The 115,893-nt window shown below is 45.2% G+C and overlaps 1 protein-coding gene across 1 annotated transcript; it reads right to left on the bottom strand.

Moving 5' to 3' along the window:
• Positions 1 to 7,290: 7,290 nt before the first annotated feature.
• Positions 7,291 to 76,439, bottom strand: NAALADL1 (N-acetylated alpha-linked acidic dipeptidase like 1). Its single transcript, XM_068261613.1, has 19 exons — positions 76,374 to 76,439; positions 68,340 to 68,512; positions 67,192 to 67,313; positions 59,781 to 59,906; positions 58,423 to 58,612; positions 54,957 to 55,050; positions 53,723 to 53,824; positions 50,361 to 50,446; positions 47,129 to 47,248; positions 40,070 to 40,155; positions 35,174 to 35,237; positions 32,391 to 32,458; positions 24,778 to 24,869; positions 23,526 to 23,616; positions 22,077 to 22,158; positions 20,650 to 20,823; positions 16,006 to 16,093; positions 11,572 to 11,664; positions 7,291 to 7,805 (listed from the first exon to the last, which is right to left on the bottom strand). Exons 1-19 carry the CDS (start codon positions 76,379 to 76,381, stop codon positions 7,622 to 7,624), a joined length of 2,043 nt encoding a protein of 680 aa, XP_068117714.1. The 5' UTR covers positions 76,382 to 76,439; the 3' UTR covers positions 7,291 to 7,621.
• Between the last annotated feature and the right edge of the window lie 39,454 nt (positions 76,440 to 115,893).

The raw sequence follows: 115,893 nt of genomic DNA, 5'->3' as shown, positions 1-115,893 counted from the left end.
AATTGCATAAATACTGTATTATATTGAAGGGTTCCCCTTTCAATTGATTATTACCCAATAAATGATATCCGTGTTCAAAATATTCTTCTGCAAATGATACACGTAATGAATGCCTAGAACCACCATGTTCACCTTTAAGGTATAATATTTGGATGTATAAGATATAAGAGGGAAAATTGGATATTTTTAGTATTTACATTTCAAAGTAGAACCCTAGTTAAACCTTTTGTTAATTTTCAATAGACTTAAGAATGGTTAGAAACGGTCATATCTTTATTGTTATGACAAGAGAAAAGAGAGCTGGGATGCCCCAAAACAAACGCTCACCTCTCTTCTGTAATGTCACTGCTGGACTTAGAAGTCGAAGCCACTAAAAAAGGTGCCCTGGGACTTCTGGAACGAAGGGTGACCACCATTCGCAGCAATGATAAAAGCCGCAATTAGCACCAATGAGTAGAAATCTGGGTGCCCGGAGGTGTCCGATAAAACAGAGGTCGCCGGGGCTACTTGCTATTTAATGCCGCAGTTTGGGGAGGGTAAGAATAAAGTAACTGAGGGGTTGTTCAAGGTTAGGCGCCACCAGAGGGGGTTAAGGGTTAGGCATTGGTAGAGAGGAGGTTAGGGGTTAGGCATCGCTAGTGGGAAGGTTTAGTATTAGGCATCGGTAGAGGGAGGGTTCTGAGTGAGAGTAGGGTTAGGTCAGGTCATCGTAAAACATCAGGAAATATTACCGATATTTTACTATGGTAATCCAGTAGTAGAATATCTGTGTAATGATCGCTGCTGCAGCAGCTATTACTGGAAGTAGTAGTGCTGCAGCTCAGGCAGTTCTGATCTATTTCCATGCAAGTTGCATAGCTTTGTCTGTCTTTCCCTGCTGTCAGCTTGTGACTGATTATCATTCACCTGTGTGGGAATCTGCATGTCTGCTCCCATTGGATGACCTCAGTATAAAGATCTGCTTCCTGCAGGGTTTCCTTGGGTTTTCATAGCTTCAGTGTAAGCCAGTCTTGCTGTCGCTTTAGCCCCCGATCGTGTTTCTTGTTATAAAGATACTTTGCTGGTCTTTGCATCATATATTGGTTCATTGCCAATATATATGCATACCAGCACGTTTATTATTTTCCTTGTATTTGTGTTACGTTAATACATCAGTGTCGCTGATGTATACGTACACGAACTGTTTATATCCTGTGTGCAGTTAGTCAGCTTTCCAGCACGTTTTGGTAGGTTGCGCGTACCGTGACCACCCGTGCTGAGGTAGTTACCCTGCTTCTGGTACCGTTTGTGGATTGCGTTCATCTCTGCGAAGAGATAACGAATCCTTCTGAATCCTGTTCTGTTACTGTTTGTGGATTGCGTTCATCTCTGCGAAGAGATAACGAATCCTTCTGAATCCTGTTCTGTTACCGTTTGTGGATTGCGTTCATCTCTGCGAAGAGATAGCGAATCCTTCTGAGTCCTGTTTCCTGTATTACTCCATTCCTAGTCAGCGTTCCTGCTTATGTCATATATCGGTTCATTGCCGATATATACATATGTTAGTCAGACGTTACAAATAGTTTCATTGATAGCTGTAATTGTAATACGCTAGGAAAACATACTTATTGTATGTTTATCTGTGTTACGTTCATCTATCTCGATCCTGCTATTTTCTGACTATCCTGTCCTGTCTTTGTGAGGCACGCCATCGCCGCATCGCATTGGCTGCCTCATTCCAGTCTGTCTGGTTTTGGACGCATGCTGTCGCTAAGTAGCCGCTAGCTAGCAAGCGTTCATTCTGTCTACCTGTCCTGATCTCCTCAGTTCTGATTTGTGCGCTCAGCGCTACTTTGCGCTGAGACGTTATAACGAAAGCATTGTTTGTGGCTGTCAGATCTGCACCGGCTCTGTGCGCCACAATCTCCTATTGGAGTCAGTCCTCCCCTCCACTATACTAGGGATAGCCTGTTTCCTGGTGCTAGTGTGTGTACCTCCTCCACGCCAGCTCATGCGTTGCATGCTGACTGTGGAGAATACACCACCAAGCCTTACATTATGAAAACCCCATTACCAATCCCCATTGTGGGGGGGATTCCCAGAAAGTATGACACTGTTAATTATGGTTCCTGTTCCTTTAAGAAATTTGAAGAACTTAGCTCTGAAACAGAAAATGAGTTTTTCTCTGAATGTGCCAGGTTCCTGGCCAATCCTGATCTCCAAGCGACTCCTGTTTCAACCTGGGCACTCCAACTAAGTTATATTTTGTTTAAAGGGGAATTATTCCAGTGGGCATTTGATGTTCTCAATCATTCCGATTTGAAAGAGAGACCGCTGGAATTTCTAGCGTTTGTGATCCATAACTGGTTGCGCATAGATCCATTGCCTTTTCCTCTTAATGAACTCCTGGCAGCAGGTCAATCAGCTACTCCTTCAATTGCTTGCAAAAATGTTCAGCAAGCAGAAGGTGTTACTGATAATTTTCCTGCAGCCTTGAATAAATCACCAAGAACAGCAGGGAAAACAGCAGGGTCTAAGGCCAAACGCAAACGTTCTAAGAAACGTGTCCGATCTGCAGAGTCGTTATCCTTAGCGACTGAGACCTATAATGAGATTCTGCCATTAACAGATAATGAAATGCAATTGTCTTTCAGGGGAGTTAAATGGACTTATGAAACTACTAATGAACTTTCCTCCCTGGCTAGGGAAAATAAAGATTTTTGTTTAAAAGAATTATCTGAGTATGATTATGAGGAGATATTACAGAGTATTGAACAAATCAACTTATTTGTGAAGCAAGGAAAGTTTGCATACACTACAGTTCAGCACTTGCTACAGGTATTGGAGATTCTTAGGAATAAGGAATCTGCCAATCACCTGCTAATTAACCCAATATATGTCCCTGCTACAATCATATCTGCAAACCATGATCTGCCTGTTAAGTATGCTTGGAATCCTCCATTTGAGAAAGGAGAGATGGAAGCTCTGGTCAATGAATGGAAGAATGATTCAAGTTCATTTTGTCAATTTTACAGTGCAAAAAGTGAATTAGTATTGAATGCATGCATTAAGTCTGCCTATAACCTAATAAAAACTGGTGTGTGTGAGTATGACTTTGTGGCTCCATTGATTGATGTGTGGGAACTGATTTTGGATGATTTTTATGTGACTCCGAATTCGCAAATTTGGCGTTCTGACCCGCCTGCTTCAGCACCTTTGGCTGATTCAGCAGGTGATTCGGAGCTCTTTTTGTGTGAAATTGAAGTTCCTGCAATTCCACCCTGTACCATGGATAACTCAGTGTTACTTCCCAGTAAAACAGAAGCCACTGATACATTCTTAACCTTGCCCTGCGCAAATTTCTCAGCAGAGAATCCAGAGGTCCTGCTGACTTCCGAGTCCAGCCTAGCCAGTACTCATGACTCTTTGTTTAGTGAAACAGACACCAGAAAAATCTTGCCTGTCTCTGCAAACACTTCTGCAGAAATTACCTGTGTTAATAAAGTTCAACTCCTGTCTGATCCAGCAGATGCGCAAACATTGTGTCTTGATCTTCCTGTTTCTACACCTCGCTCTAGTTTCGTGAATAGCTCAGAGCATCTGCTATGTGAACCTGAAATCGCAGAATTATTACCTTGTTCAGAAAATTTTCCAATAAATTTGCCCTGTACCATGAATTGTGCAGTAGATCTCTCCAATGAAACTCAGGTCACAGAATCATTATGCTGTCCAGCAGGTGCTTCCATGGTTTTGCCCTGCAATATGGACTGTTCAGTGATCCTGTCCAGTGAAGCTGTGGTCGCAGAGTCTTATGCTTCACCCAGTATTTTGGATACTTTAAACCCTCTAGCAGAGGAGGCTGAAGCACTGCTTACCTCAGTTGGTGTTGCAGTAATATTCACTTGTCTAGCAGCTGTTTTGGAATTACAGTCTGCTCTAATAAAACTTGGTGAATTTCTGCCCAGCAAAGCAGAAGCCATTGAAATATTGTCCTCGTCAGCAATTGTGTTAGATACCTTGCCCTGTACACAGTCTGATTTAACCAATGTTGAGTCCCTCTCCAGTGTTGTAACAGCCGAGGAACTCCAGCCCTGTCCTCTGAATGTTTCAGAAGTCTTGCCCTGTAACATGGATAATTCTGATTCTCTGGTCAAAATAATAGAAATCTCAGAATTTCAGTCCGGTCTGATGAGTGTTCCTGAAACCCAGCCCTGTATCCTGAAAGATTCTGGTTCTCTGGCCGCTGTGGCAGAGGTTCCAGAGTCCCCTTCCTGTCCAGGGAATTCCTCAGTTTTGCCTAGTCCAGTGGGGGCTGCTGCAATACTGACTTGTTCTGCAGCGCCTCATGAGCTCCAATCCAGTGTATTAAATGAGTCTCTGTCCAGTCCAGAGGTAGTTGTGGAGTCCCTATCTGGTTCAGTGCATACATCAGAAGATTTGTCCTGTCTTGTTAGTGCCCCTGAATCTGATTTGTTACTGACTTTGCTGGAATCAGCGACATCTAAGTCTGATCCAGCATTCTCGTGTAAAAGTCCAGTGGTTGCGAAGTTTAGTCATGATGATTTTTTTTTGGCCAGTCCTGGTTTTGGTCCTGTCTTGGCTGACCCTGAGGCTCACAGTTCCTTGACATGCCCAGAGGTTTCTCTTGTGCCGGTGTGCCCAGATGTTCTTTGTGTGCCAGAATGCCCAAGTGTGTCTAAGGTGTTAACGTGCTCTGATGCTTCCTTAGTGGGAACATGTTCTGATGTTGCCAGTCTGCCTGCATGCCCAGAGATGGTTCTGGTCCCTGAAAGCCCTGATATTGATGTTTGTCCTTGTGGCCCTGACTCGGGAATTGCCCTAGGTTCCATAGGGGTTCTTGATAGTTCTCCATGTGAGCCTAAGGGGCGTTCTGACCTATGGGGATCTCTTTGGAGCTTCAAGGTGTTCTGGGAGGTCTCTGAGAAAACCTGTCCTGGTGCCTTGGACTGGTTCAACAGTAGGTTTTGTGTTGGTAAAGACAGTACCGGTGGGCATTGCAAAGGCTTTGGCGTTTCTGAACGGTTCCTGGAAGGCGGTGGGTATCGCTCAGGGAATTTCGGAGGGCTTTCTTCTGGAAATCATGGTTCTGATGGGTGTCACACTGGGGCTTGTGGTACTGATGGGCGTGGCTCTGTAGGTTCTGGTTCTGATGGGTCCAGTCTTGTGGGGACTGATTCTGGAATTCGGTCTTGCCGGGCTGTCCCGGTCATCATGAATTATCAGTCAGACTGTTTTGTTGGGAATTTCGGTTTTGAAAAGCGTCTGGAATCCGCTTTTAAAGGCGGGGGTACTGTAATGATCGCTGCTGCAGCAGCTATTACTGGAAGTAGTAGTGCTGCAGCTCAGGCAGTTCTGATCTATTTCCATGCAAGTTGCATAGCTTTGTCTGTCTTTCCCTGCTGTCAGCTTGTGACTGATTATCATTCACCTGTGTGGGAATCTGCATGTCTGCTCCCATTGGATGACCTCAGTATAAAGATCTGCTTCCTGCAGGGTTTCCTTGGGTTTTCATAGCTTCAGTGTAAGCCAGTCTTGCTGTCGCTTTAGCCCCCGATCGTGTTTCTTGTTATAAAGATACTTTGCTGGTCTTTGCATCATATATTGGTTCATTGCCAATATATATGCATACCAGCACGTTTATTATTTTCCTTGTATTTGTGTTACGTTAATACATCAGTGTCGCTGATGTATACGTACACGAACTGTTTATATCCTGTGTGCAGTTAGTCAGCTTTCCAGCACGTTTTGGTAGGTTGCGCGTACCGTGACCACCCGTGCTGAGGTAGTTACCCTGCTTCTGGTACCGTTTGTGGATTGCGTTCATCTCTGCGAAGAGATAACGAATCCTTCTGAATCCTGTTCTGTTACTGTTTGTGGATTGCGTTCATCTCTGCGAAGAGATAACGAATCCTTCTGAATCCTGTTCTGTTACCATTTGTGGATTGCGTTCATCTCTGCGAAGAGATAGCGAATCCTTCTGAGTCCTGTTCCCTGTATTACTCCAGTCCTAGTCAGCGTTCCTGCTTATGTCATATATCGGTTCATTGCCGATATATACATATGTTAGTCAGACGTTACAAATAGTTTCTTTGATAGCTGTAATTGTAATACGCTAGGAAAACATACTTATTGTATGTTTATCTGTGTTACGTTCATCTATCTCGATCCTGCTATTTTCTGACTATCCTGTCCTGTCTTTGTGAGGCACGCCATCGCCGCAACGCATTGGCTGCCTCATTCCAGTCTGTCTGGTTTTGGACGCTTGCTGTCGCTAAGTAGCCGCTAGCTAGCAAGCGTTCATTCTGTCTACCTGTCCTGATCTCCTCAGTTCTGATTTGTGCGCTCAGCGCTACTTTGCGCTGAGACGTTATAACGAAAGCATTGTTTGTGGCTGTCAGATCTGCACCGGCTCTGTGCGCCACAATCTCCTATTGGAGTCAGTCCTCCCCTCCACTATACTAGGGATAGCCTGTTTCCTGGTGCTAGTGTGTGTACCTCCTCCACGCCAGCTCATGCGTTGCATGCTGACTGTGGAGAATACACCACCAAGCCTTACAATCTGTAATTTTTTTTCAGGCACCTTTATTAAATGTACGCCTTAGTAGTAGCCTGGCTTAACATTATCCATTAAAAATCTAATGCCATGGCATAGGCATACACTGAGTGCAAAACAGCTCTCCTCTTATGCCATTACTTGATTACTAATTGACTGTTAATCTGTGAAGGAGAGAATCTGTGATATACCTCAGTGGTGACTCTGTGAGGTATTTTCTTCTCCTACATATACTGTATGTACTGTATTGCTCTGTGTCCCTGTTTGCTGAGATTTTCCCATATTGCAGTTGCAGTGACATCCAGGACGTTGATTCCAATTTTTGATGAGGGCTGGGTAAGAGGCATTCCTAATGCCAGAGGGGGAGTTATGTAGGAGTGCGTCTCCTGCAATGGACGCGGCGAGGGGCCACTCTCTGAACACCCCCCCACACACACACACATCGCGTCCCTTGCAGTGCAGGGGGCAGAGAGTGGCACAGATAGGACACAGAGGCATGTCATAGAGCAGGGAGCATGCCTCTGCGTCCCATTAGCCCCTCCCCCTGCTCCGCCTCAGGTACACATTAGTTGGTATATATGAATATGTATATTTCCATTTTTGAGTAATCTTCATTATATTTAACAGTTTGTGCAATTACAGTATAATACATAGAAAGTAACAAAAGAAACAAAAAAGAGAATAACTTATCAGTGCAATCGTGTTACAGTATGCAATACAGTATTATAGTAGCAAGTATAGCATTGCTGCAGATAATCCAGCTAAACCACAGTAAATAAATGAAAATCATTCTAAACATCATCCAGTCATTCGGAGAAGCCACTACTGAGGCATTCATTGGAAACCCTGAAGCAATACAGCTTCCTTTGATTCCCATCTGGACTTGGGCAGAGCTTCTTTCCTGCCAATCAGTTAAGAGTACATAGACTGGGGTATCATGCAGACACATTATCAGGCAGATAAGTCGTGTGTTCCAGGTGTTTATATGCAGCTCTTTAAAACCACAGAACAGCATTAGTATTGTAAACTGGAAACACATTAACACTGATTTATTTAGTAGACAGCATATTAAATAGAGGCAGCAACTCTGAGTGTTGCTGCAGCATTTTCAATAGCTGTAGAAGCCACGGTGATATGATGGTGGACAAAGTTCCAGTCCTCTTTCAATCCACTGGAAATTGCCTTCGCATAAGCATCAGCAATGCCTGGAAATGTGACCACAGAGGAACTTCGAGAGGCCCAGATAACATGGCTGTAAATAGAATAAGTCTTCTGTTAGCAGAACACAGTAAACTTTTACAAATTTCACTTACTGGCTAACCTATTTCAAGTCAATGGTACATTGGTTTGCCACTTTACAGTAATCAGAGCATAGAGCACCAACATAGTAACGCAGATTGCCCATCTATAAATCTTTAAGTGGCAATGTGCGAGCAGGCAAAGAAGTGCTCAACTGTAATTATAAAAAAAATAAAGAAGAAGGGGCGCTTTGAGTCTTCTACCAAAGTAATACAGCGCTGCTGTTGGGCAGGTCTCACCTGATTCAGATGTGGCTGGCACAGCGTACGCAGCCTCAGCACACTTGCGTCCCACTTGGCCGAGCCGGGGACCAGGCTCACACACGTAGGGGCGGATGTGACGTCACGTCCCGGCGTCCTCCGGGGTCTGTAGTAATGGAAACCAGGACGCTCACCCGGCGCTCACCCGATGCGTTTCACGGAGGGTGAGCCTTCGTGAAACGCGTCGTTTTAATAAATTGTACTTTCCCAGTACTTTTATCTTTGAATGCACCTCTTTTTTCCATCCATACTCCGGAGTTCCGTCCGCAGCAGCATATTGGATAGTTTACTTCCGTATATCGCTCCCCGGGTGAGCGTCCTGGTTTCCATTACTACAGACCCCGGAGGACGCCGGGACGTGACGTCACATCCGCCCCTACGTGTGTGAGCCTGGTCCCCGGCTCGGCCAAGTGGGACGCAAGTGTGCTGAGGCTGCGTACGCTGTGCCAGCCACATCTGAATCAGGTGAGACCTGCCCAACAGCAGCGCTGTATTACTTTGGTAGAAGACTCAAAGCGCCCCTTCTTTATTTTTTCTCTATAGTGGTTATACTGGGAGCAGCTGAGCATATTCGACAGGGGCCTGATCGCACCAAGGGGTGTCATCCACCACCCTCTCTTTGCCAACTGTAATTATGTCACTATTTCTATATAAATTTGCTATGTAGAGATACTTTTGCTAAGAACATTTATTTGCTAGGGGAAGTGGAGATACAATTTAAGGCTTTATTCACATTATAAATTGCAAGCGCTGAGCTATTTATTGAACTTTTTAAAAGTGCTTTTCCCTTAAAGTGCTTGAAAAGCGCTTTTGCTGAGCGATTACAATTTTAACTTCCTGACGTTAGTCAGAAAGTGAACTCTTTGACCTGGAAATGAATAAATACAATGTGCTTTGCGATTTCCCTATACCTTCTATTGAGCCAAAGTGCTCAGAAAATGGTCCATGTAGCGCGTTTGCGATTTTAATAAAATCGAAATGTGCACATGTGAACAGTCTCATAGGAAATCATTGCACAAGCAATTTTAGGGCAAATTCTAAAATCACCAGCACTTCAAAAAAATAACCGTTCATAGGGCCTGATTCACAAAGCGGTGCAAACTGTTTAGCACGGGTGTGCTAAACAGCACGTAAAGTGCATTTCGCTGACTTTTGCGCGCACAAAGTGGCGCGATCGCGGCACTTTGCGCGCGCAAAAGTCCGCGAAATGCACTTCACGTGCTAACTGTTTAGCACACCTGTGCTAAACAGTTTGCACCGCTTTGTGAATCAGGCTCATAGTGTGAACCAGCCCTAAATACCATGGCCATACTGTATCGTCTTCTTTGTCAGTTAAGATGGCCACTTGTTGGGAGGGCACTTTTGTTTTTAAATAGAAAAAAAACAAAAAACAGTTCACCTGCAACATTACAAATGCATTCACATAATGTACAACAGCAACTTTTAGGGCTCAGACACGCTATAAGCACACACTATAAGGTAAAATCTTATGATTTTTGTGCGATTGTGACTTTACATCGATTTTAATGTTGTCAATGGGAGTGTTTTTTAAAAAGCTCACAGAAAGCTCTGGGGGCCAATAAGCGCTCAGAAAAGCGCTTATAGTGTATCTGAACCCTTAATGTATTAGTTTTTAGATGATGAAAAGATAAATCCATTTTTACACCCAGGATTTCTTAAGAAGCTAATGCACATCTTTGTATGTCAGTAAGCAGGGATAGATGTACGGTAAGTGCCAGGAGCCTATAAGCACAAAAATCACAGCCCCTTAAAACTCGCCCTTCAAACAGGCCACATCCTGAATATCATTGCTTGCATATAATTATTGTTACTTATATAGCGCTGAAATCTTCCGAAGCGCTGTACAGAGTATATTGTCTTGTCACTTAGCTGTTCCTCAGAGGTGCTCACAATCTAATCCCTGCCATAGTCATATTTCTATGTTTGTATCGTGTAAGGTATAATCATAGTCTAGGACCAATTTAGGGGGGAAGCCAATTAACTTAACTGTATGTTTTTGGGATGTGAGAGGAAACTGGAGTGCCCAGAAGAAACCCATGCAGATAGTGCCTTGGCTGGGATTCAAACCGTGCACCCAATGCTGCAAGGCTAGAGAGCTAACCACCACGCCACCATACCGAGGGGTAATTGCACACGCCCCTCCCTGCTGAGACGGTTACTTATAAACGGTAAGTAACTATTACGGTTACAATAAACAGCAGCCAAAAATTGTAACAGGTGCCCAGCTGTCAGTGATGTTGAATAGTGTGTGAGCTGGCGGCAACTAGCCAACTATGTAAAACTGTTGCCTCTAGGCATATGCCCACGTTTCCTAGTAATACATTTTTGGTTGACATTTTAAGTCTTTCTGAATATATGTAGAGACTCAAGCATGTGTAATTTTGAGTGTGAGCTGCTGTCAAGACACTGACGCATCTTTCCAGTGTATGGGAACTATAGAGATTTCTGAGAGCAAGAGGCTCCCTGCATACAAATTTGTATTTTTTCTTAGATAGAAAGTTATTAAAAATATACACGGGTATAAGTCAGACAGATTATACTTAACGCCACTACAATTATGACCAACACTCTCCATGTGGTGATATACTGTTTATTTTAGAGTTTCACTGTGAAGCCAGTGTTTCGAGATCTCACAGATCTCTTTATCAAGGCAATTATTGGTCTAAAGGTGGCCATATGCAATACAATAAAATTATCTAATTTTAAGGCAATTTGATAAAAAAACGATCGATTGTCTCAAAAAATGTAAAGGTTTTTATTTTTCTTTTATTGATTTAAGTGAGAAATCCCATCAAATTTCCCTTATTTTTTTTTTTTCTATATAAGTCGATTTTAATTTAGTGATGTATAGACCCAAGCAATTTTTTCAGAGTTTTTACACTGAACACATTTTCAAACCAGAAACATTGATTGTAATTTTTGTATTGAAAAGATGGGACCCAATATAGGGACTCATCTGGCTATCTTTTCCAGGGGGGTAATATTGGGGTCACATCTGAATATTTATACTGGGGGGAATGACAATAGCAATCTGGGGGCACATCTGACTATCATATACTGGGGAGGAGTTATACTGGGGGCATATCTAGCTAACTATGAGGGGGGCTAATACACGCTACCTATACTCCCGGCCACGGAGTGTGCGCATGACAAGGCCGCACATGGGCAGTACGCCCCGGAGCGGAGGACTTTCTATGGGCAAATTGCGGAGGTTCCAGGTGGCGCAGAAGGACATCAAGGACACCGATCAGCCTGGAGGAGGCTGGAGGAAGCCCCAGGTATGTATAATTTCTTCCTTTTATGCCATCTCAGGTTCTCTTTAAATATGAGACTCAGTTCTATGTTATATTTTCCTTAGTAAAATACATACAATTAATCTCATACGTTGATTTTCACTTCAGGTGTGCTTTAACTTTTATAAGGCTTATAAAGCTGTACCTGTAATAAAGTTTGTCAGGGAAAGCATAATGGTTAATGAAGGCTCGCTCCAACAACATTAGCTGGTCATTGATCATTCGGACCTTAAGAGGACTAGAGAAAGAAAACATGAGTTAACCAAGATGTTCTTTTAACAGTATTTAAAAAATAAACAAAACGTGACCTCAACCTGGAAATCATTTCTGAAGGTATTGATACCTGAGGGCTGCATTGGAGCAGTGGCGTAACTACCATAAGGCTGCAGGTGCTTACAGTACCGGGCGTAGCCATGGCTTGGGGTGGTGCTCAGTCACTGTGTTCATCTACCTCGGACCTTTTTTCATAGTTTGGGCAACATTCGGGAAAATAGCAGCAGGCAGTGCAGGGGACTGTACTACTTCCTGCACTAGATGTGGCACCCCTTCTTGTCCCGTGGACAATTTTTCTCCTTGCTCTCTACACACAGCCTGCCGTGAGTGAATGTGCAGAGCAGCAGGGTGAGTAGAGAGAATGATTTCTGTACTGTAGCTGGGACATTAGCAGGAAGAGGTGGCAGGATGTGTTTAGTGCTTCAGAAGTTGCCTGTCATTAGTAGCCTTGTGCAATGACTGCTGTAATACCAGAGTGCCCTAGACTATTGATTATTTATCCTGATCAGAGTAATTAAAAATGCAGGGCAGTCTGCTGTTGCAGAAGCCAGTAATACAGGTGCTGACAGCCGACTTCTGTAGTGAGCAGAGAAGCAAGCTTCAGGTAATTTAGATTAGCTTGATTACAGGTAATCTTATCTCTTTTTCCAGCTCCCTCTCCCACCCTGTTGTCTTCCTCCATGACCCTTTCCTCTCTTCAGATTTAGTGGCTTCTTTTAACAGTATATCCCTGCCAAACAGCATTGGGGATGTCTGCAGTCCTGGAGAGAGTCCTTCCTGCCATTTGTCCTCTCTCACCAATCTCTCTGTCTTGTGCCTCTACCTCTTTAATCCTTCTCCTCCTATGCATCCCCCTCTTTCATATGTCCCCCTTTTCTGACTGTCCTCAGAGGAGCTCACAGTCTAATCGTACCATAGTCTAGTCTAATGTCCTACTATATTATTATTGTGTATTTTATATAGCACTGACGTATTTTGCAGCACTGTATAGAGTACAGAATTTCATAACGGTTAGCTTCAGGGCTGTGGACCAACCAAATTACAATACATGATTATGCATAAGGAACTCTAGCTGCTTTATACATATGCTTTTGGCTAAACTGACATTCTTAGCAAAAGAGTCATAAGTAATTAGTGGTATAACAACTAAGGGGGCAACTTCTACACCTATGGTAGGGTGGGCATGGACTTCTTCCTTCTCCCCCTCCTCCAGGACCCCCCTTCCCATGCTGCCCTGGCAGCTGTCTCTATTCCTACGTTTCCCCAGAACAGCAGATCAGTGCAGTAGTGCTGCTTTACCTTTTCCAGCATTAGGTTCCCCCTGTGCTCCCTCTGCTGCCCCTTGCTCTCCTCTGCCCCTGTCTTGGACATCTGTACTTCATATGAGGTCACGCAACATGTAGAGAGACTTTGGCCAAGACAGAGGTGGAGCAGAGCAACTGGCTGCATGGAAGAACCCAATTCTGGAAGAGGTAAAGCACTGCTCTGATCTGGTCTGGGGAAAAATAGGAAGCCCTGCACTTGGGTAACTGTATACAGTGCAGATGAGTGTGCTTTAGAGCAGGAGTGTCAAACTCAATCCAAAAGGGGGCAAAATCTAAAACATAGTCTAAGGCTACATTTTTAATTAAGATTTAGCATCTATTGTAGTCTCAAACTACGTTGCATAACTATAGTGATCATAGGCGGACAGGGGGCCTAGGAAATATGGAGGCCCGCTACACCCCACTTTTGTAGAGTAGTACATTGGAGCAGTTGAACATTTATCTGTTCCAGTGCTGCATCAGATCTCTTCTGTTTATTTCTTGACAGTCACACACGCTCTATGCTGCATACCTCTGGCTCCTGATACATGTCATCTGATTGGGAACCTGAGGTATGCAAACATAGAGCGTGTGGCTTCCAGGAAGAACAGAAGAGATCAGATGCAGTGCTGGAACAGGTAAATGTTATACTATTTTGCTGCTCTACTCAGCTATGAGGAAAAAGTGCTGGGGGGGAGAGGAGATGTTGGATCCAAGAAGGGGACCACATGCCAATTTTGCTGGAGGGCCTGGTGGACTGTTGCTGCATCCAGGTTTAAACTTACAATGTTTTAACTAGAAACATTGTCACCGGTATGGTCTGGTTGAGAAGGCAGTGTGCCGTCATTCTTTTACTGCTTACTATAATGCACACGTGAAGCTCTTGAGGGCCACATAAAATGGTTAGGAGGGCAGATTCAGGCCCATGGGCCTTGAGTTTGACACCTGTGCTTAAGAATGCTAGTACACACAGAAAGCACCAGTGATTTTTGTCCAGAGCAACAAACTCCCAAGTCTGAAGGTTAGTCTGTTTAGTGGGAGGGGCTTGTACTCAGGAATGACTGCAAGGTCTTATATACAGTCCTGGCCAGTCCTGGTTTTGAGACTGTCAAAAATATTGGAAATTAGAAAAGTTGGTGCTTAAGTTTTTAAAACAGCAATTTGCATATACTCCAGAATGTTATGAAGAGTGTTCAGACAAATTGGATAGTCCTTCTTTGCCATGAAAATTACCTGAATCCCAAAAAAACCTTTCCACTGCATTTCATTGCTGTCATTAAAGGACCTGCTGAGATCATCTCCGTAATCGTCTTGTTAACTCAGGTGAGAATGTTGACGAGCACAAGGCTGGAGATCATTATGTCAGGCTGATTGGGTTAGAATGGCAGACTTGACATGTTAAAAGGAGGGTGATGCTTGACATCATTGATCTTCCATTGTTAACCATGGTGACCAGCAAAGAAAAGCATGCAGCCATCATTGCGTTGCATAAAAATGGCTTCACAGGCAAGGATATTGTGGCTACTAAGATTGCACCTAAATCAACAATTTATAGGATCATCAAGAACTTCAAGGAAAGAGGTTCAATTCTTGTTAAGAAGTCTTCAGGGCGTCCAAGAAAGTCCAGCAAGCACCAGCATTGTCTCCTAAAGAGGATTCAGCTGCGGGATCAGAGTGCAACCAATGCAGAGGATGGCAGCAGGCAGGTGTGAACGCATCTGCACGCACAGTGAAACGAAGACTTTTGGAAGATGGCCTGGTGTCAAGAAGGGCAGCAAAGAAGCCACTTCTCTCCCAAAAAAATCATCAGGGACAGATTGATCTTCTGCAGAAAGTATGGTGAATGGACTGCTGAGGACTGGGTCAAAGTCATATTCACCAATGAAGCCCCTTTCCGATTGTTTGGGGCATCTGGAAATAGGCTTGTCAGGAGAAGAAAAGGTGAGCGCTAGCATCAGTCCTGTGTCATGCCAACAGTAAAGCATCCTGAGTCCATTCATGTGTGGGGTTGCTTCTCATTCAAGGGAGTGGGCTCACTCACAATTTTGCCAAAAAACACAGCCATGAATAAAGAATGGTACCAAAACACCCACCAACAGCAACTTCTTCCAACAACTGTTTGGTGAAGAACAATGCATTTTCCAGCATGATGGAGCACCGTGTCATAAGGCAAAAGTGATAACTAAGTGGCTTGGGGACCAAAGCATTGAAATTGTGGGTCCATGGCCTGGGAACTCCCCAGATCTTAATACCATTGAGAACTTGTGGTCATTCCTCAAGAGGCGGGTGGACAAACAAAAACCAACTAATTCTGAAAAACTCAAAGAAGTGATTATGAAAGAATGGGTTGCTATCAGTCAGGATTTGGCCCAGAAGTTGATTGAGAGCATGCCCAGTCGAATTGCAGAGGTCCTGTAAAAGAAGGGCCAACACTGCAAATACTAATTCTTTGCATAAATCTCATGTAATTGTCAATAAAGATTTTGAAACGTATGAAGTGCTTTTAATTATATTTCAGTACATCACATAAACAACTGAAACAAAGATCTATAAGCAGTTTAGCAGCAAACTTTGTGAAAACTCATATTTTTGACAGTCTCAAAACTTTTGGTCAGGACTGTAGGTCCCATAGATGTCTATTGCATCTTTATAATTAGCAGCCTTCCTTTTTTCTATCAAGAATGTTAACAGAAATCATAAATGGGCCACTCCTATCTTATGCTTCTTAGCTTGCCCTTGGCTGTATCACTGGCCACAGATTGTGCTGTTATTGTCACATTCAGAGATTGGTAAGTGCCAAATAAATGTATTTTCTGATTGCTTGAGAGTTCTGGTACATTTTGCAAGTTTGTGAGTGGCTACTGTACTCAAATACACGTACATTTACTGTACTGAGTGGTATTATGGGAGACGATAAACTGAACTGAATAAATAAATAAGCAAATAGAGTAATCATAATTATGTAGAAAAAGTAAACAAGATTTATTATACATTTTACTTACGCCTCTTTGGGATCTGTCAGTTCCTTAATTGTTTCGCTGAGATCATTGGAGGCTTCCTTGTAGCTGGCCACAGCATTCTTCAGTGGTTCTAAAACAGAAGATGTAAATTAGGATAGTTTATTATTATTATTGATTTATAACTGACGACTCATATTGTGTGACTCTGTTCAGAGTAAGAAACAAAACATGGGATACATAATAATAGAGACAATGGTATACACAGCATATATGCAATGGTACGTAATACAGAATTGGTAAAACAGTAATTATAGTGACAAATGTAACATGATGAACAAAATGAATAGCAATTTCCGAAACACAAAACATTTATATCTCGCTTTTCTCCTGGCGGCACGGGCGTAATAATAGAGGATGCAGCCCCTGGGGCCCGCTCAGGGCCGTTTTTGGGGGGGCGGGGGGTCGCAGCATGAGGGGAGAGCTTTGCACATCGGCGGGGAGGGCTCCCCGCTGCGCGCTCCCCTCCTGCATCTATCACCAGTGGCAGCAGCTATACATACCTCCATCCACCGCCAGAGGTTCCGGTCTGTAAGGGCTTCACTTTACTTCCTGTTTAAACAGGAATTAATGTGAAACACTTATAGATCGGAGACCTCTTCCCTTGTTGCTCTGTGCTATTATAATTTATGCATTTTTTTTCTTTTTTTATGCATATATATAGGGACATTGTGCCGACCTTTTACATCCTATTCCTGGTCTATTTACATAAAGAGATCATATGTTTATGTGCTTCTCTTTTTTTCCCCCATGAGATCTGTATTGTGACATTTATATAATGTTATATATGTGCACTGTGCATAAATTCAACTGAATGCTGCTTGCATTTACGATCAGCAGCAGTGCTATAGCCAGCTTTAAACTGCTGGATGCAGTGCAAAGTTATAAGAAACTGACTGCTTAGCCCCTCTGTATGATATATGCCTGTCCTTAGGTATTTGCAGGGAAATTGATCCATCACTTTGTTATACTTGACACTGTTCAGACTTCAGAAGAGTATCAAAAGTGTCACCATCTGCTTTGTACTGGTTGATGAAGTGCAAAGCTGTGGGAATGTCAATCATGTGCCGCTCACTCTCACACAACTCAAACCCTGGAGCCAGCGGCAATCGATATACATCAATAAACATAGTCCTGCTCACACCCAGTTAGTTCATTGACTCAACTGAGTTGCATATACTGACCAGTAGACATGGTCAATAAGAAGCAAATAATTCTGTCTTAGGGACAAATTGGATTCAGCTCAGTTTTGGGTTAATTAAATGCTCTTACTGCCAACTTGGTTTTGGCCAATTCCAAGCTACATTCAATACAATTGCATTAAAGTTTACAAATAGTTCAGAAATATTACTATTGTCTTAAACTATTTCTGTTGACTAAAGTTGAAGAGAAATCGAGAGCCCAATATGGTGTAGTATGTCAAAATTGATTGGATAAATGAAACAGTGAGATGGTAATACTCACAAACACGGGTTACCACCTAGGTAACCACTCATTAGGCAGGTGAGGAGATTAGACCTGTCCTCACTCAGGATTAAGAAGTCGCTCTCTGTAGATAGGAAGAAAGGGGGTAGATCACCCCTCCACCTGGGGTGGACTCAAATATATTGGTAGGTGAACAGAGGCGCCAGAAGGATAAAAGTACATAAAAAAATTTTAAAAATTGCTGGGAGGAAGTGGTGGACTCGCCTCCGTTAAAGCAGACACCAAGGACTGTAAATGTATAGATATACACATTTATTGAAAATACCCCAAAGATGCAACGCGTTTCGCGGGCACAGCCCACTTCTTCAGGCAATAAGAAGGGGATAAACAACAGCAATTCAGTTATAGCAAGCAGAGCACCTCTGTCAAGTGGTGCTCTGCTTGCTATAACTGAATTGCTGTTGTTTATCCCCTTCTTATTGCCTGAAGAAGTGGGCTGTGCCCGCGAAACGCGTTGCATCTTTGGGGTATTTTCAATAAATGTGTATATCTATACATTTACAGTCCTTGGTGTCTGCTTTAACGGAGGCGAGTCCACCACTTGCTCCCAGCAATTTTTTAAAAATTTTATGTACTTTTATCCTTCTGGCGCCTCTGTTCACCTACCAATATATTTCTGTTGACTGGCGTTGTTGTTGTGGGCAGTGGCATAGCAATAGGGCATGCAGAGGTTGTGACAGCCCCAAGGGGCCCTCCCTCAACCACAGTATTAGCTCTCTACTGGTCCTGTGCTGGTAATATTCACTTCTATAGATGCTTTGAATAGTAGTGATCATTATTAACACACTGACCCATATGCAATTCACTTTTTCTCCTGACTTATCACCTAGGTGATAATTTTCATATCATCTTTAAAATAACTTTTAAGCATTTTACAGTTAAAAAATGACCTAGAGGGTAGTGAAAATGTACTATCAAAATTATTTAGAGTTTTCTTGCTTGCTGGTGTTTTAAAAGGTGTTTTATGACAATATGTGAAAATATCACCTAGGAGAAAACACAGGAGAAAAAGTGAATTGCATATGGGCCACTGTGGTTGTCCTTGGCGGGTTTTTGTGTGCCATATCAATTGTTTTGTATAGAGTGCTTGAGGGGCCCAATGTAAAACCAAAGATCCTTTGCTGGTTGTGGGGGAGGGGACCTCATAGCAACCGAAGACCAAGTGAGAAGCCAAAAAATACCAATCCAGAAGATGTAGAAGGTGAAGGACAGTGGATGGCCTGTTCAGATATTAAACTACGGGCAGAAATAATCATGAACAATCAGAAGTTAAATGTCTGCACACATAATTGGTACCAATGCAGTGCTTTCCAAATCAATATTTAAAGAGGAGCTGTCAGCCATACTATCTCAGAAAAAAAACATAGCTATAAGTAGATAAATACTTGCTCTACTTATATAACATATGTATTGCACTGTTTTGATTTTAAGTAATTTTTCTACAGTAAAAAAAGAGAAAATCCTTCTTAGCATTTCCCATCTCAACTGTGGCTATTTTGACGCCAATCCTGATGTAATTTCCTCCCTTACACTCCTCTGCCTGATTTGCCCGCCCTTCACTATAGAAATGCATTGTCTCAGCATGAGAAATACTGGACAATCAGAGAGGAACAGAGGTGTGGGAGGGGAAAACAGGAAGGAAAGAGGCTTCAGCCAATCAGGCTGCATTAGTTAAGTCTGAGGGGGAAGTAGAGAAGCAAAAAAGGACAACCCAGCATGTCCTGCAACTTCCTTTTTGCGTACCAAATATTGCATAAACCAAATAAGAGTCAGGTAAACTGGGAAATGATCATTTATCAACAAGAAAAGTAATCGTGATTTTAACTTTTGGATTACCTGGTTAGCATCCTTATTACTTGTTTACCAGATAAAAATAAAGAATTGATTTTTTTTCATGCCCGACAGTTACACTTTAACCACTTGCCGACCGCACACTCATACCGTGCGGCGGCAAAGTGGTAGCTGGAGGACCAGCGACGCACATCTGCTTCGCCAGGTGCCTCCCTAATTAATCAGGAAAGGCCGCTCGCGCGAGCGGCCATTTCCTGTTAGATCACGGAGTGGGTCTCCGTGAATAGCCTGCGACCCGCTGATCGCGGCTCGCAGACTAAATGTAAACGCAGGAGACGTTTGTCTCCTTTGTTTACGTTGAACGGCGCTGCTGCTACAGCAGCGCCGTAAGGCAGATCGACGATCCCCAGCCAATCAGCGGCCGGGGATCGCCGCCATGTGACAGAGGACAGCCTGTCACTGGCTGCACAGGACGGATAGCGTCCTGTGCAGCTCAGATCACCAGGGGGGACAGGGAGGAGAGGGAGGGGGGAATTTTGCCACGGAGGGGGGCTTTGAGGTGCCCCCCCCCCCCCCCGCAACACCCAGGCAGGCAGGAGAGATCAGACCCCCCCTGCACATCATCCCCATAGGGGGGAAAAAAGGGGGGGCGAACTGATCGCTCTGCCTGCAACCTGATCTGTGCTGGGGGCTGCAGAGCCCACCAAGCACAGATCATAAAAAACAGTGCTGGTCCTTAAGGGGGGGGGGGGTAAAGGCTGGGTCATCAAGTGGTTAAACTGATTGGACTATTCTAGAGTCTTAACCTCCTTAGCGGTAACCCCGTGTGTGACATGGGGTAAGCCGCTGGAGGGTGCCGCTCAGGCCCTGCTGGGCCGATTTAAATAATTTTTTTTTTGCTGGACGCAGCTAGCACTTTGCTAGCTGCGCCAGCACCCCGATCGCCGCTATCCAGTGCGGCGCGCGGCCCCCCCCCCCCAGACCCCTGCGCTGCCTGGCCAATCAGTGCCAGGCAGCGCCAAGGGGTGGATCGGGTCTCTTTGAACGGGATTTCCTGATCGCCTATCGCCGGAGGCGATCGGCGGGGCTGGGGGGATGCCGCTGAGCAGCGGCTATCATGTAGCGAGCCCTGTAGCGATTTAAAAAAAAAAAATTAAAAAAAAACTGCTGCGCTGCCCCCTGGCGGTATTTTTCATACCGCCAAGGGGGTTAATACTCTTTGATTTAAATCATGAAGTGAAATTTTGTTATGATGACTACTGTTGAATTTGACTGACAATTCAAATGCCATTTATAGTGCACATATTACACATGTATATATGAGTTACAAATATAACCTGTCTGCTCTGTTACCTAAAGAGATCTTATTGGCTGTAAGCTGAGTAGAGAAGGAGGCCTCCGTAGTATTGTAATAGGTTTGTAGAGTTTCTGCATAATCTCCTGGCCCTAATGGGAGAATGAGGCTGTCCGCAAGTCGTAGCAAAACATTCCCAGCTGTACGGCCCACAGTCTGGTGACTCGTAAATCCTACAAATCAATATGGCAGGGTGTTTCATTGTTTAAAGAAAAGAGAAAACAAGAAAATATATATTATACACGTGTAATATATGGAGCAAGTATTATCTCTAACCTTATGTAGGGCCAATCTATGCAATCTTTTACTTTTATCATTCACACATTCCCAAAGGATTCACTTAGAAATGATCAGTAGTTACAATGCCCTAAAATAAAATGTGTGCAGCGTAGATCTTCAGTGCCTGACTACAATTGTTTGCAATCATGTCAGATGAAAATCTAGTTTCTATAAAGGTCTCTCCTGACGTCACTAATAAGGTCATTATTGATCCATTTAGTTAGATTTCTAAGGACCAACCAATGTTACCTCAACATAGGTGAGGCATACTCAAGATGGTGCTGTTTGTATCCTATAATATTGCGATAACAAATCAGTATACATAAAATTATTAGACATAGAAAAATAAAGAGAAATTACAAAGTGTCTTTTGAAGAACATTGATGACAAGTATTAGTGTTTGGCAACTTGTAATTGTACATGACAACTTGTGGTAGTGCCTGATGACTTGTTGCGCCTGATAACTTGTGGCAGTGCCTTCTAATTATTGTCATACCTGGTGACTTGTGGTTGTGCCTGATGACTTGTGGTTGTGCCTGACAACATGTAGTAGTGCTTGATGACTTGTGGTTTTGCGTGTCAACATGTAGTAGTGCCTGATGACTTGTGGTTTTGCGTGTCAACATGTAGTAACACGTGATGACTTGTGATTGTGTCTGCCAACATGTTGACTTGTGGTTGTGCCTGATGACTTGTGGTTGTGCCTGATGACTTTTTGTACTGCCTGATGACTTGTGGTTGTACCTGCCAACATGTACTAGCGCCAGATGATGTGTGGTTGTGTCTGCCAACATGCAGTAGCGCCTTGTGGTTGTGTCTGCCAACATGTAGTAGTGCCAAATGAGTGCCTTCTACATGTCATGACTGGATTTGATAAGTCCACTACTGCTCCACTACTGCACTTGTTGTGCACCAGATCTTTAATTCTCCTGGCACTGGTTTTGATAAACCTATCTCACTGTTTACCAGAAGGAGAATGTACCACCTAGCAAATATGAAATGTTGGGTAACATCCATCAGTGTTCCAGATCTCGCTCTCCTATGATCTAAATCAGAGAAAAGTATATAAACTATGTTTGCTGCAGGAAGAGCAGCTCAGGCATGACCCAGAATATAACTCTGTATATAAGGAAAGAGCCCATTTTACCTGGATCAATATGATTAGCTGCATAATCAAATGTGTCATATGCAGTGTGGTAAGCAGGATAGATCCGTGCCGATGTCTTGCGCTGTAGAATAGAGAATATAATGTTTATTAACAAATCATCAGTCTGTAAGGTAAAATTTACATATCAATGTGTGTTTGGACTCGGCACTGGTAGTTTGGATGTCGGATCCAGAAGTGTTTCAGGTCTGGAATGCTGTTATCATTGGTGGTTTTGGCTTAAGACACTCCCCTGCCCCCCTATCCCTTTCCAATTGTTTAACTAACTGTAACCTCCCCTAAATGCCTAAATGTCACCTCCTACCTGTGTAAAGACTCCTTTCTGAAACCTAACCTTAAAGAGAATCTGTACTCTAAAATTCTTACAATAAAAATCATACCATTCTATTTATTATGTTCTCCTGGGCCCCTCTTTGCTGTTTCTGCCACTCCCTGTTGCAATCCTGGCTTGTAATTGCCAGTTTTAGGCAGTGTTTACATACAAAAAAACATGGCTGCTAACCAGCATGTGATAGGCTGAGAGAAGCTCAGTCTGTGACTCATACAGAGCCTGCAGGGGGCGTGGAGAGGGTGTGTATAACTTCTACCTATCACAGCAGAGCAACACATTACTGCCTGAGCTGACAAAGCTGACAAAGGAAAGAAGATTAGATTATATAACAGAGGTAATACAGCCACTGTGCAACTAGGAAAGGCTGCAGGAAGACAGACCACATTGGAACAGGCATAGGAACTTATAGGATAGAAGAAATAAGGCTGAACATTTTGTTACAGAGTCTCTTTAAGTGGCAGTGGTGCACTGCATATTTTCTATTTTTGCCCCTGAGCATTGCAGGGGACATGAAAACGCCACCTATCATACAGGACTTTGTTTAGTTCACATGTGACATTTTATTCTACTTCATATAGTAGGCTTAGTTTACATAGATGCAGTCAAGAAAAGCTGGGCCACATTTTACTATTATGCACAGTTTCAAACAGTCTCAAGAAAAAAGTGTAAAACCTATGAGGACCCCAGATATAAACAGCAAAGAGGAGACAGCTATAGGTGGTGCTACTGAAAACTAGGCTAGCAGTGATAACAGCATGTGGCTGGGCTTACCAGTGATGAGGGGGGAACCCCTAGGAACAGATGTTGCTCTAATAGTGTCTAATGGTTAATCCAGCTCTAGTAATTATCTTTCATTGCCTCTGTTGTCTGGAATTAATGAAAAGTAAAGTCTCAGTACCTCCAAGACGTTTCTGTACTTTGTGCTGGTTTATTCTGCACTTTGTGCTGGTTTATAAAAGGATTGAAAATATCAGCAATAAGAGCCACAGTAGCCAACTAGTTTAAAATAGAGGCGTCAGTATGGGTGGACTATGATTATTAATGGACTATGCAATTGAAAAGGGATTTTTTTCTGGATCATTTATGGGGATGTTCATTACCGTATCATAAGTGTAGGCGAGGTCCATGCAGGTGATGCCCAAATAATGAAGGAAAGGGGCATAGTCACTGCCAGCACCAAGTGTAGCCAACCTGTAAGAGAGTCATGTATAAAGTGCATAGAATATGAAAGATAAAAATAGAAACAAATTGTCACGTCTCCTCTGTGGTCCCCAGCAGAAATATCTCTCCCCTGTGGTGTCCAGCAGACATATGTCTCCTCTGTGGTGTCCAGCAGAGATATCTATCCTCTGTGTCCAGCAGAGATATCTCTCTTCTGTGGTGTCCAGCAGAAATATTTATTCTCTGTGGTGTCCAGCAGAGATTCTCTGTGGTCCCCAGCAGAGATATCTCTCCCCTGTGGTCTCCAGCAGAGATATCTCTCCTCTGTGGTGTCCAGCAGAGATATTTATTCTCTGTGGTGTCCAGCAGAGATTCTCTGTGGTCCCCAGCAGAGATATCTCTCCCCTGTGGTGTCCAACAGAGATTTCTATCCTCTGTGGTCTCCAGCAGAGATATCTCTCTTCTGTGGTCTCCAGAAGAGATATCTCTTTTCTGTGCTCTCCTGCAGAGATATCTCTTCTCTTTGGTGTCCAGCAGAGATATCTCTCCTCTGTGGTTTCCAGCAGAGATATCTCTCTTCTGTGGTCTCCAGGAGAGGTATCTCTCCTCTGTGGTCTCCAGCAGAGATATCTCTCTTCTGTGGTCTCCAGCAGAGATATCTCTCTTCTGTGGTCTCCAGGAGAGGTATCTCTCCTCTGTGGTCTCCAGCAGAGATATCTCTTGTTCCTGGTTATATCCCTTTACTTTTATTTCTCCACCCACAGCACTGAAGTCTTTGACTCTTGCATTTTTAATGCATTTAAACAAATAAAATCCAATTAGAGTTAAAGGCAACAACCACTGTACAATTTTGCCTCCATCAATTAGATGATAAATACAATGAAAATAGCAAAACAAGAGTTGATATTTACATTACCTTATCTTTCAGTCTTTTTTATCCCCATCCTACCTAATACTTTAACCTAACAGTAACCTAATACCATCTGAGACTTTCTCTCAACCTCAAACTCCCTTAAGCCTCTATACCTCCTAAAATGTTCAATATTAACTTATCAGCATATCCTAAAATCTAATATGGTAATATCCTTTGCCACATGAGATCACGCTGTTTGTCTCTTTCCTCATATTTCACATTTTTCAGCTGTTATTTGTCAAGTCTATGCAAATAAAATGCATTGAAAATGTACTTACGTGGGGATTACTCCATACATCTGGCTGGTACGGTTATAATGGCTTCTCCAATTCTCATAAACACTAAGAGTGGGAATGGCAGGTGTCTGCACCTATAATGTACAATGTATGGGATACGTTTTTGTTGTTAATCCTTCATCTACATTCATGGCTAATACTATAAAAGAAATCTGAAATAAGTAATCATAAGGATTCCGTTTGAAGTACCAGCAATTCATTTGATTCAATTATGTGGTACTGCTGGCAAATATTAGGTCACCCAGTCATGGGAGAAATAACTTTTTTGAGTGTTTTTATCGCATTGACGCTCTTTTTATGTGCTTCAGTTAGAGATTTTGGATATGAGAGGCGCTGTTAAGGTGGCCATACATCTAGCGATTTTGTGGCCCGATTGACCATCCAATTTGATAATTGTATCGAATCGGATGAAAATCAATGCTGCTGGTTCCAGCGGATAAATAAACTAAGGGAGGGACAAAGTGGAAATGATCACATTGAAATGGGCAGTCTGGTATGAGTTTAAAGAGTCTGATAAATACAAACAAATTATGGGCACTGACTCCTAGATTTGGGGTAAAGTAGAAACCGAGTAATCCCCACCCTGAACTGTTGATAGGCCTATGATGTTAATGGGTTATCATTCCCTGTGATGACTAGTATGTAGGCTTTCACCCACTTTTACATAGTTATATTTTGTTTCCCATACTGAGAATATCAAGGAGCAGATGTGTAGAATGTATACCATATTTCTGGATGTTACTGCACCAAGCCTTTTTTGACTATATGCTCCTGTGAATGTTCCAGTAAGCTACCGGTATGTGCATTTTTGAATGTTAAAAATCTTTGTTTTCTTTTTTTATGGACTGTATGTTACAGCAATAAGTTCCGTTATGTAACAGTTCTTTTTCCTGAAATAAAATATATTGAAACAGAAAATCGGTGCTGAAATGAGTATGCTTGATTGATGGTTTCACCGATTTTGGGCCGAGATCAGTTGAATGTATCAATCGAGCATGCTGGGAAATATTAAGGCGACATGGTGGCAGCAGGCGTTTAATATTGGGTTGGCAACAAATGTGACTGGACCCCCAACTCCTATTCCCCCAAATGTCCCCCACCGATGCCCATGCATTAAAATTTCACCTGTTCCAGATGCCCCACATGGCTGCTGCATATAGCACTGGCATGTGTGTGATGTCACACATGCTCCACATGGTATATGTGGCAGACACATGGGACAGGAATGGGGAAGCTGGAACAGCTGGACACTAGCAGCATCTAGAACAGGTGAGATTTTAATGTACGGGCATTGGTGGGGGACATTTGGGGGAACAGGAGCTGGGGGTCCAGTCACATTTGTTGCCAACCCGATATCGAACGCTGTTGCCACACACATTTGGGGGGACAACAGCGGATGCGGCATCACTAGGCCGATTCCTGAGAGATTTCATGCTGAAATCTGTCTCTTGGTCGATCTGCCTATACATCTCCAGATGTATGGGCTTCTTCAATGTCTGACCTGAGGGCAGATGAGCACTTTATCCAGGTGATAAGACTTGTACCTCATTTCTTTTTTTATAACATTAAAAGAACATGCCAGAGCTCCCCATTGCTCCACTGATCTAGAGTAGTGTTGGGCGAACAGTGTTCGCCACTGTTCGGGATCTGCAGAACATCACCCTGTTCGGGTGATGTTCGAGTTCGGCCGAACACCTGACGGTGCTGGGAATAGTGGTACACCGCTCGCTCAGCCACACTATATAGCATTCTGTTCACTGTTCTGTGTCTGCTGGGAATAGTGGTACACCGCTCGCTCAGCCACACTATATAGCATTCTGTTTACTGTTCTGTGTCTGCTGGGAATAGTGGTACACCGCTCGCTCAGCCACACTATATAGCATTCTGTTTACTGTTCTGTGTCTGCTGGGAATAGTGGTACACCGCTCGCTCAGCCACACTATATAGCATTCTGTTTACTGTTCTGTGTCTGCTGGGAACAGTAGTACACCGCTCGCTCAGCCAGAGTATATAGCATTGTGTTTACTGCCACTCTGTGTACACCGCTCAGCCAGACTATATACCATTGTTTACTGACACTCTGTGTACACCGCTCAGCCAGACTATATACCATTGTTTACTGACACTCTGTGTACACCGCTCAGCCAGACTATATACCATTGTTTACTGCCACTCTGATTCTGCTGGGAACAGTAGTACACCGCTCGCTCAGCCAGACTATATACCATTGTTTACTGACACTCTGTGTACACCGCTCAGCCAGACTATATACCATTGTTTACTGCCACTCTGATTCTGCTGGGAACAGTAGTACACCGCTCGCTCAGCCAGACTATATACCATTGTTTACTGACACTATATAGCAGACTATATAGCATTGTGTGTACACCGCTCAGCCAGACTATATACCATTGTTTACTGACACTCTGTGTACACCGCTCAGCCAGACTATATACCATTGTTTACTGCCACTCTGATTCTGCTGGGAACAGTAGTACACCGCTCGCTCAGCCAGACTATATACCATTGTTTACTGACACTCTGTGTACACCGCTCAGCCAGACTATATACCATTGTTTACTGCCACTCTGATTCTGCTGGGAACAGTAGTACACCGCTCGCTCAGCCAGACTATATAGCATTGTGTTTACTGCCACTCTGTGTACACCGCTCAGCCACACTATATAGCATTGCGTACTCTGCCAGTCAGTGTGTATATTGCTGGGATCAGTAATACTCCACTCACCGTCAACCACTATATGAGCTCAACATGAGTTCCCCAGAGACCTCCGCTGTGAGCAGCACTCCCAACAACAGCAACAGCCAACGCCCCACGCAAGCTATAACATCCACCCCAGCAGCCAGTGGTCAGCAGCAGCCCTCCCCGGAGGAGAACGTTGTGTCCATCAGTCCGTCGCCAGAGCGATTAATGAGGGCTGCCATTGAGGAGATGATGGGGCCTGATGTGGAGGATGAGGTCTGGCTCAGGCCAGCATCCCAAGTTAATGTTGAGGACGATGAGGGGTCTGTGTCTGGGGATGTTGGGGTGGCAGAGGTGGTGGGTGGGTCAGACTCAGGAGAAGAGTTGTATGATGAGGATGATGATCGGGACCATCTGTATGTGCCTCAGAGTCCGACCCCGGAAAACATGTTGTATCGTGTGTTTAGGTACTAAAATCTGCGTTCCCTCCCAGTAGTGTTGGGCGAACAGTGTTTGCCACTGTTCGGGTTCTGCAGAACATCACCCTGTTCGGGGTGACTATATAGCAGACTATATAGCATTGTGTTTAATGCCACTCTGTGTACACGGCTCAGCCACACTATATAGCATTGTGTTTACTTCCACTCTGTGTCTGCTGGGAACAGTAGTACACCGCTCACCCGCCACTGTATAGCATTGTGCTCTGTGTCACTGCTGACAATAGTGGTACACCGCTCACCCACCACTGTATAGCATTTCTGTACTGCCACTGTACTGCTGCCAGTCAGCGTGTACTTTAAGGATAAGTGAAATGAGGAAGAAATCCGGTGAAAGAGGGAGGGGCAAGGGAAGAGGTGTTTCCCCTGACGGTTCACGTACAGGCCACAGGGGAGCACCCAAGAAAACCCACTCAATACTGCCCATGTTGTCCAGGACAACAACCCTCACAGATCCAAAAGAACAGGACCAGATAATTACTTGGATGACCTCTCAAGCGTCCAGCAGTGGGTTAAGCAGCACCAGCACATCACGCACGAGGTCCGAGTCCTCAGCCAGTTAAAGTCTGGACTTTCTTTGAAGACTGCACTGAGGATGTTACCATGGCGATTTGCAAGGTGTGCAAGACCCGCCTGAGCAGGGGGAAAAGTATTAACAACCTCTCCACCACCAGCATGAGCCGCCACATTCTATCCAAACATCCCACTCTGTGGGCAAACGCGGCAGGACAGGGTACCACCAGCAACACTGCCTCCCTTGGGTTCACCAGACTCACCACCAGACCCGCCTCAGCAGCAGCAGTAGCCCAGCCATTGCGTGGTTCACAACATTCACAAACATCAGACGATGCTGACACTGTCACTTTCCGGACTAGTGCTCTTGAGGTCTCCCAGTGTTCATCAAACACAACAACCAACAGCCCTTCGGTGTGCAGCGCTACGGTTGAGTTGTCTGTCTCTGAGATGTTTGAGCACAAGAGGAAATTGCCAGCAAATGACCCCCGGGCCGTGGCAGTAACAGCCAGCCAGCATAGCCAAGCTTCTGGCCTGCGAAATGCTGCCATATCGAGTGGTGGAGACAAACAGCTTCAAGGGCATGATGTCAGTGGCCATCCCACGTTACGTGGTTCCCAGCCGCTACCACTTTGCGCGCTCTGCAGTGCCTGAGTTGCATGAGCACGTGGTCAGCTAAATAACCCGAAGCTTGAAGAATGCCGTTGCCTGCAAGGTTCACCTCACCACTGACACCTGGACGAGTGCGTTCGGCCAGGGTCGATACATCTCCCTTACCGCGCACTGGGTGAACCTTGTGGAGCCTGGCAGCGATTCCTCACCTGCTACGGCGCGGGTGTTGCCCACGCCGCAAACAGCTGGATAACAACAGCAGCACCTACCTCTCTGACTCCTTCTCCTCCAACGCATCTCAAAGCTGTACCTCATCCGGAAATGCTAACCCAGCACCAGCAGCAGTAGGATCGTGGAAGCAGTGCAGCACAGCTGTTGGCATGCGTCAGCAAGCGTTGCTGAAGCTGATCTGCCTTGGGGATAAGCAGCACACAGGGGAGGAAATTTGGAGGGGAATAAAGGAACAGACGGATTTGTGGCTGGCACCGCTGGACCTGAAACCGGGCATGAAGCTAGACACCTGGCACGAACTGGCAATGTACGCAATAGAGGTGCTGGCTTGCCCGGCAGCCAGCGTTATGTCGGAACGCTGTTTCAGTGCTGCCGGAGGCATCATCACAGATCGGCGTATCCGCCTCTCCACAGAAAATGCAGACCGTCTGACTCAAATTAAAATGAATCAATCCTGGATTGGAAACGACTACGCAACACTCCTGGACCCCAACCAAGTAACATGACCGATGAACATCTGGGATGGTTTAGCGTTTCAGGTCCCTGTTTATTGAACCTCTCATCTGTATTACATTTATGACTGCATGGCGGCAAAAAGCATTGCTGCTATATCCGCACGCTTTTTGTCCTCATGCAAGGCCTGGGTTGTTGTGTCTCACAAAGCGTGGCCTTCTCCTCCTGCGCCTCCTCCTGTTCCATCACGTGTGCTGCTGCTGCTGCTGCTGGGTTACCGTTGCCGGTCCCTGTTTATGGAACCTCTTATCTTTATTACATTTATGACTACATGGCGGTACAAAGCATGCTATCCGCACGCTTTTTGTCCTCATGCAAGGCCTGGGTTGTTGTGTCTCACAAAGCGTGGCCTTCTCCTCCTGCGCCTTCTCCTGTTCCATCACGTGTGCTGCTGCTGCTGCTGCTGCTGCTGGGTTACCGTTGCCGGTCCCTGTTTATGGAACCTCTTATCTTTATTACATTTATGACTACATGGCGGTACAAAGCATGCTATCCGCACGCTTTTTGTCCTCATGCAAGGCCTGGGTTGTTGTGTCTCACAAAGCGTGGCCTTCTCCTCCTGCGCCTCCTCCTGTTCCATCACGTGTGCTGCTGCTGCTGCTGCTGCTGCTGGGTTACCGTTGCCGGTCCCTGTTTATGGAACCTCTTATCTTTATTACATTTATGACTACATGGCGGTACAAAGCATGCTATCCGCACGCTTTTTGTCCTCATGCAAGGCCTGGGTTGTTGTGTCTCACAAAGCGTGGCCTTCTCCTCCTGCGCCTCCTCCTGTTCCATCACGTGTGCTGCTGCTGGGTTAGCGTTGCCGCGTGGTCCCTGTTTATTGAACCACTTATCTTTATTACATTTATGACTGCATGGTGGTACAAAGCATGCTATCCGCACGCTTCTTGTCCTCATGCAAGGCCTGGGTTGTTGTGTCTCAAAGCGTGGCCTTCTCCTCCTGCGCCACCCTCCTCCTGTTCCATCACGTGTGCTGCTGCTGGGTTAGCATTACCGGTCCCTTTTCCTGGAACCTCTTATATGTATTACATTTATGACTGCATGCCGACAAAAAGCATGTTACCTGTGCAAAGAAAACAGACATTTCCCGCATTTAAAAGACAGTTTTCCCTTTGAAACTTTAAAATCGATTTTCTCAAAAACTATAAGCTCTTTTTGCTAAATTTTTTTTTCCTCTTGTACCCACTCCCAAGGTGCACATACCCTGTAAATTTGGGGTATGTAGCATGTAAGGAGGCTTTACAAACCACAAAAGTTCGGGTCCCCATTGACTTCCATTATGTTCGGAGTTCGGGTCGAACACCCGAACATCGCGGCCATGTTCGGCCTGTTCGGCCCGAACCCGAACATCTAGATGTTCGCCCAACACTAATCTAGAGTAATAAAAGTCCTTCCTGATGACCATGCCCTTGGTTAGACCAATGGGAAAGCTCAAGCTGAACTTTTAAGGATGCTCTTGTCACAGCTCCTTTCTCTCGGCCATTGCTGCGATATTAAAGTGGACCTGAACTCTTGCACAGGACAGAAGGTAAACATATAGAAATGCACCCTGTATGTATTTAGAAAGTTTAGCCTGTCTAATTCCCCCTCATCTGTGACTAAGCACAGGTTGTAATTTGATCCCTTCGCTGTGTCAGCTGCCTGCCACGGTAGATAACTAACTGATAAACACAGGATGTAAACCCTATGTTTGCCTTTATGGAAGCAGGAAGTAGACAAACTGCATATTAATTGTAGGATTTGTATCAGCTGTAACAAAGAAATATTTCTCTTTAACGTTTATTAAAGTTTATTATGCTGTTGTGTATCTTTTAGAGCTGATAAGGCCGGATTTACCATAAGGCACTGTAGGCACGTGCCCACAGGCGCCTGGTGATGAAAAGGTGGCTCATTCCCCTCCCCAAGTGCTTTCCTCCCCTCTTCCCTATGCAGAGTCCCAATGAGAGTGTAAATGAAAGGGCTGGGCATTCCAATGAGGAGATCTCCCTTCAGTCGGGGGCACCTCTAGCTACTTAATACTGAGGTTCCTCTAGTCTAGCTACTTAATACTGAGGGTACTTCTGGCTACCTAATGCTAAGGGGCACCTGTAGCTACCTATGATGGGTAAGGGAGAAGTGACAGCTGGGCCAGCCAGCACACTTGGGGTGCGGTTCAGCAGGGGTGTGTATGTTTATGGAGGACAAAATCTAAAGTGCCAGGACATTTGGTGCCTATAGCTATAGGCTCCTGTGAGGTAAATCCAGGCCTGAGAGCAGAGAAGAAGTTCTGAGTTCAGGTCTGCTTTAAACACTCTAGAAATCCCAACAAAACATGCTTGAATTTGGGTTACCTGTTGGTCTATGCACTAACCAAGAGAAAGCTTTGCTGTCCCAACAAAGATGATGAAGGTACAAGGCAGGTTTTAGTAAACTTAGTCTGTACTTGCCTAAATAGAAACATTCAATCACTTGATCAATTAACTTCCTGAAATTATTTTAACAGGCTATGTTGCTATTTTAGAATGAGAAACCTGACACTATACCTGTTTAGCAGCAGTGAATATGACATTCTGTATCGGAGGGGTCCCTTGTGCTCTTAGTGTGGCATTTGCTGGTGGAATACAGGAATATCATCTCACAATAGGAAAACACATTCTCATTACAAATACATGGCTTTTCATTACTATACTTCTACAGACATCATTTTGTCATACTTCTAAAGGTGAAAGCCATGTCTATGTGGCCCTGCTTCTACCTAAGCTGGTCATGGTTGTCTGTCACTAAAGGGACCGTAGAGCAGCAGGAACATGATTCTTGTGTAAGAAGACTTTGTTACCTCTGAGAATATCCCTGAGTTGGGTTGGTCATCACCAGTGATGCAGTGACACAAAATTAGGGTTAGTGGACCAGTATCAGAGTGGAGAGACTACAGAAGCTGTTTGCATGGCATCTTATCTGGGATTGGTCTTATCATTCTAAAGCTACGTACACACACACTGGATTAAACACAGCTGGGATAGGCAAGAATCTACAGATCCGTACACACGCCGGACTGCAGGAAACGTCGTCACCTCCCGCTGAGTGGGCGTTCCAGCGACAGTCCGGCGTGTGTACAGTCTGTCTGCAGACTGATACGGCTGTTTCTGAGCGATCCGCCCGGCGGATCGCTCAGAAACAGCCATATCAGTCTGCCGACAGAATGTACACACGCCGGACTGTCTGCTGAAAACATGCCCAGCAGGAGGTGACGACGGACCCGTCGTTTCCTGCAGTCCGGCGTGTGTACGAACCTTCCCGTGTGCTGCCTAACATCTCCAAAAGTCTTCATATGTCAGATCTTTAGTGACGTCCGATGCCAAAGCAACCCCCAAGGGTATAATACTCCTACTCATCCCCCTGGAAGCCGATCGGCCATGCATCACATGCTGTCCTTTCTCCCCACTCTATAGTAACAGACGCATTGCTAGCCTCTAGGCTAATGACTCATCTGTACAGAAGTCAGCCTTGAACTGTCGTTCAAGGGATCAAGTCCTGATCCTAGCAGGTGACAGTACTTGCACGTTTGTGCGATGCATTAACCAGAAGTATTAGATGCTGTAGACCTTTTACTTCATGCTTAACTTTGTTTTTCTTTGTATTCAAAAATGTCCTAAAGCTCCAGTTGTTTAGACCCTAAAGTACTAGGAATTCACAAATTATCTCACCTCGAACACATTCAGTAAACTTATAATTTTTTACACAGGAGATGTTTTCAAGCCATACCAATGAAATACTCTTTCAGCCCCCACCAAGCAAAATGATACTCAAAAAAGCAGCTATATGTAAATTTTAATGTTTCTGTAATTTTTTTTTACCATGTATCTTGGAGCACTTTACCTGGGCCTTTTGTATTGTTATTAGACACAGTATTTTTTTTTTTACCTGAAGAAGCGCGTAGAGCCAGCAAAATGCTTCATTCTTCAGTGTCCAATAAATTAATATTTCTAATGCCTGGTACACACAATGAGATTTTCTGACAGATTCACAGCCAGAATGATTATATCCAACATCCAATCTGATTTTTGATTGATTTTTCCGATCGATTTTCTGTTTACTTCTATGGAAAATCGATCAGAAAATGGATTGGAAATCAGATCGGACATGTTGGAAATAATCAATCTAGCAGTAAATCTGCCAGAAAATCTCATCATGTGTACCAGGCATTATTCTCCTTCCTCTACCGTGGTAAGATTGTTTATTTCACACTGCCTCCCAGCTTTTCACAATTTTTGGGTGCATCTCCTCTCTCCTAGCTCATAAATGGTAGTCGTCTGTCACTGTGCCATGACATAGTAGTTGTATGTCACCTTGCCATGACATAGTAGTTGTCTATCACCGTGCCATGACATAGTAGTTGTATGTCACTTTGCCATGACATAGTAGTTGTATGTCACCTTGCCATGACACAGTAGTTGTCTATCACCGTGCCATGACATAGTAGTCGTCTGTCACTGTGCCATGACATAGTAGTTGTATGTCACTTTGCCATGACATAGTAGTTGTATGTCACCGTGCCATGACATGTTAGTTGTCTGTCACCTTGCCATGACATAGTAGTCGTCTGTCACTGTGCCATGACATAGTAGTTGTATGTCATTTTGCCATGACATAGTAGTTGTATGTCACCTTGCCATGACACAGTAGTTGTCTATCACCGTGCCATGACATAGTAGTCGTCTGTCACTGTGCCATGACATAGTAGTTGTATGTCACTTTGCCATGACATAGTAGTTGTCTATCACCGTGCCATGACATGTTAGTAGTCTGTCACCTTGCCATGACATAGTAGTCGTCTGTCACTGCGCCATGACATAGTAGTCGTCTGTCAGTGTGCCATGACATAGTAGTTGTCTATCACTTTGCCATGACATACCGTAGTAGTTTTCTGTCACTGTGCCATGACATGTTAGTAGTCTGTCACCTTGCCATGACATAGTAGTTGTCTGTCATCTTGCCATGACATAGTAGTTGTCTGTCCCCATGCTATGACATGGTAGTCATTACCCAGTGTTCTGTGACACTGCAGGGATTTCTTGACGTCTTGCACAGCTTAACAACTTGTTACTCATCATATAGCAGTAGGAACAAAAGTACTATTTTGTGTTTATCTAGGGCCACAACAAAGCATGCTGGCCAACTAACAATGGGTTGTAGGTCATAGATATTGGGTGGATTCAGTTCTTCAATAACTGGCCTCAGTTATTACCTGCAATCCATTTAACCTATGTCATTACTTGTCTTTATCCATCATCATTACTTGTCTTTATCCATCACAGTAAATTCTTACCAAATACAGAAATATCTACATTGATGTAGACTGCTGTTCTGTCCCTCAGCTTACTATAGTATTCCTAAACAGAAAAAGATCTAATTAGATGTATTTGTCATAATTAATTACTATTATTAATTGTTTATATCAGTGGCATTATTAGCATAAGAATACTGTGAAATATTCATATTTAAGATTGCACCATACACATGTAACAATTGCCCAAATACCCAAAAATATGGTGAAAAAAAATAGCATGTAGGTATCTTGAAGAATGTCACTGGGAGAAGTGTGGCGATTACATGTTTTTGTCGCACAGGGCCTAATCTACTGAGATTCTCCAAGGTTGGCGAACATTGGATGCATACATGAAAAATTGGCACCGCAGAAATTTGGGCAATAGAAAACCTAACCCTATTTTCACACGAATGCTTACCCCTAACCGCCCCCCCCCCCCCCCCCCACACACACACACACACACTGATGCCTAACCCTAACTGCCCACCTTGACCAATACCTAACTCTAACCTCCCACCAATTTCCAACTCTAAACTGATCCCCCCATCCATGCCTAATCCTAACTGCCACCCCCTTCCCACTGCAAACTGCATGCTTTTGCCGTGATACATGATAAATATTGCGCACCACAGAGGTTTGGGCACCCCACAGGTGCCCATGTTAATATTGGCTTTTTACAGAAATTTGGCTCCCGAGGGGGCACCACATAAAGCAGGCACTGGTGCTGCCCACTATGTAAACTATGGCTACAAATGGCTGGCGCAAGGAAGTTTATAAAAGGTTAACTTTGAAGGAGCTTAGAGATAGGGGTCAGGAAGGGATTTTAGCATTCGTGGGATCAAATAGGTTGATTTATTGGAAAGGGTCCTCACTGTAAAGGTGGTCATACATCAGGCAACTTGAGGTTAGAGGTTGCTGTCAATTGTTTGTTTTGTGTACCCAAATTGTTTTTGTTTTTTTCTGGAGTGCAACTCATACATTTGAAGACAAAGAACCTGAGTGGGGATGGGATTTCCTCATATATTATTATTTATTGTATTTATAAAGCGCCAACATATTACGCAGCGCTGGACAATAAGTAAGGATACATATATTGTAACAAGGGGGTGACAGACAGATCGGTAGCAAACGGTTTTACAGCATAGCACAACGTTATACATGTAATCAGGGTATAAAATGCGTTTTACAGACACCCAGCAAATCAAGTCCAAGTTAGTCCATGAGGAGGGTGTCATTGCTAGGGTAGCAAAATTAAGAAGGACACACTAAGGGACACACTTGCCTTTATACTGTGGTTGCTGGTCTTGCAACCCACCTTTGTGAGCACCGCATCACTTTGTATTTATCCAGAACCTGATATTACTATACTACTCCTGGCCTCTTTATGTGTTTTTCCTGTATTCTTTCTCTAGACTACACACCTCCCCACATTCAGACATAATGTGTGGCTGGATAATGGTCACCCGAGCACACCCATAATGATCATTAAAGAGACTGTGTAACAAAATTGTCAGCCTTATTTCTTCTATCCGATAAGTTCCTATACCTGTTCTAATGTGGTATGGATTACTGCAGCCTTTTCTAGTTGCACTGTAATATATCTAATATACAGGGCCGGCCCGCTCATGAGGCGGGGTGAAACTTTTGCCTCAGGCGGCAAATTTCTAGGGGCGGCATCCGCCCGTCGGAGGGTGCGGGGAGCCGGCCGCCCAGCTGGAGGGGTAGCGGGTAGGACGGGGGTATTGGGCCTAGCGGCGGGGAGGGGGGTCGGACCCTCCCCTCCCTCGCCTGGGTCCCCGTCCTCCGCTCCCCTCCAGCCTTAAATACATCCGAACTAGCGCAACTCGTAAGAGGCAGTGGGCGGGGAGGACTCACCTCTTCCTCGCTCGATCCAGCGTGCGCTCCACTGACGTCACTTCCTGCACGCCGCCCACTGTATTGTAAATGGACGGCACTGCAGGAAGGGACGTCAGTGGAGCACACGCTGGATCGAGCGAGGAAGAGGTGAGTTCTCCCCGCCCACTGCCTCTTACGAGTTGCGCTAGTTCGGATGTATTTAAGGCTGGAGGGGAGCGGAGGACGGGGACCCAGGCGAGGGAGGGGGGGGTCCGACCCCCCTCCCCGCCGCTAGGCCCAATACCCCCGCCCTGCCCGCTACCCCTCCAGCTCCACGGGGGGGGGGAGGGGGGGGCGGCGGCAGCAATAATTTTTTTTAAAATTTGCCTCAGGCGGCAAAAAGTCTAGGGCCGGCCCTGCTAATATATCTAATCTTCTTTTCTTAGTCAAGCTTTGTCGACCGAGGGAGGAATGGGCTGCCTCTGTTGTAATTAATACAAGTTGTGCAGCCTCCTCCAGGCTCTGTGTTGTTTGTTTATTTCTCACAGACAGTGTCTCTGCTCTCAGTTTCAGCTTGTCTGTGATGCAGTTTGTGAGGCTGAGGGGGGAGGGAGCTGCACATATTAGTGTATGTATGTATGTATGTATATATATGTGTATATATATGTGTATATATATACACATATATACATATATATGTATGATATATATATATATATATATATATATATATATATATATACATATATATGGGCAGCACGGTGGCGTAGTGGTTAGCGCTCTCGCCTTTGCAGCGCTGGGTCCCCGGTTCGAATCCCAGCCAGGGCACTATCTGCAAAGAGTTTGTATGTTCTCTCCGTGTCTGCGTGGGTTTCCTCCGGGCACTCCGGTTTCCTCCCACATTCCAAAAACATACAGATAAGTTAATTGGCTCCCTCTAAAAATTGGCCCTAGACTACAGTACTTAACCTACATAATATAGACATATGGCAATGGTAGGGATTAGATTGTGAGCTCCTTTGAGGGACAGTTAGTGACAAGATATATATATATATACACACACTGTACAGCGCTGCGTAATATGTCAGCGCTATATAAGTACTAAATAATAATGTATGTATATATACATACAGTGGAGGAAATAATTATTTGACCCCTCACTGATTTTGTAAGTTTGTCCAATGACAAAGAAATGAAGTCTCAGAACAGTATCATTTCAATGGTAGGTTTATTTTAACAGTGGCAGATAGCACATCAAAAGGAAAATCGAAAAAATAACCTTAAATAAAAGATAACACCTGATATGCATTTCATTGAGTGAAATACGTTTTTGAACCCTCTAACAATAAAAGACTTAATACTTAGTGGAAAAACCCTTGTTTGCAAGCACAGAGGTCAAACGTTTCTTGTAATTGATGACCAAGTTTGCACACATTTTAGGAGGAATGTTGGTCCACTCCTCTTTGCAGATCATCTCTAAATCCCTAATGTTTCGAGACTGTCTCTGTGCAACTCTGAGCTTGATCTTCCTCCATAGGTTTTCTATTGGATTAAGGTCCGGAGACTGACTAGGCCACTCCATGACCTTAATGTGCTTCTTCTTGAGCCACTCCTTTGTTGACTTTGCTGTATGTTTTGGGTCATTGTCGTGCTGGAACACCCATCCACGATCCATTTTCAGTTTCCTGGCAGTGGGAAGGAGGTTGTCGTTCAGGATTTCACGATGCATGGCTCCGTCCATTTTCCCGTTAATGCGATTAAGTTGTCCTGTGCCCTTAGCAGAAAAACACCCCCAAAGCAAAATGTTTCCACCCCCATGCTTGACGGTGGGGACGGTGTTTTGGGGGTCATAGGCAGCATTTTTCTTCCTCCAAACACAGCGAGTTGAGTTAATGCCAAAGAGCTCTATTTTGGTCTCATCAGACCACAGCACCTTCTCCCAGTCACTCACAGAATCATTCAGGTGTTCATTGGCAAACTTCAGATGGGCCTGCACATGTGCCTTCTTGAGCAGGGGGACCTTGCGAGCCCTGCAGGATTTTAATCCACTGCGGTGTAATGTGTTTCCAATGGTTTTCTTGGTGACTGTGGTCCCTGCTAATTTGAGGTCATTCACTAACTCCTCCCGTGTAGTTCTAGGATGCTTTTTCACCTTTCTCAGAACCATTGACACCCCACGAGGTGAGATCTTGCGTGGAGCTCCAGAGCGAGGTCGATTGATGGTCATTTTGTGCTCCTTCCATTTTCGAACAATCGCACCAACAGTTGTCACCTTCTCTCCCAGCTTCTTGCTATTGGTTTTGTAGCCCATTCCAGCCTTGTGCAGGTCTACAATTTTGTCTCTGACATCCTTGGACAGCTCTTTGGTCTTTCCCATGTTGGAGAGTTTGGAGTCTGCTTGATTGATTGATTCTGTGGACAGGTGTCTTTTATACAGGTGACTAGTTAAGACAGGTGTCCTTAATGAGGGTGACTAATTGAGTAGACGTGTCTAACCACTCTGTGGGAGCCAGAACTCTTAATGGTTGGTAGGGGTTCAAAAACTTATTTCACTCAATGAAATGCAAATCAGTTGCTATCTTTTATTTAAGGTTATTTTTTCGATTTTCCGTTTGATGTGCTATCTGCCACTGTTAAAATAAACCTACCATTGAAATGATACTGTTCTGAGACTTTTCATTTCTTTGTCATTGGACAAACTTACAAAATCAGTGAGGGGTCAAATAAATATTTCCTCCACTGTATATACACATCAGTTCCTGGTTAGCGGCCATGTTTTTTGTTTGTAAACATTGCCTAAAACTGGCGATTAAAAGCCAGGATTGCCGCGGTGAACGACGGAAACAGCAAAGAGGGACCCAGGGGAGCACAGTGACTCGATTGGTATGTTTTTTATTGTACAAATCGGACAGTACAAAAAAAACCTCAGTTCCCTGGTAAAAAAAAAAAGCAAAGAAAGTGTAAAAAATCCCTATCATGTCTTAGACACAGCATCACCCTTCACAGTTACAACTTCCCATAGATGCTAAGGAGTAATTACTGTACATAAACTAATGTTACCTCTGCAAACTCAGTGGATCCAATCAAGCCGAATTCTTCAGCTCCCCAGCTACCAAAAATAATTGATCTTCGTGGTCGCCATTTTCCTGTTTAGCATAAGTAAAATTAGTTTTTTTTAAATGAACAGATTCATAAATATGATGTTTAATAACAGCCATCTTACCAAATGTTTCAGACAAAATTAAACCTTAGAAAACAGTTGTGGTTACTATTATAGAAAGGAAAGATACACTACTGCATTTTAATCTCACTGAAGTCTCCTCAAGCCAGGGCCACATACTACAGTGTTGGAGCAACTGGGTAGTGTCCCCAGTTGTCTCTTATGAACAGAGACAATTTAAGGCAGATGTAAACCAGGCTTTAGGCTTAGGGTAATACCTTGAGGGGGTCCAAAGAATCCTCACGAAAACACTGTACCTTATAGAGTTATTTTAAACAGATGCTGACTACATTTAAAACTGTGGTGTAAGTATGGGGCATAGAGATTACATCATATGCTATAACAGAAGCAGCTGTTTCATGCATAACCAAAAAAGTGCAGGCGCTGTGCTCTCAAACCTGTTGGTATACGATGATTGGTTTAGGCATCCAATTAATACTGTAGAGATTCTGAGGAGTTAGAATTAAGGAATAGGGATGGAGAAGAAGACTGGTTGTTGCAAATTTTAAAATGATATGTCCACAATACACGATATTGGATTTCAGCTGATCAACATTTCCCATTTTCCTTTGGCGAATTTCTTAATGTAGCAAATGTTTTCAAAGCATGACAGGTTTGAACTGCAGGCTCTTTATCAGGGAGCCTTGATAATATGTGCAGAAATTGAAGTAGAATTTTCTTTCTGAAATAAGTAAGGCTTGCCCTATAAAAACCACCAGGTTCACCCAATGGGCTGTGTAGGTAATGTAGCGGCCCTGCCCGTGCTTGGCAGACCAGGCATCCGTGGTCAGGTGTACCCTTGACCCAACGCTCTTCGCAAGAGATGACACCACTTGCCTCTCAACTTCACGGTGCAGTTGGGGTATGGCCTTTCTCGAAAAATAAGTGCGGCCTGGCATCTTCCACTGCGGTGTTCCGATGGCCACAAATTTACGGAAGGCCTCAGAGTCCACCAGCCGGTATGGTAACAGCTGCCGAGCTAACAGTTCCGCCACGCCAGCTGTCAGACGCCGGGCAAGGGGGTGACGGGCCGAAATTAGCTTCTTCCGCTCAAACATTTCCTTCACGGACACCTGACTGCTGCTGTGGGCAGAGGAGCAGGAACCGCTCAAGGGCAGAGGCGGTGTGGAGGAGGGTGCCTGTGAAGGTGGAAGGGAGAAAGCGGCAGAAGCAGATAATGCACCTGATGGAGGAGGAAGAGGAGAAGGAGGGTGGCTTTGCTTTTGTGTGCTGCTGCTGCTTTTGCTCAGGTGGCCATCCCATTGCTGTTTGTGCCTTTTCTCCAGGTGCCTTCGTAAGGCACTTGTCCCTACGTGAGTGTTGGCCTTTCCACGGCTCAATTTTTGTTGGCAGAGTGAACAGATGGCTTTGGTCCGATCTGAGGCACACACATTAAAAAATTTCCACACCGCTGAGCCACCCTGGGATGTGGACACTATGGGGACCTCAGCAGCTGATGCTGAAGGGCAAGTTGGCTGGCTGTACATAGGTGGCGATACGTGGTGCCGGACTCTGCCACCAGCTGTTTCTGACGAAGAGCTGCCCCAGCTTCTTTCAGCAACTTCTCTCCTCCTACTACTCTCTGACTCCCCCTCTGAACTGTCCCCCTCTTCATCTCCTCTATTGGGAACATACAGAGGATCCCTATTACCGTCATCATCGTAGTCATCCTGCCCAGCTTCGCTTGCCTCAGACAAATCCAAACTTGCACCATCAGTAGGTCCTTCATCCTCCTGACACGTTACATCCATAGTGTTGCCGCGTAACTCAGACATATGAGCTGGTGAAAATTCATCTGGCTGTAACAACAATGGCTGTGCATCAGTGATTTCACCACTAAATAATTCTTGCGAAGTGTCAAATGCAGCGGAAGTGGTGCTAGTAGTAGCGCTGGTGGCTGAGCAAGATGAGGTGTTGTGTGTCGCTAAATACTCAACCACGTCCTGACAATCTTGGGAGGTGATGGGACGTGCCTTCTTCCGAGCACTGTACTGTGGGCCAGGTCCACACGAAATTACATTTTACACGACCTCGCGCAGACCTGCCGGGTGGCCTTCCTCTGGCTCTGGCACTACCTCTTCCTCTACCTGTTTTGTCCATATCGGGTATGCACGGAGTGGTATATCACACTGCGTGCACTCACGTAGGTAGGTGGGTTCACTTAACTGCACAGGTATGCGCACTGATGCGGTGGGTTCACTGAACAGAACAGGTATACAGTGGCGGGTTCACAGAACAGGTATGCAGTGGCAGGTTCACTGAACACAACAGGTATGCAGTGGCAGGTTCACTGAACACAACAGGTATGCAGTGGCGGGTTCACTGAACAGGTATACAGTGGCGGGTCCACTGAACAGAACAGGTATGCAGTGGCGGGTTCACTAAACAGAACAGGTATACAGTGGCGGGTTCACAGAACAGGTATGCAGTGGCAGGTTCACTGAACACAACAGGTATGCAGTGGCGGGTTCACTGAACAGGTATACAGTGGCGGGTCCACTGAACAGAACAGGTATGCAGTGGCGGGTTCACTAAACAGAACAGGTATACAGTGGCGGGTTCACTAAACAGAACAGGTATACAGTGGCGGGTTCACAGAACAGGTATGCAGTGGCAGGTTCACTGAACACAACAGGTATGCAGTGGCGGGTTCACTGAACAGGTATACAGTGGCGGGTCCACTGAACAGAACAGGTATGCAGTGGCGGGTTCACTGAACAGGTATACAGTGGCGGGTCCACTGAACAGAACAGGTATGCAGTGGCGGGTTCACTAAACAGAACAGGTATACAGTGGCGGGTTCACTAAACAGAACAGGTATACAGTGGCGGGTCCACTGAACAGAACAGGTATGCAGTGGCGGGTTCACTAAACAGAACAGGTATACAGTGGCGGGTTCACAGAACAGGTATGCAGTGGCAGGTTCACTGAACACAACAGGTATGCAGTGGCGGGTTCACTGAACAGGTATACAGTGGCGGGTCCACTGAACAGAACAGGTATGCAGTGGCTGGTTCACTGAACAGGTATACAGTGGCGGGTCCACTGAACAGAACAGGTATGCAGTGGCGGGTTCACTGAACAGGTATGCAGTGGTGGGTTCACAGAACAGGTATGCAGTGGTGGGTTCACAGCACAGGTATGCAGTGGTGGGTTCAATGAACAGGTATACAGTGGCGGGTCCACTGAACAGAACAGGTATGCAGTGGCAGGTTCACTGAACAGGTATGCAGTGGTGGGTTCACAGCACAGGTATGCAGTGGTGGGTTCACAGAACAGGTATGCAGTGGTGGGTTCACAGCACAGGTATGCAGTGGTGGGTTCAATGAACAGGTATACAGTGGCGGGTCCACTGAACAGAACAGGTATGCAGTGGCAGGTTCACTGAACAGGTATGCAGTGGTGGGTTCACAGCACAGGTATGCAGTGGTGGGTTCACAGAACAGGTATGCAGTGGTGGGTTCACAGCACAGGTATGCAGTGGTGGGTTCAATGAACAGGTATACAGTGGTGGGTCCACTGAACAGAACAGGTATGCAGTGGCAGGTTCACTGAACAGGTATGCAGTGGTGGGTTCACAGCACAGGTATGCAGTGGTGGGTTCACTGAACAGGTATGCAGTGGTGGGTTCACAGCACAGGTATGCAGTGGTGGGTTCACAGCACAGGTATGCAGTGGTGGGTTCACAGAACAGGTATGCAGCCAGACAGGAACAAGTTAAGCCTAACTAATATTTCCCTGAGAGATAGTCTGCAGCAGCTCGCCCTACTCTCACTAACGCAGGCAGCACACGAGTGACCGTAATGGCCGCCGCTGCCTGCCTTATATAAGGGGGGGTGGGGCTCCAGGGGCTAGTGTAGCCTAATTGGCTACACTGGGCCTGCTGACTGTGATGTAGAGGGTCAAAGTTGACCCTCCATGTGCATTATGGGGCGAACCGAACTTCCGCAAAGGTTCGCCTGCGGGACGCGAACGCGAACCACTGAAGTTCGCATGGAACCGTTCGCAGGCGAACCGTTCGGCCCAACTCTAATGTCTATATCGTGTAGTGCATGTATCATATTCTAGGGCCAATTTAGGGGAATTTATGGGGAAACCAATTAACTTATCTGTATGTTTTTGGGATGTGGGAGGAAACCAGAGTGCCCGGAGGAAACCCACACAGACACAGGGAGAACATACAACCTCCTTGCAAATGTTGACCTGGCTGGGATTCGAACCAGGGACCCAGCACTGCAAGGCAAGAGCGCTAACCACTATGCCACCGTGCTGCCCACTTACAAGTCCGAGTCAGTATTATTGGATGTGAGGGCACAAGAGGAATGTGGAGGAGCAAAATACTTGACCATTTTGAAGGTTCATTATCAACCCAAATAGTCTAAAGTACCTAGATGGTTGACTTTAAATTTAAATATCAGAAACCAGTGAATACGAAAATCCCAGTGCCTTGAACTCCACACTTCAAGAGACGTCGCACATAAAGTATGCTACCTGCAAATGATCACAAATGATTACTGTCACGGAATAGCCATGAGAAACGCGGGCGAATTGGAAGGGGCCGCGCAGTTCAATTTCTGATCGCTGTCGGGCTAAATTTGTGCAGCCATTACAGAAATCAGAAATTGACATTCCTGTTTTTTTTTAAAGTACAAGTTTTCTCCTCTGCCCTGATGTAGATGCAGGATGTCTTTTGATGTGTTGATTAGCTTAGAATGTTTATCTTTCATTACCTCTCTAGTCACCAGCTGGGGACTCTATTCACAGAAGGCTTCCCTCCCCAGCAGGGGGCTACTCCAAACCTACGTTCCCCCCAGACTTCTTGGCACCGATGAATGGCCAATCTGAAAGCCTGGGTGGTATGATTTCCTGTCCGCATACGAAAACCGAATATCGCACAGCTATGAAATTCATATAGTCTTATTCAGTAACATCTGGCCATCGTGCTGATATGAAATTCATTGTGATGGCCCGTTCGGTTAAGGAGTTATGGACCCCTCGGTAACCATACCCCCTAACACCCGCATCCAAGGTATCATATTAATCGGTAGGTTCTGGGGATCGAGAATATGTAATTATTATTTGTGTGCCGGCCAAGTAGGTCGGTCTAGAGAAATGTCAGGGTTATGGGGCTTGTGGAAGCTCCTGCCCAGATGTGATTACCATAGTCCGGCCCGGGGGCCGACTCTGGAAGCCCACCTCTGAAAGCAGCTCCATTAAAAATACATGAGCTGCCCGGGCTAGGCAGTCCTTCAAATTCCACTTTTCTGAGAGCACATTGCCAGCCAGAGGACACATGGTTGGCGGCCATCTTGTCTAAGCTGAAACAAAGGACACATGGCTAGCGGCCATCTTGATCGGCCATCTTTACTGAAACTGAACAAAGGACATTTTCCATATTGCTGGGATTTTAAACTTTGCTGAACTGAACAAAAGAAACTCTGAACTTTGATTGAAACCAAGAACTTTACAAGTTTTCCCACTAAAGGACATCTTTCCAGGAACTAAGTATTTTTTCTCCCTTCTTTTATTTTTCATACTGGCTATTACTGTTTTAATAATTGTTGATTTTAATAATTGTCTGTATATATTAATTATTTATATTGCTTTCAATAAACCGACGCTATCGTCAGTTGTTGTTCTAGCTACCCTATTATTCAGCACACACAGAACTGATCCCAGGTCTCTGAAGAGACGCTACTATTGTTTGTTTTTGGCTAGACAGAATACAGCGTGTTTTAACCGTTTTTATTCACAGGATCAGTCAGGCAGTCGGGTCCACTGGCCCATATCAGTGGTGGTGGCAGTAATACCCTGGAATCGTGTGTAAGTTGTAATTACCATACCTTACAGGTTCCCTTCTGGTTGGTCTGCGGCCAATTCCCAACGGTTCCTGCGCATTGACTGCGACCAGAGTTCGCACGATCAGTGCGCTGGCACCGTTTGGAAGGCCATTTGCGGTCTGACCACGAGGGCTTCCTGTGACAATTACAAAAGTGTCAGCACACAATTAGGGAGATGGCTACAGCTGCTGAAGCTCTGAGTGAAGCTGTGGACAGTGTGGGGGTCGGTTGGAACTGGCACCCCTAGGCACTAGCATCATGTTCCTAATGATAAACCCGGCCCTTCTTAATGAGCTCACAAGCATATAATAATATTAGTTTAAATTATTACCACATTCTATAAAATAAAATCCACAATATTGGCGCTCAATGTCCAAGGACTACAACTACCCTCAGATACTTGGTTCTTCGGAACATGCATACACCAGATAGTTTCTTTAAACTTGCGTATCTCTCAACGTCGTTACTTCCACTAAGACCATACACCTCGTAAGATAAAAGATTTATCATGTGTAAAACCGTTTTAATACAGCTTCTCGCCTAAAAAATACATGCGTACAGTGTATGTATCTTGATAAAAGCACATCACGAGAAACTAGTTCACACGCAGCTGAGACCGGAACTTTCCTGATGGCAACGGTGACTATGTGATGTGCTTTTATCAAGATACATGCAATGTATGCATGTATTTTTTAGGCGAGAAGCTGTATTAAAACAGTTTTACAAATGATAAATCTTTTATCTTATGAGGTGTATGGTCTTAGTGGAAGTAACGACGTTGAGAGATACGCAAGTTTAAAAAAACTATCTGGTGTATGCATGTTCCGAAGAACCAAGTATCTGCGGATAGTTGTAGTCCTTGGACATTGAGCGCCAGTATTGTGGATTTTATTGAGTTATAACCAGAGGAGGTTGTGTTTACTGTGGCGCCCCACTGTACCATACAGTTTGTATTGAAATTAGTATCTTTTAAAGTCTTTGTAGCGCGGCTTGAAAAACCTGCTTTTTACATTCTATAAAATACCTACTAGATTACAATGACAGTATATGATAATTTACCTTTTTTGAGTTTGCTTCCAAGAACTCTTGAGATTTCCAGCATGACTGCAGTTCCACTGCTGGGATCTATGGCTCCATGAACCCAGCTGTCTCTGTGATTTCCATACATAATATATCTGTCTGTAAATAAACAAATTAGATTTAGATTGTAAGCCTCTGGCAGGGTCCTCCATTCCCTAGTGTAATCTACAGGATCATGTACTCCTGTCCTATGACAGCCTGTACTTGTAGTACTGAGCCTACCTAACCAGCCCATATTGCATGATCATGTATTTTGTACAATTTGCATGTATAACTTTGCTCTATGTTGTATAACCTTGTTATGTCTGTCATCCTTGTATCAGTGTATATATTTATTGTCCAGTGCTGCGTAATATGTTGGCGCTTTATAAATACAATAAATAATAGTAATAATAATAAATGAGAATGTATGTTAACTGTTATATGGTAGGTGAGTAGGCGACAGAAAGGATAATGTAGCCTTTATCCAACAACTCTTATTACATTGTGCTGGGTAGGAAGCTAGTATAATTATGTAGTCATTTTTCTGGACATTATGGATGCTAATTTTGGACATACTGGGGCCGCCCCCAGATTCTAGTGACAGGCAGAATGTAGAATAAGTACTTTGCAGCGATAAGCAGATTGTAGTGATAGGAAGGTTCCAGTGATAGATAGATGCCACTCATAGGCAGATTAAGTGAAAGGTACAATGTAGTAATTATAAACAGATTCAACTGAGAGAGAAATTCTAGTGATAGGAAGATTACTGTGATAAGTAGATTCCAGCTATAGAAATGCTGCTATGCATATTATAGTTATATAGAAAGAAAAAATAACCTGCCAGTCCAATGAGTTAAATCTCAATTGAATATTTTTAAAAATTCACAAAAATCACCTTAGCTATGACCAGGTGACACACGTTCCGAACCTAGGTCCTTAATCATAATTGAGGGACAATAGCACTATCCACCTCTATACACACCAAGCATCCCATGGGGTGGGAGGATGGGAGATGAACCCCGCCCACCCCCATCCATATGGGCCATGCACAATACAATGCAATACATAAAGTATTCAAAACTATTGAATCACATTTAACAGAGTTTAAACATTTCCTTTTGGGGGAAGTGGAGCAAGACTAGAAAGGGAAGGAAAAAGGGGGGGGGGGGACCAAAGAAAAAGGAGGGAGGTTTTAGAGGGTTTATGGGGTGTATATTTTATTGATATGACTCCAAAAGATACATTCAAGACATCAGAGCTAGATCCCAACTGGCATTGAAGCCCAGCAGGAAAAGAGTCCCCAAGCTGATGGCTGTAATGAGGGCATGTAGAGGTACGAGTGCTCCCAATGGTGCTTCCAATGGTGCTGCAGCCAAGGTTCTATACACCATACATAGAATGATCAAATCTCTAGAATATATTCTGGAGATGTAATGAGGGGATGACACCACCTGGTGATGCTCTGCTGTGCACTGCTCTGCATGAATGAAATTACAGAGGTCAGGCCCGCTGACCAGCTAAAAACAGCCCACAGACTGCCACCAGGCTGTGGACCAAGCGTTGTGGATCCGTGCCCTATAGTGTTCCACCACACTTCCATGCTGGGGAATAGTTTACCTGTTCCTCCTGTGACCAATACACCTGAGCAGCTCACGCTCACCTCTCCAGGTTCCTGTGCCTCATTTCCATCTTTTTATCCTCAGCACCCCGAGTGTCCGGTCTTCATGGCTGCATCCGGTGTCTCTCATCATGTGACTAGATGGCATGTCCCAACAATTCACATGATGAGAAATGCCAGCTGCAGCCAAGGAGCTAAGTGGCGCTAGAGAGAAGCTGGAGATGCGTCAAGGGAACCCAGAGAGGTGAGAATGCTGCACCCTGCTCGTAACTGGGACTGGAGGATGGTGTGAGGGGAGAAGGATGTGCCTTTATGGCTCTGTGTCCAGAGGCTAGTGCCGCTGGAGCATATGCCTCAGCCTGGCCCTGATAGGCAGATTGTAGTGATAAGCAGATTCTAGTGAAGGGCACATTTCAGTGACAAGTACATGCACTTCATGCACAACAGTAAAATATATTTTGGGAAAAGCTTTTATTGACATACTAGAGAAATCTCAGTTTTCCGTGATGCAGCACAACTATGCTACGGTCTCTTTCCATAATGCTTGATGTAATGACATCATCACATACCGCCTCCAACAGGCTTGTCTAAGGCCAGGCTTGAAATGTTTTTTACAGCTTAGTTGGGTGGCCAGAATACCGTTAACAAACAGCTTCAGAACTAGTCTGCACTCCTTTTTTTCTTTTGTAATGCATATGATAGACATGTTTAAAAAGTTAAATAATGCATTTGCCTAGACATGAGCTTTATTATTGTTTATTAAATGTAAGACACTCAGAGCCAGATTTCTGGAAAGGCCGCCAAGGCCCAGACCTTGGGTGACTGCAGCCCAAGGGGGCACCTGGACATGAAACAGGGGTTGCTACATATGAAAGAAAAGGCTGCAATTAGGGAGCAACACATGAAAAGGGAAGCTGCTGCCCAAGAGAGCTGTGCATGAAAGAGAGGGTGTGCGGTGCAGAGATGATACACATGGAAGAGGGAGCTGCACATGGAATGGGAGGAGCACTGCTGCACTTGGAATGGGAGCACCAATATTCTTGGCCTAGTGGCGAAAAAAGTATAAATCCGGCCTTGAAGACACTTGGTGCAGTGCAGTCCTTAATGATCGCACAGCTCCTGACAAGTCGCACCACATGTTATAGCTGCGTAAGGCATACTTTGTATTGAAAGTATGCCTCACTTCCAGGGTTACCGTGCACAAGGCAAATGCAACTCTTGCGGTACCTCAACAATACCCGCTCCAACGCATTCAGGCCCATGTGCAATTCATTTCTCCTAGGTGATATTTTCACACCTTTTCATAAAATGTCTTTTAAACCACCAGCACGCAAGAAAACACAAAATAATTTTGATAGTATTTTTTCACCAACATTTAGTTATTTTTTTAATTGTAAAATGCTTGAAGAGAATATGAAATTATCTCCTAGGAGATAACTCAGGAGAAAATGTTAATTGTATATGGGCCTGAGCCCAAAGTGCTGTCACTACTTCTGTGATGGGATGCGGTGGTTTTGTGGGACACAACACAACAGACCACCCGAAGTGTAAAAGAGTCCTTAGAATTACAAACACAGTGGTACAAGGTAACAAGGAAGTTGACAGTCTTACCAGGCTCAACGCTTCCTCTGATAATGCCCATCACGTTTGCTGATGATTTAATGTCTTCCCTGTTATACACGTTGACTTCAACATCACTGGAGGAGAATGAAGTGAGGGGAATATTAATATGATTGAAAATAAGTTAATTACTCACAGAAATAATGGCAAGCTGGTCGAAATGTTTAAATATGCACTACTGTAAGAAAATATATATTTACTCATTTAAAGTTACTTGACATAGTGCCCAACATGTTTCGGTACACTTCTGATTCCTTTATCAGGAGACTACAGTAGAAATATGTGTTTTCATAGATCATCATACTGAAGGTTTTAGTTGGTAGTAGGGTCACTTGTAAAGACTCTATTAGATCAAGATTAGATACATTGCTATGATCACAATTAAATAATACAGAGTGGTTGATACCACTGGTTGTATTTAGATGGATGAGAACTGTAACACTGCATAAAAGATGTTTTAATGGAATGCCAGTCTGGGACTTGGTAGTGTATTGCCAGGGTCTATATAAGCATGAGCAAACTAGGCACATATCTAGGGTTCCCTTTGAGCGATGCCAAGCACATTTCTCATTTGGATTGCCTTCCCCTTGGTAAGCTGAATGTTGAGATTTGTAAATATGATGACAGCAGGATTGGATTAAGCGGCATGGAGGCCTCAGGGCAAAGGCAACCTGGAGGCCCCCAGCCCCAGAGCAAAGCTAACCTGAGGGACCACCAACCGCTGCCCCAGGGCCCCCGAGCCAGCTGCCAGCCCCCCCTTCCCCGGTTGTTTCCCACCAACTGCTACTGGGGGCTCCTGCACAATGTGCGGCTGCATTGTAATAACTCACCTGTTCAGGAGTTCTGCTCCATCCATGCTTCGTCTTCAGCTCCCTGCCTGTGTCTTCTCCATGCGGCGCAGGTTATGCATAAATAACCTGCACCGTATCATGCCGGGCAGCGGGGATGAAGACGGAGCACCGACAGAGCAACATTCTGGGACAAGTGAATTATTACAGTGCAGCCAAACATCGTGCAGGGGCCCAGGGAGCAGCCGGAGGGAGATAACCTGGGGGGGGGGGTCCCCTTTGCCTTAATAGCAGCACTGGCCCTGGATGGCAGTATATTTTCTTGTGTCATTTCACTCACAGGAAGTCTCCTTTTCCATTTGGGTGTTTTTGTAAATCCATGATATTGTGTATTTTTTGTATCTGTGTATTATTTTCATATGATACACCGACCAATTTAATAGTATACTTTTGACGGCCTAGAGCAGATCTCGGGAGCAGCTTTTTATGCATTTGATTAGTTGTATGAGATATCCATGATGTGCCCATGTACTAATATTATGTTGCTCTCTGATCTAGTACCACATCGTTCTTATAATTTTCCTTTATACCATATTTATTCTTCCTTTCCTTTGTTTTTTCATCTTCACTAATAAGTCAACATGCAGCTCCTCTTTGCAGCCAGCGAGTGGGGTGGGTATTCATTTTTATGGTGTTTTATTGCAGCCTTGTAGATATTTCATGTAGTATGCCTGCAGTATATTTCATTACACTAGATGGCGCCCAGGCCTACATTTTCTTTAGTGTTACGTACTTACGTACGTGTTACATCGTATTGGCCGCATTCGGCCACCTTAGGTACGGCAGCCGACCGAGCTTCCACGTTGCTTGGAACGTGGAGCGATGGAGGCAGTAGCGTGCCCACGCTACGTTCAGGTGTCCTTCTCCCTCCCCTCCCCCCGGAACAGGATATATAACGGCTGCAAGAGGTAGCTCAGTAGCTTTGAGAAAGCCACATTACGGTGGCGAATCGCGATAGCAGCGGTGGGGGACCCGTGGAGCCATTTCTTTACCGGTAGGACTCTTCACCACATTGGTGTTTGTTTCTCATCTATCACCTTCTATTGGTACTGCCATTTTCACTTGCTATTTCTTGCTAGGTGACTCTTTCGCCTACCACTTTCATTGTACTACACTCTTTTTACACTGATTATTACTGTTTGATTTTACATTGCTACACATTGAGGACCAATGACTGTCATTTTTTGTATACACAATTGCATTTTTACTGTTATTTATTGATGCACCTGCACTTTTGTTCCCATCCCCTCCCACTCCCCCCATGAACAATGTAATCCCATTGGTCATTACCCTATTTTGGCACTCCTCATTTTGTTTCACACCCTTAGCGGTGTGTCATTAGCACCATTAACACCTTATTTTCCTGCCGGTTCTCCGACAATCTGGGTTTATTGCTATTCCCCACCTGTTTTTTAATTGTGTTTTTAATCTTTTGTGGATCAATTAATAAAGGATGTACTTTTTTCAAATTTATTGTGTGCTGATTTGGGGCGGTTCTTAAAGGCCATAGCTGTTTTCTCTTGATTTGACAATGTTTTCATTGGCCATTCTGCACATTTCAGGGTTCCTTATCATTTATAGATAGGACTGCATTATTGTTTATGGATGGTGCTCCACGTGTTGTGTCTTAGGTATTCACTCATAGGAAGAACTGGATCTGAACTCTCGAAACTAGATAATAAAACTCTCCATAATGGCACCAGAAAATCAAGGCCTGTTTCCAAACAGTTGCAGAAGTGAAACCTATAGTGCACTTTTTTTTTTTGTTTTAAATTGAACCAGATTCTGAAAGCAAATTAAAATATGTATTTCTGTTTGTTCCTATTCCTCATTCTGTCTGTCACTTGAATGAACATTGAGCAATCATTCCGGAGGCACATTTTAGAGTGAGCACTGTATGGAAATGTTGCTCGGCCATATTTAAACATCCTGTTCAGCTCTATGAAAACTGGAGATGACTTGCAGTGAATGAGTGAGCAGCAGACATGGTGGAAAGAATCAAACAAAACAAGGCTTGTTCATGGTTTACTGGATCGGATCGGATCACTAAATGATATCACGGGACAGCTCCAATGACAAAACTAGAGTCTGTTTATAATCAATCTCTCATTATAACTTTCTATTATTACAATAGTGTTCAGCCAATCCTGTATAATAAAACCGCAGGTGTCCCTGCGTCATCCTGGCCCTGTGTCCGTGGTTTTTTGCTACTGCGCATGTGCGCAGCACGGACAGCCATTGGGACAGGAGGACGGAGCCAGGGAACCGGGCAGACGGGTGCTGGTGTGTGCCAAAGATGGGGTGCGCGCACGTGGCAGATGGGTGCGCGCATGCGCACTGACTGACTGGCTGCGGTTTAATGAGACCTAGAGCCAGTTTTTAAACTTAGGTCACCTAGTGATATTCATATTATGCTCCATAGTTTGCTGTGAGATACCCTGTCTGCATGATTTAGCTCATCTTTAGCTCATCTTTCCCAAAAGCATATAAATAAAAACATCCTACCTGTTACTGTATTGTCCATCAGTTTTGAAGCCAGGTCCTGTGTTGTAATCACATGGCAGAGTTCCTTTCCAGGTATCTGGAGCTGGGTCACCACTGAGGGCACTATGATTAGAAGTGCAGAACAGAGTAATGTTACTTTTACTATCAGAAATCTGCATAACGGGGATGAGTAGATATGACCAGTCTTTCCTACATAAATTATTTTACAGTTGAATTAATGGAAAAGCTTATAATTGATTTCATCTGGTAATCGGATTGTAAGTCTTTTACTTGTCTACTCTCTACCATAAGCCTCAGTCCTTTGCCTAACATTAATCTTAACCTTCAGTAACAGAGAGATAATGGCGGTACAGAGGAGGGAGCGCATTGGCTGGAGAGGTGAGCGTCAGAGCCCTTCACTGTGCTAATACTCTTCATAGATCCCTGCGGAGAGCAGCATTAGCAGATGGATTAGCAGGCGACCCTCCAGCCCTTTGTGCTGATAGATCTGTGTTTTTCTGTTACTTTTTAAAGAACAAGTGTTAATTAAGTGTTAAATAATTGCTTAAAATAAAGATAAGTAAAGAGAGTCATTTTCTGGGGACAATGTGGGGCTGGGTACAAATTGACATGGATGAGGTAGGTATGGGGGATAGAGATTCAGCGGGAGAGGTTAGAAAGCTGATTGGGGGTGATGTGGGGTGGATAGAAACTAGGTAAACATGGCAGGTCATAGGTTGGTATGAGTAAAAAGATTCTGTCCAGATGCATACCTCTACCCTCCAACCTATTCATCTAAAACAGGGGTCCCCAAACATTTTGGGTCGAGGGCCGGGTCAACATACTTCAGACTGCTGGGGGGCCGGAGTATACATACAATGATGTAGAAGTCTTTGCGGGCCAGACAATGAAGCATACCCAGGTGACAACCTGCAGTCCAATTGGACCGCAGTGTCACCTGATGTGGAATTTGATTGGAAACCAGCAAAATTACTGCTTTTTGGCTTCCATGTGGATGGGTGGTGCCAGCACTGCTATCCCATATGCGGACCATCAATATTTAAAGATGTCGCTGACCGCATCTATAAGTAATACATTTTCTGTGTGGAGGGCAGGTAAAAAAAAGCTTCAGGGGGGCCACATTTGGCCCGCAGGCCTTAGTTTGAGGACCACTGATCTAAAACAATATTCTGTATACCATGTTTTAAAATTTGTCGTAACTTCATTTCTTTGTCACGTGCCTTGATACACTTACCATATTAGCGTTTGTGCTTCGTCAAATCCTATTGGCTGGGTTGGAACTGGGGGAAGTCCCTTAATTTCAGACTTATCTTTTCTGTAGTTATGACCTGCAAATGTAAATAGGAGGTTATATCCAAATACACAATTACACCATCTCGGTGGGAAAGGATAGCTTGATACAAGCTTTTGTGATTGCATTTAGAAAAATAAATTAATTTATGTACCACTGCATTCCATGCATTGTAAGTAGCTGTGTGGTAGTACTGCCTCAGAGGAAATACATCTATATAAATCCAATCATTGTATGTCACACTTACAGAAAAATTACTTATTTAAACTGCCTGTCATCGAGAGAATAATAATCGAAATTAATATAGGGAAAACTAAATAAATAATGAGAATTATGACAGCATAATATCAAGGAAAAAAAAAACAACAGCAACTAAGCTTGATTTGTAGAGTTTCAGTGATTTGAACGGGAAAGTGTTTTCATGGTTATTTTATTAAAGAGAAGTTCTATGCAGCAATAAATAAAAAATTCCCAAGTTATTTTTGAAAAATATCTCTCCCTTTTTTATAATCCACTTTGACAGATCATGCATTTTCTGCTCCTAGTAGGTCTTGCTCTGACCTTCCAGAAGAGGGTTCTGTTCCTTTTACTGTACTACAAAATAAAGGTAAGAAAGATTGTTCTCCCAGCCAGAGTCTTTTGTTCTTGCACTTTGTATAAAGTGATAGATCTTTGGATCTGTTGGTCATGCTATCTGTTTCTCAAATTATCTCGCAGACTCAATATTAGTCACATTTCTGACTTAAGAATACTATATGAAAGTTTTGCTGCTAGTAACTTTTGGATAACAAAAAATGAATAAGAATAATCGATATTCCAATGTAATCCTCAGTCCAATGGGCCTTCAGTTTAAAGATCTGGAAAGGTCTTTAGAAATCACGAGCAACTGGAAACCATCTATCTGTAGACATAAAATGGATTTCAATGTCATGCATGTGAGATCAGGAGACAACCTAATGCTGGCTACACACGGTGCGTTCCCGCATCGTATGCGCCGCTCGATTCCCGTCTATTCGTTTATTTCTGAGCATTTCCGAGCGCATTTCGATGATTTTTAGGTCAATTGCCATGTAAAGTATGGCAAATCGACCTAACAATCCATCAAAACGTGAATCGGACATGTCGGAAATAAACGAACCAACGGGAATCGAGCGGCACATCGAGTGCGGGAACACACCGTGTGTAGCCAGCATAAAACAACCCTGAATAGATGGGATAACTGTTTAATGAGATTTGCTGATACCATATGGCCTGCCCCCCTGCTCTGTACCACAAACATACAAGATCAGATAACTAGAATCAGTACATTTTTTACATAAGATGGCACAAAAGACCTCTTCTGGCCTTCAGACTGTGCCAACATGCCCAACCTTCATCTTAAAGACTCCTGTTTAGAAACCAAATCATAATGCATTATTTTGCAGTAACTATATGAAATGTGCTTCACCTGCTGCATCCTGTGGTATCTCTCCTTACTGAGATGACAGTGCAACTTTACTGGACAGAATATGGTCCAAGCTTATTCAGCCTAACCCAACATCACCCAGAGATGAAGTAGAATAGATCTGGGTGTGGGCAGTAGGGTAGCAGCCAACCGTTCCATATGAGCACATATTACCTAATCTCACCCACCTCCTCCCTCTGCTAGAAGATTGACCCTTTTTTGGCCAACAATGCAGAGTCTCAAAATAAGAATATGTAGAGTTGTAGGGGTGTCTCAGCACCCTAGAGAAAAAGACACAGGAGACAAAAAAAAAACAGGAACCCAATAGCGCAATAAGGTTTCATATATGGGATATCAACAGGTAAGGTAATTGTACTACTCTCAAAGGCGGGTTGCAGAGGGGCAACTGACCACAGGAAGCAGGTGGAGACAACAAGCCCCGACTCCACTCGAGGTGGTCCAGCCGAACCTGGGTGTGGTTGCTATCCTTGCAAAAAGTGAGAGATTATAGCTATGGTTTAAACCATGTGTGGTCTGTCTAGACCCCTCCAACAGGGTATGTTGGGGGTTACGTAAAGCACAATGGGCTCTATTCTCAAAGAGCCAAATTTTCCGCAAAATGTTACCGCTATATTCCCGCCGGCAGGAAACTCCGCATTTTTTCCACATTCACTAATATTTTCCGCATGTTTTCCGCATGCGGGAAAAAAGATGCGGAAACAGGCATTATTCATGCGGGAATCATGCGGTAAAAAGGTCGCATGAAAAAGTGTTTAAAAAAAAAAAGTTAAAGTCCACCAAGCACAGCCCTTAAGCCTCCACACTTCATTAAAGTCAATGGGATGCGGAATATATCACCTACTACTTGTAGGTGATAAAAATTCGGTAATTAACGAAGAAATGATGCGCCTGAACATCTTTGAGAATTGATCTTTTATTGCGGAAAATACCGACTTTTGCGGAAATTTTCCCGCATGAATCCCGCACTTTTATCACACTTTTTCCGCATGCGGAAAAAACATGCGGAACATTTTGAGAATCCCAACTTGCCGGTATTTTGGGTGCAAACTTCCCGCATGTACTTTACCGCATGCGGGAAGTCTTTGAGAATAGAGCCCAATATGGGTAGAGAAGCTCCCCAGTGTGAATAAAATTGGATTAAAAACAAGATAAAGTTGAAAAAAAATGAGGTGGCTTACCTCAATGACGAGATCTTTGTATAGACAAAGAAATATTTATTTAGCACAGGCAACGCGTTTCATGGGTCTAAGCCCGCTTCCTCAGGCCAATAACAGTGCCAACTGCAAATAGCTGATCGGCAAAGGGAGCCTCTCTTTGGTGATCGGCTATTTGCAATTGGCACTGTTATTGGCCTGTGGAAGCGAGCTTAGACCCATGAAACCCGTTGCCAGTGCTAAATAAATATTTCTTTGTCTATACCAAAATGTCGTCATTGAGTTAAGACACTTCATTTTTATTTATTTTTTATCTTGTTTTTAATCCAATTTTATTCACACTGGGGTGCCTCTTTACCCAAATTGTGCTTAAAATGAGAAGAATTTGCTGAGCTGTATTGTTGGTCACCAAGAGTTAATTTCCCAGAAGCATGAGGAAGTGCCGGAGTGTGAGAGCTATTCATTAACTGGGGAACGCTCACTCTACTGCCAGATCCTTGCTTTCTAGAGGGCTATCAAAAAAGCCTGACTTTTCCAAAGGGTATTACTTTGGACCAGCTGCATCAAACACATAAATTATGCAAGTAATGACATAGTGTCTTATTCACCTTTACAAATAATGGAAAATCTGGGACAGTGAACTGGAGCTTTAAGCATGACAGAGAAAATAGCTGTAGTAGTAAAGTTTAGTTCAGTTTTGCTTTAAGAATCTTGCTGAATTAGAACATGTGAAATTAAAGTTGGAAAGAATCACAAGAAAATGAGTTTACATAAATGGAGTAAAATGTACCTTTCGCTGGGTAATATGGGGTGAGCAAATCACCGAAGTCCTCTACATAGGACCCTCGCTCAACGCCAGATGGGGGCAAATACCAGGAATTTGGGTATGTCTTGGATGGATCTGTAATACCATCATTAATGTCTCTGGGGTCTGTATATACCACAACACCAATTACTCCAAATTTGGCTGCATTTATTGCCTAGGGAGTGGAGAAACAGAATATTTTGAAACTGTGAACATAATTCCTCTTTATGTAAAAGTAAGAACATTTGGACTCAGATCTATCCCAAGGCAGCTAGCAGTGTACCCCACCTTCTTTGCCTCCCAATACTCCAGCAGTGAATCCAAAAGGAATATAAAAACAGAGAAGAAGTTATTACTTTGGGCATCGTACAGTACTCTGCTCAGTTCAGATTTGTGTAGGTGACATTATAACTGGGGCTGCCTTCTGTGTTACCCTTCCACATTACAAGTGCCTCTTCCTCCTCCTTCATCCCATATAACAAGTGCTATAACCTGCCTCCCTCCCACAATATAAAAATGCTGCACTTCTCCCCAACCCAATTTGTATAACAACTGCTATCTCCCAAAACAATTGTTGTGTATAATTTGGACGCTGGACTTTCATTTTGCGTGATCAGCGATAAATAGCAGCGGAAGGCAGCACAGATGTGGACAGAATATATTAGTGTTGTTTCGCCTAACCTGACTCAATTGAACCTTCCATCTACGATGCCTAACCCTGATCTCCACCAATTTAAGTGTAGCCTTCTTCACTATAAATGCAGATATTCATGCTGCTTTATTACATTTGGGCAGCACCCCCTGGACACTGCTATAGGTCTTTGTGATGCCCTTTTTACCATAAAACCGCCAACACTCAAATTACCTGTTTTGATTTCTGTGACTATTAAATTGATTTTGATTTCTGTGACTTAAAAGGTATAATTTTTTTTTTACAAAACTTTGTTTTTTTCTACCTATATTATTTCTGTGACTAAAATTGCAACTAACTAACTTCATTATCTGTTTTCAAATCAGAGCCACAAAGCCCCATGAAGACAAAGACAGCAGTAAAAACTGCTATTGGGTTATAACTATTTTACACAATATTCAAAAACAAAATATAAAAACAAAATCCCTGAATTTGAACTTTAAAGTTATGTATGAAAGAAATGCATGTTATGATATTCCATCTCAAACATTGAAATTAACTTTAAACCATTGTGTGTTCCTTGAGGTGTGTGGTTAGTGAGTAACAATACTGTAAATATATGTACATCGACTGTCACACTATATTATCCTGGAGACTTATTTTGTCACATCATTTACTTCTTTATTCCTGGTAAATAATTTCACAGACTAACCTTAGTAGACCTTCCAACACCTCCATAGCGCACAATAGCAATGGTCCCGTTTAGATTGATTGTTTTATTGTTGGCAAGATATTCAAAATCACTGATTCTACCCTGATTGGCATATATCAGCTTGCCCTGAGAAATACAGGGAGAAAAGCAATTGAGAAAATATATGCAAAATACATCTAGTAATGACAACATTTATAATGTATATGTAATTGGCATTTGAAAAAAACAGTAGGGTAATTTTATCACTTTAAAAGGGAACTGAAGAGAGAGGTATATGGAGGCTGTCATGTTTATTTCCTTTTAGACAATACCAGTTGCCTGGCAGCCCTGCTGATCCTCTGCCTCTAATACTATTAGCCATAGCCCCTGAACAAGCATGCAGCAGATCAGGTGTTTCAGTGGTTCAGACTTATAAAGGTAGCCACTAACGGTCCAATTTCTAGCGAAAAATCGTTCGAGCGATCAGAAATTCTGATCGGAAGTGAAATATTGTAATAAATCGTTCACTACACCATCAACGTACCAATCTTTACTTCCTATCTATCACAACCAACAAGAAAATGTAAATTTTGGTTCGACGAAAATTCATTCGGGCGACATTTTTTTCACTCTTTCATAATCGATTGTGTCCACCAATGGAGATTATTTACAACCAATCCGATCAGAATTTCTGGTCGCTTGAACGATTTTTCGCTAGAAGTTGGACCGTTAGTGGCCACCTTAAGTCTGATCTGACAAGACTAGCTGCATGCTTGTTTCTGGGTTTTAATCAGATACTACTGCAGAGAAATAGACCAGCAGGGCTGCCAGGCAACTGGTATTGATTAAAAGGAAATAAACAGGACAGCCTCCATATACCTCTCTCTTCAGTTCCCCTTTAAGTGCAAAGAAAACTGGAGCTAAAATAAATCGGTTGTTGCATGCGAGGAATTAAAAGGACTAGGTAACAAGACACAGCAAAAACAAAAGAAACCCTGGTTCAATACACATGCATCCACTGGATACACATAACTGCTCCAGCATTTACAGACTGTCATCTCTAACATCCTTAGCTTCCAGCGGCAGGTCCCACGGCCTCTCCGGCGTGTTCTGAGCGAGCGGCGGGACTTCGCAGCCGACGTCCTCTGGCGGCGTCCCGGTATCCCTCCGTCGGTGAGTTCAGGCATGCGTGCGACCAAACGCGGGCACGCGGCCGCCGATAAGCCTCATAGGCTTAGGAGGAGGATCTAGTTGAGGTCAGCAGTGATGTCACTGTAGTGACATCACTAGGGGAGTGGTTTCTGGGGAATTGGGAATTGTATATAAGGCCACAGCTTGCAGTCGCTCACTGGCCTTGATACTAATCAGTTCACTGATTCTTGGCCTAGCTAGCTAGCCTCTTGAGTTACATTGACATATCGTGTAGACGCATGATATATATATATATATATATATATATATATATATATATACTCTAGTCAGTAAGCCTTTGTTATTTTGTAATATATATATATATATATATATATATATATATATATATATCTCAAGTTTATTACTTTGTAATATCTTAAAATATATATCTTGATTGCATATTTCTCTGTGTACCGACCTTTTGCCTGCCTCCAGGCCTCGCTCTAGTCTTGTCCTTCTGTACCTCAGCCATCTGATTTACTTTACCGACTAGGCCTGTCCCTGCCTTCGTTACTGTCTGACCCTTGCAATACGACTGACATCTGATACACGTGTATGACCTTGCTAGTGTTGACTACCCGCAGGGCAACCACTTTGCGGTATCGGTTTTAACCCTGCAAACTTAGGTATGCGTAAGCAAATGCATATTTGCATGAGCTATGTCTCAATTAGGCCATATTTGCAAAGCCAGATTTGTCAGGTGTTTCTTGGTTTGATGCACAAGTTTAAATTTTGGGAGGCAGGTGCGAGCAGATCTTCCCGGCGCTGGCAAACGCTTGGGGGGTGGGGGTAGCCTGCACCTCCCAGCCTCCCCCTCTGGGATGCCGCTGTGGTTTCCAGGCAGTGAGAGAGCTTGGGGCCCCGGTTGTATGGGGGCATTGGGAAGCTTCCCTGTGGCGCTCCTGGATAGTGCTAATGTAGCATGAACTAATTCCCGCTGGGCAACCGCTTTTCGGTATTGGTTTTAACCCTGCAAACTTTGGCATGCGAAAGCAAATACATATTTGCATGAGACATGTCTCATGAGTAGCCAATTAGGCCAAATTTGCAAAGCCAGATTTGTCAGGTGTTACTTGGTTTGATGCACACATAAATTCTCTATAAAGTCTAATATTGACTACGATTTAGCTTAACGACCTAGTACCGCGATATCGGTAAACTTGTGCACAATTTCTGACCGGTCTTAGACTACACATTGTGCTGTTATTGTGTATTTGTCTGTACGTTGTCTCGTCACGCACCACCGTGATACTAACCCAATCGTTGACACCCTTCATGGTCCCCGACTGCTTCAAAGGTGGCACCAGTGTTCCTGTTCCTAAAAAGTCACGGTTTGCATTCTTCATTGAGTACAGACCAGACATTAGGGGTTGTGAAGTCTTTTAAAAGTCTCCTTTTTGTGTATTTCAATCTTTCGCAGACCCCACGTAGAATATCCTGCAGTTTTCCACAGGTGTAAAGGCCTGTACACACTTACGAGGTATGTTGCCCGTGGGGATTAGGGGAAACATTGCAGGGCCGAGACTGTCCTATTGCCATTCGTAGGGTGGAGAGCCAATGGAGCGGAACGGGTGTGACATAACACAAGTAAGTGGGGAGAACAAAGCTCTTGGCCAAAGCAATCCACCAGGTCGGATAGCTGGCTGAGTGGCTGAGAGGGGTCAGGGGCACACACTGGATTCTCAGCAGGATGGGTTAGGTTGGGGACTCACTTTCAAATTCTCTTACACTCAGCACTGGAGCTCCCCACTGCTCCTTTCCCTCCAATCACCGCATCTCTACAGATTTTTCGGTAAAGGTTCTGAGTAGTGATGAGTAGGAATTTCACATAATCACAATTGTAATGCAAAATTTTGGGGGAAAATGAAATTAAATTTGATTTGGAACTATAATCAGGAACCGTATTTCCTCAACTACACGTCATTTTGTGCCAACTTTAGTGGTTCATTTCAAAGCCCCCGTACATGCTAACGTCACCAAATTGCTACATTAAGGTGAATCTTGGAAATAAGAAAAACAAATCAAAAAGACCTTGTAGCTTTTGAGAAATCAATTTTAAAATTCAAAGGAAAAACTTTTTTCCTATTTTTCCAATAAAATATTTATTGAAATAAATATCATACAAGTCATGATAAGGCATTATAAGAGAAAAATGTTTTTTTAAACTCAGCAAAATATCAGAGTTCACAAAACATTTTTACTTTTGAGTCTTAAAATCAATTTTCTCAAAAGCGACAAGGTCTTTTTAAAAGTTTTTTTATTGACTTGTTCCTATTATTCTCCTTAACATATGTAGCAATAGCATTTATGAGGGCTCTGCTATTAACCTCTAAAATCTGCAAGAAATTACGCGTAATTACGCAAAACTGCGAATGGATTACGCTAAATCAGTTGTATTTCCAAATCATAATTGCTTATGGCTGTAGTTGTGAAATTTGCATATATGTAATTAGCAGATTACAATCATTACTAGTTCTGAGGTCCACAGATGACATAACAATCAGTGATCTCATACATAATGGTGATAAGTCTGCTTACATGCATGCAGTGGCACAGCTCTGTTCTTATGGAATCAACAACTCTCAGTTTGATGTTCTCTGCCATTTTAGTAGTCCCTCAAAGTGGATTAGCAGTTACCCAAGTAGAGGCATTCAAATTTCTCTCTCAGGTCTGTAATGTCCAGAGATCTAACATGGCAAGCCAACCCTCCTGCCACCATCAAGAAAACCTAGTAAAGGATGTACCATCTGAGCAAGCTGGACGAAAAGACCTGCCTGCTTACACAGTAATTATACAGTTTTATTCTGCCATCATTAAGGCTGCTTACACACTAAGACGTTACAGGCGCACGTTAGTGCGCCTGTAACGCTCCCCCAACGCACAGCAATGTAACACAAGTGGGCTGTTCACACAGCCCACGTTGCGTTACATGTAACACTGCACGTTGTTCGGAAAGTGCAGCATGCTACGGCGTTAGAGCGGCTATAGCCGCGTTAGACTGTTTGCACATGCTCAGTGGGGGGCGGAGAGGAGGCGGGGAGATGCAGCTACAGTAGCCGCGCACATGGCTACTTAATATTCACTGCACTGGTGGCCGCTGATTGGCCGGCGGGACCACGTGATGCGGAGTGTCTCGCTCCGCATCACGTGGTCCCGCCGGCCAATCAGCGCCACTCTGGGAGACATTATACGGATAGAGCCGGCTAACGCGGCTCACTCTACCATCCTCTCCCGCACCACTATACGTTGCATTAGGTGCACGTTATGCGACCTTAACGTAGCACCTAACGCAACGTCTTGGTGTGCAAGTAGCCTAAATCAGTCCTTGACTATCTGGGTTGGCTTAGGAACAGTATGGGAGAAGGTGAGCCTGCAGCAGAAGGGATAATTGGTTGTAGACTGCCAACTCTACTGGACCTCTAGAAAAGCAGCAGGTGCAAAAATAGAGCAAACTAGACTGACACTGACTCCTCTCACTCTTCCAACTTAATTTCCTAGGTCTTCTCTTCAGGAATGTGATGACTGGTACACACCATGGAATTTCCCGTCAGATAGATGGGTTGAATCGATTTTTTACGACAGGTTTGATCTTATTTTCAATCATTTTTCTGATCGATTTTGGATAGAAGTGATCAGAAAATAGATCAGAAAAACGATTGGAAATCAGCGCAGATCTGTCAGAAATAATAAATTCAACCCGATCTGACAGGAAAGTGCATGGTGTGTACCAGGCATTTTACTAAACTATTTAACAAAAAATTTGAAGGCACAGAAGCTGTTTCTTCTATGAAGGAACCCCGCTTAATGATTACCTGCACACACTTACAGTAATGCTGAAACTCCTGGAAAATGGACCACAATGTTATGCACTTGTAAAATGAACACTCCTCATACTGTTAACTATTAGACAAGACAAGACAAGACAAATAACATTTATATTGCGCTTTTCTCCTTGCGGACTCAAAGCGCCAGAGCAGAGCAGCAGCCACTAGGGCGCGCTCTATTGGCAGTAGCAGTGTAAGGGAGACTTGCCAAAGGTCTCCTACTGAATTAGTGCTGGCTTACTGAACAGGCAGAGCCGAGATTCGAACCCTGGTCTCCTGTGTCAGAGGCAGAGCCCTTAACCATTATACTATCAGCCAACTGCGCCAACTATTATCGTTCTGTCTGCTTGCTTGAGATATTATCTGCGTTTGTTAAAGTAAATCTGAAGTGGATTTTAATGTGGTTGATTAAACATGCCCTGGTGAGCTTATTAAAACTACTCCTAAACTTCTTTACTTTTATTTCTGTTCTAGCTGATGACCCGCGTTTCCCGGGTATGTATTTGGCTGCTGTTGGCTCTGCCCACTTTTTCTAACCCTAACACACAAGCATTCAATGACCAAGTTTGTGAACTTTGGGATCCTTGGCATCAATCATTTGTATTTTCCCATTGAAATAAAACAAATCTGAGTGTCTGCTTGTGGCTCCACCCCCTTTTCTGAATTTGAACCCCAGTCACCCAATGATCAACTGTACCAGGTTTGAGGCTTGTACCATTAACAGTGCAAGAATGTCAGCAATTTAAATATTCCCCTTGAAAATTAATAGGTGGATTGTAGACACCACCCACTTTTCTAAATAATAATCCCAGTCACCCAGTGGCCAACTGTGTCAAGTTTGAGAACCCTGGCATTAACAGTGTAAGAATGGCTGCAGTTTATATTTTCCCATGTTAAAAGTTAGTTGTTTTTTGCTCCACCCACTGGTTCCTACCACCCACCTATTCACTAACCTTGGCATACAGTCACTCAATGTCCAAGTTTATGAGCTTTGGAGTCCTTGGCATCAATATTTTGCATGTTACCACTGAAATCACACAAATCTGGCTGTTTGTGGCCCCGCCCCTTTTCAGAATTTGACCTCCAGTCACCTAATGACAGACTGTACCAGGTTTGAGGCCTTTGCCATTAAGAGTGTAAGAATGGCAGCAATGTAAATATTTCCCTCGAAAATCAATAAGTGAATTTTAATTGGGTGTTGTAGGCTCCACCCACGTTTCTGAAAATTAATCCCAGTCACCCAGTAGCCAACAGTGTCAAGTTTGAGAACCCTGCCATTAACAGTGTAAGAATGGCTGCAATTTATATTTTCCCATATAAAAAATGTCGCAATCTACCCATTGGGCAACCCGGATCTAGTTTCTAACTACACGTTTGGAGAACATACCCTGAGCAGATGCCCTTGCTGGGATTTGAACCGGGATCCAGCACTGCAGAGCGAGGGAGCTAACCACTACGTCACCCTGCTGTTCATGATTGCTGAGGGATAGAATCAATTAAAAAGAATATTTTTGTATTTATTTATTTAATTACATATGAAATATGTAAAGCATACCAAGGAAAATCCCAAGCCTGAGAGGGCCTGTACACACGCTAGATTAAATGTGGCAGATAATTCAGCATGTGCCCAGTGGCCCCAATTCCCTTCACGTTGGAATTGAGTCCTGATCCCTCTCAGGTGACATGCCTCATACATGTTTAAAGGCTTCATTTCCAACTGGATAACTTAGAGATCATCTAGGGCTTTTACCCACTTAAGTACCAGTGGTCTCTGCCCCCTTAAGGACCAGAGACCGCTGGTACAATACCGACGGACTCCCGACGAATCGCCGCGCATACCCGCCGCAACCGCCGCACACCGGGATCCTCAGGACATAGACTGTGCCTGTCTCTATGACGGCATAGTCATGTGAGCCGGTCAATGGGAGCGGCTCACATTGATAGACACGGCCAGGAGCTAATGAAATCGGCTCCTGACTGGCTCACATGGCTGTGCTGTCATAGAGACAGGCAGAGCCTGTGAGTTGCGGCGAGAAACGTCGGTGTTGAGCGGCGCGAGCGGCGGGAAGCGATGGAAACGGCGAATGTGTTCTGCAGACGGTGATTGAAATCTACGCCCTGCCAGCCAGGAGCCTACCACAACAGGGCATAGATTTAAATCACTGCAGTCCTAAAGTAGTTAATAAGCCTGACAGTAAGGTCCTCCAATGTATCTTAGCAACCCTCCAATGTATCTTAGCAATACTGTTTACCAAATCAACCTAAGACGATGAAATAGCAGCACTTGGCCAGATTTTCTTCCACTAGAACAGCTTAATACCACTGTGAAGCACAGACTCCAAATGTTCTATATAGTTCTGTTTTATGTACACAAACACACATGCACGCAGGTGCACACGGACACACACTGCTCTCACCTTGGCAGTTCCAGCTGGAGCATATGCAGCATATGGCTGAACTACAGTGGGGTGATTCTGGTCATCTTTTATACCAACTTCAGAGAGGCGCGTTTTATACTTTTCTTCATTATTTGGTCCAACTGATGAAAAAATAGATGGTATGAGACATTTATTAGAAAATCCATTATTTTTGAAATTAACTAATGTTTTTTATCTTAACCCCCTTGATGTTATGATTCTTTCTGGATTTTAGAGTCTAAAAGCGGTGCAATTTTTTTGCACCCTTTCAGACCCTAAAACCTGGAAAAAATCATGGAGCCCGGGAGATCTGCAGCAGTTTTACAATCACTTACCTCCCTGGCTCCAGCGCTGCAGTTATGCCTCCATCCTCCTGGTGGAATCTAAAGTGAAATTGTCATGACGACAGCCGGCGATCTCACCAGGAGAAAGCAGAGCCCCAGAGGAGAGGAAGAAGAATGGCGGCCGATGACGGGATCCCCCGGGAGGTATGTAGAAACGCCCACTGTGCGCTATACTGTGCACACAGCCTCCGGGGGCTACACCGAGCAGAGGTCGTGATTACCGCTCTTAGCTGCGGTTTTCCGACCCGACCCTAGCTCGGGATTACAGCTAAGGAGGTTGATACGGTTGCTACCATTTCATAATTGTTACTAATAACAATTTTTCTGTAGTATGTATTGCATTTTGTTAATAAAATGACCAAAAACTTTTTTTACCTGTATTGAGAACCACAGAACGAACTTGCCTCTCTGGAGAGATGCTACCCAGAGAACTGTATTGTGTTTGTAAGATTAGGTTGTGTTAACTGTTTCTTTCTGCAGGTTTAGAATAGTCAGAATGGGCCTTTCCCCATATAATTGAAAGGTGGTGGAAGCTTACCCATAAATTGTGCGTAGTAAATTGTTTTGTGTTCATGCGTTCCCACCTGGCCTGTCTGTTTGCCCAATTCCAGCTACATCGATTGCATCCACAATATTGGATTGTTTGTGGGCAGCATCAGATTGGGAGGCACTAAGCGGTCTGGCCAGTAGGTGGTGTGAGCCAACTGTATGCCTAATGGCCATAATATCATTAGCAAAACAATAGGAATCTTATGTAGGTCTGATTCTGTTAGAGATCACTAATAAAAATATATAGTCACTCACCTATTTTCACATTGTTTGGGTTCTGAGGGTTAGGAAATGATAAGAAGACATCATATCGTTCATCCTTAGCTTCATCAAGCCCATATTCAGTGCTTCTCCAGCGATCGAGTATGAGTTTTACCAGTGCCTCATCTCTTTCCGTTGTGGCCAGGTGAGGGAACTCACTAAGTATCCTGTAGAAAAGGAAATTGTGTCAGATAGTGATGATAAATTACTCAGAGAGTGAGAAATCATGATCTGTTGAGAGAGTGAAAATGATGCCTGCCCATACACCACAGGCCGATTCCGGTTCAATTTCATGCTCAAATCGATCCGGGATCGTCCTTGTGATGCCGCATCCGCCACCTCGCTGGCCATAGGCTGTCCCCACTAATGGTCAATGTGTCAAAGCGCTCTTAGGGCTTGATTCCCTAAACCGTGCTAACTCATAGCATGGCCGCTCTAGCATTTTTGCACGCGTTTTCATGTGCAATCGCGATTTTTTATTTGCTAGCGCGGCCATGCTATGAGTTAGCACGGTTTAGTGAATCAAGCCCTTAGTGTAAACTAGTTCTAAAATTAGCACTGCAGATAAGCACGACAAAAGAGCCTGAATAGCATAACAATTATATTGCAGCTGCTACTTATGAGCTAATTAATCTGTAATTGTTCTAGATTTGTTTTGTTTTGTATTGATTGTTGTAACTCTTCTGTTTTTCTTGTAGAGATCCAGGCTGTACATAGACAGTATAATGTTTTTATAAGAAAAACAAAAGTTTGCTTTCTTAAAACAAAAAGAATATGCAATAATTCAGGTTGGAGTGAGCTTGAGATGTCTCCCAGAGCATCGCTGCTGAATATATGCAAATTAACCATTGTACCCTTAGAAGCTAAACACACCTCCAGAACCACTGGAATGCAATGATGTGTCAGCTTGTTAATTTGTACAAAGCCATAATAATCCAACATGCATACAGACTGTTTCTGGTTGTTTGATCCTCATCAGTGCATGTGCATTAATTTGGCTCTATGGAGTAGGGCTTGCAACACCGAGAGGTACAGACTAACCAGCAAGCTCACTCATTGTAGTGTGTGAGCGGCTACAATGGTCCTAAAAGCCCCCTAAGAACCTTTTTCCACTAGCCTGCGATTTGATTCTGATCGCAAATCGCAAGGTACATTAAACTAATGGAAACTGCAGCAGCAATTTCCATTAGTGCGATCCGATTGCGATGCGATTTTGGTCAAATCACAATCTTCGTCCTGCCGCGTTTTGTATGTGATTGAGCTATACTATAATGAGTACAGTAGCTCAATCGCAATCACATGGTGGAAATTGAAAGGCGATTGCGATTGATCACATTTCATAGTGGAAAAAAGCCCTTACTATGTTATTATAAAGTGGTCACATATCTCTCATAACAGTTATAAGAAGGATTTGTAATGGGGGTTCAGTGAGTTAGGGACAGTATGATGTATCTTACCTGGTAATGATTTACATATCCTGTATGGACTTTCTATATTTTTGATTTAAGAAGGCAAAGTTGCCTTTCCTAAGGAACATAAATGAACAGACATGGCCCTGCACCTCAGTACTGCAGCAGCAACTAGACAGCAGTGTGCACTAGGAGTCCCACACTGTGCATTCACCGATGTGCCCATACTGTTTCAGCTGCTGCGCCTGTCTTTCCACAGCCTCACTTGCAGGATCCTAGAGTCTGAACAGACAGTGGATTTGGTCTTTAAGTCTCCTCTCCAAGGGAAGAGTGCCATACTACCACACTCTACTTCTCCCACCAGTACCGAGTCCTCCCCCAAGCTGTCCTCAACTCCCAAACCTTTGGGCATGACACATCATTGAGAAGTGGGGTGGGGTGAGGTCAATGTGTACTTGCGGCCAGCGGAGTCGGGTTGCAAAACAGAGCAGCATTTGGTTTCTATTTGTCCTGTGGCAGCAATGATGGGAAGGGGGAGGGGAGTCTGAGGAGCATAGGGAGCACTCCTCGGCGCCCCTGAAAGCCAGATGCACTCCAGGAGATGGCCAGGAATGTCTATGGATAAAAATTGAGGTGATGGTGGGGGTCTGGCACTGAGGGATTTTTTGGGCAGGCCAAACCCTAGCGTACAGTCAAAAATGGCGTGGGGAAAAAATGGCGCACAGTGATAAATCTTTTAAAACGGTATTTATAGTTTTAAGGATATGCAGTAACTTTATTTAAATAGCTATTTATCGTTGGTCTGACCCCCGCCCCTCATGTCCTGCGGTGTCCCCCGGTTCCTGTCTGCCTCCCCCGCCCCCCCCTCGCACGTCCAATTTTGTCTCCCAGTGATTTCATCTCTGCCCCGGACTGGAGTGTAATGCTACAACAGTCCTACCTAAGCAGATCTTACGAACAGCTGGTGGATGTATCTGCTCGCTGCCGCTGATGACTTTCTGATGCACCAATCACGCTGGGGGCGCTGCTCCAGAATTGCCAATCACCGCTGCTCATGTCTCTGCTCCGTCTGCTAATTGGACGCGATGGTCTCGGAGGCGGGAGCATTGGGTCCAATTAGCAGACGGAGCAGAGACATGAGCAGCGGTGATTGGCAATTCTGGAGCAGCGCCCCCAGCGTGATTGGTGCATCAGAAAGTCATCAGCGGCAGCGAGCAGATACATCCACCAGCTGTTCGTAAGATCTGCTTAGGTAGGACTGTTGTAGCATTACACTCCAGTCCGGGGCAGAGATGAAATCACTGGGAGACAAAATTGGACGTGCGAGGGGTGGCGGGGGAGGCAGAAGACAGGAACCGGGGGACACCGCAGGACATGAGGGGCGGGGGTCAGACCAACGATAAATAGCGTTTTAAATAAAGTTACTGCATATCCTTAAAACTATAAATACCGTTTTAAAAGATTTATCACTGTGCGCCATTTTTTCCCCACGCCATATTTTCCTGACCCGAAACCCTAACCCTTCCCTCCAACAACCTTGCCTAGAAGTGGCTATCAACAGTTAACCCTGCGTACATGAAAAAGGGCGCCCAGAAAAGCAGATAGTAGAATATCATTAAAATTAACGATGTTTTACTCTTACAGTGCAAATGATGATAGTAAAATATCAGTAATAGATAACAATATTTTACTTCAGGTAAACATAACTCTATTCTCACACTGAACTCTTAGTCTACCGATGCCTAACCTTAACCTTAACCACTCATACTGGATTTCTAACCTTAAAGTGAATCTGTATTGTTAAAATCGCACAAAAGTAAACATACCAGTGCGTTAGGGGACATCTCCTATTACCCTCTGTCACAATTTCGCCGGTCCTCGCCGCATTAAAAGTGGTTAAAAACAGTTTTAAAAAGTTTGTTTATAAACAAACAAAATGGCCACCAAAACAGGAAGTAGGTTGATGTACTGTATGTCCACACATAGAAAATACAACCATACACAAGCAGGCTGTATACAGCCTTCCTTTTGAATCTCAAGAGATCATTTGTGTGTTTCTTTCTCACTGCAATTCTCATGCACAGTGCTCTTTTTTCTCCTGCAAACAGCTTTGCCCTTGTCTGTAATTCTTCAGTATGTGAAAGCCCAGCCAGCTCAGAGGACGATTTATCCAGCTTGTAAAAGATAAGAGAGAAGAGAGAAGCTGCTCTAATCTAAATAATACACAGGCAGTGTGCATAGAGGGGCCTGGAAGGGGGAATTCATAGCAGAACCACAACACTGAAGAACTTGGCAGCATTCCAGACACAGGCTGACAAGTCTGACAAGGGAAAGATACATTGATTTATTACAGAGACTGTGATAGCAGTAAGTGCTGCAGTAAGTCAGAACACATTAGAATAGCTTTTGGAACTTGTAGGATGATAAAAAACAGGATGCAATTTTTGTTACGGAGTCTCTTTAACACACACAAACACACACACACATTTAACCTTACCGCCCCTCCATGGCTAACCTTAACCCCCACCCCTCACGGCTAACCTTAAAGTGCACCTAAATTGAGAGGGATATGGATGTGTCCTTTTAAACAATACCAGTTGACGGGCAGCCCTGCTGGTGTATTTGGCTGCAGTAGTGGCTGAATCACACACCTAAAACAAGAATGCAGCTACTCCAGTCTGACTTCAGTCAGAGCACCTGATCTACATGCTTGTTGAGGGGCTGTGGCTAAACGTATTAGAGACACATGATCAGCAGTACAGTAAGGAAACCGGTATTATTTTAAAAAGGACAAATCCATATCCTTCTCAGTGTAGGTTCCCTTTAACCACTAACCCCATGATTAACTTTAAACCCCCCCTATGGTCCCCTGCCACCAATCGGAAGAAGAAAAAAAACACAAATTTTCAGGTGCCCATATCTAATCTATACTGGGGGAAGCTGCCTATCTAACCTATACTGGGGGAAGCTTCCTATCTAATCTATACTGGGGGAAGCTGCCTATCTAATCTATACTGGGGGAAGCTGCCTATCTAACCTATAGTGAGAGAAGCTTCCTATCTAATCTATACTGGGGGAAGCTGCCTATCTAATCTTTACTGGGGGAAGCTGCCTATCTAATCTACACTGGGGGAAGCTACCTATCTAACCTGTTCACTTTTCAGTGGACCTCCTCTGAGGTCAACTATCTTGACCTCACATTGAAGGGGGACCCTGCCTCTGCCTCTGTGGTTTCTGGCACGTATCGCAAGCCGTGCAGTGGCAACTCCACCCTGAGGGCCAACAGCTGCCATCCGTCCCACACCATCCGTGCAGTTCCCGTGGGTGAGTCTATCCGGGCACGTCGGAATTGTTCTGATGGCTTGGCCCTTGGCGTGGAGCTGGACACTGTGGGGTTGCGTCTTGAGGAGCGTGGCTACCCTAGGTGGATGATAGAGAGGGGTAGGAGGCGGGCCATGATGAGAACTAGGGAGGAATTATTGACTTCTGGCTCCCGCAGAGTGCAGCCACGATTCAATAATGATACGACCTTTGTGACCACGTATAGTCTAGAATATCAACAAATTACGCAGATTGTGAAGAAATCCCTTCCCGTGTTACAGGCGGACGAAACTCTGAATCAGATCATTAAGCAGGGAGTTAGATTTGCCAGTAGGAGGGCCCCCACACTTGGGAGCATTTTGTCACCTAGCCTTCTTTCCTCTAGCACGCAAAGACCGTGCTGGCTCACCACCCCTGGCTCTTATAGATGCAATTTTTCAACTTGCCATTACTGTGCTGTCCACACACCCACTCGTTCTATTGTTTCTTTCTGCAATGGTAAAACCTTTCCTATCAAACAATACATGAACTGTGACACGAGGGGCACGATTTACCTTGTCTCGTGTTCCTCGTGCCATCTTCAATATGTGGGGTGCACTACTAGACACCTCAGACAACGTATAGCTGAACACTACAGGGGGGCTGGCTGGCTGACTCTGGAAGTGTCAAACGTAGCGAAGCACTTTAGATCGGTCCATTTGGGTGACATGTCCTCTTTCTCATTCCAGGGTATTGAGCGTGTCCTAAGGCCTGTGAGAGGAGGGGACATTTACAAACGTCTCCTCACCAGGGAGGCCTATTGGATTTTCCAATTAGGGACACGCTCACCGGGAGGGCTTAACGCTAGATGGGACCTTAATACAGTCACCTAAACGGATCGCATGATCATTCAAGTGTATATTATATATTTTTTGCCTTTTGTTTTTACATAAGTGTATACATGATCACATGTGTTAACTTTTGTATTCCATGTAGGGGTTTAAATTTATGCTGCTTGATGTCACCTGGTGCATAATCGCATGCATTTGTATTTTTATGCTTTTTATAATGTTTTTATACATTGGATTATCTCAATGTGGGGATTTATTGTGTTTCCCTTTTTCACTCCTTCCCCCTTCATTGTTTTGTATGCACTACTCTTTGTGGGTGGGGTCACTTGAGCATGTGGTATTGGGTGTAACCTCACTCTATTTATGAGTCACCCTTTCTCATTTGCGCCTATGCTATGATTAAGGGCGTGTAACGCCCGAAACATGTCAGCATGTGGTGCTGGTTCTTAGCTTGTATGTGTAACTATTGAATAAAGCCATAGTGATTTCATCGACATCGTGCGGACTTCACTTTCTACATCCTTGGATCTGAGGTCTTGGCAGCCTGTTTTCTGCACTGTCGATAGACGGAGGTATTGAGCGGAGTTCCACATTTCTATTCTATTCTATTCTATCTAACCTACGCTGGGGACAGCTACCTATCAAACCTATGCTGGGGGAATCTACCTATCTAACCTACATTGGGGGCAGCTACCTATCTAACCTACGCTGGGGACAGCTACCTATCAAACCTAATCTGGGGGAAGCTACCTATTTAACCTACATTGGGGGCAGCTACCTATCTAACCTACGCTGGGGGAAAGCTACCTATCTAACCTACGCTGTGAAAAGCTACCTATCTAACCTATACCAGCCAGCCGAAGATAAGACAGAAGCCAGGGGCTTATATATGTGAAATGCTGCCTATTGAATATGTTTAAGTTACGCCACTGCTATGTTCATGCACATTTGGCCCCACCTTTGACCACGCCCACTTTACGCGACATAACCATGCCCATTTTTCACCGCGGCACACACTCATTCCTTCTTGGTGCCCAGGGGTGCCCCGGATCTCACAGTAACCTAGAAACGCCCCTGCATTTGTCCATCAGGTTCAACCAGAAAACAAAGTACAACACCAGCCTGCTCCCTCCCTGTTGATCCAGAGGAAGGCAAAAACCCTTACAAGACATGGTCCAATGGCCTTTCCCCCATTATTTTGTGGAGGGCGCATGCTCTGTTCTCTCGTGTGCCATCCTTATGAACACTTCTCCACGGCTGTGAATGGCAGCTGCAGCCATAAATGTCCTGGGCATGCATAGTTACAAATGTTTCTGAACAGAACATGCCCAGAATGCTTCCGGCTACAGCTGTTGTGTACAACTCTTCAGGAGCACAATCAAAGAGGACATGCAGAGAGGACAAAGCATGCACAATTGCTCTGACTGGGCTCACAGCTTTGAATGGGTGGGAAGAGGGGTAATGAGGTGATAGCACCAAGATGGAGTGGAGGCCAGCTAAGGCGGGGGCTAAGGAGCTTATCCACTTTGCATACCTGGATTCTTACCCTGTATGTTCCTAACAATATTGATAATTCAGCTGTGTCGCTGTTAATACAGCAGGAACTTTTTAATTACTTATAACATCTAAATGATATAATATATATATATATATATATATATATATATATATATATATATATATATATATAGTGGTTACCCACAATGCACTACTACTAAATATGCAAACTATCCCTTTTCGCCCTTGTTAAGCCAAGCAAGCATCCAGAACCGCTGGTGTATAGCAAGCCTATAGCTTTAAGTTTTACACAGCCATATCAAACCCACATGTAGACAGCCTGTTTCGGACTTTTGGTCCTCATCAGTACATGGCAGGGATTGATAAGGCTGTAAGGCTGGCTTGATATACACCAGCAGTTCTGGATGCTTGCTTGGCTTAACAAGGGCGAAAAGGGATAATTTGCATATTTAGTAGTAGTGCATTGTGGGTAACCACAAATGTTCATTTATAACTGAATTATTGCAAATTTCCCTCTGTTTTAAGAAGGCAATTACACCAAGCTTTGCTTTTTTAGTAGGAGGGCTTTTTGGTTCATTTTATCCCCCTATACATTCCTAGTAGTTTGGGTCACCCTGAGCTGCTTGGTTACTCTGATATATATATATATATATATATATATACTAGTTGAGCATGTAGTGGACCATTGTCCCCACTCAGCCTGCAGGTATGCAGTGATGTGGTAGCTAGGGTGACAGTTCGGGGGCTCTGTAGAGATACATTGTTGGCAAATGGCAGAGAAATGTCTCTGTACAGCATTGGGGCCCAGAACTGTTGCCCTAGCTATTGCATTCAATAACTACAGGCGACAATCATTAAAAGTATACACGAATCTTAAAGATAACCTGTACTGAGTAAAAATATTTAAAATAAACACATGAGGTAACTTCAAATGAACATTACATAGTTACCTTGCCATCAGTTCCTCTCAGAAGCTCACCATTTTCTTCTGACAATAATCCCTTCCAGTTCTGACAATATTTTGTCAGATCTGAAATATATCAGTTGCTGTCTGTAAAATATCAGTTGCTGTCAGTTATAGCTGAGAGGAAAACTGATGTACCAGGTAATGTCCATGTTTCCCTATGGCTCAAGTGGGCGATGTTACAGTTTAACTGTGTGCTGACCAGAAAGCTGTTATGGGGTAATGGCCATTTTCAAAATGGAGGACAGAAAATTCCCTTGATCACAGTGAACAAACAGGATGCGGGACAGGAGAAAGACACTGAGGAGTAGATTACATGGAAGGCAAGTATGACTTGTGTATGCTTATTTTGACTTTTAATTTTCAGTTCAGGTTTTCTTTAAGGAAAAGTACAGGTGCCACAAGGGGTTAACAGGTTAGGCAGGGGTTAACACTTAAAGTGGACCCAAACTAAAAATACAAGATTTCAGAAATAAAATCTATTTTCTAAATTATAATAATAAATAGCAGCCTTTTTTCAGCTGCATGATGACAAATCTAAAATATTTTACATTTATTGGAGAAACCCCTCCCTTCCTTTCATATTGCTGGCAAATAATCCGGCAAACTGGTGGAGTAGATGGTGTCCAGCAAAGGAGGAATTGCTAATGGCTGCCACCTGTATAACCCTAGTTATGCAAAGAGGAGGGTGAAAAGCATGCGCTGAAATGCTCATAGGCTTGAAGGAGTGTTTATTTATATTTGTATGTGTCAGAGTGGTGCAACTAAATATTTTGAATAAAAAAAATGTTTGGTTTGGGTCCGCTTTAACTGCAGAAAAAAGGATACACAGGATTCAGTACTGGGTACGGTACTCTTAAATTTATTTATTAATGACCTAGTAGATGAAGTAGAAATTATTATTATTTATATAGCGCCGACATCTTCTGCAGTGCTGTAGATAGTATATATAGTCTTGTCACTAACTGTCCCTCGGAGGAGCTCACAATCTAGTCCCTACCATAGTCATATGTCTATATTGTGTAGTGTATGTAGCGTAGTCTAGGGACAATTTAGGGGGAAGCCAATTAAGTTATCTGTATGTTTTTGGGATGTTAGAGGAAACCGGAGTGACCGGAGGAAACGCACGCAGACACAGGGAGAACATACAAACTCCTTGCAGATGTTGACCTGGCTGGGATTCGAACCGGGGACCCAGCGCTGCAAGGCGAGAGCGCTAACCACTACGCCACCGTGTTGCCCAGAAAGCAATGTTGCTATTTTTGCAGCTCATACAAAATTGTACAGAATCATCAACTCTCAGGAAGATAGTGAAATATTGCAGAAGGATCTGGATAGAATGGCTATATGGGCACATACCGTATTTTTTGGACCATAAGACGCACCTAGGTTTAGAGGACAAAAGCCAGGAATAAAATACTAAATACTAAACCTGGTGTGTTTATGGTGCAGGGGTGTCTTGTGGAGCTTCTCCCCCAAAACAGTCCCCGTAATCCCTCCCCAGTTACAGAAATCCCGTCCCCAGTTACAGTAATACCCCCCAATTACAGTAATACCCTCCCCAGTTACAGTAATATCCCTCAGTTACAGTAATAACCCCTCAGTTACACTAATCCCCTTGCCTATACCCCAGTTACAGTAATACCCCTATTATTATTAATTTACAGTAAACTCCTGCCCCCACCCCAGTTATAGTAATCCCCCCCACCACATTAAGAGCCCCTGTTACAATAATTTGCCCACACCCCAGTTACAGTAATAGCCCCTTACATTAATAGCCCCCAGTTACAGTAATCTTCTGCCCCACCCCAGTTACAATAAGTATGGCTAACTCTGGGCTTACATAACCACTTGTCTCAGGATGGTCACTTGGTCTGTTAACCTCCTGGGGATGCAGCAGGGGTACATCTCTGACAAGCAGGGTGAAGGAGCTCTGGGGTGCACTGGGCCATCAGCTGTCGCATCATGAGGCGGAACAGTGCGTTGAGGCGGACATCAGCACCTCAGCCCGGGCTCAGCAGCTGCATCAAATCTTCTGCGCTGGCCGCTGCCTCCACACTGGAACAAGACTGCCAGGACTTCCAGCACTGCCGCATCTCCTGCATTGGCTGCAGGCTCCTCTCCCTGACCCGGAACAACCCCTCCAAGGCTAGCAGCACCGCTGATAAGAGCTGCGCATCGGGCAGCAGAGCATTTCCCGCACTGGCTACCGGCTCCTCCTCCCAACGGCCTACCAGAACTTCCAGCACTGCTGCATCTCTTGCAGCGGCCACCGACTCCTCCTCCCAAAGGCCCTCCAGGAATTCCAGCTCCGCCACATCTCTCCCACAGCAGCTGACTCCGCCTCCCAACAGCCCGCCAGCACTTCCAATACCACCACATCTCCTGCACCGGCTGCTGGCTCCTTCTCCCAACCAGAACAACTCCTCCCTCCAGGACTAGCAGCCACTAATAGGAGCAGCGCCTTGTCTGTGTGCGGGTGGAGACATCAGCAACACAGCTCGGGACTCAGCAGATTCTTCGTGCATGTCTTCTGGGTTGGCCGCCGCCTCCTCCTCCCATACTGGAACAATCCCGCCAGGACTTCCAGCACTGCTGAATCACCCGCACTGGCCGCCAGCTACTCCAAGGTCATTTGCCGCTCCCAGCAAACACTGCAGCCCACATCATCTCTCCCTTAACAGCAGGCAGGTAAATCTAGCTGACAGGGGCTATAGACAGAGTGCACTCCACCCTGCTCAGCCTCCTGCCTGTGCTATGAAGTTGCGTAAGGATGGGAGAGCCGGGCATAAATTGGTGCATTCAGACCATAAGACACAGTGTCTTTTTCCCCCACTTTTGGGTAGAAAAAGTGTGTCTTATGGTCTGAAAATTCGGTTAAATGGCAGATTCAATTCAATGATGTAAAATAAGTCATGAATTTTGGACATACCAATGGTCTAGCACCATGCAAAATAAACAGGATACAGATAGGGACTCAAAATTGGAGAAGGAATTAGGAGTACTCAATGACAACAAGATGAATAATAATTTTCACTGCCAGGCCGCTGAAGCTAAAGCAAATAAAATGATGGCATGCATTAAAAGGGAAATAAAAACTCGGGATGCTAGCATAATACTGCACCTGTTTTACTCTCTAGTAAAGCCCTATCTAGAATATGGAATTCAGTTCTGGGCACCACATTACAGGAAAGATATTGCAGCTTAGAGCAAGTGCTCTAATTTGATTTGAGGGATGGAAGGTCTCACTTACCAGGAATAGTTAGATAAACAGGGTTTATTTAGTCTGGAGAAAAGATTATGTCTTTGTGTCTAAAGGCTATAATAACTAGGTAAGTCCTGGTGATGTTGATCCAGGGATTTTATCTAATTGTCAGGAAGGATTTTTACCCCCTTTTGTGGATAATTGGACTATGCCTTGTAATGTGTTTTCACCTTCCTCTGCATCAACAGGGATATGGGAGGGTGCAGGCTAGTGTTGTACCTTATTTTCTGATTGAACTTGATGGACTTTACAGCACCTTAAATAGTATATAGTCATGATGTAACCAGGCCCGGATTTACCCCACAGGAGTCTATAGGCACAGATGTCCTGGCATCTTAAGGCTCATACACACAGGGTACGGCCGTCGCCGCAACCAAGTGGCACACGCGTGTTGCGGCGACAGGTCGCCCGTGTGTATGACGCGCGCGCCCCGAACCGTCGCCCGTCGGAGCTGTCGCCAGGCGATTCACATGTTCAATCGCCGGCTACAGCTGTCGCCGCAACCTCGCCGGAACTGTCGCTAGTCCCGGATGTGTATGCGGGCTAGCGACAGCTACCCACACACAGCACACGGAGCTTCCGGCGGGGGGGAGGAACCTTGGCGACAGCTTCCGCCGCATCGCTAATCCCTCTGCTGCCGTGTGGATGCAGAGGGACTTGGCGACGAGCTGTCGTGCACACGCTCCCGTGTGCTAGCGACAGCTACAATTGTCCCCCCGTGAGTACTTAGCTTTAGACTTCGCCCACCATGAACCTACAAACCCCCACCAAACTGCACCGCAAGTGTGCTGGCTGGCCCAGCTGTCACTCACCCTTACTCCACTTGCCTGCCATACGTAGCTATAGGTGTCCCTTAGTATTAGGTAGTCAGAAGAACCCTCAGTATTAAATAGCTAAAGGTGCATCCAAGTGTTAGGTAGCTAGAGGAATCATAGTATTAGGTAGCTAGAGGTGCCCCTAACTGAAGGGCGATCTCGTCAGTGGAATGCCAGAAGCAGGGTGAGTAACCTCTCATTTACACTCTCATCTGCATAGGGAAGGCAGGAGGGAGGCACTGGGGAAGGGGAGTGAGCCACCTTTCCATCATCAGGAGCCTGTAGGCACGTGCCTACAGTGCCTTATAGTAAATACGTCTCTGGATGTAACTGACTATCCTCAGAAGAGTTCACAGTCTTATCCTTACCATAGTGATGGTCTAATGTCCTACATTATTATTATTATTATTATGTATTTATATTGCCCTAAAATCCTCTGCAGCACTTTACAGAGTACGTAGTCATGTCACTGGCTGTCCTCAGAGGAGCTTACAATCTAATCCCTACCAGAGGTATAGTTTGTTTTCACTATAGGCTTATTTTCGGGGAAACCAGTTAACTTAGTAAGTTTTGGGATGTGGGAGGAATGTGAAGTATCTGAATATAAACCTTGGACTCATATTCGGGACATATAAATTCCATACAGATTATGCCCTGGCCAAGACTTAAATCTAGTACTCAGTACTACAATACAAGAGTCCTGTCCACTATGCCACCATTTGCTCATATCTGTCCCCTCAATTCCATGTCACCAATTCTGACCATGTGTTCTATAATGGGCATGTGTATGGCTAGGGGGGGGGCACAGGTTTTATTGGCCAGAAATAGCCATGCACATAGTATGCACAGGTTAGTACAACATAATGGAAACTCTCTGTAAGCAATTAGCAGTATTTTACTTTATTCTTCATTGGAGAGACTGAGACTTTCACTGCATATATTTAGTATACACTATATAAATACTTAAATAAATAAAAAAGAAATAAACATATGTGCTGCAGTAGTGTGGATCGTTCATCTTTCGTTTTCACACAGAAATCTGCCTAGGCTAACCTTACACAGAAACTCTTCCCATGTTCTGCGATTGAGTTTGTTTACTTACCTCAGATTTTCTTCTATCCTCCGATTATCAACCTCTTTCATGAACTCGTTAATGAAACCTTCATCGACATCTTGAGAGAGATCACTGACCCATGATGGAGTAGAAGTCTTTGAGATACCAAAGTGACCAATGAGCAGTCCGAAGGCCAAAATTAATCCTCCACCAAGAACACCACCTACAATCTTAATTGCAATATGCATTGCTCCTTAACGTTCCAAGGCAATAGAGAAAAGAACTAATCTAGGGCTCGAAGAACTTTATAAAAGTGCTATCTGAGTGAACCTGTGTCCTGATCTACCTCTAGATAACAGTTGTGGACTTCCAGCCCCCTGTGTGACAATTCTAGTTATATATTATCAAGCTATAGCTATACAACACTTAAAAGTCAGTCTTAATTACCAAAATCTGTCCTTTGCCCTTGGTAAGGCCGGTGAAATAGGATGCAATTATCAAAGAATTTATTGTAGGGCACTGTTAATTTTTTATTATGTACTGCTTTGAACCTAGTAAAATGCTGTAGAGTTCATAAAGCTCAGCCATTGACAAATGATGCATTGGTGTTCAATATAACTGAACAGTCTGCTTTATTGCTGATTAGAAATAGTGCTATATAACAATTACATTAGATTATCACGGACCATGTTTATTCCACATGTTAATTCAAGAATATCTACCTTTGATCCATTAGATTAGCTTGTGGCAGCTTGGATTTACACTGTAACTGGCCGTTCTTAAAATTGATGGCATGGTACACGAGGGAGTGGGCCATCTTAGTGAAATTTACAGATTCAAGTTGTAAGATAAATAAATATAATTTACATCTTCTGTCATTAGATGATTGTAAACATGCAACCAGTACAGACCTAAATATCTATGCTCTTAAAGAGATGAAGAAGGGGGAGTAGACACCAGGTCCTCCAGGTACTGCTTATCATGTGGGTGATAAAATTAAAGCATACAGGTCTATTTTATTAAGCCAAAAAGATGTACTGTAACACTCTGTTTCCATCTGCTGCCACTGCCATTGAATCACAGGCGGCCGGGGGGGGGGGGAGGGGGCGGACGGTGTAGTGTCTGCTCCGATGGTCCACTGTGGTCTGACTGGAGCCCGGGGCAGATGCATTACCACCATAGGCTACATGACTGGCCTCGCTCCGGCAGTCGGTACTGAACTCTGCTGCTCGTCTCATTCATCTTTCTTCTCGATCTTCCTCTGCTGCCCCTCTCTGTCAAGCTTCTCACTGGCTGCCAATTAATCAGAGGATCCAATTGAAACTCCTAACCCTAACCTACAAAGCTCTCCACAATCTCTCTCCCCGGTACATATCCTCACTAATTGCCAGATACAAACCCAATTGCAATCTCAGATCTGCACATGATCTTGTTGTCCTCCTCTATAATTACCAGGGCTGTGGAGTCGGAGTCGTGGAGTCGGAGTCGGGGCAATTTTGGGTGCCTGGAGTCGGAGTCGGGAAAAAATGCACCGACTCCGACTCCTAATGAATTTGTAACTGTAATTAAAGTAGAAAATATGATAACATTTTCAATTTCTCAGATAATAGTCATCATAAATAATTTATACATACAGTAATAGCTGTGCTTAGTCCACAAAAATGAAATAAATCAATCTAAATTAGTTACTTGTGCTGCTTCAATAAAGCAGTCCCTGTATTTTTAAAGTCAGATATACATATCTTGATGTGACTGGTGACTATGAATTAAATGGTACCTGAGAAGGATGAAAAGAAAAGTTTAATACATACCTGGGGCTTCTTCCAGCCCCCTTCAGGCTAATCAGTCCCTCGCTGTCCACCTCCACCACCCGGATCTTCTGCTATGAGTCCTGGTAATTCAGCCAGTCAGCGCAGTCCGGCCGCATGCCACTTCCACAGCCAGGAGCGTTCTGCACCTGCACAATAGTGCTGTGCAGGTGTAGTACGCTCCCGGGCGGAGGAGTGTGTACATGCGCACTACGCCAGACTGGCTCAAGTACCTCGACTCATAGCAGAAGATCCAGATGGTGGAGGAGGATAGCGAGGGACTGATTATGATTAGCCTGAAGGGGGCTGGAGGAAGCCCCAGGTATGTATAAAACTTTAATTTCATCTGTCTCAGGTTTACTTTGTTACACAGTAGTACTATACTCTACATATGCACTCTCCACAGAGCTGCAGGGAATCCTCTGAGAATGTTGTGCACATTGAACACAGAGGTGTTGTCTATCACCCATAAACCTGGTTCAGATTGTGCATGAAGAATGTGTAATAGAGGAAGAATATCCTTATTCCCCTGCAGAGTACCTGCACATCACTCTTACATGTACCCACAGTTACATTGCCTAGGGCCTGATAGATGTTCTTTGTTCCGGCCTGTACCTTTAACAAGTACTCTTACCAAGCACTAGTTTTAGTCTATGACTAAAGAGAATAAATATGGCAGTCTCCATATCCTTCTAACTTCAGTTGTCTTTTAAAATTCCTAAGCGTTGGCAGTTAAGAGACGAATTTCATGTTACATACTTTCAATCAACAAGATTGTAATATGCAAATTAGAGGAATCGGAGTCGAGGAGTCGGAGTCAGTGGAATCCTAAACTGAGGAGTCGGAGTCGGTGGATTTTTGTACCGGCTCCACAGCCCTGATAATTACCTCCTTACATTCACGTTTACAAGATTTCGCATGCTCTTCACCCCTCCTCTGGAATGCCCTCCCACAACACATCCATCACTCGCCAACGTTTGTTACCTTTAAACGCTCTTTATAAACTAATTTGTTCCGACAAGCATATGCGCTACCTTAGGCTACTTCCCTTTGTCCTAAGGCCTAGCCCACAGTAGGTCCGGAAACATATCCGTGGCTCCGTTTTTCAGCCCTGATGAAAATCGGATTCCCGAATACTGATGTTAAAAATAGCAGCCGTCCTCACCCAAGAAAAAAAACGGATCCGTCTGCGTTTGCAGGGACCCGTTTTCAAAACCTGAACGGAAGGTCCGGAATTGCTGCATTTTTACGGACCACAGATACACGGATGGGTAGTGAAAAGCAATGGGAAAACGCAACTCCATCTTCACAGGCAAAATAGCACCCAAAACGGATGAAAAAAACGGATAGCCTGAACTTCCTTCTCCTCCCCTCAACGTCATCTCTGACAAAGCCACTCCCAAAACACTCCCCTGTATATTACAAATATCCTTACATGATGCTAATCTACTTCCTTTACAGAACAACCACTCCCAATTCCCATCTATTGGCCCAAATCCACTCCCACAGCCCCCACCACTACATTCCCCATGCTAAAAAAATATTACGTAACCTTTTTTTCTAAGCATTAACCACACCCACGTTCTGCCCACTGTTTCCCATTGACAAAATGATTGGTTATTGGCCCAAAAACTCCTCCCACTACCTTCCTAATGGCCAAATTCCATAGAAAACCATAGAGACGTTTTCTGTCCGTTTTTGGGGGTAAACAACGGAACGGAAACGGATGCAAAACTGATGCACTTTTTTTGAAAAACGGATCAGTTTGCGGTCTGGTGGTACTTCCCCTAATCCCGGACTGCAGCGTCCGTCCTGCAACCGTGCCTAGTGTGGACCTAGCCTAAGACCAAATTGCACTCCTACTAGGTATCCTAAAACTCACTGCCTCTATATATTTGTTGTATACTACCCCTCCTCTTGTTTCCCCCATTCCCTTTAGATTGTAAGCTTTTGTGTCTTGGAAATCACTATACATTTTATTTATCATGCTACTTTTCTCACTGTCATTACCAATTCTGTATTTTGTATTCAGTATTTTTGTATCATTTTTGTATTTTGTCACTAAGTATGTATCTTGTATATTGGTGTACACCATTGTCTGTATTATTATGTACCCCATGTTTGTTTCTTACTTTATACAGCGCCACGGAATATGTTGGTGCTTTATAAATCAATATTAATAATAATATGGGGAACACATGTGCATGTCTGGGACTATTGCACCACAATAGATTTAATGGATCCATTGCTGACTGACAGGTGTGAATGGCTCCTATGTATAAAATTGAAACCGTTCACTGTCAGTTTTGTGATGCAGTAAAACAGACAAAAAGTGGCCTTACTCTACCCACACCAATCAGCGAAGCAAGCAAACCGGAAAATTGTATACTTACCTTCCGTAATTTTCCTTTCCTGGAACAGACAATGGCGGCATACTCATGGGTTCAACTCCACCCCTTGAACCCGATTGGACAGATCGCTCTATAAATTAAAAGAGGCTGACCTTTCCTGGCCCCATTAATATTTATAAACAGATGGTCTGAAGCCCTAAATGGAGCTGTTTTATCTAGGTACACTCTAGTACAATTTCCTACATCCAATGGATGCTTTTCCTCCTGTAAAGTAAAGGTAGGCAACGTCAGCTTCTGATTGATATGGAACGATGATGCGACTTTCGGAATATGAAATAGAACCGGCCTTATCACTACTCTGTCTGGGTAAAACTGTAACAGGTTGTCTGAACATCCCAGTGCTTGCAGGTCGGAAACTCGCTTTGCTGATGCCATAGCAGTTAAGAAAACTGTTTTCAGAGAAACATTCCATATTGTAGCTGATTCTACCGGATGAAACGGGGCGTTTGACAACACCTCCAGTATCAAGCAAAGATCCCATTGCAGGAAAAAGGGTTTCCTTGGCGGTCTGATTTTTTGTACTGCTTGTATAAATCTCATTAATAATGGATGCAAGGCCCACTTCCAGGCGCGGAGCTAGGGGGGGTCAGGGTAGGACAAGTGCCCCGGGGCGCCGGGTCCCCAAGGGCGCCCTCCGCCTAGCTGAGCTGCTGGTTTTTTTTTTTTTTCTTTTGGGGAGGGGAGGAAGGCAGCACAGAGAAGAGGGAGAGCTTTGAGGACGGCGGGGAAGGGGGACAATCACCCCCCTCCTTCCCTCACCTTAGGTGCTCTCCCTCCCTCGCTCTCCCCTCCATTACTGTCCGGGTGGCTCGTAGCTGGCAGCGGCGGGCGGAACTCACCTCCGTCTCGCTCTAGCGCCGGCCAGAAGTTCGGGTCCCGCAGCCGCTGCTCTGGTCTGGACCAGACCAGAGTAGCGGCAGATTCATCCGACGCTGCGACGAGATGGAGGTACATTCCGCCCACTGCTGCCAGCCATCCGGACAGTAATGGAGGGGAGAGCGAGGGAGGGAGAGCACCTAAGGTGAGGGAAGGAGGGGGGTGATTGCCCCCCTTCCCTACCGCTGCTCACAGCTCTCCCTCTTCTCTGCGCTGCTCCCCTCCTGCTGGGGAGGGGGACCCTGGCTACCTACTCTGGGCACCTATACCCCTGCCTACATATACTGGGCACATATACCCCTGCCTACATATATTGGGCACATATACCCCTAACTACATATACTGGGCACATATACCCCTGGCTACCTACTCTGGGCACATATACCCCTGCCTACATATATTGGGCACATATACCCCTAACTACATATACTGGGCACATATACCCCTGGCTACCTACTCTGGGCACATATACCCCTGCCTACATATATTGGGCACATATACCCCTAACTACATATACTGGGCACATATACCCCTGGCTCCCTACTCTGGGCACATATACCCCTGCCTACATATATTGGGCACATATACCCCTAACTACATATACTGGGCACATATACCCCTGGCTACCTACTCTGGGCACATATACCCTTGCCTACATATATTGGGCACATATACCCCTAACTACACATACTGGGCACATATACCCCTGGCTACCTACTCTGGGCACATATACTCCTGCCTACATATACTGGGCACATATACCCCTAACTACATATACTGGGCACATATACCCCTAACTACATATACTGGGCACATATACCCCTAACTACATATACTGGGCACATATACCCCTGGCTACCTACTCTGGGCACATATACCCCTGCCTAAATATACTGGGCACATATACCCCTAACTACATATACTGGGCACATATACCCCTAACTACATATACTGGGTGCATATACCCCTGGCTACATATACTGGGCACATATACCCCTGACTATATATACTGGGCACATATACCCCTGGCTACATATACTGGGCACATATACCCCTGGCTACATATACTGGGCACATATACCCCTGGCTACATATACTGGGCACATATACCCCTGGCTACATATACTGGGCACATATACCCCTGACTATATATACTGGGCACATATACCCCTGGCTACATATACTGGGCACATATACCACTGGCTACATATACTGGGCACATATACCCCTGGTTACATATACTGGGCACATATACCCCTGACTATATATACTGGGCACATATACCCCTGACTATATATACTGGGCACATATTATACCCCTGGCTACATATACTGGGCACATATACCCCTGGCTACATATACTGGGCACATATATCCCTGGCTACATATACTGGGCACATATACCCCTGACTATATATACTGGGCACATATACCCCTGGCTACATATACTGGGCACATATACCACTGGCTACATATACTGGGCACATATACCCCTGGCTACATATACTGGGCACATATACCCCTGACTATATATACTGGGCACATATACCCCTGACTATATATACTGGGCACATATTATACCCCTGGCTACATATACTGGGCACAAATACCCTTGGCTACATATACTGGGCACATATATCCCTGGCTACATATACTGGGCACATATACCCCTGACTATATATACTGGGCACATATACCCCTGACTATATATACTGGGCACATATTATACCCATGGCTACATATACTGGGCACATATACCCCTGGCTACATATACTGGGCATATATACCCCTGGCTACATATACTGGGCACATATACTCCTGGCTACCTGTTCTGTGGACATCTCTACCCCTGGCTACATGTTCTAGGGACATCTATACTGCTGGCCACCTATTCCGGGGACACCTATAGACCTGGGGCTACCTATATTTGGGGAACCACTGCTGTCAGATTGAGTGTATTTTGGGGAACTGCTGCCAGGTGAGAGGTGTCTACCATATTAAGGGGGCATTCTGCCTATTTATGTGAAATGCTGTCTATTTATGTGCCTCATGACTGCTGAACTTGTCTTGTTGGGGGCCTCATGGTTACTGAATTTGTCTTGTTGGGGGCCTCATGATTTGTTGGGGGCCTCAAGATCGCTGAATTTGTCTTGTTAGGGGCCTCATGATTGCTGAATTTGTCTTGTTGGGGGCCTCATGATTGCTAAATTTGTCTTGTTGGGGGCCTCATGATTGCTAAATTTGTCTTGTTGGGGGCCTCATGATTGCTGAACTGGTCATGTTGGGGGCCTCATGTTTGCTCATGATTGCGGAATTTGTCTTGATGGGGGGGGGTGGCTCATGATTGCTGAATTTGTCTTGGAACATGCTGGAAGGTACATACTGAGGGAGGGAGGGTGGGTGAGCGTGAGCCTGCTAACCTTCATGTACATTTGGCTCCACCCATAACCACGCCCACATTTGGCCACGCCCCTTCACCTTAGGGGGCGCATTAATAGTCTTTGTCCCCGGGCGCTGAAAACCCTAGCTACGCCTCTGCCCACTTCTCATTCGTCAGTGCTGATAATGCTGATACTTGCACTTTAATTGCTGATAAACTCAGACCTTTGTCTACTCCCGTCTGTAAGAAATTTAGGACATCCTGCACCTGAGGTGAAATTGCATCGAAGTTACTGGCAACAGCATACATGATAAAACGTTCCCGTATACGGTTATAAGTTGCGTTCGTAGAAACTTTCCTTGACTGTAACAAGGTAGCGGCCACTTCTTCTGTACAACCCAAAGCTATATACTTCCTCCTCTCAATTTCCAAGCCATTAAATTGAGATTCTCCACTTCTGGGTATAGAAGGTCCCCCTGTTGCAGTAGACTCGGGATCTTGGGCAGCTTGAGTGGATGTTCCATACTCATTTCCTTGGCCAGAGTAAACCACGGCCTCCTTGGCCAATGAGGTAAAATAACAATGATCGTGCAACACTCCTGAGTTAACCTGCTCAGAAACCTCGTTATTAGTGGAAAAGGCGGGAATGCATACCCCCTCTTGAATTTCCATGGTTGTGTTAGACAATCCGTCCCTGCTGCTTCTGGATGGGGATAACGGGAGAAGAACGTTTGTAATTTTGCATTCTGTGGGGAAGCACACAAGTCTACCTGCGGGATCCCCCACTTCTCCGTTATCATCTGGAAAACTTCGTAGTTCAGGGACAATTCGTGGGGGTCCAGGAACTTCCTGCTCAGCTGGTCTGCTAACACGTTCTGTACCCCCGGTAGGTATATTGCAGACAGATCCGAGAGGTTCTTTTGTGCCCAATTCATCATGAGGCTGGTCTCGTGCAGTAACTGGCCTCTTCACAAATGACACTGCAGTCGTATTGTCTATCTGTAATAAAACTAATTTTTGGTAAAGTATGTGCTTGAATGCCCTCAGAGACAGAAAAGCTGCCCTCAACTTGAGAATATTTGATGGCGTTCCTGACTGACACATCCTCCACTTCTCCTGAACACATTCTCCCTGACAGTGGGCTCCCCAACCTGATATACTTGCGTCTGAGGTGACTAGTATCGGCTTTACTGGCTGGATCTGATGGCAATTCTGTAGATGTGATTGGATCAACCACCATTGCAGAGAACTTCTGACTTCCGCTGGTATGCAGAATTTTTGAGACATAGCCCGTTTGTTCCAATTCCTGAGGAAGAAAGCCTGAAACGTCCTTAGATTCCAATGGGCCCATTTAACTAATGGTATGGTTGAAGATAACGTCCCTAGTAGGCTCATGCTCTCCCTGACTGACTCCTTGCTGTGGGAAAGAACTGTTCTCACTTTGTTCTGAATGGAGACCATCTTCTCCACCGGTGTTTTGGTGCGTGATGAAGCAGGCCCCCAGAAAGATCATGTCTTGGGAGGGCTGTAATTGACTTTTTTGGTAGTTGATTAACCATCCGAGAGTTTCCAGATGGTTTATCAATTTCCCCAGCAGAATTAAGCGATCCTGACTTATTAATAGTATGTTGTATAAGTAATGATAGACCTTCAGACCTTCCTCTCTCAATTGAGCAATCACTGGCAGTAGGATCTTGGAAAAGGTTCGCGGTGCTGTGGAGATCCCAAAGGGTAAACTTTGAAACTGGAAGAGTTGCCCATTTACTGCAAATTTCAGGAATTTTTGGAAAGAGGATTTTATTGGGACATACAGGTACGCATCGGATAAGTCCACTGTCGTCATCCAATCGTTTATTCGGACCATCTTTATGATAGTTTGAAGGGACTCCATTTTGAAACGCTTGACTTTTATGTGTTTGTTGAGGAACTTCAGATCCAAGACTGGTCGCCACCCCCCTGAGACCTTTGGTACTAAGAATAGAGGAGAATAAACACCTATTGATGCACTGGAATGACCGCCTTTATTTGTCTCAAAGAATTTACATACTCTAATAGGACATTGCTTTTGAGGATTGTGAGGAATTTTTGTTTCCACAAATCTCAATGAGGGTGGCGACCTTCTGAATTTCCACGAGTGGGTTTTCTTCAATGTCCTCAACACCCAGGCATCTTCTATCATTTCCACCCAGACTTCCCAGAAGGAGCGGAGTCTTTCACCCACTGGGATTATCTGAGTGGGCGTACCTTCAAAAAGGCTTCGTCTTCTGCTGTGATCCCAACGTCGATTTTGACTTATCTTTCAAAAATGAAGATTGGGTGCTCCTCCACCCTCTATTGAACTGCCTGCCTGGCCTGTAGGACTTGGCTTGTTGAAATCTATTAGAGAAAACCTTCTTGGGATTCTGCTGTTTGAAGGGGCATTTCTTATCTTGCGGTAGAAGCCCCGACTTCCCACCTGTCACCTTCGCTATGGCTGTATCCATCTGACTTCCAAACAGGTGAGTCCCATCAAAAGGAATGCGGCACCAATTATTCCGAGAAGCCTGGTCTGCCGACCATGGTTTGAGCCACAGCGCTCTTTTTGCTGTCACACTATTAAGCATGGATCTAGCAGAGGCTCTAATGATATCGATCGCTGCTTCACCCATGAAGTCACTGGCTAATTTAAAATCATCCAAAGCTTTAATTATTTCAGACTTATCCAGGTCCGCATTAATGGCTGTCTCTATATTATCGACCCAGACTTTTACTGCCTTGGCTAGGGAAGTAAGGGCGACTGCTGTCTACATGCCGCTCCTGATGAGAGAAAAGCCTTCTTGATGTCAGCGTCTACTTTACGGTCTGATGGATCGGTGAAGAACACCCCGTCATCCATGGGTAAGGTTGCATGCTTAGCTAACCTAATAATTGATGCGTCCACCACTGGAGCTGACTCCATAACCTTTGCGTCTTCTGTACTCAATGGATACAATTTAGCGAATCTGTTTGTTAAAGATGTTTTCTGATCTACCTTGCTCCATTCTTTTGTAAATATATCCTTTATTACTGCCATTAGAGGAAAATTATTCGGCTGCTTGTTCAAATGAGGATAGTATTTGTCAGGCTGTTGTCTTGACTGCTCATCTTCCTCCCATCCTATCGCTGCCTTTATGGCTGATACGAAGGTAGGCACTAATGCAAATTCGAAACCCAATGCAGGCCCAGGTTCCTGTAAGGATGCCTCTTCCACATTCGATGCTGCTGCTGACGACGTTTGTGATGTCGCCATTTTGGAAAAGGTCTCCTGTACTGCTTGCTGAATGAAAGATAGGACCTGCTGATTGTCCATATCTTTGTCTCTCCCCAACTCAGCAAAACAAGACTCGCATACCATCTTATCTGGTAATGCAGGCTGGGCACAAGACCAACATAAAGCTTTTCCTGGCTGTTCATATCTCTTATGTTCTTCATGTGGTCTACTGGGACCTGGAGAAGGCTGCCTCTCTGACCTGTACCTTCTATCTGGTGAATAATATCTGTCATAGGATCTTTCCCTGGAATAATATCTCCTCCTAGGGGACCTGCTTCTGTAGGATCTATAGTAATAGTCCCGTTTCTCAGGAGACCTTCTTCTCCTTTTAAGAGAATATCTTCTGGCAGAATCCCTCTTAGGAGAATGTCTTTTTGATTTCCCCGACTTCTTATGCTTTGACGAATCCCTTCTTGATGATCTTGTAGCATGTGAAGAGGAACCTCGAGCGAGATCTCACAGTCTTGCCTGAGGCTTTGCGTCCTTTAGACCCAGCCTTCTCAACTTCTATCTCTTGCGGACTGTGGAGACATAAAGAAAAAAATATCTATGTTCCACAAAAAAAATCCGCTCTCATAAAAATAGGAGAGATAGAAAGCACTCTTTTTGCCTACTACACCGTGCAATAGATAAGAAATTCTTAAACACCACGTGTGCCCCTTTAAGATAAAGATTGATGTCCTTTGGACATCTTTACCTTTACTCCACTACTTCTAAATCGTGTGCTGAATCTGCCATCTGCCATGAAGAAAAAAATACACCAAGAGAACTCTAATTAATAAACTGTGAGATAGGATAAAGGAGGGGTGTGACCTGATTAAGTACAAACCAATTTTAATTCAGAAAGTACAAAACTTTATTAATTATATACCAAATTTTCTAAAAACATAAAACATGAGACCATTCCCACCATACAGCCCACCATCCACATGAACCCACCCGCAACCCCCTGAGTACCCCAGTCCTCCCAACTCCCGCCACTCTACATATCATGTGCACATGAATCAACCATCAAACTGCACAGTTTCCATCCAAACTCGAAAAAAATGGGAAAAAGTGTTCAATTCCTCAACAACAGTCCACAGGATCAACCTGTGAAGTTCCACTGAGAATTCCACTTGGTTTATTGCCTGCTAAAAAACAGATGAATAATCCACATAGCAGAGGATCATAGATTCAATGCAGCCCATATAGATGTATCAGCCAAAACAGGGCAAAGAGGGATCTTCATATCTCCATATCCTTGAGAATCACCACATAATTGTGTCATAACAGGATCCAGAGTGACAGGCCCAATGTGTATACCAGCCAAACTGATGTAAGAGCAGACAGGACTGAAGCAGCAGTTCAACATATGTTAATGTAGCATGCAGCAGGCAGATGATATCATTGAGAGATGCTTTCAAGCCACAGTTCAAACATCATAAGCAGGCAAGGGCGTAGGGCCCGTGGTCGCAGCGGTCGCCTTGGCGACCGGGTCCGGCTCCTGAGGAGGCGGGGGAGGGGCCCGGGGGGCCCATCTCCGTTTGGAGGGCCATGCGCCCGTTCGCGCTGGTAGGAGGGAGCCGCAGCCGCGGGGAGGGCAGCCCGACCTCTTCCTCCCTTCCTCTCCCCGGGCCCCCCCCCCCTCAGATGCAGAGTAAGCGGCTAACGGAAGCGCTATAGGCAGAACTCACCTCCCTGCGTTCCACTCGCCGCTGATCTCCTCTCTGGCTGGCTCTGCATAGATGTTGTTACACACGCAGCTTCCGGCTAAACAGGAAGCTGCGTGTGTAAGCATCTATGCAGAGCCAGCCAGAGAGGAGATCAGCGGCGATTGGAACCAGGGACGGAGGTGAGTTCTGCCTATAGCGCTTCCGTTAGCCGCTTACTCTGCATCTGAGGGGGGGCCCCGGGGAGAGGAAGGGAGGGAGAGGTCGGGCTGCCCTCCCCGCGGCTGCGGCCCCCCCTCCATTATGGGGGCAGGCAGCTACCTAATCTATCCTGGGAGGCAGCTACCTAATCTATCCTGGGGGCAGCTACCTAATCTATCCTGGGGGGCACCTACCTAATCTAACCTAATCCTGGGGGGCAGCTACCTAATCTAACCTATACTGGGGGGCACCTACCTAATCTATCCTGGGGGCAGCTACCTAATCTATCCTGGGGGGCACCTACCTAATCTAACCTAATCCTGGGGGGCAGCTACCTAATCTAACCTATACTGGGGGGCACCTACCTAATCTATCCTGGGGGCAGCTACCTAATCTATCCTGGGGGGCACCTACCTAATCTAACCTAATCCTGGGGGGCAGCTACCTAATCTAACCTATACTGGGGGGCACCTACCTAATCTATCCTGGGGGCAGCTACCTAATCTATCCTGGGGGGCACCTACCTAATCTAACCTAATCCTGGGGGGCAGCTACCTAATCTAACCTATACTGGGGGGCACCTACCTAATCTATCCTGGGGGCAGCTACCTAATCTATCCTGGGGGGCACCTACCTAATCTATCCTGGGGGGCACCTACCTATTCTAACCTAATCCTGGGGGGCAGCTATCTAATCTATCCTGGGGGGCAGCTACCTAATCTATCCTGGGGGGCAGCTACCTAATCTATCCTGGGGGGAAGCTACCTAATCTATCCTGGGGGGCAGCTACCTCATCTAACCTATACTGGGGGGCACCTACCTAATCTATCCTGGGGGCAGCTACCTAATCTATCCTGGGGGGCAGCTACCTAATCTAACCTATACTGGGGGGCAGCTACCTAATCTAACCTATACTAGGGGGCACCGACCTAATCTAATTTATACTGGGGGCACCTACCTATCTAACCTATACTGGGGGCACTTACTTATCTAACCTGTATTGGGGGCACCTAGCTAGCCTATACAGGTGGCAACTAAACTGGCTACCTATATTGGAGGCACCTACCTAACTAACCTATACTGGGGGCACCTACCTATCTAACCTACGCTGGGGGCAACTATTCTGGCTACCTATATTAGAGGCACCCACCTAGCTAACCTGTACTGGGGGCACCTATCTATCTTTTTTTTTTTTAATGTAATTTTTATTTATATTCCACGAGTTACAGGTAACCAACATTTCCATTACATTGTAGAAAAGTTTCCTTAACTTCCATTTTTGTTAGGAATTTTTGTGCTTTGCATAATTACATAAATGCTAATGCCAAATATATGTGTACAACAATTCCCTTTACAATCTTACTGCAAGAATATTGTGTTAACCTCCCTCTGTGGAGCTTTTATACTATAGAAAGAACAAAAAAAAAGATAAGAGTCGGAGAGAGAGAGAAAGAAAAGGGGTAGATGGGGAAGGGAAAAGAGATAGAAGATATAGATAGGAAAGGCAGAATAAAGAAGAGTAACAAAACATAAAACTTACAGCTGTACGCATATCTCTGGAGCATTTCCCATCTCTCAATACTGTCTGCTCCACCTTTCTACTGTGGTATAACCTTATTATTCCGGATCCCCTGTCTGCATTACCTGTTTGTATGAGTCAGTATCTTGAAACATGAGCCATGAAGACCATATCACCTTATATTTTTCCCCTCTGTCTCTTCCCGTCATGATAATGTCTTCTGCTTCGTGTAGTCTATTTATTCTCTGGAACCACTCTTTAGCGGTCGGAACACAGGGTTGTTTCCACCATCTTGGAATCAAACTCTTTGCTGCATTTAACAGGAAGGGCAAGACCGAGGCCTTGTAGCTTTTCATATGTATGGGGGCTAGGTGAAATAGAATTTGCCAAATATCCAGATCCAGAGTCACCCCCGTTATTTCCTTTATTATTACAATAACTTTTTCCCAGAAGGGAGAGATTATCGGACATTCCCAAAAAAGATGTAGGATAGACCCTGTGTTCCCACAGCCCCTCCAACATTTGTTATCTGCCCCATATACCCTAGCTAAAAATGCTTGGGTTCTATACCATCTTACTAATAGTTTATAACAACCCTCCTGTATATGAGTGCTTATTGATGACGTATGGGACATACTCAGGATCCTTGACCGTTGTGCATCTGTAAGCGTATGGCCCGTGTCCCTTTCCCATTCCCTTAGATAGAGTGGTTTACTTTTGTTTACATCTTCCAGCAGGGATTTATAGATCCAGGAGATTGCATGGGGGATTTTTTCCTCCTGAACAAACAACTTTTCCCATTCTGTCATATCAATAATTGCTCTAATGTCTCCTCTGGAGTGGAGCCAGTGAGAGATTTGGCCTAGTCTCAAAGCGTCAAAGGGAAAAGGGCCATACTCTTTTCTCAGTTCCACTATTGTTTTTAGTTTAGTCCCGTTGAGAAAGTGACCTACCATCATTATTTTGTCCCTTTTCCATTTCTCAAAGTACCCTTTTTCTAAACCCGGCAGAAAGTTTGGGAAGCCTTCTAGTGGGGTCAGGGGTGATAGTTCTCGCGTCCAGTTTGAGTGTTTTTTAGTCTCGTCCCATTGTCGGAGAGTGTTTTTGACCCATGGGGGGGTTCCCTCTGAGAGGCCTCTATTTTCTGACCCTATCCATACTGCCCCTGCTAGGTTCCTTCCTGCCAGTGTCTTTTCCAATTTAACCCATCCCTTATTTTTCCCATTGTGTTGCCAGTCCAGTACTCTATTAAGAGCTACTGCCCTATAATATGTTTTGAGATCTGGTACTCCTAAACCCCCCCCCTCTTTTGGTCTAATCATTGTTTTATATGCCATCCTAGGTCTTTTCCCCTTCCAAATGAATTTAATCAGGAGTGATCTAATTTTCCCGAAGTGTGTTTGGGGCAGGGAGATTGGTATCATAGACATTGGGAAGAGCAGTCTGGGAAGGATATTCATTTTAAGAATGTTCACCCTACCCAGCCATGTATAACTATGCCCATTCCATTTATCCAAGTCCTTGCCTATATTTTCTAACAGTGGGGTGAAATTTAATTTATAAAGCTCTGTTAGGTTGGCCGGCAGTTTAATACCTAGGTACTTCAGGGATCCTTCTTTTACCGTATAAGGGAAAGAGTTTTTAAATTTAGTAAGTTCTTCTTGACTAAATCCCACTCCTAAATATTCCGATTTGCCCGGATTAATTTTAAAATCCGAGATATCTCCATAGTTTTGGAATTCTACCATAAGTTCAGGGATAGAGGTCTGCGGGTCTGTCACATATAGCAGTATGTCATCCGCAAATGCGGATAATTTACAAGTTTGGTCCCCTATCTGTACCCCTTTTATTTTTGGGTTCATCCTTATGCTCCTCAGAAGTGGCTCCAGGGTGAGTACAAAAAGGAGTGGGGAGAGGGGGCAGCCCTGCCTTGTGCCATTTGTCAGATGAAAGCTACCAGATAGCGTTCCGTTTGCTCTTATCCGCGCTGATGGGTTATTATATAAGCTTGATATCCATGACCTCATTATAGGGCCTAGGCCTACATGCTCCAACGTCTCCTGGATTAGACCCCAGTTCACCCTGTCGAAAGCTTTTTCTGCGTTCGTGGAAAGGAGGAGTACCGGGGAGCCATTAAATTTTGACCAGTGGATCACACTTAATGCTTTGTACGAATTATCTCTCGCCTCCCTCCCCACCACGAACCCCGCCTGATCAGGGTGAACTAGGGCCGGCATCCCCAGTTTAATACGATTGGCCAATATCTTTGAAAAGAGTTTGATATCTAAATTTATGAGAGATATTGGCCTATAGCTCGGGCACAAGGCAGGGTCTTTCCCCTCTTTTGGCAGTACCACGATTTGAGCTTCCATACTCTGTGCTGGAAAAATACCTCCCTCCCTTAAACCATTGAGTGCCTCCGTTAGTCTTGGGAGCAGTAAGTCCGCATAAGTAGAATAGTATTTTTTGGAGAAGCCGTCAGGTCCTGGAGCCTTGCCATTTGGCATATCTTTTAGGATCCCCCGTAGTTCTTGGACTGATATATCTTGCTCCAGACCCGCACACCATTCCTCCGTCCATCTGGGCATTCCTACTCTCTTTAGGTAATCTTTGATTTTCTGTCTACACAGCTGAGCTGATTCTTCCCCCTGTCCCTTTCTTATGTTGTATAATGCCTCATAGTAACCTTTAAAAAGGTGGGCTATTTTATCTGCCCCATACTCCATTAAGCCATTCTGGTCCTTTATTTTGTGAATGTAGTTTAATTCCCTTTTTTTTCGTATACTATTAGCCAGTATCTTCCCACATTTGTTATTGTGTTCATATATTCTGGCCCACCAAAGTCTTTGTTTGTGTTTTGTTTTTCGGTCAAGTATCCCGAGCAATATTCCCCTTTCTTCCCTCAGTTTGTTTTCTATTTCCTTCGTCGGGGTTTTTTTATGTGTATGTTCTAACAATGTGATCTTCTCTAATGTTTTTAAAATCCACCCTTGTTCTTCTCTTTTTAAACGTGCCCCTTGTGAGATGAGTTCCCCCCTTACCACTGCCTTATGGGCCTCCCAAACTATACGCTCCGAAACTTCCGCGGAGCTATTCTCCCTGAAATAATGATGTATTACTTTTTCAACTTTCTGTCTCACCTCAAAATCCTCTAGAAGGGCCTCGTTTAATCTCCAATGTCCCCCTCTGAAAGAGTGGGACATTTCGAGATCTATCCATACACCTGCGTGATCTGACACTGTTATGTTCTCAATTTTTGCTTTTGTCAGATCATGCAAATGATATTGATCCACCCATAAATAGTCTATACGTGTATATACCTTATGCACCTGTGAGTAGTAAGAGTAGTCTCTATCCAATGGGTGCATATACCTCCAGGTGTCTACCAGATGCATTTGTTTCATCAGTGAAGTGAATTCCTTCAAGGTTTTTATAGGCAAAGTGGATGTGCCCACGGATGTGTCTACTTTGGGGTTACTCGCCATGTTCAGGTCTCCACCGAGCACCAGGACCCCCTCTGTGAAGGCCTCAATCCTTTTTTTAATATGTTTCATGAAGGGGACCTGGTGCACGTTTGGCACATAAACATTTACGAATGTAAATTTCTTGTTCCCCAATTGTGTTTTTACCGCCACATACCTCCCCGAGTCATCTTTATCGGATGCTAGCACTTGGAATGGCGCTTCTTTAGCTAATGCAATAGCCACACCTTTTGCTCTTCTTATAGGGGCATTATTGAAGAACCAGTTGTTATAAATATGCTTGGGCAGGCGGGGAATACACCCATCTCTAAAATACGTTTCCTGGAGAAATAGTACCTGCAGCCTGAGCCGCTTAATCTCCGTCCACAACCTTCCCCTTTTACAAGGTGATCCCAATCCCCGGACATTATAGGTCATAACCCTCAGTTTTCCAGTTTGAGCCATTACAGACATTCAGCATAAATATACCATATAGCTTTCCAGGACATGCGTACCGAACCAGGGCTGTTGCACTTAAGCAAACCTGAAACATAAACAATCATAATACAACTAAATGGGCCTAAAGAACGGGCCCGTAGAAAGTCTTGCCAAACATAGCAGAATTTGTAAATCTCTGCTCTTCTTCCCTTAAATAAGGGAACCCTAAGTGGGGGAAAATAAGCCATCTAGTTCCGGTTGCTTTCTGATCTTTGGCCCCCGACAATTGCTTCTAGATGCGGAGAGAGTCCCTAACCCTCCCTCCAGCATAACCCGTATTGCAGTTCCTGCATCTGCATTTTCCTGTGGGGATAAACTATCTAGAGTTCACCTGCATCAAAATTATCTTTTTAACATGTAATGGTGGCGAACTCCTCTTATCTCCACACTCTCATGTTATGTCCACTTCACCACTACACATTGTTTTCATCTTGGCTCCTGTCTGCTCCCGGAGATCCTGGCTGGGATACTTGAGCCCTTGCCCTCTTCCTTTTAGAATCTTTTGTTTGCCAGTGGGCCTTTTGTGGCAAGGGCGTGATATTAGGTGGGCCTCTCCAATCGTCAAAGGTGACGGATGGCAAGCTCAGCTCCTCCAGGAATGTAGGTAAGTCATCTTTAGTTTTCAGGGTGGCGGAGATCCCTTCTACTGTTGCATGTAATGCAAAGGGGTATCCCCATTTGTATAGTCCTCCTTTTTGTTTGATGGCCGCCAGCAGTGGTTTCACCGCCTTTCTCTGCATTAATGTCCTCCTTGACAAATCAGGGAAAAGAGTGATTCTGGCACCGGCATAGTCTATGCTCTCCTTATCTCTCATGTTGCGTAGCAATTGTTCTGCATCTGTAAAACGGAGTAGGCGACAAACTATATCCCGTAGCCTATTCGGATCAGTGTTTTTGGGGCCTAAGGCTCTGTGTGCCCTTTCTATATCGATAGGCCCTGACATAGGTCTGTTCAGGATCAAGTTAAATATCTCCGCTGCTATGGCTTTAGTGTCCTCCGTCCCTGAAACTTCAGGAAGACCCCGAATTCTCACATTTTGCCTCCTGGAGCGATTTTCCTGGTCATCTATCTGTGAGATCAGGGCCTCTATCTGTTTGTCTTGATTAGTAATTCTAGTCTGCATAGTGGCCATCTTAGAGTCTGTCTCCTCTCTATGGTCTTCTAGATTCACCACCCTGTGTCCTATTGCTGTAATGTCTTTATGTATTTCATCTATCTCCCTCCTAAAGGATCTCTCTATGCGGCTTGCAAAGGAGTCCAGATCATCTTTTGTGGGTAGGTTGCGGATCTGTGTGCGTAGGTCCTCTATGGCATCCCTTTGTTGTGTAAACTGGGGGCTCGGAGGTCCGCGTGATTTTCCAGCCTGTGTGTTCGGGCTATCCTTCCCACCCTTCTGTACCCCAGTACCTGATGGGCTCGAATGAGCTTGCGGACTTTGTCCCTCTCGTTGAGCTGAGGGTGGGGTGTTTTCGTCTGCTGCTGCTGCGGCGCCCGCTGTCTCCTGTTGGACCGGCGCCATCTTAGAGAGCATGGCCTGGTCTGAGTTAGTCTCACACAGGTAGCGCTGGATACCGGGACCTGCTGCGGGCTCTTTCCCCTTCCTTTTGTTGTTTTTGGAGGCCCGCGACCCTTCTGGCATCTTTCCCCCTCACGGAGGTCTAGTGGCGAGTGGTATAGCTGCTGACTATGCAGGGTATGAGCGATATCTTGCCGGGAGCTCCGAGAACAGCGTCCTACTCCTCCATTAGTTAGCCACGCCCCCCCAGCTGGCTATAGGGATTTTGATATGTGTGTGCATCCGTCGGGTGTTGTCGGGGGGGGGGGGGCTGTTGTTGCCGGGGGGGGGGGCCCACATCCAGATTCCGCATCGGGGCCCAGAGGTTTGTAGCTACGCCACTGTAAGCAGGCACATTACCTCTATTATGGTGGGCACATTGTGTGTAGCTCAGCCCAGCAGCCGTTTAAACAAAGCATATGAAGCAGCAGTTCAGCTTGATTCAGTGTAGCATAGCATGCAGATCGCATCAGATATCAAGTTCATGCATAGGCAGCATATATGCACATGTGTATATACAGCCAGGCTGTCATGGCTCCTTGCAGAAGCAATGTCTATGCCCAATGGGCTCTTGCTGTGTCCTGAATGGAGGGTCCTGTATCCTGAATGGAAGGTTACTGATGGCTTGTGGTGTCTACTCAGGCTGTCCAGACAATAAGCCACACAGACAATAATGGTATTAATGCAGTACTGTATCCAAGCAAAAGACTGCGACTCTTCATACCTTATTGATGAAGCCAATGCTCGTTTCTCTAGGGGAAATGTCAGCTCCTTCCCGCTGCCCGATGTCTTTCCGGGATCCAAAACGCCAGAATGCCGGAACGCCAGAGCGGTACCGATCAGCGTGCTGCTGTCACCGCGCTCTCGGCGTGATGAAAAGCCACTTAGGCGGAAATGACGTCAGCGCTAGCTCCTCCCAGCCGGCCAATCACCATGGGGGGGGGGGGGGGGTGGATGCAGGTTCTTTTAATTTATAGAGAGATCTGTCCAATCGGGTTCAAGGGGTGGAGTTGAACCCATGAGTATGCCGCCATTTCTGTCCAGGAAACAAACATTTCATGCTCTCAATGGCTGCTGAAATATACACACAAGCAAGGGAAGCTGTGTTCATCCTATGGAGGGCCCAGAAAGGAGGTTCTGAGGAGAGTGGCCAATTTACATACAAAGAACAATTTACCCTCTGCACTCACTCACATCAAGCAGGAACTCTAGCACTCAGTTTTACTTATTTGCATTTAGTTGCACTAATAGAGGATGATTGTTTCCAAAATGGTTTCCATGCAAAGGCATTTCATACTAGACCCTTTCTCTGTGATGAGGTCCTTCCAGGTTGAAAGGCCCTATTCTACCCATACCAGGCAGTGGAGCAATTTATATTCTGGCCCCTCCATAGAATGAAAGCAGAAGAGGAGCGCTCCATAGTGTATTATCCTTTATTAAAAAAAAATGCACAAGACAAATTTGGTGGTTACTTCACGAAGACGTGGATACGCCGAAACGCGTCGTGACGTCACCAGCACTTGTTTGAGCGCCACGGTGGGCACCTTTGGATCTCCTTTCCACCAGGACCCGGATCACTACTGGCCATAGCTGTCCCCAGGTTACCCCCGCTGGCTGCTGCTGAGAGGGCTTGTTAGCCCAGATATACGCTTGTATTTCTTCCTATCCAGTAAGTGCAATTTGTTTTGCCCATGTTTTTATTGATTAAAGGATAATACACTATGGCGCGCTCCTCTTATGCTTTTGTTTTTGTTGTTACCAAGTTCAGCTGTACAGCCCAGCTTGCAGGAGTTGTTATCTGGATTTGATCCTTTGCCGGCCTGTTTGACTGAGCAGAGCAAGATTGCCCATCTGTTTTTTCTCCTCCATAGAATGAGCACAGCTTCCCTTGCTTGTGTGTATATTTCAGCAGACGTTGTGGTCTGGCTGCAGCCTGTATCTCTCCTGCTCTTGTGCCAGTGCAGCCCATTTATATGATGAAGTGAGTAGTGCATTTTGTCAGTTCCTGTATATCTTAGACTAGGCTGACCAGACATCCGCTTTTGCCCAGACAGGTCCACTTTTTCAGACCTGTCCGGGCCGTCCTGGGTTTTTGAAATGTCCGGGGCCGGGGTTCACCACAATTTTTCCCGCCTCACCCCCGGGGCCCGACTCCGATCCCCCCCTCCCTCACCTCGGGGGCCCCCCTCCTATTATGAGCGGCGGGAGAGCGGCATATACAGCAGGCTCCGGCGGGGTAATCAGATGCTAGATGTCCAGCTGCCTCCGGGCTACGCTGTCTCCTCTGTATGCCGCTCGCACTGCTTCCTGGTTTATTGAGAGCAGCATACAGAGGAGACACCATAGGCCGGGAGGGAGCTGGATATCTAGCGTCTGATTACCCCGCCGGAGCCTGCTGTATATGCCGCTTTCCCGACGCTCATAAAAGGAGGGGAGACCCCCAGGTGAGGCAGGGAGGATAGGAGTCGGGCCCCTACCCCACTAAACTACCCGTCTACCTACCCTCCCACCCGGCTACCTAACTATCCACCCTCCCACCCGGATACCTAACTGCCCACCCTCCCACCCAGCTACCTAACTGCCCATCCTCCCACCCAGCTACCTAACTGCCCACCCTCCCACCCAGCTACCTAACTGCCCACCCTCCCACCCAGTTACCTAACTGCCCACCCAGCTACCTAACTGCCCACCCTCCCACCCAGCTACCTAACTGCCCACCCTCCCACCCAGTTACCTATCTGCCTACCCTGCCACCCAGCTACCTATCTGCCTACCCTGACACCCAGCTACCTATCTGCCTACCCTGCTACCTAACTTCCTACTTGTCTACCTATCTGCCTACCCTGCCACCCAGCTACCTAACTGCCTATCCTGCCACCCAGCTACCTATCTGCCTACCCTGCTACCTAACTGCCTACCCAGCTACCTATCTGCCTACCCTCCCACCCGTCTACCTATCTGCCTACCCTGTCACCCAGCTACCTAACTGCCCACCTGGCTACCTATCTGCCTACCCTCCCACCCGTCTACCTATCTGCCTACCCTGCCACCCAGCTACCTAACTGCCCACCCATCTACCTATTTGCCTGCCCTCCCACCTGTCTACCTATCTGCCTACCCTCCCACCTGTCTACCTAACTGCCCACCCGGCTACCTATCTGCCTACCCTCCCACCCGGCTACCTAACTGCCTACCCAGTGCAGTGCCTGCACCGCAAATAGCCTGCCAGCCTGCCCAACCACCCTCCCTCCAGGTAATTAATGTTAGCCCACTATAGACCTGGCTACATATACTGCATTTTGTGGGGAAATCTGGTGACAGTCTGACTGCATTTTGTGGGGAAATCTGGCGATAATCTGATTGCATTTTGTGGGGAAATCTACCGACAATAAGATTGCATTTGTGGGGAAATGTGCTGCCAATAAGATTGCATTTGTGGGGAAATGTGCTGCCAATAAGATTGCATTTGTGGGGAAATGTGCTGCCAATCTCATTCCATTTGTGAGGAAATGTGCTGCCAATCTCATTGCATTTGTGGGGAAATCTGCTGCCAATCTCACTGCATTTGTGGAGAAATGTGCTGCCAATCTCAGCATTTGTGGGGAAATGTGCTGCCCAGCGGTGCTCAGCAGGACCCCGAATAATCGGGGGTTTTTTTGGGTTTGCCGCATGCGAACCCGAACCCGAATGCTGCAATCCGAGCCGAACCCGAATACGAAGCCTGGGTTCGGGTTCGGGATTTGGGGATGACAAGATTGGGCCAATCAGAAGTCCTCCTGCCGAGGACCTGGCAACCCTAGCAACCAATCAGAGGAGGGGAGCCTGGCCCTCCCCTCCTCTATATAAGGCGGCGGCCATGTTGCGGAGCCACGCACTTGTGTGACTGCTGCTGGTACTGAGAGATTTTCCAGTGCTGTGCTGTGTCTGAGCAAGTGCTTTTCACTGCTAAACCTAGAGTTTTGCTTCCTAAACACCTCCTAAACACATTTATTGTTGTCTTATATAGTTAGCTAGTATTTTGATTGTTTTTAGTCAGCTAGTGTATAGTGTATACTGTGCTAGGCTAGTGTTAGTCTGTGTGCAGACTAGGCCTGCTAGCCTAGGTAGCCTTAGCCTACTACTAGCTTAGGTAGGTTAGGGATTCTAGTTAGTTGTGTACTTAGTAGTACTAGTTTAGTTAATTATTACTGCTGTAGTCTGTTACTTTATTAGTTTCAGTACTGTGTTAGTTAGTTACTGACTGTGACAGGCCACCACCAGCATCCGTTGTGAGTGACCTGACCTGTGACTGTCTGTCACCTGCCCGAGCCTATTGATTGATTGCGTCTGACCGTGTGTGACTGATTGTTGTAATTGTCACGACTTTCTGCCGCACGACTTACTTGTAGCGTAGTACCCTAGGTGTTTCTTAGTTACCTGCGTGCGTGCGTACTACTACTAGTGTCTACTACTATACTACTAGTCTACTAGTACCCGTTCACTTTTTTTTTTTTCACTTTTACTGTGTGATTTTATTATCATCTGTAGTGTGTGTAATAAATAAGAGTTACAACACATACAGGCCACCACCAGCATCCGTTGTGAGTGACTTGTGACTGTCTGTCGCCTGCCCGAGCCTATTGATTGATTGCGTCTGACCGTGTGTGAGCGATTGTAATTGTCACCGAATGTCTGCCGCACGACTTACTTGTAACGTAGTACGCTAGGTGTTTCTTAGTTACCTGCGTGCGTGCGTACTACTACTAGTGTCTACTACTATACTACTAGTCTACTAGTACCCGTTCACTTATTTTTTTTTACTTTTACTGTGTGATTTTATTATCATCTGTAGTGTGTGTAATAAATAAGAGTTACAACACATACAGGCCACCACCAGCATCCGTTGTGAGTGACTTGTGACTGTCTGTCGCCTGCCCGAGCCTATTGATTGATTGCGTCTGACCGTGTGTGAGCGATTGTAATTGTCACCGAATGTCTGCCGCACGACTTACTTGTAACGTAGTACGCTAGGTGTTTCTTAGTTACCTGCGTGCGTGCGTACTACTACTAGTGTCTACTACTATACTACTAGTCTACTAGTACCCGTTCACTTATTTTTTTTTACTTTTACTGTGTGATTTTATTATCATCTGTAGTGTGTGTAATAAATAAGAGTTACAACACATACAGGCCACCACCAGCATCCGTTGTGAGTGACTTGTGACTGTCTGTCACCTGCCCGAGCCTATTGATTGACTGCGTCTGACCGTGTGTGACCGATTGTAATTGTCACCGACTGTCTGCCGCACAACTTACTTTTAGCGTAGTACCCTAGGTGTTTCTTTGTTACCTGCGTGCGTACTACTAGTGTCTACTACTACTACTAGTCACCACCAAGTCACCACCAACACAGACTTTATTAAAGTTTACACCCTTTCCCGCCCTCTTCTACTTATTTTTTTTTTACTGTATTTGTATAGTGCACAATGACTGGCAGAGGTAGAGGTAGAGGGCGAGGCACCACCAGGAGAGGCAGCGCCATTTCAGGAGCCACTGCCAGCAGCTGCAGGTCTGGGACTGGTCCGCCGCCAGCCACTGACCGCAGGGAGGAGGGAGCAGAGGCGCAACAGCAGCGTGTTGCGCCCATCTTTGAGACGGGCCGTCGCCCACGGCCCATTGGGAAGAGTCAGGTGCAGGCTGTGGTGGAAATGATGGCGGGGCAGGAATCCACCTTTCCAGCCAGGCCTCCAGCACCAGCGAGACCAGTGCCACCAGCACCAGCACTCCTGTCCGCAGCAGGCCTCCACCAGCGTTTGTGGCCATGGTCATGGTGACCCCATCGACCAGCCTGCCCTCAATGAGCACGCTCTTCTCCCCTGAGACTGTGACCATGTACAGGGATGTTTTGGAGAAGTATGAGTTGGAGATCATGGGACCATCCAAGGAGGAGGAGGAGGAGGAGGAGTTTGAAGTGCAGAAGTTTGTTGTTGGCGCTGAGGAGGAGGGGCGTGATGCAGGGGATGTTGGGGTAGAGGAGTTGGTTGAGGCGGGCTCACAGGATATGTTTGGGGTTGATGATGATGACTTGATAGATCCTCCCTATGTGCCACCAGTACCACCAGCACAGTTGGTTGAAGGCAGCTCGTCATCGGAGGAGGAGGCGTCTCTGGCGCAGAGGCGTGGCAGCAGCAAGGCGGCCAGCACAGGGCGTGGAAGGCAGGAGCCACAGCCTGCTGCTTCGTTCGCTACCACCACCCGCAGCAAACCTCTAACTAAAACCAAAAAGGCACAATCCTCCAAGGGCACCCAAAAACCCCAGCCCTCAAGCTCAAAGAGCAGGTTGAAGTCCCCAGTCTGGCGGTACTTCATCAAGTGCCCAGTGGACCCGACCTGTGCAATTTGCAACAGTTGCAATCTCAGTCTCAGCAGAGGTCGCGATATCCACAAATTGAGTACCTCGTGCCTGCAGACCCACTTACAGAGCAGACATTTTGAGGACTTTAATGAGTTGGAGAAGCTTATGCAAAGTGGTGCAGGCAGTGGTCAGAGCCAGACAGCCACTGCACAGATTTCAGCAGCAGCTGACCCTCCTGCCCATCCAGCAGCAGCATCCTCCCGTGCAGGCAAATGCCGCCAGACCCTGCTCAGCGAAGCATTCCCCGGTGTGACCAAGGTGCTGCCTCCCGCCCACAGGCGCATCCGGTTGCTGAACGAGTTGCTTGCCCGGGCCATGTGCTCCCAACTCCTGCCATATTCCTTTGTGCAGGAGGGGAGTGACATCAGAGCCATGCTGCAGGTTGGGATCCCGGAGTGGCAAGTCCCCAGCCGCCACTATTTCTCGTGGGCCGCGTGCTGGATCACGCTGTCAGTGCTCGGATCCACATAACCATGGATTCCTGGACCAGCCGGTTTGGGACAGAGCGCTATCTGTCCTTTACGGCCCACTGGGTCAGCCTGGTGGAAAGCCCGAGCGAGGAAGCAGCAGGTCCATCTTCGGGCGCAGCAGCACCAGTCGCCCACTACGTGGTGCCACCGCACGGGGTCAGGGGAGAAGCAGCAGCTCCCACCGCCAAGCGATCCCGTCTCTCCAGCAGCGTGAAGGCCCGCCACTGCCAAGCGCTGCTGGAGATGAAAAGCCTGGGGAAAAACTCCTTGACGGCATCCAACATGCTCCGTTACCTCAGGGAGCAGGAGAGGACGTGGCTGACCCCCAGAGGCCTCACTGTGGGATTGGTGGTGTCTGACAATGCCGCCAACCTGCTGTCTGCCATCAGCAGTGGAGATTTGCTCCACGTCCCTTGCTTGGCCCACGTCCTGAACCTGGTGGTGCAAAAGTTCATGCTGTTAGAAGCGGCGCGGAGAATTGTGCGCACTTTCCGCCACTCAGCAGCTGCCGCAGCAAAACTGGCAGACATCCAGCAGCAGGAGGGCCTGTCACGACACCGCCTCATCATAGATGTGCCAACTCACTGGAACTCCACCCTGGCGATGTTGGAGCGGCTAGTTGAGCAGAGGAGGGCTGTCAACCGGTACATCTATGATGCCACTGTCACCGGCAGCAGAAGCAGGACCACACTCCAGCTCCTCACCAATGCACAATGGGGGCAGATGCAGCAGGTCTGCTTGGTGTTGGCTCCCTTCCTGCAGGGAACCAACCTGGTAAGTGAACAACGGGCATCCCTCTGCCAGTGGGTGCCCTTTGGTTGTCTGCTGGACAGGGCACTTGGCGATTTAGTGGATTTGGGAGAGGAGGCCCTGAAGCAGCTGGAACAGCAGCTGCTTGCGCAGTCCACTGCTCCGCAAGTATTTGAGTCCCTGGAGAAGGAGGAGGAGGAGTTGGAGGTGCTGGACGTTGCTGCTGGGGGGGAACATCGGAGCGCAGCAGTGGTGCGAGGGTGGAGAGAGGAGGAAGAGTCTCAGGGGCAAGAGGAGGAGGAGGAGGAGGAGGCTGACCCTGATGTCTCTGTTAGACGGTCCACCCTGTTCCCCATGGCAGCGCACATGCTGCGCTGCCTGCGCACAGACCCCAGGGTCAAGCGGATGCAAGCGAGGGAGGACGCCTGCATCAGCATGATCCTGGACCCATGGCTGAGGGGGTGGTGGGATCAGTTTCTGCCTGCCAGAGACCGTGAGCAGTGAGCAAGGGAGTTGCAGGAGATCCTTGTTCGGCGACTGGAGGAAGCCTTCCCCCCGCCTTCCACTCCCTCTATCCCTGTCCAGCAGCCAGCAGCACAGCAGCAGGTGCCTGTGGCCAGCAGCAGCATCAGGCGCCCAGGAGACCTGCTGCCATTGACGCAGGCGATCTACATGAAGGTACAGCAGCCGAGAGGGGAGGTGCGGGCAGCAGCCACCTTCGGTGAGAGTCACAGCCAGCGCATGATCCGGATGGTGGCCGACTCCATGGGGTCCTTCAGTGGGCTTGACACTGGCAGCGAGGAGCCTGTGGACCCCATGGAGTAATGGGTGGAGCGCTTGCACATCTGGAGGGAGGTTGCGCAGTACGCCCTGGAGGTATTGTCTTGCCCCCCTTCCAGCATGCTGTCTGAGAGGGGCTTCAGTGCGGCCGGTGGCGTGGTCACCGAGAAGCGCTCTCGTCTGTCCACAGAGGGCGTGGACAGACTGACATTTTTGAAGATTAACCAGGCCTGGATAGAAGGCACGTTCCTGGCACCTGTTGTCGGCGAAAGGAGGACATGAGGTGCCTGCCTGGGAATTACAATACATTGCCTGCTGCCTACCATACGTGATGACTCCTCCTCCTCCTGCTGGCCTGCTGCATTGATTTACCTATGAATTTATTTATGTATTTATTGTATTTCTACCTGACTCCTGCTGCTGCTGGCCTGCTGCATTGATTTACCTATGAATTTATTTATGTATTTATTGTATTTCTACCTGACTCCTCCTGCTGCTGCTGGCCTGCTGCATTGATTTACCTATGAATTTATTTATGTATTTATTGTATTTCTACCTGACTCTTCCTGCTGCTGCTGGCCTGCTGCATTGATTTACCTATGAATTTATTTATGTATTTATTGTATTTCTACCTGACTCCTGCTGCTGCTGCTGGCCTGCTGCATTGATTTACCTATGAATTTATTTATGTATTTATTGTATTTCTACCTGACTCCTGCTGCTGCTGGCCTGCTGCATTGATTTACCTATGAATTTATTTATGTATTTAGTGTATTTCTACCTGACTCCTCCTGCTGCTGCTGGCCTGCTGCATTGATTTATTTATGAATTGATTTATGTATTTATTGTATTTATAAAGCGGCAACATATTACACTGCGCTCATTTTCATCCTGCTGCTGTCAGTGGTCCCACCGCCAGGGTCCACACTATGCATTGCCTGCTGCCAGTGCCACACATCACTCCTCCTCCTCTTGCTGCTGTTGTATTTATCCTGCTGCTGTCAGTGGTCCCACCACCAGGGTCCACACTATGCATTGCCTGCTGTCAGTGCCACACATCACTCCACCTCCTCCTCCTGCTGCTGTTGTATTTATTCTGCTGCTGTCAGTGGTCCCACCGCCAGGGTCCACACTATACATTGCCTGCTGCCAGTGCCACACGTCACTCCTCCTCCTCCTGCTGTTGTATTTATCCTCCTGCTGTCAGTGGTCCTACCGCCAGGGTCCACACAATACATTGCCTGCTGCCAGTGCCACACGTCACTCACTTCTCCTCCTGGTGCTGCTGTTGTATTTATCCTGCTGCTGTCAGTGGTCCCACAGCCAGGGTCCACACTATGCATTGCCTGCTGCCAGTGCCACACGTCACTCCTCCTCCTACTGCTGCTGTTGTATTTATCCTGCTGCTGTCAGTGGTCCCACCGCCAGGGTCCACACTATGCATTGCCTACTGCCAGTGCCACACGTCACTCCTCCTCCTGCTGCTGCTGTTGTATTTATCCTGCTGCTGTCAGTGGTCCCACCGCCAGGGTCCACACTATGCATTGCCTGCTGCCAGTGCCACACGTCACTCCTCCTCCTACTGCTGCTGTTGTATTTATCCTGCTGCTGTCAGTGGTCCCACCGCCAGGGTCCACACTATGCATTGCCTACTGCCAGTGCCACACGTCACTCCTCCTCCTGCTGCTGCTGTTGTATTTATCCTCCTGCTGTCAGTGGTCCCACCGCCAGGGTCCACACAATACATTGCCTGCTGCCAGTGCCACACATCACTCCTCCTACTGCTGCTGTATTTATCCTCCTGCTGTCAGTGGTCCCACCGCCAGGGTCCACACTATGCATTGCCTGCTGCCAGTGCCACACATCACTCCTCCTCCTCCTCCTCCTGCTGCTGCTGTTGTATTTATCCTCCTGCTGTCAGTGGTCCCACCACCAGGGTCCACACAATACATTGCCTGCTGCTAGTGCCACATGTCACTCCTCCTACTGCTGCTGTATTTATCCTCCTGCTGTCAGTGGTCCCATCGCCAGGGTCAACACAATACATTGCCTGCTGCCAGTGCCACACGTCACTCCTCCTCCTGCTGCTGCTGTATTTATCCTCCTGCTGCTGTATTTATCCTCCTGCTTTCAGTGGTCCCACCGCCAGGGTCAACACAATACATTGCCTGCTGCCAGTGCCACACGTCACTCCTCCTCCTGCTGCTGTATTTATCCTCCTGCTGTCAGTGGTCCCACCGCCAGGGTCAACACAATACATTGCCTGCTGCCAGTGCTACACGTCACTCCTCCTCCTGCTGCTGTATTTATCCTCCTGCTGCTGTATTTATCCTCCTGCTGTCAGTGGTCCCACTGCCAGGCTCCACACTATGCATTGCCTTCTGCCAGTGCCAAACGTCACTCCTCCTCCTGCTGCTGCTGTTGTATTTATCATCCTGCTGTCAGTGGTCCCACAGCCAGGGTCCACACAATACATTGCCTGTTGCCAGTGCCACATGTCACTCCTCCTACTGCTGCTGTATTTATCCTCCTGCTGTCAGTGGTCCCACCACCAGGGTCAACACAATACATTGCCTACTGCCAGTGCCACACGTCACTCCTCCTCCTGCTGCTGCTGCTGTATTTATCCTCCTGCTGCTGTATTTATTCTCCTGCTGTCAGTGGTTCCACCGCCAGGGTCCACACAATGCATTGCCTGCTGCCAGTGCCACACGTCACGTTTTTAGTTTTGTTTTTTTTAAGTACACCTATTTCAATGTGAATTCCCTTTAAAAAAAACACAAAAAAAAACCCGAATTCGCAAACACAAATTTTTACCGAATTTTGAGGCGTAACCCCGAATCGAATATGAATTCGAACTGAATTTCGTGGTCAAAGGCGAATTCGAATGTCATGCGGACCCGAATTCGAATGTACCCGAACCGAATTTTGGTACATCTGAGCATGCCTATTGCTGCCAATCTCATAGCATTTGTGGGGAAATCTGCTACCAATCTCATTGCATTTTTGGGGAAATCTGCTGCCAATCTCACTGCATTTGTGGGGCAATCTGCTGCCAATCTCATTGCATTTGTGGGGAAATCTGCTGCCAATCTCATTGTATTTGTGGGGAAATCTGCTGCCAATCTCAATGCATTTGTGGGGAAATATGCCAATCTGATTGCATTTGTGGGGAAATATGCTGCCAATCTGATTCAATTTGTGGGGAAATATGCTGCCAATCTCATTGCATTTGTAGAGAAATATGCTGTCAATCTGATTCCATTTGTGGAGAGAAATCTGTTGTCAATCTCATTGCATTTTGTGGGGAAATCTTCTGCGAATCTGATTGCATTTTGTGGTCGGCCGGCCCTCCACCGTGTGGTCTAGAAAACAACGGCCCTCCATGCCTGCTAAGTTGGACAGCACACTGCTAAGCTTTTGTATATTTGACCCCACCCATGACCATGCCCACATGCTGTTGTGATTGTCCTCTTTTCTGGAAATCAAAATATGGTCACCCTGTCTTAGACTGATTTATGTGCAAGCATGTGCTCCCTAGAGTTGAGAGCATAAAATGTTTGTTTGCTTGCTTCACTGACTGGTGTTGGTAGAATAGGGCCTTTCAACCTGGAGGGACCACATTACAGTGAAAGGGTCTAGTACGAAATGCCTTTGCATGCAAAGTATTTTGGAAGTGAACATCCTCCATTAGTGCAACTGAATGCAAATTAGTGTAACTGAATGCAAATTTCACACAAGTTGTTTTTATCAATACTAGAGTTCCTGCTTGCTTGATGTGAGTGTCTGAGTGCAGAGGGTTAATCCTTGTCTGTATGTAAATTAACCACTCCCCTCAGCACCACCTCCTTCGCCTTTTAAATTCTGGGCCCTCCATAGGATGAGCACAAGTTCTCTTGCTTCTCTGGATGAGAAACTGCCTTAACAGCAAAATAATTATGTGTTTATTGCAGAGATAAGAAAGGCTAAAGGGAACTATGATTTGGTATCTACTATCTACGTCTTATATCTGTAATCTAAGCATTAAGGAAATCATAAACTGTGATAAATGTCTGAACACAAAGTGATTATCTTACATAATGAACTCTCACTACAAGCAGTACTGTGACACTGATCAATGACAAAAGCACTTTGGAGAATTTTCTTATTTTTATTGAACACAAAAGCCTTTACAGTTCAGGAATCATGTGGAAATGACCTATACAATATGTACAGTATATATTTCATATAATATAGTAATGAGGTAAAGAACTTTACAAATTATTACAGAGAGACGACATGATCGGGTATTATGTAAACTGGATGAAATATCATTTGCTGCTCCAACTCCCAACATTTTCCTGAAACATTCATTTTTTGTTTTTAAAACAAACAATTTAGATTGACAGTTAAAGCAGTGTACACCTTAGCGAATCACCATAAGAGCTGAGCTGCTCAGATATACTGTAAATCCAGAGAATGGGTCCTTTACAATTTGTAAGCAAAGGGGAGTTGGTGGTAGAAGGTGCCCCAGGGACGTAGACTGAGGAATAGGACATGCAAAATATTCATTGGGCACTAAGACAACACGTTTCGCGGGTTCTACCCGCTTCTTCAGGTCAACAATACCGTTTCTTTGTAGACAATATGCTGAACTTAGAGTGCCTGTTAAAAAATAAGGTTTTTGTTTGTCCAATAAATATTTTGTACCCCTTATATCTCGGTCTGTAGTTTATTTATCCAATTAACAATCTACATCCCTGTGGTGCTTCATCACACCCATCTCAGTTTTTCTCTATAAATTATGCCCCCTCCCCAAGTATTATATCCAGTGGCCTGGATTCTTGTTTTACTTTTTCTGGAGGGCAAACAACAATACCTTAAAGAAGATATCTAATCAATGTGGAGATGGTATTTTCCACATGCTCTGTATGAAGGTTGCTATCTAGTAAAGCACTTTTGTAAGTAGCACTCTCTATAACTAATATCTGAGTGGTTTTTTTGTCTTTTAAATTTAGGATCCGGGAGCCCACCTATTGAAGTTCCTCCACCGGAAACATCTGCTTTTTAAACAAAGGACTAATTCAATTTCCTCTGCTCTGCGGGTACCAACCGACTGGCCCTCGTTGTAGTCTACACCAGGAGTAACTAAATGTCCCAATGAGGTGTAGAGCCCCCTCTTTGTGCTCTCCAAGGCATAGTATTTATGAGTTCCTGCATCCACAATACATATCTAAATTATATGGTGGTTCCCCTGCCGCATTTTTTATAGATGTGCGTCTTTTACATGTAGAATTGTTCAGCGCTTATAGAAGTTTTGCTTACCGCTTTCTGGTGAGGTGTTTTGTTTGTTGCAAATGCGGAGCTTAGTCTCTGCCGAAAGGTAAGTTCTGAATCTGTTTGTGCTATCTCTTCGCGGCTATGGGGTCTTTCGCATTGACGTTCACTTCTCGCACGTGCCCGAGACTGAGCGTCCATTTTGCTTGTGGGCAAATGATGTGATAGACAGAAGGGGGCGATGGCAGCCTATTTAGGAAAGTCAGTGTAGCGTCTCTTCGTCATTTCATTTAGGGGTTTAACAGGAGAAGCTGGCTGGCCAAGCTGCTGCTCTGTATTGCCTGTGTAGGTTATTTCCCTGTTTTTTACTGGTCAGTACTATTTGTTGGTATTTTTAAAGGAAGCTGACAGTATATACATTTATTTTTTAGCTGTAACATGGGGAAAAATAAAAGTCTAAGTCAAGTTCAAATAGGTAAGGCTGGTGAGTATATGATTTAAAGGGCCTCAGTCTCAAATAAACTAAAATACATTTATATGTATTTTTTTGCAGACATCTTAAAGGAGATTTGGAATCACACATAAAAATGAAAGATCCAGGTCCAAGTCCTGTTGTGGAACAGAGGTGTAGTCATTCACCATCAAGATCTAAGATTAGGAGCTCTTCATGAACAGGGTCATAAGACTCAAGATCACCTTCTCATTCAAGAGATTCAAATTTAAAGGGATACTGTAGGGGGTTAGGGGAAAATGAGTTGTAGTTACCCGGGGCTTCTAATGGTCCCCCGCAGGCATCCTGTGCCTGCACAGCCACTCCCCAATGCTCCGGCCCCGCCTCCGGTTCACTTCTGGAATTTCAGACTTTAAAGTCTGAAAGCCACTGCGCCTGCGTTGCCGTGTCCTCGCTTCCCATGATGTCACCAGGAGCGCACGGTGCAGGCACAGACCATACTGGGCCTGCGCAGTATGCTCCTGGTGCCATCAGCGGGAGTAAGGACAGGGCAATGCAGGCGCAGTGGTTTTCAGACTTTAAAGTCTGAAATTCTAGAAGTGAACCGGAGGCGGGGCCGGA

This window comes from Hyperolius riggenbachi, chromosome 11 (genome assembly GCF_040937935.1).
Source record: "Hyperolius riggenbachi isolate aHypRig1 chromosome 11, aHypRig1.pri, whole genome shotgun sequence".
In the NCBI taxonomy this organism is placed as follows: Eukaryota; Metazoa; Chordata; class Amphibia; order Anura; family Hyperoliidae; genus Hyperolius; species Hyperolius riggenbachi.
The sequence above is the reverse complement of the archived record's forward strand: the minus strand, read 5'-3'. Positions and strand labels throughout refer to the sequence as shown.

What these genes read in the sequence shown, in the direction of transcription:
- NAALADL1 (XM_068261613.1), bottom strand. An exon ending in GAAGCACAAACGCTAATATG is followed by an intron (nt 53,825 to 54,956) that starts GTAAGTGTATCA and finishes TTCTAATCATAG; the next exon opens with TGCCCTCAGTGGTGACCCAG. An exon ending in CCTGACAAACTTTATTACAG is followed by an intron (nt 7,806 to 11,571) that starts GTACAGCTTTAT and finishes TTCTATTTACAG; the next exon opens with CCATGTTATCTGGGCCTCTC.